This window comes from Triplophysa dalaica, chromosome 5, assembly GCF_015846415.1.
Source record: "Triplophysa dalaica isolate WHDGS20190420 chromosome 5, ASM1584641v1, whole genome shotgun sequence".
NCBI lineage: Eukaryota > Metazoa > Chordata > Actinopteri > Cypriniformes > Nemacheilidae > Triplophysa > Triplophysa dalaica.
This window is the reverse complement of record NC_079546.1, coordinates 26,076,986-26,221,164: the sequence shown is the minus strand read 5'-3', so window position 1 is coordinate 26,221,164 and position 144,179 is coordinate 26,076,986. Positions and strand designations below refer to the sequence as shown.

At 38.2% G+C, this 144,179-nt stretch overlaps 12 protein-coding genes, 3 long non-coding RNA genes and 1 pseudogene across 18 annotated transcripts; 9 read left to right on the top strand and 7 right to left on the bottom strand.

The window, feature by feature from the left end:
- Positions 1–37,648: 37,648 nt before the first annotated feature.
- On the bottom strand, positions 37,649–38,023 carry LOC130420796 (histone H2B-like). The gene has a single exon (XM_056748310.1). It carries the CDS (start codon positions 38,021–38,023, stop codon positions 37,649–37,651), a length of 375 nt encoding a protein of 124 aa, XP_056604288.1.
- Positions 38,024–38,817: 794 nt separating this feature from the next.
- On the top strand, positions 38,818–49,738 carry LOC130420771 (histone H2B-like). The gene is made up of 2 exons (XM_056748283.1): positions 38,818–38,895; positions 49,214–49,738. Exon 2 carries the CDS (start codon positions 49,226–49,228, stop codon positions 49,598–49,600), a length of 375 nt encoding a protein of 124 aa, XP_056604261.1. The 5' UTR covers positions 38,818–38,895; positions 49,214–49,225; the 3' UTR covers positions 49,601–49,738.
- LOC130420459 (histone H4-like) lies at positions 39,523–39,834 on the bottom strand. Its single transcript, XM_056747745.1, has one exon. It carries the CDS (start codon positions 39,832–39,834, stop codon positions 39,523–39,525), a length of 312 nt encoding a protein of 103 aa, XP_056603723.1.
- On the bottom strand, positions 40,608–40,993 carry LOC130420769 (histone H2A-like; annotated as a pseudogene).
- LOC130420809 (histone H1-like) lies at positions 43,165–43,928 on the top strand. The gene is made up of 2 exons (XM_056748323.1): positions 43,165–43,231; positions 43,273–43,928. Exon 2 carries the CDS (start codon positions 43,287–43,289, stop codon positions 43,926–43,928), a length of 642 nt encoding a protein of 213 aa, XP_056604301.1. The 5' UTR covers positions 43,165–43,231; positions 43,273–43,286.
- Positions 46,009–46,395, top strand: LOC130420759 (histone H2A-like). The gene has a single exon (XM_056748273.1). The coding sequence runs from the start codon at positions 46,009–46,011 to the stop codon at positions 46,393–46,395; it is 387 nt and encodes a 128-aa protein (XP_056604251.1).
- Positions 47,107–47,517, top strand: LOC130420738 (histone H3-like). The gene has a single exon (XM_056748251.1). The coding sequence runs from the start codon at positions 47,107–47,109 to the stop codon at positions 47,515–47,517; it is 411 nt and encodes a 136-aa protein (XP_056604229.1).
- LOC130420458 (histone H4-like) lies at positions 48,158–48,589 on the top strand. Its single transcript, XM_056747744.1, has one exon. The coding sequence runs from the start codon at positions 48,158–48,160 to the stop codon at positions 48,587–48,589; it is 432 nt and encodes a 143-aa protein (XP_056603722.1).
- A 16,243-nt stretch (positions 49,739–65,981) lies between the features above and the next one.
- On the top strand, positions 65,982–67,830 carry LOC130420838 (uncharacterized). Its single transcript, XR_008906711.1, has 3 exons — positions 65,982–66,169; positions 66,400–66,487; positions 67,168–67,830. It is a non-coding gene; the product is annotated as an uncharacterized LOC130420838 (long non-coding RNA).
- Positions 67,831–68,680: 850 nt separating this feature from the next.
- LOC130420670 (bactericidal permeability-increasing protein-like) lies at positions 68,681–75,241 on the bottom strand. Its single transcript, XM_056748148.1, has 16 exons — positions 75,174–75,241; positions 74,884–75,001; positions 74,625–74,736; positions 74,328–74,459; positions 74,072–74,227; positions 70,952–71,015; positions 70,798–70,858; positions 70,607–70,698; positions 70,286–70,492; positions 70,106–70,165; positions 69,854–70,021; positions 69,707–69,774; positions 69,570–69,612; positions 69,225–69,306; positions 69,051–69,127; positions 68,681–68,960 (listed from the first exon to the last, which is right to left on the bottom strand). The coding sequence occupies exons 2-16, from the start codon at positions 74,987–74,989 to the stop codon at positions 68,919–68,921; spliced, it is 1,470 nt and encodes a 489-aa protein (XP_056604126.1). The 5' UTR covers positions 74,990–75,001; positions 75,174–75,241; the 3' UTR covers positions 68,681–68,918.
- Positions 75,242–76,270: 1,029 nt separating this feature from the next.
- On the top strand, positions 76,271–79,124 carry LOC130420833 (uncharacterized). The gene is made up of 5 exons (XR_008906706.1): positions 76,271–77,441; positions 77,562–77,891; positions 78,041–78,195; positions 78,336–78,416; positions 78,517–79,124. It is a non-coding gene; the product is annotated as an uncharacterized LOC130420833 (long non-coding RNA).
- A 10,955-nt stretch (positions 79,125–90,079) lies between these two features.
- Positions 90,080–119,606, top strand: LOC130420689 (secretory phospholipase A2 receptor-like). The gene is made up of 5 exons (XM_056748179.1): positions 90,080–90,100; positions 117,868–117,906; positions 117,998–118,381; positions 118,650–118,997; positions 119,129–119,606. Exons 2-5 carry the CDS (start codon positions 117,870–117,872, stop codon positions 119,497–119,499), a joined length of 1,140 nt encoding a protein of 379 aa, XP_056604157.1. The 5' UTR covers positions 90,080–90,100; positions 117,868–117,869; the 3' UTR covers positions 119,500–119,606.
- LOC130420695 (uncharacterized) lies at positions 95,081–107,263 on the top strand. Of its 4 annotated transcripts, XR_008906684.1 has the most exons (8): positions 95,081–95,191; positions 97,088–97,408; positions 97,529–97,834; positions 105,400–105,486; positions 105,670–105,756; positions 105,940–106,020; positions 106,100–106,457; positions 106,742–107,263. XR_008906684.1 is itself a non-coding variant. In XM_056748185.1 (7 exons), exons 1-7 carry the CDS (start codon positions 95,131–95,133, stop codon positions 106,141–106,143), a joined length of 987 nt encoding a protein of 328 aa, XP_056604163.1. In that variant the 5' UTR covers positions 95,081–95,130; the 3' UTR covers positions 106,144–107,263. The 4 variants fall into 4 exon arrangements, 2 of the variants coding, with proteins under 2 accessions (XP_056604163.1, XP_056604164.1); XR_008906685.1 differs by lacking the exon at positions 106,742–107,263 and having other exon boundaries at positions 105,881–106,020; positions 106,100–106,167; XM_056748185.1 differs by having other exon boundaries at positions 106,100–107,263.
- Positions 119,607–129,746: 10,140 nt separating the features above from the next.
- LOC130420725 (uncharacterized) lies at positions 129,747–130,707 on the bottom strand (the record flags this gene model as incomplete). The annotated part of the gene is made up of 2 exons (XM_056748238.1): positions 130,168–130,707; positions 129,747–130,045 (listed from the first exon to the last, which is right to left on the bottom strand). Coding segments are annotated over exons 1-2 (639 nt in total), but the record flags the coding sequence as incomplete, so codon positions are not given.
- Positions 130,708–131,008: 301 nt separating this feature from the next.
- On the bottom strand, positions 131,009–134,223 carry LOC130420822 (uncharacterized). The gene is made up of 4 exons (XR_008906694.1): positions 133,724–134,223; positions 133,454–133,642; positions 132,478–132,603; positions 131,009–131,412 (listed from the first exon to the last, which is right to left on the bottom strand). It is a non-coding gene; the product is annotated as an uncharacterized LOC130420822 (long non-coding RNA).
- Positions 134,224–134,447: 224 nt separating this feature from the next.
- Positions 134,448–142,692, bottom strand: LOC130420456 (L-rhamnose-binding lectin CSL2-like). The gene is made up of 10 exons (XM_056747743.1): positions 142,687–142,692; positions 141,464–141,502; positions 141,332–141,382; positions 140,433–140,489; positions 139,899–140,034; positions 139,680–139,804; positions 138,513–138,566; positions 138,256–138,391; positions 138,149–138,161; positions 134,448–134,579 (listed from the first exon to the last, which is right to left on the bottom strand). The coding sequence occupies exons 2-10, from the start codon at positions 141,498–141,500 to the stop codon at positions 134,448–134,450; spliced, it is 741 nt and encodes a 246-aa protein (XP_056603721.1). The 5' UTR covers positions 141,501–141,502; positions 142,687–142,692.
- Between the last annotated feature and the right edge of the window lie 1,487 nt (positions 142,693–144,179).

Here is a 144,179-nt window from a genome sequence, read left to right as displayed (position 1 = left end):
ATGAGAGACTACAGCAGGTGATGAGAAAGACTAGCAAGTGATGAAAGACTACAGCAGGTGATGAGAAAGACTACAGCAAGTGATGAAAGACTACAGCAGGTGATGAGAAAGACTAGCAAGTGGATGAGAGACTACAGCAGGTGATGAGAAAGACTAGCAAGTGGATGAGAGACTACAGCAGGTGATGAGAAAGACTACAGCAAGTGATGAGAGACTACAGCAGGTGATGAGAAAGACTAGCAAGTGGATGAGAGACTACAGCAGGTGATGAGAAAGACTAGCAAGTGGATGAGAGACTACAGCAGGTGATGAGAAAGACTAGCAAGTGATGAGAGACTACAGCAGGTGATGAGAAAGACTAGCAAGTGATGAAAGACTACAGCAGGTGATGAGAAAGACTACAGCAAGTGATGAAAGACTACAGCAGGTGATGAGAAAGACTAGCAAGTGGATGAGAGACTACAGCAGGTGATGAGAAAGACTAGCAAGTGGATGAGAGACTACAGCAGGTGATGAGAAAGACTAGCAAGTGATGAGAGACTACAGCAGGTGATGAGAAAGACTACAGCAAGTGATGAGAGACTACAGCAGGTGATGAGAAAGACTAGCAAGTGGATGAGAGACTACAGCAGGTGATGAGAAAGACTAGCAAGTGGATGAGAGACTACAGCAGGTGATGAGAAAGACTAGCAAGTGATGAGAGACTACAGCAGGTGATGAGAAAGACTAGCAAGTGATGAAAGACTACAGCAGGTGATGAGAAAGACTACAGCAAGTGATGAAAGACTACAGCAGGTGATGAGAAAGACTAGCAAGTGGATGAGAGACTACAGCAGGTGATGAGAAAGACTAGCAAGTGGATGAGAGACTACAGCAGGTGATGAGAAAGACTAGCAAGTGATGAGAGACTACAGCAGGTGATGAGAAAGACTAGCAAGTGATGAAAGACTACAGCAGGTGATGAGAAAGACTACAGCAAGTGATGAAAGACTACAGCAGGTGATGAGAAAGACTACAGCAGGTGATGAGAGAGAAATATAACTAATATAGAAGGACATACCAGATAGACAGCAAGAGGTGAATAGTGTATGTTGTATGTTGACTCTGTGTATATGTATTGAGCATAATGTTAAAGATGTATAATATAATCATGCTCAGTTGAGCAATGGTTATGCTCTTCATATCCAAAAAAAAGGTTGTGCTCAGTTGAGCACTGAGAGGATGTTAGCCTGCCTTGAAGATAATGTTAAAGATGTATTTTGACTGAAAGTAAAGTGTTACTGACTGTAATAAAAAAAAAAACCTCTTCGAGTGATCCCTGTATTTGCATTAAATGTTCTGGGCTAAGCCCCGGATGTCCTTCAATGCTGGAAACGCCCCTGGATATAACACCATATTATAATGCCATAATCATACAAGTCATAATTTAATCATGAGAAATCGTAAACGGTAATCGCGTTATCAATACATTTTAAATAGTCAGTAACAAGAAAGTTAACGTTAAGTTAGCACAAACCAAGTCGCGCGCTTTTTTAAACCACACAGCACTCATCGCTAGAACGTCGTTTTAACCACTGCATAGTTTATGGTAAAAGGAATGTTAGGAGTTCAAACATAAGGTGCCATGCATAACCTTTAAGTATTTTAAGAACAATCATTAGCAGTCATACCCAATAAATAAATAAATAACGTTACCTAAACAGCTTTGCGAAGCGTAAGAGCTCGCTGGCCTATTGACGCTAACAACGTTAATGTTAAACACACAAAACATATTCGGCTACGGAACATGGAAACGGCATAACAACGGTTAAAACAAACAAATTATGTTTCCTGGACAATTAACACAAATCTTTCTAATGTTTGGTGGAGAAATATTTATTATTTTACACGTTTAATCATATTCACTCACCTGAGGCAGACAGATGCATTTCTGACGGCTGGCTGAGCGTCGGTTGGAAAAGAACGCCACTGCGCAGGCGCAGCAAGAACATTCCCGCAGTCCCAACAGTTGTTTTTCCACAGCGAGTTAAAATGCTTTATTCACATTTGCAACATGATAAATAAATCCGGTCGTTAAAGTTGACATCGCCCGTTGAGTATTTGCAGCAGAAAATATTCCTTTTATATAATTATGTTTAAACATATGCTACTAAATAGTTGAGCTCAATATTTACACATCATGTGTCTGTAGTAACACAACATGTGTTACAAATCATTTTACACATATGTTGTGTTCGTTTTTAACACATCATTTTTAAGAGTGCAGTGCTAGAAAATTTACTGAGTAATTAAAGTAACGATCGGGTCCGGATATCTATATCAGAGAAAACGTGCGGGCGGGTGGATAATTTATTGAAGCAGCGGATGCGGGTGATATTTTAGCTTATCCGCGCATCTCTACTGTACATGCTTTAATAAGGCAAAGAACGTCGTTTGGGAAAGATGAGCGCGACCTGGAGCAGCAGTTCAAATTCGCAACAAAGTAACGTTATGTCTGCTGAAGCGCAAAGTCCTGCAGCAGCAGACGACTTGGAACCTAAAAGAAAAAGCAACGCTTATGTTTGGAATTATTTTGAAAGTCTGTGTCGACCTCGCCACACGATCATTATGGCCAACTCTCGTGAGACAAATAAGCAACCTCGGCTTTAAAAACAAGTCCAAAACAAGTCCAATATAGTTCGATTATTTTTTTACCATCGTTCTAATTTATCATTAACTATTTTTTTCACAATAAATGAGTCTGCAATATTTAAACTGGAAATTCTCGTTTATTTTTAGATGAAGAGCAGAAAATATTTAGCAAAAATCAGCAAACGGCAACACAACATGAGGGCACGCTCTAACCACTCATCTTTGATGAGCTGTGAGCATAATAGTGTTGGAGAGATGGAAAAGAAGAAAAAGATAAGAGCCTTAAAGAGCTTTGTTGTACTTTTTTCCATACCTGGACCACTTTGTTGGCGCCATTGTTTTCTCAAATTGACATGTTTTATTTATGTCCATCTAAATGTCATCGCTTGGATTACAGCGTCACCCGCCTGCACATTGAATTCGATTTTCCTCCAATGAGGGGAGAGGGGGAGGAGGCTGAATGTTTTGACGAAATACGTTACAGAATTGATATTACTTCATTGATTGGCAATTAGCTGTAATCTGAAAGTGTCAATCAGGGCCGGATTGGGACTCATTTTCAACCCTGGAGTTTCATGCCTTAGACCGGCCCACTTTAGTTCACGACTGACTATATCAAAAAAATGATAATTAAAACCTCAGAATATAAGTCTGCAATAGCACGCTGTTCTCTACAGCCTTTTAATTCATTGTATTTCTCAAAAATATCATAATTTCCAATTCAGTGATAATACAGAAGCCTAAGTTTTGCTTCACAGTGAAGATGTATTAGAACAGTTAATAGCAGGACAGTATCAGAATCTATTTTCTTTAAGAATTAGTGTTCATAAATATCCAAACATTGAAATGAGAAAAAAAAAAAAAAATTCAAATAAAATGTATTGCACTGTCTAATGACACTATAATTTCTTTTTCAATGAAACGGCTACTTTACAACTTCAAATATTTTTCACAAATATGAGAACATTAGTTAAATAATAAAACAAGTATTGCACTGGTATCTGATTTTTTTTTCACGGTATAACTTTCTAATGATTGTTTCATCTCTTTTTCCTCTGGATAACGCTTGTTTATACACAAGCCTGGCTCCGCTTTGCGAGCCTCCACTGAGACAATTATACTAGACGTGTTCGCCGTTGAGATATTCTTTGAAACGACAGGGGACGCACAAACGAAATCGTCCTGTAAATCCGCAGGAAGTGGAAGAAAAGTAGGAATTTTACCGGAATTACGTCAGATCATTCAGAATGGCGTCTTGCGAGCTGCTGCTCGACAAGGAAACGTAGATTTTGTGTTGTTGCTACTATAAAAAAAAATTGCGAAAAATGAGATGGAATGTTCACCCACTGCATGCCACAAAACGTGAAGATGTAGAATATATCGCTCTTGTGAAGCAGATGCGTGTGATGGACGGGGAAATGCTTTTCGAACTATTGTTTGTTGATTTAATACCTTTTTACCTCAAACTTTTTGTTCACTCTTTGTTCACTGCATAATGCAGAAACATTTCTACATATTGTTGGTTAGGGACTGCTAAATGTGCATTGCCATAGATTAACCCATTGGATGTCTTTATGTTATATAAAATGAGAAGATATAAGAACAGTTCAAAAGAGCAATGTTGATAAATATTGTTTTATTCTGAATACAATATAAAACAGACATACTGATGATAAAAGATGTCTGTAGAGGCGTACATGTTCAGCCAAAATCTCTTCAAAGCTTTCATGTTGACTGCGGCGCCGCGCGAACTGTTCGCTCTCGCGCTCACCTGAAGCGAACTTCGCGAACACCGCGATGACGTCATATTAGGCGCGCGTAAACAGGCGAACTAGCGAATGCGTCGAGTATAACCAGCCCTTTATAAGTGTAGCTTTAAGGAAACATGGACAACCCTAAAACATTAATAAACGCCTGAGCAGAGCACTGGTCTCTGCAACTTTATCTGTCACGGTGTCATTGTCCAAAGACACGAGAATTTCTTTCTGGACTTAAACTGGACCAGAGGCGGCTGCTGCTGAGGAGCTACGAGAAAAAGTTTGATACATGAACGGCGGTTTGCAGACAACTTTGTTTTGCACGGCCGCTAGCATCTTGCAGTGCTCCTATTCCTAAATACTATAACGTTAGCTTACCGACCGTCTCGACGTCTTCATTTGTTTTGAGAAAAAATGTGGTCAGCTTAGAACATTTGGCCGCGTCAGCTCCAGAGCTTTCTTATTTTTTATTCTGGCCTTTTCAGCGCCGCCTTTGCGCTTTCTGTTATCCATTTTTATTTCTGAGCAACTTGCAGCGCCGCTGTCGGGGGCGGGGCCAGGGAGTCAAAAGATAATCACGTCATCATTAATCTGCAGGCTGCACTCTGAGTGGGGCTGCGAACAAATATTAAATAAAAAAAAGAGTGGGGCTGCTGTAAAATAATAAATACAAATATTAGGGCTGCTGTGAGTGCAGGCAGCCTAGGGACAGCAGCATCCACATTTCAATCGAGCAATGACAACACCGGCCCTCGCGGCAAAAAAACAGACCGGCCCACCGGGAATTCTCCCGGTGCTCCCGATTAGCCAATCCGGGCTTGGTGTCAATCAATGCATGCGAGTAAAACGGTGACCATAAATTTAAAGAAACAAAGTTGCTTGACAAATTTTCCTAACAAGCAACAAATATTTTTTAAATAAGCCCAAAAAAACGCACCCGCGACTTATGATTTTTTAGCGCGACTTGATAAAAAAACAAGCCCAAAGTCGCGGATTATAAGCGGACTTGGCAACTGTGCACACGATTGCTCACGCGAGTTTGAAATTAGCACACCCTACGACAAATTTTCACAAAGGTAGGCCAAAATAACAGACGCCATACATAACTGTAATTGTTTACAGTGTGTTTGGGATCTTAAAAGTTTAAGGTTTTATTTATACTTGTTAATTTAAGTATTTAAGATACTGCTGTTATTCTCTTAATTTGTCATGACATTTTTGCATGACAACTTTATTAAAAAAAATGACCAGTGTAAGAGGTTTAAATGAACAGTGGGATAATGTTACAATAGTTTGTGATTTTGCTTGGTCTTTCTTTGATGCATGCTGTTAAAACCAACACAACAAACCTAGCTCTTTTTTTTAATAGTAGTCAAATCGCATTTAAATAGTTTTAAAAATATTTAAAATGCAATTTTGGTCAGAAAAATCACAATTCGATTTTTTTCTTCAAATCGTGCAGCCCTAATCGTAACAATCGAATATGTTTTTGGATAAAAGCGTCTGCCAAATGACTAAATGTAAATGACTAAATGGATAACATCAAAAATGATTAACAATCAAGTGAATGTAAACTTTTGTCCTGGGCTATTTTTAGATATAACTTTTATAACGTTTAATATTGCTTCATAATGTTAGTGTATGTCCCCTCCCCACAGCTTGAAATTCTCCCTGGCTCAGGAGTTTATGTGCCCAGAAATGTGTTGTGGTCAGCAAGCCATGCCAACAGCCCTGAAACCATAGCACGGATGCTTCCTCTTGGGTTTTTTGACATCGAGGTGCTTCTAAAGAGCAATCTCAGAGGTATGTCATTGGTCATGAATGTGTCTGTGTAATTAATATTATTTAAATGGCAAATTAAATATAATGAAATTTAGATCTTAAGTATTTTAGTAAAGAATCAAAAAAGAAAATTTGAAATTTCAGATGTTCATTATCGACAATTAACCGATTTTCGATTAATCATTAACATCCCTACTTCAAATAGCGATCGCATTTCCCTAGGAGTTGGGTTATAGCCATAGTTCACCCAAAAATTAAAACATGTTGTTTATTTACTTTATTTACACTGACTTTTACTGAAGTGAATGAATCAACATTTGCAGTAAACTGAACGTCATTTATAATAAAATGAGCGATAATGTACAGCCTCTCCCACTCGTCTGGTTAAGACTAGAAAAATAGTCACCTACATCTTGGATGCAATGGGAATTAGTTCTTATATAGAATTCTTATTTCATTCAGGCGGCAAGCAGTGGCGGTTTTAGGCACAGGCAAATTTTCACAACACGTGGGGGGCGGCAAAAGCACTTGACAAAGAAAAATAATCTGCGCCGCTAAGCGGGTTTCTATTATCTATAATATAACTGTCTGTGTGGGGAATTGGCAAATTGCCGCCCCTGCTTGCTGAGAAGTGCAGAAGCTGTGTGAAAAGTGGAAAGGGGAGGGGCCGCGCCCGCGATGGACAGTTCACTTCTCCCAAATGGAGCGTACAAGGAGGGGGGATCCACCTAGTGGGCTAAAGTCAGTCACACCTTGACTTTCTTCTAAAAAACGCGCATTTCATTCATAATATTAAAGCACAGGCCTATAATTTACATGGTTTGTTTTTTTCTGAATTGTGTGTGTGAAATGTCTAATATAAATATGTAATCCAAAACGATTATGTGGAGGTTAAGTGGTTTAGTCTTGACTTCTGGTCGTGAGTGACAGTGTTGGGGGGGATGTGAAATCTGTTGATTGTCGAGTGCCAGATAAACACAGTGACAGCGATGGAGAGAAAAAGGTTTAAGCCGTCAGGTGCCCAATATAGGAACAAATAAAAGTATAAGAGGAGAAAAGAGTAAAAGATAAAGGTATCAATCCGTTCTCTCTGTATGATTACGGTAATGTTATCCATGAATCCATGTGATCAATGAAGGGCTAATGTTAATGGGTTGTAACGTTAACTCTTACGTTTGTTAGCCTTCTTTCTATGATGCTTGCTATGCTTATACAACAATAATTCGATCTTACCTCAACAAACACGAGATCTAATTTCACCATAAAATTGTGCTTTGCAACAAAACTGTTACAAGTAAAGTTATTATTTATTTCCATCATTTGGATTAATGTTGGGCCCTGTAATTAGCCAAAGGAATGGTAGGAAGTTTCAAAGACGGCCATTTGCTATAACTGTTGCGTGACAAAGAATATAATTTGAGGCAGTAACCAAGGATCTAATTGTTCCACCCTTAGATTAGATTAATATAGCGTCTAATGAGTCATGACAGACATTTGGCATTCAAGGGCATGTTTATTTAAATTTACCATTCATAAGAGTTATACTGTAGCCTACTGTCTTTTGATGTCAATTTCAGGGGCACTTCTAAAGTATTTTGGAGAATCCTCTGCCACTGGTTAGCCATCAAAAACCATCAGCCTCCTTAAACTTATCACTTTTATGCATGATAAGGATCAATCGGAGATCTACTCCAACTTTTTAACTGTTCTCAGGATTGCACTTACTCTGCCAGTCACTGTGGCTTAAGCAGAGAGGAGCTTTTCAAAAGTTGATCAAGTCGTACCTGAGGTCAACCATGTCTCGGGAACAGCTCACTGGCCTCTTATCGTCAGGATCAATCACTCAAAAGATGATTCCTATGATTTCGTATGATGACATTATTGATGATTTTTCATCAAGGAAGGCCAGAAATGTCAGGTTTTAGTTTGTGTGTTCTGTTCTTAGTGCAATAGTGTAATAATTAGATTTGCTTTTGTCTGATTTTTGTGATGAAGGATTTGTGCTATTTAGAAACATATTCTATAATTTATTTGTATATTATTCTTAATATTTTATATTATTGTTGTTCTCCGCTCGTGTTACATCATGATTGTACATATGTTGCAACTTTTATGTACATAGAGTATATTTAAGTTCTGATAACTTATACTGATTTGTGCAGAATTGTGTTTTTAAAATGTTCTGTTGAAGGATTTGTGCAATTGAGAAATATAAGGTTCGTCTTACACTTATATAGTTATGGTTAAACATGGCTGTGTTTTTTTGTGACCGCCACTGATCATAGTAGAACAGCTTTCTCAAGCAGTTTGTGATGCATTTTGGAAACAGGAGATGACCCCCTGGTCTAATGCGCCACCTGGCTTGAGAAACCCGTTCTCAAAGACTTATTTTTAGTCATTATTTGGGTAGCACACATATTCTGAATGCCTTCGGCAGAATTCAAATGAGCCATTTTAATCTAGATTAATCTAGATTAAAAAAATTAATCTATGCCCACCACTAATTATTAATAATAATTCATCTCTTGGTGTGATTTTCTATGGCAGTCATGATGTGGTCCTTGGAACTAATTTATTAAAGGTGGTACATGATCTGGAAAGTTTGAGAACCACTGCAATAGAGGTTATAAAAGTGACGTCACTTTCCCATGTGACCATCCCAGAACACGCCCCCTTGAGTGGCAAAACACTCACAAAATAGCAGCTTACAATATAAGGTCACAGCCTTTGAATTGGGACACAGCTATTGAGTCCTTGAAATGAGTGAATGAGGAACAGTTTGTGTGTCATCATAGTATGTCGAAGTGTGAGGTGAGGTCTGGTGCTGGGGGCGTGGCTAACAGAGCATCTGAGTCCATGACAGAAATCATTATCAGAAATTTTATTCAGCAATTATGCAATATCAAAACAAGTTTGAGCCAGAATTAATAGATATAAATCAACACACAATTTAACTACGTTACACAAATGCAATAACACAAATTCAGTTAAACAAGGCGTCAGACTCTGTTGGCATATTTAAAGTAATAGTTCACGAAAAAATGAAAATTCTGTCACCATTTACTCACCCTTAAGATGTTTCAAATCTGTGTAAAATACTTTGTTCTGCTGAACAAAAAGAAAGAATTTGGAAGAATGTGTTTAACCAAACAAAAGATAACTATAGTCAATGATGACCCAGAACAGTTTACTTTCCAATATTCTTCAAAATATCTTCTTTTGTGTACAATGGAAAAAAATACAGGTTTATTGAAGGTGAGTAAATGATGACAGATGTTTCATTTGAGGATGAACTATCACATTAATAGTGTAAAGAAGATGTTACGGACAGTCGTGGTTTAATGGTTAGAGAGTCGGACTTGTGACCAGAAGGTTGTCGGTTAACACCTGAGGTGCCCTTGAGCAAGTCACCTTAACCGGGCGCTGCAGTGATAGTTGCCCACTGCTCCGGGTGTACGTGTGTTCTCTAGTCTCTGGATGGGTTAAACGCACCATAATATAGATGTGACAATAAAAGCATTACACACATGTGTATAAAATCTGATCAAATAAAGCTCGCTGTAATTTACTCTGTTAGTCATAAAGAGGATTTTATTCCTAAACTGCTGACATCACTGTGTCTTCTGGATGAGCGTTCTGAGTCCTTCTTCTGTTTTCTGAGAAGATAAAAGTCAATAAAAGTGATGAAGTTCTGCTGTTTGTGTAACGGGAGGAGAACACTGACTGCTTGACTGTTTTTAAGGCTAATATACTCATCAAACTAATATTTTTATCATTATTCCTAATGTGTGAGGTTGATGTTGAAGTGTTTACACCAGTACATTTTTAAACTTGCTATTTGCCCTTACAAATCTCATGTGTGATTGGCTGTTGTTGCATTTGACTTTATTGGCGTGATTGGTGTGTTGGCCCTTTTCTTGATCACTGTCTAGCCAGGGAGCACCAGATTGTAACATTACTCCTAGTCCTTGAATTTAAGCAGTTATATCTAATGTGTTCACCTTGAGCATGTATACAATTATGCTTAGTTTTTTTTAATTGTTGTATAAATTAACTTTGTATTTTTATAAGATGTTTGGTGTAGCCGTTACTTGTGTATCACAAGGGTGGAATGCCTGCGTGTGCCTGAGTTGGCACTTTACATTTGTTTTCTGGATTGTTTCAGGTGAATGTGAATGATGATGATGATGATGAAAACTCACGCGCTCTTCCTGCACAGATGATCTGAAGAAGAATGACAGTAGGAGCAGCAAACACTGACACCTCAACAATCACTAGAATCACTAGAAGACACAAGAACACCATTAAATCATCAAACTCTCAAACACTACACATGAGAAACAAACACAAGATGAGTTCAGTGAGAGTTTCACTCATGTACTTATGTAACAGCACACATGGATCACAATCAACACTTCATACCTCTTATTATTATTGATGTTGTAGTTGATGCTGTAAAAAACAAAGTTTAGTTTAGATGAGTCATAATGTGGAAACACACACACACACAGACGGCGATGATGTACTTTGTTGTTGTGTAGTTTCTGGTGTGTTAAGAGTTGAGAATCTCTCAGGGTTTGTGGTGGTCACTAGAATCTTGTTTGAATCTGTAGAAGATGATGAATGTTCAGAGACATCATACTGTAGAACATCACAATCATATTTCATGTTTATGTCATTTCTTCATCATCAGTACAGAGTTTAATGACTGAAGTCACTTTGAGTTCAGGACACTCCTGTCAGAGTGATGTCTTACCTGTAAATCTGACAGTATATGTGACTGAGGTCTTGATGTCATTCTTGTGTTTGAGCACACATCTCAACTCTGTGTTGTCGTCTTCATTCACGAGTGTTGTAGTCAGAGAGATGAGACAGAGTTCATCTGATCTAATCTGATATCTGGAGTCTGTCTGAAGATCAACATCAGTCTGATTCATCCACACCAGCTGAAATCCATAATATCTGAACACATATTCACAGTAATATGTAAACAGCTGACAGGAGAGAGTGACAGGTGTGTTTGCTCTTATCTCAGTCTGTGATGATGATGATGATGATGAAGACACTGAAACACAAATCACACAACACACTCTCAGTACTCATGAGTTTCAGTGAAAACACAAGAGATAAAGAGAACTGTGATCTGAAGTTAAACTTGTGTTCATATAAATGAAGAGAAACACTGACCATGAAGAACATGGAGATTAACTAATGAATCAGGTCCATGATGATGTCCATTCACATATTGTCTGCAGATGTAACGTCCAACATCATGTTGTGTTGTGTTATAGATGTTGAGAGAGCAATCAGATGTCAGACTCAGTCTCTCAGATCTCTCTGTGTTATTCTTCTTTATTCCTCCAGTAAACACTAATACTGTAGATGATCTTGTGTAATTCATGTAGATCCATGTAGTTGAGGAGCATTGATGAAGAGCATCATTACAGGACAGAGACACACTTTCACCAGAACTGATGAACACATCTTCTGCTTCACTCACATCTGAAACAGCAGATGACATCATTCATATTAAAACATCACAATATGTTCAAACAGTTCAATTTTTATCTCTTAAAGGCGGGGTGTCCAATTTCCGAATTACGCTTGAATAAACAAAATTTGTCCGAGTACCAAAACAACCTTGTAGCCAAACAGCAGTAAGGTGCACAGTGCACAGAACGGACATTAGTCAAGCCGAGCGCTGAAGAAAGCAAAAGATGGGGGTAGTTGTGTGTCTGTTTTGGTGATTTGAACCCTTTAATGACAGATAGACTTTTATTATTTTTACATCACATAAATCAGAAGATTTGACAGAACAAAATGTGATCTAGTTCCTCTATCATTGGATGCATTTATATGTGGCATTAACATGTGATCTTGGTGATCTGAACAAGCAGATTGGATCTTCAGACAATCAGGACACAGTGTGTTTACACATGTCAACATCAAGTGGCTTCCACATCTGGATATCTGATTGGATCTCTATAGTTTCCCGCCCATTATTTAAATAAGCCTGCAATTTAAAAAGAGCCCCGGTGCGGTGATATTTCACACAACACGTATAAAGGGGAGCATGTTACAGATTTGATACACTGGAAAGTATCCACCGCAGGCATGTTGAAATCGAGGCAGCGGTGGGAAGTAAACCACGGTTAAGATGATTAATGATCGTATATGTGAAAGTATAAGTAGAGAAAGTTTTTTTACTTGAGCTGTGGTGGGTTTCAATCGCGCACCCACACACACACACACACAATGACTTCAATTGAGTTGACTGTACAAGTGATGATTGATCTTTAGTGATGACACCTGCTGTTCATGATCAGAGTTCACTGAAGAAATGAACAAGAACAGGAAATAAAGACTGTAGCCATACTGATTCATGTCATATACATACACAATCACATATGCTAATAAAATATATATTTACATGTAACTAAATTTAACTTTTGACTTCTTTAAATATCGTTAGTGGAGCTTTAGTTGTATTTAGTGTTTCTGATGTTGTTTTATTGAACAAGTCATTTAAATTCACCATTATGGTGATCGGTGCTTTATTTGGTTGGGTAATTGGTATCAAGTAAGTCTTAGTGTAAGAGACAAATGAAAAATAGTGTAAATTGTTATAATAGATTCAGCTTGAGTGATAATATGCAATTTTAAAGATTTGATCAGAGGATCCTAAAATATTTCTCACACATGCTATGACTTCAACGCTCATCCTACAAAACTCAACAGTGGTGCTAAAAATTATCAAATGCACATTGATGCTTTTCTATTACCCAGCATGCACTGCAGCATTTACATTTTATTGATTGTAACCTTTATTGATATTTGTTTGCTGAGTTTTGATGTCAGTGTGGAACAGTTTAAAACATCTTATTTATAATTGTTGACAAAGGCAGTATCTGTTTATCTTACACACCACTGTTAACAAACATCAGCATCTCTAGCTTGACTAAAACATTTCATTACACCATTATAATTTTCTGATGACTTCAAGCAACAAACAATTAAAACCACCGGCAGTGTGACTGTTTAACTCATTTTGCAACATCAAAAGAAGCGTGTACCCCAAGTACCCCACTAAAGAGAATCCTCATCACCCTCATGATGACGTCACATCTAAAACATTTCAAACTTACCCAAACTGCAGCTAAACCTCTAACTCTACATGAACATCTTTTACCCTCAAACTTCTTTTAATAAGTGATTATGGCAACACTGTTTAAAGTTGTTTGAAGCATGTTGATATTTCGGGATATCAAGAGACCACATTAGTTCTACACATAGATTTGTTGTGTTTGCTTTACATCAGCTGTGTATCTAAACACTTTATGAACAGCAGGTGTCACTAAAGATCAATTATCACTCGTAAAGTCAACTCAATTGATTCATTAAACTCATGAATCAATGAATATTTAATGAATATAACAAGCTGGTAAATTGTTGCTATTCGTGTCTGTGACATAAAAATAAACAATTGACACGTTTAAAAACACCAATGGCGCTGTGCGTGCCAGTAAAACCCATTCATGGCAGTCAAAAATAGCCTATGTGAAGTATAAAGCTGAAGTGGTCAAGTAAAACATCTCGTGTGATTTTACATCAGACTTTTAAATGTGAGAATAACCCTTACGGAAAGAAAATATATTTCCTAATATATGAATGTAAAATATATAAAATGACATAATGGTATATTTGAAAATATAGATAATAATAAATTGTGTAAATTTATTAAGATATATTAAATAATACAAAAGGAATTGCCACTTTGAAAAATATATTGACCATAATATATTGACTTATATGTCCCAATATATGTAATTTTATAATCAGTAAAATACTTTATAGTATATTGATGTACACGTGATATGATATGGGACTGAATGTGTAAAAAAGTATATTGACCATAATATTTCTTACGTTAAGAATTACAACATATATGTTTCATATTTTTAAACATAGCCACTTTACAATAGCCTAAGCACTCCTGTTCAAACTGAAGCACTTATTAAACAGACAATCACTGAACTGAATACTGCACAATAAAGTAATATATGATCTTCAAGATATTCGGTCAATGGTTATCCTAACCACAGACTCACAGACTCTACCCCTGTAACCCCACACATTTACACACTAGAGACCCTTCAACATTTCAAAGTAATACAACTTTAAACACTATACAGTTGAAAGAAAACGTATGTGAACCCTTTGGGCTTACTTGGATTTCTTCATAAATTGGTCATAAAATGTGTTCTGATCTTCATCTAAGTCACAACAATAGAGAAACACAGTCTGCTTAAACTAATACCGCACAAACATTATACTTTTTCATGTTTTTATTGAACACAACATGTAAACATTCATAGTGCAGGGTGGTAAAAGTATGTGAACCTTTGGGTTTAATAACTGGTTGACCCTCCTTTGGCAGCAATAACCTCAACCAAACGTTTCCTATAGTTGCAGATCAGACCCGCACAACGGTCAGGAGAAATTTTGGACCATTCCTCTTTACAAAAGTGTTTCAGTTCAGCAATATTCTTGGGATGTCTGGTGTGAATCGCTCTCTTGAGGTCATGCCACAGCATCTCAATCGGGTTGAGGTCAGGACTCTGACTGGGCCACTCCAGAAGGCGTATTTTCTTCTGTTGAAGCCATTCTGTTGTTGATTTACTTCTATGCTTTGGGTCGTTGTCCTGTTGCATCGTCCATCCTCTGTTAAGCTTCAGTTGGCGGACAGATGGTCTTAAGTTTTCCTGCAAAATGTCTTGATAAACTTTGGAATTCATTTTTCCATCGATGACAGTAATCCGTCCAGGGCCTGAGGCAGCAAAGCAGCCCCAAACCATGATGCCCCCACCACCATATTTCACAGTTGGGATGAGGTTTTGATGTTGGTGTGCTGTGCCTTTTGTTCTCCACACATAGCGTTGTGTGTTCTTTACAAACAACTCAATTTTGGTTTCATCTGTCCACAGAATGTTTTGCCAGTAGTGCTGTGGAACATCCAGGTGCTCTTTTGCAAACTTCAAACGTGCTGCAATGTTTTTTTTGGACAGCAGTGGCTTCCTCCGTGGTGTCCTCCCATGAAGTCCATTCTTGTTTAATGTTTTCCTTATCGTAGATTTGTCAACAAAAATGTTAGCATGTGCCAGAGATTTCTGTAAGTGTTTAGCTGACACTCTAGGATTCTTCTTCACCTCATTGAGCATTCTGCGCTGTGCTCTTGCAGTCATCTTTACAGGACGACCACGCCTAGGGAGTGTAGCAACAGTGCTGAACTTTCTCCATTTGTAGACAATCTGTCTTACTGTGGACACATGGACATCAAGGCTTTTAGATATACTTTTGTAGCCCTTTCCAGCTTTATGTAAGTCAACAATTCTTGATCGTAGGTCTTCTGAGAGCTCTTTTGTGCGAGGCATGGTTCACATCAGACAACGCTTCTTCAGAACAGCAAACTCAAAACTGGTGTGTGTTTTTTATTGGACAGGCCAGCTTTAACCAACACATCCAATCTCATCACATTGATTGGACCCCAGGTTGGCTGACTCCTGGCTCCAATTAGCTCTTGGAGAAGTCATTAGCCTAGGGTTTCACATACTTTTTCCACCCTGCACTATGAATGTTTACATGTTGTGTTCAATAAAAACATGAAAACATATAATGTTTGTGCGGTATTAGTTTAAGCAGACTGTGTTTCTCTATTGTTGTGACTTAGATGAAGATCAGAACACATTTTATGACCAATTTATGAAGAAATCCAAGTAAGCCCAAAGGGTTCACATACTTTTTCTTTCAACTGTATGCGTAAACTAAACAATCACATTTATATTTGAACATTTTTCAGTTTTATTTTTGTCTTTGTTTCTAAATATATTTTATGTTCAATATATCCATATATTGTCAATGCATATATTGCTTTATATAAAAAAAACATTAGCACCAGCTTCCAATATATAGAAATGTATTATGTAAAATAATTTATTATATTTGACAGTATATTCATATATTTTTGTTCCGTAAGGGAAGACACATGAACTCTATGATAAATGTGACATGAGATGAAACTGAACATGTTTCTTAGAATGTCAGTGAGAGTAATGAAATGAAATCTGATGAAATAAATATGTTGTATAGTTTACCTGTGAATAGTGAAGAGAGAAGGATCAGTCCCAGCAGACATATATCACTCTTCTCAGTCATGTTGTGTTTCTCTTACTGAGTCTCTTCTCATCATCTACTTATAGTTCTTCATGACAACATTTGTAACTCTTCCTGTGTTTCTCATTTCCTCTTTTCTCATCGACTGAGTCATGACACTATTATAGACTAGAACACATTCTGTAGTTTAATGGTGATATTTGTGAAATACTTCTGTTGTCTTAATAATTGGACACAACGCTCAGTTATGACTTTTGTGGTCAGAGACTTTAACAGGACTAACATGATGAAGGTTTTCTACAAATTCATTCAACACAAGACTTTCCTGCCGGAGCAGAGCAGACGCCCAGCCTTCATTAAAGCTGATCACACCTCCGTTCTTCTGTCTCCACACACACACAAAAGCAGGACATGAGTGAGGTCATCTTCACACTTCTTCCAAAGCACAGATCGGCAGATTACCCATGATGCAGCAGACATAGACATTAATAAACACACTAACTCTGTCACAGATTATATCAATATGTCCACTGCAGCGATGTAGTCCTACCAAAAAAGTGGTGTACTACGCTAGTACCGCGGATCCCAAATGACTAAATAATGACAGAGTGTTTGTTTTTTTGGGGGTCTTATATGAGATACAGTTGTGTTGGGGTTGTGCAGACAAGAGACGAAGGAGATCTTGCGCTTATACCACTGGTCAGATATAGGCTACTGATACATTTAGCTGTTTACGTTCACTTGGATGTAGTGACTGTGTGAGTTATTTTGGGCAAGACGTGAGTGGGAACGGCACGCTATGTAGAGAACTCATGCACACTGAATACATGATACAGACATGTTGTAGTTAACCAGCAGTCACTATTGGAAGCGCCGTTTATATTTACTATTCTCCAGTAAGCTTACGGTCGGCTGACTGCCGCTCACTACACACCACAGATGCTGAGAAAAGTGCAAAAAGAGATATTTCACGCTCGAATGCATCAGTGGTGACGTGAAGTCAGAAGATAGAGCTAAATATATTTTTCAAAAATAGAGAGATTGTATTCACCCAGCTTCTGCTCCTGCAGTTAATGTGTGCACTAACATTTCAGAACATTTCACTTCACTAAGGAGAAGAGTTATAACATTACGTGCCGTTTGACAAATTGGGACCAGCATTATGTGTACTGTTGTATGTGATGCACATGTTAAAAAAGGACTGAGAAAGAATGTGTATATGTCCTTTCACCGTGAACCCATAAAGAATGACACATGATTTGATTGTTCAAATCGCTTCTGCAAAATTAAGATAAATGCAGACTATTATCTTGACACCTCCGCTCAGAGGAATGAGGGTGTAAAGGTCAGCGATGAATTCCTTGGAACATAGTGTGTGTGTAGCCATGTATATGAACATTTATGGGGGAAACAGATGTCAACTGCGATAAACCTGAGATCTTATCTCCATTGTGGTTAAAAGGTGTCGCTGCTTCATGAGATCTGTTGTGCTTAGGTAGGAGATGTGTGTCACAATGTGTTGTGCCCGTATAAGGGATGTATATCCTGGCACAAGAACCCTTTGTATGACGAGCTGTATAAAAGGGAAACTCAGATGTTGTACGAGGCTGAACCTTGTGGTGAAGACTTCTCGCTGTTATGTTCGTATGATTACTTTTGATGATTTATTAATAAACCGAAGCCATATACTAATGTGATGAGATCTACCTCTTTTAACTCTTTCACCGCCATTGACGAGTTATCGCATCATTTAATAAAAAACGGTTCCCCGCCAAAGACGACTTATTACGGCAATCAGTGTTTGTACTGTTGTACAACAGGTGGAGCTGTTACAGTCCTTTGGGAAAAAGTACAGAATCCCAGAACCTAGAACGTATATATTTTATCTGTTTTTAATGATTGTTCTGAGTGTAATCTGGGCGGAATCTTTGACAAAAAACATTAATTATCTCAGCTGTTTAATCAAAGTGATGCATTTTTGAAGAACCTACCCACATCTACGGACTGATAAAAAATGAACAACTGAAGATAGAAGAATACAGGTTTTTTGTTTAAAAGCTGAGACTCTGTTCTTTCATTTGACATATTGTTTGTCTGAATATTTTTTACAGAAGATTTACTGTGAGCCATTCATTTTTGGTGAAATTGTTAAAAAACACTGGCGTAGGCTGGCAACTTTTTTTAAAAAGGCTGGCGGGGAAGTCTCTGAGTCAAATTATTACAAATATACAATACGTAATTGGTCATTTTAGCCAATTTCATGACATAAAAGCTGAAAAAATGCACATAATTTCATTACCATTAAATGACCAATTCATGACGTCGCCTGCACGAACTCCTGACGTTACAAGATAACCAAGGATGGTCCAGTTACGTACTATATTCTTACTATATTCATAATAACATGACCTACAGGTAACGTAAGTGACACGTTGTGGGCAAGTAATGTCATTACCAATCCATTTTTGATAAATATTAATGATTTACATGCAATTTAGTATTTAAATATGCATGTTTAAAAAGTTTTCAGTCAGTACATTGTAAATCTGTTGATTAAATAAGCCAATAAATATTTTATTCGCTTCATGTAGGCAGTTCTCTGTTGTGGGAATGTAACAGTGCTCGCCTCCTGCGCGCTCAAGTTCAGAAGAGCACGTGCCCAGCAGAGATGCGTCTAATGGTGCGTTCCCACCAGACGCGATGAAGTGTTAAGTGCGAGTGATTTACATGTTAAGTCAATGCAAAGACGCGATAGACATTCCTGAATTGAACGTTTCAGGCGTTTGACGCCTGAGTTGAAAAATCTGAACTTTGGTGAATATTCGCGCCGCGCTAACCAATCAGGAGCTTGCTCCAGTAGTGACGTGGTCACGATGTAGCGAGCAGATGCAGAAATCCAAAACAACAATGGAGGACTCACCAAGATGGGTGCGCCTTCAAAGGATCTGATTGACCCAGACACAGTGCCGAACTAGTTTACGCTGTTTCTCATGCCTTCCATATGACATGAAGCACAGTTACCCTCTCAACAAAATCCATGTCAGCCTGCCAAAAGCCCCTCTCATGACGTGAGTTTGCATCTGTAATGAAGTGAATTTCACGCGAGAATGAAGTGAGTAAAGCGGGGTTTATACATTTGCATAACTCTGCTCTGTGAGCCTCCGCTGACTGCACGCGTATCTTCACAAACAGTCGAGTCAATTTTACTATATAAGATTCATATTTAATTAATATGATTGGTGTTTCAAACTTTAAATATTTACCCACTCATGTTCGTCCTTTACGATCTCTTCTCAGTAGCTGGCTTTCCAAAATTGGAATATCACATAAAACATTTGCGAATAAGCATTGTTTCCGTCCAACTATGGTCAACCGTCATTCCATAATAAACTGCCAGTAAATATCAGTAAGAAAAGCAAGCGAAGCCACTGAATATAATCTTTTTATATATAAAACATATTATAATACGGTGCTTTTGTGGATGCCTGCTATGAGGGAAACACAGTCGTGACAGTTCTAAGAGCTATTACAGAAATACTTGAGGACTGCTCTGGCGTTTAATAATGACCATAACAACATGTCTGATGCTGTGTAACAAGATCAGTTCTCTGTTTAGTCTGGTTTATTATGACGTCTCATAGTGTAAGTAGTGTTCTCCCGCCGTTCTGAGCTGGTTTGAGCGAGTCAAGCTCCATCCACAGCTTTTACATTAAATGTGATTACTTGTGGATAATTTCACAGGCTTTGTGTGGTAACCTTGTCTACATACAGTTAGGGTGATATTAAATGACAAGATTGACTTCTCTATGCATCTTCGTCAAACTCATTTCATTTGGTCATAACACGAGGTATCCCTGTGGCCTCAAAGCTTCATTACCGCCGCTCTGCGATCGATTGCTAATGTCTGAGATGAAACACGGCTTCAATCATTAGCATACAGACAAAGAAATACATAAAATAAATACATGTGAAAATAAATAAATGTAGGAATAAATACATATATCCATGAATAAATGTAGGAATAAATAAATGAAAAAAGTAATAACCGTAAAAAAATATAGGGAAATAAAATTATAAATACTCATTTATTTTAGCTTTCTTACATTTCTTCATTGATTTATTTTTATATTTTTAATTTAGTCAGGTTTGGAATTCCATAATAATGCAGTTACGCAACTTTTTAGAGGAATTTATTCAGCAAAAGCGTTTCCATCTCCCATTATTCGTATTAACCCTTTAGGTGCCTTTTTTTTTAAAACATGCTGGATTTTGACATCAAGATTTCAAAAGCTTGTGGCTTGAAAGGGCTTAAAGATAGAGGTCTTCTGTAAATTAGAAAAATGTTGGGCATGAACGAAGGTTTATGTGGGTTTTAAATGTACTCATCTTATTTGCATATTAGGACGTTATCAGGGACGGACATCTTGAATTTCATAATATGTAGGAAAGAGTAGATATTTAATTGATGTTTACATTTACATTTAGTCATTTAGCAGACGCTTTTATCCAAAGCGACTTACAAGTGGGGTAGGTAATGGAAGCAATTGGGACAGCATAAGTACAACAAAAGCATAAGTGCAATCAAAAAAGAAGACTGGTCTCATATAACCTAAGACAGTATACAGAACCATTCACCATTTTTTTTTTTAGAGTAGAGAAGAAAAGAGTAGAGAAGAAAAGAGTAGAGAAGAAAATAGAGTCAGAACAGATCAATCAGATGTTGGCGGAAGAGATGTGTTTTCAGACGTTTCTTAAAGATAGCTACAGAATCTGCAGATCTTGTAGCAGCGGGTAGATCATTCCACATAGGTGGAACAGATCCGGGGAAGGTGCGCGAGAGAGATTTTTTACCTTTATGGGATGGCACCCCAAGACGCCGTTCGTTTGCAGAGCGTAGGGATCTGGCGGGTACATATGTTTGCAGTAGCGAGTGAAGATAAGGTGGTGCCGAACCAGTGGTGGTCTTGTAGGCCAGGAGCAGAGTCTTGAATTTGATGCGAGTCAATGTAGCTTAATGAATAGAGGAGTGACGTGTGCTCTGTTCGGTTCATTAAAGATAACTCTTGCCGCAGCATTCTGGATCATCTGTAGGGGTTTGGTTGTGCAAGCTGGAAGTCCACCCAGTAGCGCATTGCAGTAGTCCAGTCTGGACAGGACTAGAGCCTGCACTAGGATTTGCGTAGCATGCTCTGATAGGAAGGGTCTAATTTTCCTGATATTGCAGAGGATGAATCTACAGGACCGGGCGGTGCTGGCAACTTGATCTGTGAAGTTGAGCTGATCATCGATCACCACTCCCAGGTTTCTTGCCTTTCTGGAAGATGTGATGGTTGATGAGCCCAGTTGAATGGAGAGGTTGTGATTAGTCTTTGTATCGGCCGGGATTACAAGCAGTTCTGTTTTTGAAAGGTTCAGCAGCAGGTGATGGCCGTTCATCGAGACCGAGATTTCGGCTAGGCAAGCTGAGATGTGTGCAGAAACAGTCGGATCGTCTGGGCGAAAAGACAGGTAGAGTTGTGTATCATCCGCATAGCAGTGATAGGAAAAGCCATGTTTCCTAATGACAGAGCCAAGGGATGTCATGTATACAGAGAATGAACTTATTATAATTTTTTTATTCATTCAAAATGATCAGAAAAGAGGAAAACCAACTATAATATCCGGCTTTGCTACTGATCGGACGCATTTACTAGCGCTCCCTGCTTTGCGCTTCTGCTTTTATGCTTTATCTTATTTAAACACCAGCAGTTCAGTACAGTGCTCAGACTAAACAACTAGGCACTAAAACCAAAGACTGGGAAATACTTCAAAACTTTCGAATGCAACCAGGATTTCTTTCAGGATAGTGGTTTACCAGCTTACTGCCGACAATTGAAACTCTTCAAGATAACTCCGCTGCCCACTCTCAAACTGGTGTGAAAATGCCTTCTTTTGGATCAACAACCACCTGCTGCTCACACTGCCACAAACTTCTACAAAAGATTGCAGTTCTCGAAACAAAGCTACTCACAATATTGCCGTCCCTGCAAGTACACACAGCTGACACTCGCCGTGGACCCCCTCAGCATATAGCCGGTGAGTTCCGTGAACCCAGCACTTCTCATCAGATTATAGTGAGCTCAGACAAACCGTTACAGATGCAAACAAAGGTAGCTGAGGACACAAACCGTTGGCAAAAAAAGGGCGCAAGACCTAAAGATGCTCGTAATATCAGACTGTCGAGAGTTTCACAAATTGCTGCATTAGCTTCATCTACCCCAGATATGGCTAAGACTCGACTAGACAATGTTGGTACTCTGCCACCCCCTATACATCTTGAAAATAGATTTGAGGCACTACTGAATATGGGTGAAGAATCCCCAAATGTGGTCAGGCAAAAATCTAAGGTGGACACTGCACCTGGCAGACGCTCTGTGTCAAACAGGCAACGGCACTCTGCTCAGAATGCAGCAGAGCCAAATACTCTGATAGTGGGGGACTCTATTATCAGAAACCTTCGTAGCAGGGCTATATGTACATACTATTTCCCTCAAGCAACGATTGCTGATGTAAGCAAGGAACTGTCAAACATCCTGAAACAACATAAGTCTGTAAATCGGATTGTCATACATGTGGGGAAGAATGATACTCGAAAAGAGCAGTCTGAGCTCCTAAAAAGGGATTTTAATGAACTCTTTGAAATGCTTGGAAAGCAAAAAGTTCAGTCATTCATCAGTGGACCTCTCCCAGCTCGGGGAACGAATATGTTCTCTCGGCTACTCAGTCTGAACATATGGCTGCAAAAAACTTGCAACATGAGAGGACTGAACTTCATTGACAACTTTAATCTATTCTGGAGTCAAAGACAACTTTTTACAACAGATGGCCTCCACCCAAACAAACTTGGTTCAAGAGTGCTAAAGGACAATATCCTCTTCTCCCTCCTTCACCCATCAACAGAGTGTGCCACTCCACTCCTAAATGGCACAAATACACCTGGCCATAGTGACCCACCTCAACAGTTGGATGGACATTTGGATAACACCACTCAGGCTGTACCCTGCCCAGTGACATCACATCAGCTGGACGATGACGAGGACGAGGACGAGGACTCGACACCCAAGGACGTTTCTGTAGATAACAACCGGGAGAGCCAAAACAACATACCTCAGTCTCCAGAAACGGCAGACTCGCAGCCCTTCTCACTACACACTTTCTCCCTCTCTACCACATCATCTCTTTTGAGCTTCTCAGAGAAAATGGAGGAACTAGTATTTGCTGGAACAAAACTCTCCCACTCGATTGTCGCGAGTCCACAGGTTTCAACTAAAAAGCGACGGGCCCCACAACCACCAAAGCCTCTGGGTCAACCTGGCCAGTCTTTTCCCTCTGAAAGAGCTCTCCGTCCTCTGCCACAACGACAGGGATCACACAAACCCCCATCTGCTGGAGATGGACTAAACAAGACTGCAAAGAGCACGGGTAACTGATATGAATTGGGTCCCTGCTATGATAACAGCAACAATCTCAAATATTTACAGAACAAGTGGGAACCCAGTGTTCCTTTAGTTTCCCCTATATCTGTCCTGATAAGTGGACGCAAAACTAAGGCCCTTTCCAGTCGTATGGCAAAGCTATCTAATCTAATACCTTTTAGACGTCACTCTGAGAATGATAGGGGTAAAAAACTAAAAACAGTTACTATTCAATTAGCACTTTTAAACATCCGTTCACTAAAAAACAAATCCTTTTTGGTCAATGACCTCATCACAAGTAACAAACTGGACTTCATGTTTCTAAATGAAACTTGGTTAGATGACGGTTGTAGTGCTACAATCCTCAATGAATCTGCCCCCCCAAACTTTACTTTTATAAATGTTTGCAGAGCTGTAAGGAGAGGTGGAGGAATAGCTGCTATATTTAAAGATCTCTTTGACTGCAAGCAAGTTTTACTTGGTGACTACCTGTCCTTTGAATACTTGAGTATTGCTTTAAAAGGTGCACCACGCATTCTGTTTACAATTATTTACAGACCTCCCAAATACTCCCCAGTCTTTGTTGATGATTTTTCAGAACTGCTATCAGCTATTTCCTCAGAATTTGACTGCTTTGTTATGGCTGGAGATTTTAATATTCATGTAGACAAGACATAAAACAACACTGCAAATGAACTTTTAAATGTTTTAAACACTTTTGATCTGATCCAGCATGTGCACGGTCCCACACACAATCGTGGACACACTCTGGATCTGCTCATCAGCAAAGGTCTAAACATTCCATCCACTATTATTAGAGATGTGGCATTGTCTGATCATTTTTGTATTTTCTTTGATATATCAATCAGTCCTGCCACTGAAGATAGACCTGTCTCTATAAAAAAGAGATTCATAAATGAGAAAACCAGTGAGCTATTTATGAATGCTATGTCTTTGTCACCGAGTATATCTGCAGACTCTATGGATGTTCTCCTCGATAGCTTTAATGCAAAAGTTAAAAATGCTATCGATGCCATTGCTCCAGTCAAGGTCAAGGCGATAACTGGAAGGCGTAAAGCACCCTGGAGAAACACACCAGAAGTACAAAGCATGAAAAGAACATGCAGAAAAGCTGAGCGTATGTGGCGAAAAAACAAACTTGAAGTTCACTATAACATCTATAAAGACAGTCTGCATGCCTTCAATGTTGACTTAGGCAAAGCTAGACAGAACTTTTTCTCCAACATTATAAACTGCAAAATTAATAACACTCGCGCCCTTTTTGCAACTGTAGAGAGACTAACAAATCCTCCTAGTCAAGTTCCGAGAGAAATGCTGTCTGATGACAAATGCAATGAGTTTGCAACTTTTTTCCTTCAAAAGATCAGCAATATCAGAATGGAAATCGCCAAAGCTCCATGCGGCAGTCAGGTCAGTCTGACGTCAGTACATCAGAAATTAGTTACTTTGTCTGAATTTCAGACAATTGATCTCAAAACCCTGGAGGAAACAGTACAGCATCTTAAGGCGTCAACTTGCAGCCTTGACACACTTCCCACATCCTTTTTCAAAAGAGTGTTTAACTGTTTGGAAGCAGATCTCCTAAAAATAGTTAATACCTCACTGCTCTTAGGAACTTTCCCAGAGTCCCTAAAAAATGCAGTTGTCAAACCTCTTCTAAAAAAGGGCAATCTAGACAAAACCTTACTATCTAACTACAGACCAATATCAAATCTTCCTTTTATAGGCAAGATCATAGAAAAGGTTGTCTTCAATCAGCTGACCAAATTCCTGAACTCAAATGGTTACCTGGACAATTACCAGTCTGGTTTCCGTCAGCATCATAGCACAGAGACAGTGCTCATAAAGATAATTAATGATATTCGACTGAATTCTGATTCAGGCAAAATATCAGTTCTGGTTTTACTAGATCTCAGTGCTGCTTTTGACACGGTAGATCACACCATACTCCTAAATAGGCTGGAAAGCTGGGTAGGGCTTTCTGGATGTGTACTTAAATGGTTTGGGTCATATCTTAAAGGGAGAGGTTACTATGTGAATATAGGCAACCATAAATCTGACTGGACACCCATGACTTGCGGTGTTCCACAGGGCTCAATTCTTGCTCCGCTCCTCTTCAATTTGTATATGCTCCCACTTGGCCAAATAATGAAAAAGTACCAAATTGCCTACCACAGCTATGCAGACGACACTCAGATCTACCTAGCCCTCTCACCCAATGACTACAGGCCTATTGACTCTCTTTGCCAATGCATTGATGAAATTAACAGCTGGATGTGTCAAAACTTCCTTCAGTTAAATAAAAACAAAACTGAAGTCATTGTTTTTGGCAACAAGGATGAAACTAACAAGTTAAACGCATTCCTTGACTTAAGAGGTCTAAAGACACAAAGCAAGGTAAAAAATCTTGGGGTCATTTTGGAGTCTGACCTTAGTTTCAGCAGTCATGTCAAAGCAATAAGCAAATCAGCGTACTACCATCTCAGAAACATAGCCAGAATCAGATGTTTTGTCTCAAGCAAAGATTTAGAGAAACTAGTCCATGCTTTCATCACCAGCAGGGTGGATTACTGTAATGGACTCCTTACAGGTCTTCCCAAAAAGACCATCAGACAGCTGCAGCTTATACAGAACGCTTCTGCCAGGATTCTGACCAGAACCAAAAAATCTGAGCATATCACTCCAATCCTCAGGTCCTTACACTGGTTACCAGTTACTTTTAGAATCAACTTCAAAGTATTATTAGTTGTCTATAAATCACTTAATGGTCTAGGACCTAAATACATCTCAGATATGCTCATTGAATATAAACCAATCAGACTTCTCAGATCATCAGGATCAAGTCAGTTAGAGATAACAAGGGTTCACTCAAAACAGGGCGAGTCAGCGTTTAGTCACTACGCCACCCGTAGCTGGAATCTGCTTCCAGAAGACATCAGACATTCACCAACAGTAGATACTTTTAAATCCAGATTGAAAACACACTTGTTTAGCTGTGCATTCATAACCTGAGCACTGTGCTGGTTTACATCAACTGCACTTCTATTTCTAATTTATTTTTATTTGCTCTTATTCTTTTTATCATATTTTTTATCAATTTTATTGCTGTTTTATTGTCTCTTAAAATCTAAAGTTTTTGTGATCTTAAATCATTTGCATTTTAAAGATAAGACTTATTTCTTTCTGTCAATCATTTTATGTAAAGCACTTTGAATTGCACTTGTGTATGAAATGTGCTATATAAATAAACTTGCCTTGCCTTGCCTTGCCTATAAACCAGGAGAGAGTACTCCATTATAACTATATTACTATACTTTACAGTAGTACAACGCGTGTGAACAGTTGCCTACTTTCTGATCAATTCATCAGTAAGACTCAGGAAATGGTAGATATTTTATTGATTTTTGAACTTATTTACATGTCATGTTCATTCCAAATGATCAGGAATAGAGGAAATCAATAGTAAAACTATTAATAACTATAGCAAAATGCATGTGCCTATTTTTGATCAGTTGACCAGCGATCTGTCAAATCAGCTGCCTCTACCTCTAGCTACAGCTCTCCTATGGACTCTACAACCACATTCACCTCTGCCACCCCCATCTCCCCCATCTCTGTTAGGCAAAGGGTTGAAATAATCACTCATTTATGCTTCGTGAACATTCGCGGCTTGCACAACAAAAGAAAGATATATCAAATATAAACTATTATTGCTTTTAACAGTACACTGTTAGCCCTTACCTGCTGTTTCTACAGTAGTATATTGTCAACACTGTTAACAGCTAGTTACTGTAGATCATACATCTGCAAACGCTCTTATTGAGGTTAAATATGTAAGTCACCATAAGTGTGATCAGTGTTTATTTTAGTTGAACTGTTGGCTGTCATAATTAAAATAATTATTCCCAACTGTTTACTCGAAACATGTTTGTTTCAGAAATGGACATTATAAATAAAAGTGACCATACAGCGAGACGATTGTCATGAAGTGATGTGAACAAGTAAAATAAAATTATAGTATTTTCATTTCCAAAAGTACTCTCTCAATATATAGTCAAAAGATGAATCTACAGAATGAGTCGGACACACCGAGAGATCAACAATGGTGACAATCAACTGAAATGCATCATACTGCAATGCATTCTGGGAGTATAGTACAAACTCATTCATGATTGTTTCTCACCATTGATGAGATGTTTATGTCAAATGTCAAAGTTTGTCTCAAAACTTTATCAAACATATCTTAAAAAATTATAAATGCTATAGTATTATTATATAACAATCATCTTTCCGATGTATTTTCAGTAACTAAAAAAACATATATCTGCATTTTCTGAAAAGTCTCTTTCAGTGTTACAGTATAAGTGGACATAACAAAGTATTAATGCAACTGATGAAAAAGATAAAGAACATCAATAAAGTTAAGAGTCCAACTAAAGCAAACACTGATCATCATAATAGTGACTTACAACATATTGAAAACACTATAATGAACTAGAGTTATATTTCTGTTAATAAGATCTTACACAGATGACAGAAATAAAGTGAAGGTGGTGTCTGTAATAAGTGAAGATGTGAATGATGTTTGTGTTTAATTCTCCTCTGGTGAGATCTTGACAGACTTCACGTGTTCATCTGTTATTTGCACTTAATGTTCATCTAAGACTTTGTGACTTCAGTGAGTTAATAGATTATTTTAATGATGTATCTTCATTCAGTCATGCAGTAGTTTACTGTAAAACACCTACAGTCACTATCTGGTGACAGTGTTGACAATAAATTACTGTAGAAAGGGCAGTTAAGGGCTCACAGTGTAATTTACCAACACTGTTAATTCTTCTTTATTTCTTCACTGATTATATTATGATAAAGTTTGTTTGGGGATAACATAGTGCTCGCTTTGTGAGGATGTTTTAAGAAAGTGTTTTAAAAGTATCTCTCTCTCTCTCTCCCCCCTCCCTCCCTCCTTTATGCTACAACGGAGAAAATGAAATGTTTCAGTTGTGGGGAAGTCGGTCATGTAATTTACACATGTCCTAGTAAAGTTAACGCGAAAAAGTTGGCGGTTGGTGACGGTAGTGTTGGCGAGAAGGCTGAGGCCAGACCATCATTTACTGCTTTGCCTGAAACAGAGTCAGGAAAGGCGAAGGAGGTAGATGACGCGTGTCCATCCACGAGCTCTAATGAGACAGCTCAGGTAACTAACCTCAATATTGTGGTTGACAATAACAGTTCAGCTAACCCTGATACTCCGGTTTCTAAAACCTTTGTGGAGAAAGACACACTTGGTGGCAGTGATGGGATTAATGTTGTGCAGTCTGAGTTGCTTCGTGATGGAATGGACATGGAGGCAGAACAGAGCGATTTTAGAAATTCCCAACTAAACGGAAAAACACTAAAGACTTGCAATATGATAAAGCAAAAAAAGTAGATGTGCAAGATGTTGAGGATGACGATGCTGAGTGTATGGAAAGCAGTAGCGAGTCGTCTGATTCCAGCGTTAATATATCTCAGAGTGACTTTTCCTCTGGCAGTTACGAAGTCGAGGATATAAAACTCTTTCTCAGGGAACTAAAAACAAAAAGGGAGTGCGCGTGTAAACCAGTATTTTCCTGACACGAAACAGTTTGTTGCCAAAACTAGGCTTTTCATTTCAAAAGGTTTGTTTTTAAACAAAGAGATATATCGACTAAAGAAGATTGTGATAACTCACGTCTGAGAGTTTCTTTGGCAGCAGTCAAACAATTTTGTACTATAATGAACAGCAATGTAGAGTGTGTGTGTGCAGCTTTGTTTTGTTTGTGTTTGTTTTTCTTTCTTCCAAACATGGGTGAAGTAAACATTGCAACAATGAATGGTAACGGTTTATGAGAAATAAGAAAAAGAGCAGAAGTGTTTGAGGCAGTTTAACAAAAAAAGTTGATCTTGCCATGTTGCAAGAGACCCACAGTGATTCAAGAAACGCTGTCGATTGGGCAGAAGAGTGAGATGGAGTCCCAGTTTTGAGCCAGAACACCACAATGAGTGGAGGGGTCGCCATTCTTTTTGCTAAAAGTTTTACTCCACAAAATTCTGAGGTGGAGGAAGTTGTTAAAGGTAGACTTTTAAAAGTAAGAGCCACTTTTGAAAAATATACTTTTGTTTTGATTTGCGTGTATGCTCCAACTTCAGCTGTGGAAAGAATGGTGTTTTTAAATGTTCTTTGTTCTGTTTTGCAAAAATGTTGCGAGGAAGAATTTTTATTCTTGGGTGCTGATTTTTACTGCAAGGTGTCAGATTTGGATAGTGAGAGAATAAGGGTTTTGCCTGTGTCACACATATTATGTGAAATGTATTTTGATGATTATTGTTTACCCATATCTAATCTTTCTTAACACTACATCATGCTCGGGATGAGTAACAATCACAAGTTATGTCTAATCTTACTTACTGACATCAATTTTAAGTGCTGACCAAGCTAACAGAATGTTTCGGAATGTTCTAGCTGATGATGAACAAGGAACTAAGCACATATTGTCTTTTGCTCAATAATAAAATATGAACAGAGGTCTGGTACTTTTCCATGACACATCTTACGTCCTGTTTTATCCATATAAATATTGGTCCTAAATTCAATAAATTTTGGACTCTGATTGAACTGCACTCCTGTGTCGGTGTAATTCTTTGTCTCCAGATCTGAAACTCTGTGTGTTCCATCAACTAGAATCTTCAACCTTCTACCGAGACAAAAAGTTATATTCTTACAGATTTGCCCTCACGGAATCGTTTAAGCCAGCTTGTTAAGACTCATGAACTATGTGACAGTATGGTACAGCGTTTTGTGTTTTTAAACTCCTGTAATCCAAAAAGTGCATACTGGCAAGCTAAATACAAATCTGTTAAGCGACAAGTATTTTAATGATTTGTTTAAGGGATTTGGGGTGAGTTCAAAACTACAAAATAAACTCCTTACGTCAATGGTGGGACTTTGGGAAAGTCCAAATAAAGCAGTTTTGTATACAGTATACTCAAAACGTCACTAGAGAGGCTACTTTAGTTATGAGCAGCTTGATGGTCCTTATTTTTCAAACTGTTTGAAAATCGATTATAATATGTGATTCAAGTTAGTTGAGATGTTATTTCAATCGCAATACATGTTTTGAACAGCAGTGTTTACTTATAAATTGGAAAATGGATGTGCTAATATTTCTTAAAGCGGCCCTAACACATGAGGTTTTTGATAATCTCATATTAATCTTGAGTGCCTATAGAGTAGTATTGCATATGTAGTATCTTCGAAGAGTATTTATTTGTTTAGTATTTAGTTTCATCACATTTATAAAAGATAGATAAAGCTCTACGGTTACTTCTGAAATCATACGGCACATGCAGGGGGGGGGATGAACTGAAGCACATTTTTAACAAAACACAGAAATCTGTTTCATTCATTACATGAGGTTCATGTCCGGCATCTTTTAGCGCTGGGACGGCTCCATATATCACTTTCAAACGATCTCCAAATCCAGCGTTATATCCACTGTTTATATAACCTTCATTACCCATGCTGTGAACAAACAAACACATGAACATATGCTCTCTCCCTCAGGCACACAAGTGAAAGTGATGTCAGCGCATGCTCCTTCTCCTGCTCTCCATGATTCATCCATGTGGAACATGCTAACAAGCCACTGTCAGTCAGTCATCATCATCCGTGGGATGTCTTACTGGCTAACTGTTTTAACACATCTGAAGAGTATCTAGCTAGAATAAGAAGGCTGTTTCTGTTTGCTTCATTCATAGTGCAGCACTTTGAAAATCCTGTGTTTGGATACTGTAACTTCCAATTTAAGGTAAAGATCACGTTTAAGGTTTAAGTTTTGCATTTTGATTGGACGAATAAAAACAGCAAAGTCGTATTTTTACTGTAGTTTACTGGCTACCACAGCTGTCGATATTTTTCTGTTAAAAATACAGAATTTTTTTTCTCTCTTTTCTTTATTGACATTCAATGTTTTGTGGGTCACCACTGTACTGAGGAGTGGAGTTTGTGTTTAAGTCAAGGTCAGGCAATGAGGTATTGATATTATGCTGCATGTTGCTTTTTAAAAGTGTGTTTGATGGTTTTTAATGATGAATTGGGAGAATAAAATAAGTACATTTCATGTTTTCACTTTTATGGAGTATGAACATGTACAGCACTCAATACCTATTTGGGGCTACTTTTGCCTGAATTACTGCAGCAATGCGGCGTGGCATGGAGTCTATCAGTCTGTGGCACGGCTCAGGTGTTATGAGAGTCCAGGTTGCTCTGATAGTGGCCTTCAGCTCTTCTGTATTGTTGGGTCTGGCATATCGCATCTTCCTCTTCACAATACCCCATAGATTTTCTATGGGGTTAAGGTCAAGCGAGTACTGCCCAATAAAGAACAGGGATACCATGGTCCTTAAACCAGGTACTGGTAGCTTTGGCCCTGTGTGCAGGTGCTAAGTCCTGTTGGAGAATGAAATCTGCATCTCCATAAAGTTGGTCAGCAGCAGGAAACATGAAGTGCTCTAAAACTTCCTGGTTTACGGCTGTGTTGACCTTGGACCTCAGAAAACACAGTACACCAACACCAGCAGATGACATGGCACCCCAAACCATCACTGACTGTGGAAACTTCGAACTGGACCTCAAGCAACATAGATTCTGTGCCTCTCCTCTCTTCCTCCAGACTCTGGGACCCTGATTTCCAAAGTAAATGCAAAATTGACTTTCATCAGAGAACATAACTTTAGAACATAACTTTGGACCACTCAGCAGCAGTCCAGTCCGTTTTGTCTTTAGCCCAGACGAGACGCTTCTGACGCTGTCTGTTGTTCAATAGTGTCTTAACTCAAGGAAAGCGACAGCTGAAACCCATGTCTTGCATACGTCTGTGCGTAGTGGTTCTTGAAGCACTGATTTCAGCTACAATCCACTCTTTGTGAATCTCCCCCACATTTTTGAATGGGTTTTGTTTCACAATCCTCTCCAGGGTGGGGATATTCCTTTTCCTTATACACTTTTTTCTACCACATCTTTTCCTTCCCTTCGCCTCTCTATTGATGTGCTTGGACACAGAGCTCTGTGAACAGCCAGCCTCTTTTGCGATGACCTTTTGTGTCTTGCCCTCGTTGTGCAAGGTGTCAATGGTTGTCTTTTGGACAACTGTCAAGTCAGCAGTCTTCTCCATGATTGTGTAGACTACAGAACTAGACTGAGAGACCATTTAAAGGCCTTTCCAGGTGTTTTGAGGCACCAGGTGTCTTCAATATTGAACCTTTTCTCAATATTCTAATTTTCTGAGATACTGAATTTGGGGATTTCATTAGTTGTCAGTTATAATCACTATAATAAATAGAAATAAACACTTGAAATATATCAGTCGGAGTGGAATGAATGAATACATTATACAAGTTTCACTTTTTGAATGGAATTAGTGAAATAAATCAAATTTTTGATGATATTCTAAGTATATGACTAGCACCTGTATACAACTATAAATTCATGCTCTTAATATAAAAGACTGTATGTATTAAAAAATGTATTAAGTTCATACACAGCTTTAAGTTTTTGCCCTGAAGTTTTAAACTGCAAAGCTGTTTACGTAATTTTCCTGTATTTTTACAGAATGTTACTGGTATATTTCCATCAAAACTACGGCACAATTTTCACAGTGAAGCTTTACAGGAAGAAAGGTGAAACATACCAGAAAGTTATAAAACTGAAAGAAATTAATCTTTGGACCAACTTAAATAAATGATTTAAACGTCGGACCAACTTAAAAAAATATACTATAATTTGTTACAGCCAATTGTATTACTTTTACTCTATTTATACTTTTTCTTTACAAACATATAATACAAACTCATGCAAACGGATGCGCCCGCATTGAGAAAACTAACTTACACAGATGTGTAACTTATACACAAACATAATGTCAACGTTTAATAAACATTATAAAGTTTTCCAAAATATCCTGTATTAGCTGAACACTTTCCAGGATTTGCAAGATAAGTCTTTAAAGTTAGGTGGATCTCACTTAGCCAGGAGTAGAAGCATCAAGGTTTCTTTTTTAAGCTGAGGTAAAATACAAAGACAATTGATAGGAAACGGTTAATATCTAACAATAAGATAAAATATTACTTACCAAGATTTACCAAGAGTTAAACTTGTCGCTGAGGAAAGCAAACATGATGTGCATGTGATCACTTTAGCTGCAAATTTGATTCAATCAATTGAAGTTAAATATAAAGACAATTGGTAGAAATAACGTAATAATTTGTATTTTAAAAACTGATCAGTACAAGTAAATAATCCTCGAATATTTCTATTAGAATTCACCAATATTACAGGGGTCATATGGCGCAAATACCAAATGTTAAAGTGTCTGAACAAAAGATGCACTAATATGGTAAAAGAAGTTACATTTCCTTAAGACGCTTGCAGTATTCGACCAATCACTATGCACTGGTCAACTGACCAATCACAGCATTGAGAAATGTTAACTGTTGGATTTTTAATCAATCTTTTTACATTACATTTACATTAGATCAATGCATTTGGCAGAAGCTTTTATCCAAAGCAACTTACATTGCTTTAACCTATACATTTATACGTAGGTATGTGCAATCCCCTGGGATCCAACCCACAACCTTGCGATGTTGACGCAATGCTCTTACCACTGAGCTACAGGAAAACATTTTAATATGTCCCACTAAAAATAATCTCCTTTTTTAGGTCAATATAGCTGTTTATTTTTGTGATATTTACTAAGCAGAGGATTATGTTTTTAGAATGAACTCGACATCAATATTGCCACCGTATGGTCATTCTCTGCTTGGTTTCTTATCTGAAAATACAGTAACTAGCATATATTATATTATGGTTCAAGTTAATGTTTGAATGAACATGTTTTATTTACCATTACCATTATTTACCACGTCACCATTATAATGAGCAATGTTTCCTTTAGTTGAGTATTGCCAATGTCATTAAGTCTATAAATGTTTATGCCAGTATAAACATTGAGGGAAAACCTCAGTGATAAAAACTTAATCTTGATAATCTTCAGCATTTTTAACCACTAGATGGCGACAAACATCTTATTTTACACATTATTCAGCTCCGCTGCAAAACCACTTTATTTCTAATTGATTTCACATTTGTTTTTTACTCATTTATATCTTTGGTGTTTACACCAAATACACTCAATACAGCTTGAGTGTGAACGGTGGTCAGATCTGTGTAGTGTCTGCAGTGACTCTGAGCATCAGACAAGACATCCAAACATCAGTAATAGACACAAACCTGTCTGCTCCGGTTTACATATCTAAAATTCAATTGAATTGTTTTTTACACTTTTAAACAAGACGAAAATGTGATTTGGTTTAATAATTTGAGGATCTTTGCTTCCCAGTGCTGGGGTTTATTCCAGAAAGCAGGTTAACTTACCGTCAGCTAAACTCTGAACTCTCGGTTGATAAACCCAAACTTGTTTACTCGGGTCTGTCTGTTCAAAAACACCTGAGAAGAGTTTGTTTAATCTCCCTAAAGATACTCAGAGTTAACACACTCACAGAAACAACATGAAGACACTGTCAATGCATCACAGATCTCACCAGTCACCATGGAAACGGCCGGTAAGCTTAAAGTTTTTGACTGTAAAATAACTTTATAAATCTGAGTTTTTTTCACAGAAAACTTTAATCTGCTTCAATGTATAAAGTGTGGGATAAAATTCATTTAATGTAATTATTTATAGGTTATATATTTATAAAACTATGAACGCTATAAATTAATTATTTCATTCAATATTTTAAATAAGCACTATTTTTATACTATAATATTTAAAATATATACTCATTATGGATAAATTTGTTACATAAACTGTAGATTTGTTGAGATGTTTGTAACTGTTATTTTAACGTGTCTGTCTGTATTTGATCACATTGGTCATTTTGAAGGCAGTATTAAACCTTTATTTAGTTTTCTGAAAACTGACTTTGTATTGCTGATGTAATCATATTAATGGAGACTCTTTTAATTCTAGAAACTAATACATTGACCATCATCACAATGTATGATGATTCATTTACAGCAGAGGATGAAGGTCTGAAGGATGAGGTTTAAAATATTAGGCCCAGTCATATAAACATAATAATCATTTAGCCTTTATATATCCGTTTAAATACTAAATACATTTTGTTTGTTTGTTTGTTTTCCTTTGACTGTGTTTGCTAAAAGTTCAAGGCTTTACAAATGTTAAAAGAGCTGGAATCGGCCGATCCTGACAGACTCATTGTAATCTGGAGAAAGTTCTTTCAATACTAAACTTTAGGAGGCTGAGGATCAGAAAGACATTATTAAGGAATACAGTCAGTATGAAAAACCTTAAGTCTAAGTTTTAGTGTATTCATTATGTTTATATTTATTTAAATGATATTAAGAATTTAAATATGTGAACAATATGACATGCTGAAACCCATTGGGGGTCTAATAAACCCTTGAAACCTGTCAGCCTGGGAATCAAACTAACAACCTTTGAGTTTTAAATCTGGCTCTCTAACCATTAGACACAAATATCTTTGACCGAATGCATCAAATATTGCCCAATAAGTGGACAAGAGAAATGATTTATTCCTCTCGAGTTCAGATACTTCACTATTAACATCCATTAACTGTTGGAAATTGTAAGATGTGTTTATTTATCCAGTGATATTTGGAGATGTTTTAATAAACCTAATTCAAAGTTTATACAGTATTTAATATAAATACATAAAGTTAAACAATAACAGCTTACATCATTTTATTTAAAGATTATTTCATTTTAAAAGGTTAAATAATAAAGTTAATAAAAAAATATTTGTGAATGCGGAGCAGGTTATCTTCAGAGAGTATGTTGCTATGGTTACTTACATACCCTGAAAGTTATCTCTGTTTTAGGAACTGAAAGTTGAGGTTTTCAGATAAAGATTATTTGCAAGTCAGAACAATGTATACATTTGACTTTTTAAAGACTTCTAATTGTGTTTAACTGTAGCTATATTTTATTAGTCTCTGTAATGCATTATTACAAAATGCATAATACAATTTTTTATAACTTTAACCATAGTTTAACCATAGAGTAACTGTGACATTTGTAGTTAAACCCAAACTTTTTATCTAAGGGAAAACCATCAAATGTAAAAGTATTTGACATTAAATGTTTCATATGAAATCATCTCACTGTGTCACATTTACACTTCACAGATCTATAGAATAAGAGTCAGTTCTGCACACGACTGTGTTTAGTTTTGTATGAAGATCAAACACAAGAGCAGTGAAGAGAGATCTTGATCATAAATACTATAGATGACATGAATGTGTGTGATGATAAAACACCTCTATGACTGTAAAACACTACAAGAATCTCAACTAGACATCAAACACTTTCAGACTTTATTAAAGTTTCAGATAGAAACGCAAACTGATCAAATCTACAGACTGACACAGACTTTCTGTAACAAGTCCAGACTGAAATCTGATCAAAAGTCTTGTAGTGAATTTCAGCCTTAAAGCAGCTGAAGACCGAACTCTGATAGTTTATATCCGGTACAATACCGCCACCTTCTGAGATAATCGAGCAAAAATAACTAAAGTCAGAACTTTACATTTATATTTACTTTAAAACATTATGTTATTTATGATAAAACGGTTGGTCGCAATTTCAAACGCCTTATGTCGCGTCATAATTTAAATCATAATAAACAAAAAACATGAGAATCTCTTTTAACGGAATAAGTGTGTGGCTCTTAAAAGAGCCTTTGTGTGCGGCGGATGAAAGCGTCGCTTTACTTGGAGCTGGTGTACTTGGTGACGGCTTTGGTGCCCTCGGACACGGCGTGTTTGGCGAGTTCACCGGGCAGCAGCAGACGCACGGCGGTCTGGATCTCTCTCGACGTGATGGTGGAGCGCTTGTTGTAGTGCGCGAGACGAGACGACTCACCGGCGATGCGCTCGAAGATGTCGTTGACGAAAGAGTTCATGATGCCCATCGCCTTGGAAGAGATGCCGGTGTCGGGGTGGACCTGCTTGAGCACTTTGTACACGTAGATGGCGTAACTCTCCTTCCTGGACTTTCTGCGCTTCTTTCCTCCCTTAACGGCGGTCTTGGTGACGGCCTTCTTAGAGCCCTTCTTGGGCGCGGGTTTGGCTGGTTCAGGCATGATAGTACTTGTACAAAATCAAGACTTATAATATATGATAGTAACTGCGCAGGGGTATTTATTCACTCCCGCATGTAAATGTTTGCGTTACAGGCGCGTGCTCTGATTGGGTGTCGTCGTCGACCAAAAACCCTCTATTGGTCAGCTCATAGTTTGACGAGGCGGATAGAGAGCCAATGAAAGTGTTTCCCGCCCACAATCTCGTGTTTGAAGGTGACCCTCCCACAAGAGATTCAGTTTCCTTTGTTGGCACTTCCCGCTCTTTATCGAATTTGAATTAAAATAAAACGTTTATTTCTGTATTAACTCTACATTATGAAAGAAGTACGTCATCGTGTCATCAAAGTCACTTAAAGAGTTCGAGCAGAACATAATTTCCCCCTTGATGCGTTATTCACAAGCTTTGGGCGTGTTTACGTTTATTTCAAATGTTTTATAAAGTCGATATGATAATGAAGTTTCTTTTTCGAGCGAGAGAAGCGTTTAACACAACAGATTAATCTCATCAGTTAATAAAGAACGAGATCTCAAAAACAAAACCGGGATAATAAAATGTGACTTTCACAGCATTTCATTTGATATGATATAACTTCTGAAATTGAACTCTTCGCGTGAGACAGTGGGTGGCTCTTAGAAGAGCCGTTGTGTTCAATGTTTTTGTACAAAAGGCCCGTCTGTCTTCAATGCCCGGATGATACGGACCTATCAGAGCTTGCAACGCTTCAGCAACGTCATCAGGTGATGCGGAAATAGACGTTAGATAATTTAGACAGCGCACGTGAGGAGACGCAAAGTTCGACGGCTGTACTCTAATCCTCTCAGATACAACTGAGCTAGAGACTTTATTGGGTTACAGTGTGCGTGAAAGTGAAGTAAGTAACGGCTGTTCATATCTCTCGTTACTATGTAGAAAGTGCGTTCTTGTGCTGTTCATGTTAAATATAAGCCTAGCTGTGTTGATATAACTCGGTGCTCGGTTCTGTATATTCCTAAATGCTTTAGTGCTGTTCGCTGTAAGATGTTTATATTTAAACAGTTGGTATTACCTATCCGCATTATTATTAGACGTGTGTTATGTAACAATGCTCGTTTACACGGGAATCCATGTTTAGTCTGGAAGGCTGCCGCTTTACAACTTTGCATGCTGGTAGTCCCCCCTTGCGGACATTTTGAGGATAATTACCTCATATATATATTGAATTAGTACTGTTGTTTGGTAATTCTGTTACTGTTCAGTGTTTAAGATATGTTAAGGTAAAAACATTGTATATTCATATGATTAAGTTTATTCTTGGTTTAACTTGTTGCAGAAAACCACATCTGTATATCCTCCAAGCTCTTCAGTAAAGAGGACATCTTTCAAACCTGTGTCGAGTGCTTAATTCGGATCTAAGAATCCATCTCACTCAGTTCTTACCGACTGCCTACCGTGTTTCATACATTCAAATTTAATCATCAACGAACCCCTCTTTTTCAGTTTTACTTCAGAATAATCGCGTTTAACCTCCGAAGCCGTACAGAGTGCGTCCCTGTCGTTTCAGCGCGTACACGACGTCCATGGCGGTGACGGTCTTTCTCTTGGCGTGCTCGGTGTAGGTGACGGCGTCACGGATGACGTTCTCCAGAAACACCTTCAGGACACCGCGAGTCTCCTCATAGATGAGACCGGAGATACGTTTCACTCCTCCGCGTCGAGCAAGACGACGGATGGCAGGCTTGGTGATGCCTTGGATGTTATCGCGCAACACTTTGTGATGACGCTTCGCGCCTCCTTTTCCGAGTCCCTTTCCGCCTTTGCCTCTTCCAGACATGATGCACAACTAGTTCAGAGTAAAGATACAACGTTATGCTAAACAGAGGACGGCGGAGGCCTATAGTATGTACCTACAGGACCTAGTAGAAATACACTCGTGTGAGGAGGGTGCAAGTGGCACGTCATTTTTTTTATTTTCCTCACAGCTCCGCCCTCCGAAGTCTTCAGTAAATCAGTAAATATACATTTATGGATTAAACAGATGGTTTTATCCAAAGTGACCTACATTCTATTATCTTATACATTTGTTTCTGACTGTGTTTAATCCACTGGGATCGAACCCATGACCTCGGCGTTGTTAGCGCCATGCTCTTCTATTCTAGGCGAGTAACAACATAATCTACTGTACAAAGAAGCGAGACTTTTGATATTATCTTTAGTTTAAAAATTTGCACTTTGCAACTTAACATTTCATCACATCGCATCATAAGTGCAGAATGAACACGTTTACTGACTAAAGCGATCAACTTCTATATATGAGAGCCGGTTATATATGACTCGGGAGACTACAAATATTCTTCAGCTGTTTGACTGAACGTTAGACTCGATTAGTCGCTTCAGATAAAACAACGTGATAAGTGTAAACGAATACAAATAAACGCTCAGAGCAGTAATAACAATATCCAATACCGGTTTAGTGAACTGAAAGCAGAATGTGCAGTTTTGGTCAGTAATTGATCTGCATGGAGACACAGGAATCGCATCGCTCTCTTATCGGTGAAGTGGGTGGCTCTTAAAAGAGCCTTTGGTTTGAAACGAACTGTCGCCCGTTTACTTGGTCTTGGCGGGCTTCTCGGTCTTTTTGGGCAGCAGCACGGCCTGGATGTTGGGCAGAACGCCGCCCTGAGCGATGGTCACTCTGCCCAAAAGTTTGTTCAGCTCCTCAGGTTGCGCACCGCCAGCTGCAGGTGACGGGGAATGATGCGAGTCTTCTTGTTGTCACGAGCGGCGTTTCCGGCCAACTCGAGGATCTCAGCGGTCAAATACTCGAGCACAGCGGCCAAATACACTGGGGCGCCGGCACCCACACGATGAGCATAATTGCCTTTACGGAGGAGCCTGTGGACGCGGCCCACGGGGAACTGAAGTCCCGCTCTAGAGGAGCGAGTCTTGGCCTTAGCTCTCGCTTTGCCGCCGGTTTTGCCTCTGCCGCTCATTTTATTCAGCTGTGGTAGTTTACTTAGTCTCTGAGAAGGAAAGATGAATCCTCTGCGCTGCAGTTCTCAATCTTTCAACCCCTCTGCCTGTCGACTATTGGTTGAAGTCGGTAAAACATTAAAACCAATCAGTCAACTTCCCTCCAAACTCAAAGCCCAACCCCCTCTTTCTCCTCACAGATTCTGTGTGGCGCGCAACAGTTTTGATATAATGAGAAAACTTAAACTCTCTTTCTCATTAAGTAAATTATTTCCTGATTATCATTTAAAGTTTAATCAACTCTGTCACATGTTTACACTTCTGCTGTCTCAAGGCAGATAAAAGAGATGAAGGAAGTGAAGTTTATTGAATAGGGTGATATAAGTTGTGTTCTTTAAAAAATTAAATGTACAATATTTGTCATGACTATAAAGAAATTCCACCACATGCTTTTAGTATCGACGCACATAAAAGAGGAAATTCAATCTAATGTCACACGTCACTCCTCTCTTCATTCAGTTACATCGGCTCCTGTAGTCGCTCTCATCAAACTCAAAGCTCTGCTCTCGGGCTACAAGACCACCACTGGTTCTGCAGCTCCATATCTTCACTCGCTCATACACACTTATGTACCCGTCAGATCCCTGCGCTCTGCACATGAAACATGTCTTGTGTTGTGATCACAAAAAAGTTAAAAATCTCTCTTACTCATCTTCTCTGGATCTGATCCACATGTGTGTAATGATCTGCCCGCTGCAACAAGATCATCAGATTCTGTGTCCATCTTTAAGAATCATCTGAAAACACATCTCATCTGTCAACACCTGACCCATCAGTTCTGACTTCTGTCTCTTTTCTACTCTTTCTATCAAAAACAATCTTATCTTTGTATACTGAGGTAGACTATGAGACCAGTTTTACTGCAGTATGCTTTTTGTTGTGCTGATGTTCTTTCAATTGCTTCTATTGTTTACCTCATAAAAAAGTGTCTGCTAAATGAATAAATGTAAATGTAAGCACATATTTATAAAAAGCAATGTACACTACTGGTCAAACGTTTTCAAACACTTAATTCATCATTTCTTTGTATTTTTTCCACATTTAGAAAAAGGCAACTGTGGTGATGTTGTGACTGAAATAATCTAAACAATACAATGAATGTCTATGTATAATTTCAGACATTTAAGCACCTTCAGATTAAAGCAATTTTAAGACCACAAGAAACATTTCATTCAAGTGTTCAAACATGTTTGACTGTAGTGTATAGTGACTGAATAAATCAGTTTCATTAATAAAAGATTAATCTTAAAAAAAAACAAGTCAGATTATGTACATATGCCAAAGACATCATGTCATGACAGATTCACAGGTTTTTTTTTTTTACAGACTCATCATTTACAGTTAACAGTACTTGAGTTCAATATGTCTGCAAAACAAACAAAAAAAACATAATTTACAGATGATAAAACATTAAAGTAATAAGATGAACTGCTTTAATGTTTCAATCATTCAGAACCCAAGACTGACTGCAGCAAACTTGCTTGTCTGTAAGAAAAAAGAAAAATAAATAGATAAATTAACACAAACAGTAATTCTTCCATCTCTAGAAAACACACACACACACACAAACTCACACAAATTCATATCATTCGATCTATCAGCTGTTTCATGTCAATACTGGACAAAAAGATTTAGTTTTATTATATTTAATCCATATTTATTATCCGTTTTATCGTTTTGTCAGTCTGAATATAACACATTTACACATCAATAAAACAAACAGCCTTGTGTCATTCACACAAACACCTCGAGAGTGTTCGTGTGTTTCAATCTGATCAAAACAACTTCTGTATCCAACACTTTACTAGTCCCTGAATGACATTAACTTAACTAAAGTTATTTATTACATGTATGTTAAATAAACAGAAAACATGTTTAATGTTTCATCAATGTTTACACAAACAAATCACATGAAATTCATGCGCAGCTTTTCTCCAGAGATCGATGCTGGTGGTGTTTTTAATGTAACAGTGAAATAATAAAGCCTTTACAGTCATGTAGTTTAGTGTCTGAATAAAGCTCTGGATCTCTGCTCTGTGTTCACGCTGTTTTCACTCCGTCAAATGATTTTAAAACTCTGATATTTACTCGGAATGTCACAGGAGAAAACACAAGAGTTTGCGGCTCACAGAGGCACTGACAGGTCGAGCTGAGTCTATATGGTTCTCATGTAGTGTTTAAGAGCGCAGCGCCGCTCAGTCCTCCCGCATTATTGATCAACTGTAGTGTGACAGCACAGATCTGAACAGAGAAATGGCAGAAACCGCTCCAGCTCCAGCAGCCCCGCCGGCGAAAGCGCCCAAGAAGAAATCTGCAGCCAAACCCAAGACAGCGGGTCCAGGCGCGAGTTATCTCATCGTTAAAGCCGTGACGGCCTCCAAGGAGAGAAACGGTGTGTCTCTGGCCGCCCTGAAGAAAGCTCTCGCCGCCGGCGGATACGATGTGGAGAAGAACAACTCCCGCGTCAAGCTCGCCATCAAGAGCCTCGTGACTAAAGGCACACTGGTCCAGACCAAAGGAACCGGTGCTTCAGGATCTTTCAAACTCAACAAAAAACAAGTCGAGACTAAGAAGCCAGCGAAGAAAGCCGCTCCTAAAGCGAAGAAGCCCGCAGTGAAGAAGCCCGCTGCTGCTGCTGCCAAGAAGCCCAAGACCGCAGCGGCAAAGAAGACCGCCGCAAAGAAATCTCCCAAGAAGGCCAAGAAACCTGCCGCCATCGCGGCTAAAAAGGCAACGAAGAGCCCCAAGAAGGCGAAGAAGCCAGCGGCCCCCAAGAAAGCAGCCAAGAGTCCGAAGAAAGCAGCTAAAAGCCCCAAGAAGGTGAAGGCGGCAAAACCCAAGACGACAAAGCCCAAAGCAGCTAAACCTAAAAGGGCCGCCCCGAAAAAGAGGTAGATTCCTTCTCCAGACTTTCCATTAAAAACGGCTCTTTTAAGAGCCACCACCAGCCCACTAAAGAGTTGTGTTTCAGACATATGTTGATATTATCATGGTTGTGTTCTTACACTTAAATTTACGTATTTGGCAGACGCTTTTATCCAAACCAACTTACATTTCACTATCTTATAGATTTATACAAAGGTCTGCACCCCCTGGGATCGAACCCACAACCCTGAGCTACAGGAACGCTCTTAAATGAATATGCTGAGAAATCTGGTTCAAATTAAGAACACAAGTTATGATCGTCAGAGCATTTTAATTCATAATCGGCGCAACATCTGAAGTTGTGTTTCAGTATAAATCTTTACTTTTGTTCATACTATTGTTTCCTATAGACGTGTCTGTAAAGAGCTCATATATAAGATTTAATGTAGTGAAAGATCACGTGATCAAAAACTGAAACAAAACCAGACAGATAGGAAGAAATGGGCGGGCTTTGGCGTTTGGAGGGAAGTTCAGTGATTGGTTTGAACTTTTCACACACTCCAACCAATAGGCGAACGATAGGCACGTATAAGGCCTGAAACCCACAGACGACATCTTGTAGTTCTTTCGTATTTCTGCTAGTGATGGGAAGTCCGGCTCTTTTCCGCGAACCGGTTCTTTCGGACAGTTCGTTTCAATGAACAGGTTCAAAAAACCGGTTCATCGGTTCATTTACGCCAGAACGTAAAGACGTGCTGTTATGACGTAACGACGTTCGGTCGGGATGAAAATACACTTGGCTGAACATTTAATGAAGACACTTTTCATCACTTGAAACATCGTCATGATCTGATAAGTTTATCACATTTAAGTTTGGCAAATAATGCACACAGATACAGACAAAGGCAGTAATATGCAAGCGAACGTTACGAAGTGAATAATCTGTTATTAATTAAACTTAGGTTTTGTCAGATTGCCCCACTCGTCGTCGTCACCTGTGCCTATTGTGTTCATACTTTGGTTTTTCTAATTTCCAAGAATCTTTTTAACTTCAGAGTGAGAGAAGCCTGCTAGTTTTCACACGCACGCATGCGCAGCCGCAGTTTATCAACTCACTTGCGCTGATCAACCGGTTCACATATATTATTCACAAATCGGACGTGTTCGAAAGACACGGCTCTCGGTTGATGACCGGAAAGCCAATGCAATGCAACCGATTGGATTTTGTGACTCAAGATTCTCTGCGAGAACGGTTCAATCCGCTTGTTTCGTTCCCGTGCATGATAACGTTTAGATTTGTATCATCTTGTTTAAAAATGAAATAAGATATGCTCATGAAAATATCATGGATTCAACATGAAACAAATGAATGTGTAGTTTAGTTTTACAAACTGATAGCCTAGGAATTGTTTTCAATCTTTAAAGTAATTATAAAGCAAAAATGCACAACATTAATGCATTTTAAGCCACGTTAACATAAATAAAATACAAATAGTTCTGACAATTATAAAGTGTGTTCCCTGTTAATGTTTTTAGCTGCAAATGTAGTTTCTTATATGTATAGTATATGTTTTGTATGTAATTCTATTTTGGTGTATTTGAAAAAGCACAATAAACATTTTTGTACACACTTTGTTTTTTCTTACATTATTACATTTTATTCTCAAAATATTTTTAAGTATAAACGTTAAAAGGAATATAAAGCAAACTATTATCTAGGCAAAGGGCTTATTAATATGCTTAGACTCTGCCAAGACGCACGTGCATCAGCTGAGCTCATCAGTTAAACCGGTCTGGTTCACATCTCGAACGTGTCCGAAAGACAGTGAACCGGCTCTTGGTTCAATGAATGTACTGGTGATCCAAAAACTGTTTCAACCGATTCTTGAATCATTAACGAGAACCGCTCTTGGGGTAGCGTGCGTGAGTAACTGAGGAAATATGTGGATACGTGCTTTCTGGAGGCGCGAACCGCTTTGAACGATTCAGGTCGATTTGTTGAACCGGTTCGACCAGCTCACTATAAAGAGCCGGTTCAAAAGAACGATTCGTTCACGAACCGGCCATCACTAATTTCTGCAATCGTGAGCAGATTTCATCTTAAGCAACAATGAGTGGAAGAGGTAAAACCGGCGGTAAATCAAGAGCGAAGGCCAAGACTAGGTCATCCAGAGCGGGACTTCAGTTTCCCGTCGGCCGTGTTCACAGACTACTTCGCAAAGGTAACTACGCACAACGCGTCGGTGCCGGAGCTCCAGTTTATCTCGCCGCTGTCCTCGAGTATCTCACCGCTGAGATCTTGGAGTTGGCCGGAAACGCCGCTCGGGACAATAAGAAGAGTCGGATCATTCCCCGCCATCTGCAGCTGGCCGTGCGTAACGACGAGGAGTTGAACAGGCTTCTGGGCGGCGTGACCATCGCTCAGGGTGGTGTGTTGCCCAACATCCAGGCGGTCTTACTGCCCAAGAAGACCGACAAACCCGCTAAGACCAAGTAAACGGGGGACAGTTCGAAACGTTAAACCAAAGGCTCTTTTAAGAGCCACCCACATTATCACTGAGAGAGCGACGAGGTTTCTGTTTAAATCCATCGAATATGTATATTAATACATTATCATAGACATTCTATAAATGAGCTCGCATTCTCCGGATCAGTATGTGAGACCCTTTGCCCCAAATGTTGTACAAGATATGCTTATGTTTACTCGTACAGTAGCAAATTAGATGCTAATAATAATTGTTCAGCGTCTTGTTTTAATGGATTTCAGTAAATAATAAAAAAAAAAAAAAAAAGCCGAACGGTTCTGTCCTTAACAAACTTAGTTGCTTCGCTTGTGATTTAACGTGAAGGATTATTTTAATTTGATTTGTAGTTGAAGATCTTTCCATCTGAACTTTGTTAAATAGCAACGTGCAGATGTCTGATCAGAGGAATAATACACGAATATTAAATAAAGAGATAAAGAGCAATTATATGATGATCTTTTCTTGTGTATGTGACGCGTGATCTGAACAAAGGAAACGCAATGTCCCGCCAGTTTCATTTGAACGCATATCGCGCGGCCATTGGCTCACTGTCTCGAGCGGACGTCACACATCAGCCAATCGTTGTGTCCGTGCCCTTGACGTGCTGCGCGTTCTAGCCTTTAAAAGCAGGCACAGCGACACTGCAGACATATTCTGTACTGAACGCAGAAGATTCAGCAGCGATGGCAAGAACTAAGCAGACCGCTCGTAAGTCCACCGGTGGCAAAGCCCCGAGGAAGCAGCTCGCCACCAAAGCCGCCCGTAAGAGCGCTCCCGCCACCGGCGGCGTGAAGAAGCCTCATCGTTACAGGCCCGGCACCGTGGCTCTGAGAGAGATCCGCCGCTACCAGAAGTCCACCGAGCTGCTCATCCGTAAACTGCCTTTCCAGCGCCTGGTGAGAGAGATCGCTCAGGACTTCAAGACGGATCTGCGCTTCCAGAGCTCCGCCGTCATGGCTCTGCAGGAGTCCAGTGAGGCTTATCTGGTCGGTCTGTTCGAGGACACAAACCTGTGCGCCATCCACGCTAAGAGGGTCACCATCATGCCCAAAGACATTCAGCTGGCCCGCCGCATCCGCGGAGAGCGCGCTTAAGACCCGCTTCAATAACAACTCAACGGCTCTTTTAAGAGCCACCACATCAACTGAACGACACGATTTCCACCGTTCTCCACAAACATAAATAGTAACGCACGTTGTCCAATTATTAATATTATTGTGTTAAGCGTGATCGCTCAATATTAAGAATGATCATTATCAGTGTCTCCTTAATCAGCAGAGATATCTCGTGTTTTATTTTTTAGTCTGCGCTAAATTCTTCTTAAGGGCGTCTGATCACATGTCAATAACACTTCCCTTCCTCAAACACACTTTTACTCATTTTTCTAGTAGATAAAAACGAAGCATATTATGGTTAGTCGTCGTCTATCATTTCTAACTAATCTATTATTTTCTTAAAATCAGCTTAAAGCGCTAGTTCACCCACAAATGAAAATTCTATCATTTACTTTAATTTTCAATGTTCTGTTAATATTTGCAATTTTCAGTTCTGTGACATCATCCACTACTATAGTATTACAAATATTTCTGCTGAACACAAAGATGTTTTGAAGTATGATGACAGAATTGTTTAGTTTCTTAGAAAACCTTAAACTTCGTGTTTTTTGTAAGTTACAATATAAAGAGATTTACTGAGAGCTTTGGAATGACAGAGGCGCGAAGAAAAAGCATGTAAATGACGTGGCCTGGTCACGCCCTCGTAAGCGGTTTTCTACTAGGTCCTATAAGCACATGTTTAAGTCCTCCGCTCACGGTTTCTTCTCATCGTTTCATTGTATTTAATACAGTCAGCATCATGTCTGGAAGAGGCAAAGGCGGAAAGGGACTCGGAAAAGGAGGCGCGAAGCGTCATCGTAAAGTGTTGCGCGATAACATACAAGGCATCACCAAGCCCGCCATCCGTCGCCTCGCTCGCCGCGGTGGTGTTAAGCGTATCTCCGGTCTCATTTACGAGGAGACCCGCGGTGTGTTGAAGGTGTTTCTGGAGAACGTTATCCGTGATGCCGTCACCTACACCGAACACGCCAAGAGAAAGACCGTCACCGCCATGGACGTCGTGTACGCGCTGAAACGACAGGGACGCACTCTGTACGGCTTCGGAGGTTAAACGCGTTTATTCTGAAGTAAAACATTGAACACAACGGCTCTTCTAAGAGCCACCAACTGTCTCACTCGAAGAGTTGAAATCCAGAAGTTATATCATATCAAACGAATCGCTAAAAATATAGATTTATAATACCTGTTTAGATGAACTGGTACTTTTACAATTGTTGTGTTACACATTTCTCTCGCTCAAAAAAGAAACTCCATCATTATGGCATAACTATATAAATGTCAGCACGTGCAATGCTTTGTGTAAAATGTATAAAATGATGTAACACTTTCTGTACGAAATCTTTGAGGGGCTGTGATGACACGATTACGTGATAATGTCATAGTGTAGAGTTAATACAGAAATAAACGTTTTTAATCAAATTCGAAAAAGAGCGGGAAGTGCCAACAAAGGAAACTGAATCTCTTGTGGGAGGGTCACCAAACATGGGATATTGGGCGGGAAACGCGTTCATTGCCTCTCTATCCGACTCGTCAAACTATGAGCGGACCAATAGGGTTTTTTTTGCCGATGACGACTCCCAATCAGAGCACGCGCCCGTGCCGCACACATTTGCATGCGGGAGTGAATAAAATCTCATGTCAAGTGATTGTCACACACTTTTCGTCTTATCTTCAGCCGAGCAGTATCATGCCTGAGCCAGCTAAACCCGCGCCCAAGAAGGGCTCTAAGAAGGCCGTCACCAAGACCGCCGTTAAGGGAGGAAAGAAGCGCAGAAAGTCCAGGAAGGAGAGTTACGCCATCTACGTGTACAAAGTGCTCAAGCAGGTCCACCCCGACACCGGCATCTCTTCCAAGGCGATGGGCATCATGAACTCTTTCGTCAACGACATCTTCGAGCGCATCGCCGGTGAGTCGTCTCGTCTCGCGCACTACAACAAGCGCTCCACCATCACGTCGAGAGAGATCCAGACCGCCGTGCGTCTGCTGCTGCCCGGTGAACTCGCCAAACACGCCGTGTCCGAGGGCACCAAAGCCGTCACCAAGTACACCAGCTCCAAGTAAAGCGCCGCTTTCATCCGCCGCACACAAAGGCTCTTTTAAGAGCCACACACTTATTCCTTTAAAGAGATTCTCATGTTTGTAAGCATTTACTGTGTTTGTTTATTATGATTTAAATTATGACGCGACATACGGCGTTTAAAATGGCACCAAACCGTTTTATCATAAATAACATGTTAAAGTAAATATTAAATGTAAAGTTCTGACTTTAGTTATTTTTGCACGATTATCTCAGAAGGTGGCGGTATTGTACCGGATATAAACTATCAGAGTTCGGTCTTCAGCTGTTTTAAGGCTGAAATACACTACAAGACTTTTGATCAGATTTCAGTCTGGACTTGTTACAGAAAGTCTGTGTCAGTCTGTAGATTTGATCAGTTTGTGTTTCTATCTGAAACTTTAATAAAGTCTGAAAGTGTTTAATGTCGAGTTAAAAAAATCTGTTGAGATTGTTGTAGTGTATTTCAGACACAGAGGTGTTTTATCATCACACACATTCATGTCATCTATAGTATTTATGATCAAGATCTCTCTTCACTGCTCTTGTGTTTGATCTTCATACAAAACTAAACACAGTCGTGTGCAGAACTGACTCTTATTCTATAGATCTGTGAAGTGTAAATGTGACATAGGAAGATGATTTCAAATGAAAAATTAAATGTCAAATCTGTTTACATTTGATGGTTTTCCCTTAGATAAAAAGTTTTGGTTTAACTACAAATGTCACAGTTACACTATAGTAAAACGAAGGTTGAAGTTATTAAAATTTGTAATAATGCATTAAGGAGAATTTAAAAACAATGATACAGTAAAACACAATTAGAAGTCTTTAAAAAGTCAAATGTATACATTGTTCTGACTCGCAAATAATCTTTATCTGAAAACATCAACTTTCAGTTCCTAAAACAAAGAGAACTTTCAGGGTCTGTGATCCATTGACAGTGTCTTCATGTTGTTTCTGTGAGTGTGTTAACTCTGAGTATCTTTAGGGAGATTAAACAAACTCTTCTCAGGTGTTTTGGAACAGACAGACCCCGAGTAAACAAGTTTGTGTTTATCAACCGAGAGTTCAGAGTTTAGCTGACGGTAAGTTAACCTGCTTTCTGGAATACACCCCAGGACTGGGAAGCATAGACCCATAAATTATTAAACCAAATCGCATTTTCGTCTGGTTTAAAAGTGTAAAAAAATATTTAATTGAATTTTTCTTTTTTATATGTCATTCTAGATATGTAAACTGGAGCAGACAGGTTTGTGTCTATTATTGATGTTTAGATGTCTTGATGCTCAGAGTCACTGCAGACAGGTTTGTGTCTATTACTGATGTTTAGATGCCTTGTCTTGATGCTCAGAGTCACTGCAGACAGCTTTGTGTCTATTACTGATGTTTAGATGTCTTGTCTTGATGCTCAGAGTCACTGCAGACAGGTTTGTGTCTATTACTGATGTTTAGATGTCTTGTCTTGATGCTCAGAGTCACTGCAGACAGGTTTGTGTCTATTACTGATGTTTGATGTCTTGTCTTGATGTTCAGAGTCACTGCAGACAGGTTTGTGTCTATTACTGATGTTTAGATGTCTTGTCTTGATGCTCAGAGTCACTGCAGACAGGTTTGTGTCTATTACTGATGTTTAGATGTCTTGTCTTGATGCTCAGAGTCACTGCAGACAGGTTTGTGTCTATTACTGATGTTTGATGTCTTGTCTTGATGCTCAGAGTCACTGCAGACAGGTTTGTGTCTATTACTGATGTTTAGATGTCTTGTCTTGATGCTCAGAGTCACTGCAGACAGGTTTGTGTCTATTACTGATGTTTAGATGTCTTGTCTTGATGCTCAGAGTCACTGCAGACAGGTTTGTGTCTATTACTGATGTTTAGATGTCTTGATGTTCAGAGTCACTGCAGACAGGTTTGTGTCTATTACTGATGTTTAGATGTCTTGTCTTGATGCTCAGAGTCACTGCAGACAGGTTTGTGTCTATTACTGATGTTTGATGTCTTGTCTTGATGCTCAGAGTCACTGCAGACAGGTTTGTGTCTATTATTGATGTTTTGATGTCTTGTCTTGATGCTCAGAGTCACTGCAGACAGGTTTGTGTCTATTACTGATGTTTAGATGTCTTGTCTTGATGCTCAGAGTCACTGCAGACAGGTTTGTGTCTATTACTGATGTTTGGATGTCTTGTCTTGATGCTCAGAGTCACTGCAGACACACTGTAAAAAATAAAACATGCTATTTACTTAAAAAAGATAAGTGTAATAATGTTACCTAAATTTTTTTAAGTAGTTTTTAAGTTTTTTTTTTTTTTGGAATTTACCTTAATAAATAAAGTAAAATTCCCTTAACTTTTCAATCAACGGCACATGATGACTTTGTTTCATTTAAGCAATGTGCTTTATTTATTTGTCTCACAAGTAAGGTTAGTAAAATTTCCTCATTTGTATTGATGAAAATGACTTGAAAATAAAATGCACTACCAAGTCGTCAAAGCAATTTCAAGACTTAAACATAAAAACTTCCATTTTCAAGATAAGTGAAAATGGTCTTTTTGTTCCACAAACGTGTGGGAAAGTTTCACATTCGGGATTTTTTATAACAACTTGTAGCGAAACGTGATGTAACAAAACCATGTAGACCAATCTCAAACGCTTAATCCCGTTTTCAACAGTACTTGGTACAATGCGTTGTATCTCAATCTAAGTCATGAGGAGTTTGCTTTTAAGTGATAGCAATTTGCCCGACAACTTGCATACATCGAGTTCCAAGAGCAGCTTTTGAAAGGCCTCAAATGTGTTCTTCAGTTTTTTCGGGTAGGTGAGGTTTAGTGCATATGTGAGGCCAAGAAGAACAGCACAGGCTCTAGCCATATTGCCCAAGCCAGTCATGACTTCTTCCACCCCCTCCAAGATGATGCTGATGTCCTCCTTATGATCTCCTTTGCAGATGGCAATTTTCATTATGTGCTCCAGTATATCTTGCTGCACATCTCCGTTGTCACACTGTAAAACAAACATTACATGAGTCGTTTTATTCGCTATACTGCGTTTGATGTCCATTTTTTTTAATTGATTTGTGTATGGTTGTAAACAAAACAATGTATTATAACAGTTTAAAATGCTATGGCAACTTTAAGTTAACCATCTTAGTTTAACTTTAACATTGAAACATAATAATATGATGTTTTAGTGGACACAAATAGTCACAATAACATAGCTCTAGTACAGTTTCAACAATGAAAGACGGTGTATTCAGAGAATAAAAAACGTTAAAAAAATAATTTGTTGATACTTGTGTGGAGGGATGATGTCAATAATGTTCAGTTCACTTATTCAAAAGTTGATTCCGAGCCAACTCGCACCACTCCAACCGTGATTCAACTAGCTTTCGCCGCCTTTGAAGGTGGGTGCATCTCTTGATGCCCGGTGGAGTGAGGTTTACATACACAGTTCTTACTAGCTGCTCTCTGTATGTAAATAACCTAATATTCTTCTATACATCACACCTTTGGGTTTGAGAACAGTAACTTTTAACCTTCATTTTTTACACTATTTCAATGGTCCACTTTAGACATTCTACTAACTAGACACTTGTGTGAAATTTTTCGCATTATTTAAAGAAAACCGTTGATATGAGGTGTTTGCTTATATCTGAAATTAGTTAAGTAGAAACAAATAAATACATGTTTTTTCATGACAAAACAAACAATTTATTAAATTCAAGTTAATACATTAAGTTAACACGTAGTTGCAAAGTTACTATACATTTACTTGTAGTCAATAGAATGTCGAAAGTGAACCAATAAAATAACGTGTTACCTTAGTTAGTGTTTTACTGAAATCTCATTTGTGTTAAATATATTCACAGTAGCTTTACACAATTTAATTGGTAACACAAACTATTGTTTAATTTGCATTTCTATATTTTTACACAAAAACTGCATGTACCATAGTTTTTTTTTCTTAAAACCCCAAATTAGAACAATTCTAAACACTTACATTGTACTCTTGGATGAGGTTATCCTCTTTTTCACCCAGATATCAGATCAGGCAACGGAGGACAATATCTCTTGTCATATCGATGTTTCTTTCAGGATTCTGATATGACAAAAGCCGGTAAATTAGGCATCAACCAAAAACAATTAACAATTAAATATTGATATGTTATAAAAGTACCATTAGCAGGGCATCCATTTTCTGCTTCAAATTCCAGCCTAGTGCTCCCCCTCTGCTAGTAAATATGGCCAAAAGTTTAGGAGTGTAGAGGTCCAACATTTTCATAAATATTGATTCTAGGTGCAGAGTGGTGATTCTCCTAAATTCTTCATTAATCTGAAAAACAAAACACGCAAATATTGGGCTATGATAACCACATTATTGTCTGTGATGGTGTTTAATGACAAAACAGAAAATAGCTTAACCTGGAGAACATCAAACAGAGCAGGCCAGCGATCTTTGATTTCTACAACACTAGGACACAGTTCAATCACCTCATGTCTTCGTAGAGCAAAAGTTCTTGACATTTTGTCTTTCACCACAATAGTATTATTCTTTTTTTTCACTTCAGTCAGCAGTAGAACTCTCTCTTGCTCCAAACTGTCCTGGTTTTCACCTGGTGGGTATTGCGGTAGATAATTAAGTTCTGCCTTACAAGGTTTTTTGACACTTTTCACTGACTTCCTGTCCTCAGGGTTCTTCTTCTTAAATGCGTTACATAAAACTTCAGGAAAACCAAATTTGCTGAGTCGTCTTCTCTAATCAGCCATTTTGTACTTCAGGCTCATTTGCCAGCCTTGAAACCCTGTGAAAGAGCCTGGTTCCTTCAAACATGGGTATTTTCGGATAAGTGCTTCAGCCACACCTTCAATCTGCTTTCCAGAAGGATATGATGTGTACATGTAAATAGCCTTAACTAAATGGTCCATTACATCCTTCTTCACAATTTGGACATTTAGAAGGCTGCCATGTCTGTTGTAATCCTCCATAGCCTTTTTGCCCAGAATCTCTATTTCCGGAGAAAAACTTGGAATAGGGAACTCTTGAGGCCATGGCATCCTCTCTGGGGTAGTTTGTGGGGAAAGAATGACTGTTTCCCCATAGGATGTGGATTCACATGGGACAGCGTCATCAACTGAACATGCAGTAGAGGAAATAGAGGATACTTCATCTGCTGAGAAAGATGTACTTGCAGTGATGTTTTCTTCATTTTCAGCAAACAGTGTTAGAATGATAGGAGCAGGGAATACAACTTTGATTGTGTCCTTGTGCTGAATTTGGTCAGTGGACGTAAGGGTAAAGAAGTCATTGAAGTCAGAATCTTTATACTGAAGAGAGAAATCTTCTGTGATATTATATGCCCCCTTAACAGCCTTCTTAAGTTCATCCAACATATTTGGGATTCCTGAGGGACGAATTAACTTCCTGATTTCCAGTGCAATAAGTACTCTAAGGGCCCTATCTTGCACCCAGCGCAATTTACTTTGTACACCGACGCATGTGTCATTCCTATTTTGCACCAGCGCAAAGCGCGCTTTTCCCTCCACAGAAGCACGTCACTAAACTAGTGAATGAACTTGCGCTCCCTGGGCGGTTCAGCGCAAAAAATGATGCGTGCTCCGGCGCAAACAATCCCTGGTGCTATTTTGCTGTTCCATTAAACAATTGCGCCACTGACCAGAAAAAACCTAGTCTAAAGTCAGTGGCGCGTTGTTCGTTATGCTATTTTAAGGGCGCATGCCTTACCATAATGTATAGCGTGCACAACGCGCATAAACTTTGCTCATGTAATCTACACAGATGTTTTTGCAAATCATAAATTGTTACACTAAAAAAATATTAACACATGAGATGACGGAAATCATTGTGGTGTGCCACGAAGATGTGAAAAAATAGGCATAAATCTAGCTTACAAATTATTCAGGCAAATTGTAGTAATAAGGATCAGACCTGTTTGCCCAATAGTGGCAAGACATATATGTATATAAGGACATCTGACAAATTGGTTTGTCCGTCAAGAACCAGGAAAAAAACATCGACTGAAAAACTGAAAAAACTGAAAGACTGAAAAAAAAGACTGTGAAATCACCTTTACCATAATGTAAGTACATTAAAAACCTTAGTCTTCAACTTACCAGTTAAGTTGAGCTTGCTCAGAACGAGTCCAAAACATTCCAAAGTATTTAATTTGTGAAATTTCTTTGTATTTTGTCAAAAAGAAAAATCAATAGCGAACAGTAATTGATAAAAAAAAATACAAATGGAAAATGAGGTTAAAAATATTTAAACAGAAAAAAGTTTATTTCTTTTTCCCTCCTCTGGTAGTTTTGCAACGCGCGCCACGGCGGGATTGGACACCTGAGGGTCCGGGAATGGCATTGCGCGATGTGTGCCTGGTAAATACGCCATAATAATAGCAATCCATAATGGAACTTGCGCACCTGCTTTTAAAGGGAATGTTGGATGACGCTCTGATTGGTTTATTTCACGTTACGCCCAAACCACACCTATGAATAATGAAGGTACTTCAGACCAACCCATTTTAGATTTGCGCCGGGCGCAAGAGCCATTTATCCCGCCGGGAAAATAGCAACAGCGCCGAGACCCGCCCACAAAGTTACTTTGGCTTCGCGTTTCAGATCATTAAAATAGGGCCCCAAGACTTGATTGTGAAGAAAATAACTGAAGTTTTATTTTTAATATTTAACAGCAAGTAGCACATCTGTGACCTGCAGAGTTTTCATCTCATTAATAATTAGTTGTTAGATTTATTTTACTGTATTTACATTTACTGATGTGTGAATTATAGTTTTATTTATTCTGCTTGAAATTTTATTTGAGTGCCATGATTTCATTCTTTAGTGAAATATCTGTATCTATATGAAGTCCATTTTCAAAGACCTGTAAACTAAAGCTTTTGAAATCATTTGTATGCTTTCTCTTATAATTTGTGGTTTATAAGCAATCATTTTATTGAATCAATTATAAGGTTCAACACTTCATATTTTTTTTCAACTCCACAAACACTATTATCACCTTCACTTACAGACACCACTGTCACATTATTTCTGTTGTACATCTACAAAAGTTCTTATTGAGAATGAACACAAGTTTACATGTTAATGGTTTTTGGAGTCATCATTATGGTTATGAGAGTTTGATTTTTATGTTAAGATTTGTTGAACATAGAGCAGGATTTGTTTTTGTCAATAGTGTAATCGCTTCTTATAGAGTTTAGGCATTGCTTTAAAGTGATTTAATCATCCTCATTTATGTTACTGTGAGAAATAAAATTATATTCTTAAGATTTTTAACACCAAATCATATATAAAAAATGCACTAGCAGACATCAAGAATAAACCTTTATCTCAAAAATGGTGACAACCAAAAAACATATTAAGATAAACGCAATGCATTCTGGGCACAGACGCACGCTATAGTTTGCATGTATGTATTCACATTAGGAGGACAGTAGAACAGATTTTCACGACATTGAGACTTTAATTCACCAAAGTAGCATCAGATTACAAGATATAGTTTATTCATGAATAACATGAGCATTATTGTTACTATTCTACAGTTATTCAAACGCTCTTTTTAAGCACATGATGTGTATATTCTTCTTACTAAACGATCACATAAGTACTGTGATAAAAGTGTACTTCACTATCAGGACTCATATGAACTGATTATAGTGATGACACTGTTCTTCACTTTCACTTTAAAACGCAGGTTTGGACCTTAAATAGTGTCCTCACCTCCACGTTATATTAACATACATTATCGGCACTATAACATCTTATTTCTGACGCATGACATGTATATCTTTATTAATCACTGCTAATCCCCGCAGTTTTAGTGTCCTCGGCTACAACAAGTGTAACGGGGTTAAAAAGAGCATTTGATTTAAAGAGTATCTTGTGAATTTCATAAAATAAGGCATTTGGTTGTATTTATTGGTGTTCGAAGGCTTCCCTCTTGTGGCTATTAAAGGTACAGCAGATATTTTATTTTGTCGCTCTTCTCTTGCCGTACCGCAGCATACTTAAGTGGTAATGCTGTAGGTATGTAACGTTTTTCATGCTCTGACGAATTAACTAATTAATTGTGAAAATTATAAGTTTCAAGCGAATCTTTTCGACGCCATATATTTCGTACATATATGTGAATACATAGATAATGCATTTAGCACTTTAACACGATTACTGAGAGTATTAGAATATGTATTGAATTTCCATGTGCGTCACATGTGTGAGCACGGATTCATTTCTCGTGATGTTTGTGTATGTTCTAACTATCTGACGATTATGTGTATTATGAGTCGAGTGAATGTGTAATTTCTATCTTTCTAGTCTATATCAATGTCTGCAGTATTTCATCAGCCAATATGTAAATTCTTTCTTCTTGTTGTTTTCAAAAAAGGTATGTTGCTTTTGTGTTTATTCTGTTATAAATGTTAATTGACAATTAATGGAGTATAACTGATGTTGTCTGGCATTAACTATTTTGTACATTTACGTTAGTGTACTTGTCATTAGTATTATGTTAAGTTTTTCACATTGTATATCATTACTATGTGTTTAATATGAATGATACAAGTTTGTGGTAAGGGCAGCAGACTTAAGTGTTGATGCTGTAGTCCATATCAATGTCTGCAGTATTTCATCAGCCAATGTAAATTCTTTCTTCTTGTTGTACAAAAAAGATAAATTGAAGCTGAACCCCATTTGTGAGTGTGTCCTTCCACATCCGTCAAATCTGCATCGTTCCCGCTTCGAAAGAGGACTCGTCTCATAACACTCACTTGTGATTGGCTGAATGTTAATTCACTCAAATCTATATAACCAACCAGATCACATGGGCGGAATGTTGGAGGAGGACAGAACCATTTTAATCTGAAAGTGGGGGTATTCCCGCACATGGTGCCACACCTATTTAAAGCAGATGCGTGAATTAAGTTAAAAACATTGACATTGACAAATAAAGACATTGTACACAATACCATCTGGTGGCCAAAGAGTGTAAAACAAGCAGACACATTACAGATGTGCCTGATGTGGTCTGTGATACACTGTATTTTGCTCCAGTTAAGGCTTAGAAATTACTGTTTAGAGAAAAAAATAACATTTCACATAGACTAATCTATTTTGTGAACATAATGTGTCTTTTCTGGTAGTATATGATGATTGTAAAACACAACTTTGTAATAAACATATTGACCTGAAATGAATGGAGATATTTAATGTGTGTATTTTAATTATTTGGTCTGTCGTGGTGAAGAGGGAGCTGAGCCGCAAGGCCAAGCTCTCGATTTACCAGTCAATCTATGTTCCTACTCTCACCTATGGTCATGAGCTGTGGGTCATGACCGAAAGGACAAGATCCCGGATACAGGCGGCCGAAATGAGCTTTCTCCTCAGGGTGGCTGGGCGATCCCTTAGAGATAGGGTGAGAAGCTCGGTCACTCGGGAGGAGCTCAGAGTAGATCCGCTGCTCCTCCACATCAAGAGAGGCCAGCTGAGGTGGCTCGGGCATCTTTTCCGGATGCCCCCTGGACGCCTTCCCGGGAACATGTTCCGGGCATATCCCACCGGGAGGAGACCCCGGGGAAGACCTAGGACACGCTGGAGGGACTATTTCTCCCGGCTGGCCTGGGAACACCTCGGTGTCCCCCCGGAAGAGCTGGAGGAAGTGTCTAGGGAAAGGGAAGTCTAGGCATCCCTGCTTAGACTGCTGCCCCCGCGACCAGGCCCCGGATAAGCGGAAGAAGATGGATGGATGGACACCATTATCATTTTCTGATGACTTCAAGCAAAGTCTTCAAGCAACAAACATTTTAAACCACAGGCAGTGTGTCTGTTTAACTCATTTAGCAAAAACAACAAAACACAGTACCCCAAGTACCCCACTAAAGAGAATCCTCATCTAAACATCTAAAACATTTCAAACTTACTCAAACTGCAGCTAAACCTCTAACTCTACATGAACATCTTTTACACTCAAACTTCTTTAATAAGTGATTATGGCAACACTATTTTAAGTTAATTGAAGCATTTTGATATTTTGTGATATCAAGAGACCACATTAGTTCTACACATAGATTTGTTGTGTTTGCTTTACATCAGCTGTGTATCTAACACTTCATGAAAAGCAGATGTTCATCACTAAAGATCAATTATCACAGTAAAGTCAACTCAATTGATTCATTAACATCATGAATAAATTAACATTTCACACCAGAAAGACTCTGCTTCAGTGTAAATCTGTACACCCGTAGGTACAGACTCACAGATACACCAGCGGGTGTACATTTGACACCAGGGACTTTCCTGTGTTACTTGTGTTGGTTCGGCTGAAAGTGACAGCGCGTTGTTTCTTTGGTCTGCAGCCTAAAGAGCGTGTTTACTGACATCAGCTATAAGGAACACTATACAATCTTGTTTCTGTGTGTAAATGATATATACGGTGTATTCAGAGCTCCGTTTCAAGCTGCGCAGATGCCGATTCTGTCTACCAGGGATGGTACAAGACACCACAACAGCCCTCAGGACAGCAGGAAAATGAAGAGGATTTACACCGTAGACTTTACAGTAAATACACACACACAAGTAGACTATGTTGTAAACAAGCTGGTATGGTGTTGCTATTCGCGTCTGTGACATAAAAATAAACAAATGACACGTTTAAAAACACCAATGGAGCTGTGCGTGCCAGTAAAACCCTTTCATGGCAGTCAAAAATAGCCTATGTGAAGTATAAAGCTGAAGTGGTCAAATAAAAGATCTCGTGTGATTTGACATAATCTTGACTTTTAAATGTGAGAATAACCCTTACGGAAAGATTTCCTAATATATGAATGTAAAATATATTAAATGACATAATGGTATATTAGAAACTATAGATAATAATAAATTGTGTAAATATATTAAGATATATAAAATAATACATAAGGATTTGCCGCTTTTCATATGTTGAAAAATATATTGACCATAATATATTAACTTATATGTCCCATTAAATGTAATTTTGTAATCAGTAAAATACTTTATAATATATTGATGTACATGTGATATGATATGGGACTGAATGTGTAAAAATATATTGACCATAATATATTAACTTATATGTCCCATTAAATGTAATTTTGTAATCAGTAAAATACTTTATAATATATTGATGTACATGTGATATGATATGGGACTGAATGTGTACAAATATATTGACCATAATATTTCTTACATTAAAAATTACAACATACATGTTTCATATTTTAAAACACAGCCACTTTACAATAGCCTAAGCACTCCTGTTTAAACTGAAGCACTTTATAACCACAGACTCTAATCTTCATCACCACTGTAACCCCACACATTTACACACTAGAGTTCTTCTACATTTCAAAGCAATACAACATTAAACACTCACAGATCTCCCACTATATTAATATTCACCAAAAACACATGAAATAACACCTACATTTAAACAATTTTATATTCTTTTAACAGTCAGAAGCAAAGCATGCTGGGAACTAGAAATCTGCTTTAACTCATTCTGTTAACGTGTTCATATGTGTGTATAATATACAATCACATTTACATGTGAACATTTTCAGGTTTATTTTTGTCTTTGTTTCTAAATATATTTTGTGTTCAATATATATCCATATAATGTCAATGCATATATTTCTGTATATCAAAAAATATTAGCACCAGCTTTCAATGTATGGAAATGTATTATGTAAAATAATTTATTATATTTGACAGTATATTCATATATTTTTGTTCCGTAAGGGAAGACACATGAAGTCTATGATAAATGTGACATGAGATGAAACTGAACATGTTTGTCAGAATGTCAGTGAGAGTAATGAAGTGAAATCTGATGAAATAAATGTGTTGTATAGTTTACCTGTGAATAGTGAAGAGAGAAGGATCAGTCCCAGCAGACATATATCACTCTTCTCAGTCATGTTGTATTTCTCTTACTGAGTCTCTTCTCATCATCTACTTATAGTTCTTCATGACAACATTTGTAACTCTTCCTGTGTTTCTCATTTCCTCTTTTCTCATCGACTGAGTCATGACACTATTATAGACTAGAACACATTCTGTAGGTTAATGGTCATATTTGTAAAATACTTCTGTTGTCTTAAAATAATAGGACACAGTGCTCAGTGATGACTTTTGTTGTCAGAGACTTTAACAGGACTAACATGATGAAGATTTTCTACAAATTCATTCAACACAAGACTTTCCTGCTCGAGCAGAGCAGACGCACAGCCTTCATTAAAGCTGATCACACCTCCGTTCTTCTGTCTCCACACACACACAAAAGCAGGACATGACTGAGGTCATCTTCACACTTCTTACACACCACAGATCGGCAGAATACCCATGATGCAGCAGACACAGACATTAATAAACACACTCATTCTGTCACAGATTATATCAATATGTCTACTGCCTCGGAAAGACAGAGTGTTTGTTTTTCAATTAACATGAAGATTAATACAGTTACATATGCCACGTATTAATAATTATGCAAAATCTTCACTTATGCTTTAATAATGAAGTTATAACACTGGAACATAATAATTAGTTAGAATTTTTAAACACGTTTGTAAAAACATTCAGGATTTTACTTTGTACAGGTAACGTTACAGATGAAGCATAACTGCCATCACTGCCATCTCTGTAGGAATACTTGATAAAACATACTTGATATAAAATCGAATAAACACAATGAGGAAGTTTAATACAACTGCAGCTTTGAGACATTTTAAGCAGGAAAACAAGCGGGTATAGGAAGGGTATACACTAATAGATCTTTAGAAGGCGTTACACACAAACAGCGAAAAAAAAAACGTAAGCAAATGTTGTATACGTGCATATGGCCCCAACTACACAACTGGTCCACTGATAATATCATCAGGCACAAACCCTGGATGTGGAATGAATGTGGAACGGTTTGCTCTCAATCCCAGACTACATATGAAAAATGTATGAGAAACCTTGTGACATGATCATTCTTCCCCTCTGTCTGATGACAGAACAGATTAAATGTGGTTTGACTCTAGCAACACCTCCTCTGCAATGAAACTGCTAACAGAAAACAAAAGCTGTTCTCTAACCATCTCTCTGTCTGACGTGCCTAGATCAATCAGGCTAGTCAACCCATATAAAGCACCAGATCCTTGATGGTGTTCACCTTTGCGTATATTTTTCACACTTCTGCACATATTCCTACATTCAAATGTGTGCACACCAAACAAAAGCAGATATGACCCACAAAGCCAGTGTCATGTTAATCTTGAGTATCTATAGAGTTATACAAAGTCTTTAGTTTCATCATGTTTATTAAAGATATAAAAACCCATGTACGATTGTTACACTCGAGCTCCTGGAGGCCTGCAGTGTGCAGAACTAAAGCAAAAGCACACAACACATCATCACATTATCCTTGAATAACTGTTGATTCACTCTACGTTTATGTTGTTCACATCATTCACTTACCCGCCAATTGCCAACAAAACAGACATTTGACACAGTTTCACTTACTGTCTGCGGTTCATGACTTATTTTATCGCTGAGACCGCTCCATATATCAGTTTCAAACAATCTGAAAATCCAGAGTGTCCTACTATATAAAACATCCGTCACAGAAACAGCGTTTTCTTCCTCTCACCCTCGTTCTGGTTGATGTGTGCGCTTGTGCTGTTCTGTATGAACTGTTTATCCGTTCTTACAAATGGCATTAAAACATAACTGGTATATATGCTGAGATAAGGTATTTACTTTTTTGGCAGTGGATTAGCCAATGAGAATGTGTTATGCTGGTTGTAGATTGACCAATGATGTGTCAGAGTATTATCTGGCGCTTTGGGCAACTTTTGCTACACGAATATGGAATCAACATGTTTGTACTCGCTTGCATTTTTGAGAAAGTAATCTACAGTCTCTGAAAATATGTAAAGTAATCTACATAAAAAAACAAGACTTGAGTATTCAATGTTGTGGACTAGAAAGATTGTTATGAAATATGTGAAAACCATTCTGATCGCTTATTCACATAAAACAATAGGATTTAACTTTTGTAAGACACTTTTTGTTATGTAAAGGCCTTATGTGTGGTCGTGTCAATGGTTATGAATATTGATGTGTTTTACATCTGGGCATATAAAGATCAAACCCCTAATGGGCTTTTCAAGGTGGAGATGACAAAGAATGTTAGGAAATGAAAAAAAACTAAGGTTTTATTAACAATCTATTTACAAAGGAAATATTTCTCGGTATAATCAAAATATAAACAATGAGGATCAGAGGCTTATTTTTGAGCACATTGTTGCACATCTTTATGTCATGTTTGGAAACACAAAACTGTAATTGATAAACATATCTGACATGTCCTGTCTTTCATCATGCACTGCTTTACAACACACAGAACCTGTAATGCAGCCAGATTCCTTGAAAAGGAAAGAGAAAGTAAACCATTTCTCTCTGTATAGGACCGTCTACTGATCGAACACACGTGTGCAGTGTAGGGGTCTCCCTGACTAAGGGTTTACATAGTCGGATCAGAATTGTCACGTCTTGCCTGTAGTCGACTGATAGTCGAGTCATGTGTTTGTGTTTATTGAGGGAATGACACCAGGTAGTCAACAAGTCAGTAAAATTACTTTTCTTTTCTATAACAGACAGCACACAGAAAATAAAATGATCAAAACTGCCTGTGAAGTGAAAGACAAAACTGAAAACCATTTCTTTTAACTGAAAGGAAAGGCAATCAAATGCAATATATGGATAAATTCAATGCGGATAAACATTCGTTAAATGATTCTTCAAAACACTTTAGGCTGTCAGGTATGCCTCCATTTGCAGCGAGGTCCAAATATCTGTGGTAAGGCTGACTGCTTCACAATGAGTTATTAAACATCTGCCTGTATGGACGAGTATTTCACATGCACCTCATTCATAACCGTCTCTCTTTTGAGAACGGTGTATCCTGGCTCAAGTGTGCTCATTGATTCTTTAAAACCTTTGCCTTCCACGATGTTCACTCGCCTCATGTCAAGAGCAACAACCTCTGCAATTTTGTCTGTAATTTCTCTTTTCCTCTTCTACGACACTGGCGGTCTTAAATCTAACTTTTTTTGAGTTAGTCTTGGCGCTGGGCCTACACTACTAGATGAGCTGTCATCAGTCAGGGTGGATCTGAGGAGAGGAATTATCTTATAAGTCCCAATATGTTACGCTATTTGTATATTAGTCATTACATAAATAAAAGAGGGGTCAGTCTTCTAGTCTTTCCCTGGAATCTCATTTTAAAACTTACCCGTTAAGTGCAAGGCCATATTTGTAGTTGTTGAGTGGTTGGACATAAGGTGTTGGCACAACTTGCATCTTACTTTAAGTTTATTCTGATCATCTTTAACTATTTCAAAGTGCATCCACACTTTAGATTTCCGTAAGACTCAGTCTCTCCAAGTCTCTCTTTCCCCTCTCTCTGCATCACTCTGTACAGTGAGCGGCAGGAAGCAGCATATATAATTTATCGTACCACAGGTGACTCCCGAATGACATGAGTAAAACAGCATTTCCCAACAACCTGTCACTGTTAAGAACTGTTTGGATATGCAAAAATGAACACAGTTCCTCTGTAAATTTTCAAATGATCACCTAGTTGGAGGCTGTGTGAAAGAACTTAGACAAAATATTTTTATATTGATTTATTAGATGATGTTGGGTTATAAATCAGAACTGACAATAGAAACTTAAAAATGTCAATGAGAACGGCTTTATTGATATAAATTTAATCTATGAATTAGAATATGCCTAACCTAACTGTTGACTTATTTCTGTTTTCTTTTTACATTTATTTGGTGAATTATTAATTGATATGATGTTCATCTATAACTGCCTTATACCAGTTCAAATAGAAAACAAATATTCACAGAATATATATAACATATGAAACATGTATATTGCGAATCCACCACATACATTTTATTTTTATTCTGCCAAAGTGAAAAAGATCCGTTCATTTTGAGTAACGAGATTCAAGATCGAAGTCAATAAAATGATACGAGATTTGTCATAGACTTCACTCAAATTGTAATCGTGTTGTTTATTTCGTCACAGACAAAGCATGATGAATTGGACTTACACCTTGTACATCGCACGCGAGAGATGCAACGCGCCAAAAGACCATGAATCCGTCATAATCAGTGGATGTGGCGCGAAGTTACAAATGGATGTTCTTAATGGGTTTATTGTCTTCTGTCGTAGACATTGTGTAACACTCCGTGTAATGCGCTTAAACTCTTCTTTTACAACGGGTAATCAATTTGAATCGATTTTTCAACAGGCCATACAGTTAGATAATTGAAATTACTTTAAAGAGCTGTTGCTGTTATACAGAATGGCCTGGTGGTGGTGACGGAGCTCAAAAAAACTTCACTTTAACACTTAACACTTGAGTCTTGAGCAGCACTGGGGAATATGGGTGGAAATGCAATACTGGTCTTGGCGTTTTGGTAACATGAACTACAAATCCAAACAACAATAACACCAGTATTATTGTGTAAGTCAAACTTTTATTATTTTTTATATTTTACACCACGGTTTAAAAAAAAGGTGTCGTTTGGTATACTGAGTAATTGTCCATGTTACCAACAGACCTTAACCAGTATAGTGTTTTGACCCATATACCGCTACAGTTACTGCTATATTTATCACAGTTATCGGAAATAATGTGCGATTTGTCTTATAGACTTAACTCAAAATATAATCATGTTGTTTCCTACGTCACAGAAAAAGCCGTTACAGCACGCAAGGGGTGAAAGCACCATGCAGCTCAATATCACTACAAACTTCATCTTTTCAAACTTTATCGTTTCAAGTACGTATATTTATTCATTTTGTTATATTTATCAGATTGTTAAAATGTTTGATAAACATCAGTGTGGTCAGTAAGCATTGTTTGGATTACATTCTAAATCAAGACTTCATAAGTTTCCTCCTGGCTCCTCAGTGGAGCCTTTTTCAATATATGACTTTTGTGACAAAGAATTTGAAAAGATGTGTTCTGGACAAGATTATGTTTAGTGGGATAGGATAGTTTATCTTTGCATTGTGAGCAAATTGATTCTGATTTGATTTTTGGATGATTGAATTTAGCTTTAATCAGCATAATTCAATACACAGTTATTTATGATCATTATGATGATTAATGACAGCCTCAGTGACAGTTGTTCACTTGCCTTCTGTAAATGAAAATTATGCAATGAAATGTAAATTAGCATTATTTAAAGAATATGCAACCTTTTATCATGTATGTTATCTCAAACTCATGTTACAGTCCAACCCCTATAGAAATCAAAGAAATAAAGAATGTGTGAGGTGTTTTGTTTATTAATGTAGGTCAATAGTATTCAAAATTAGTATTAATATACAAAAGGACAGTTCAGCATCTACATTGCATTTGCATCCACATATTATCCATATGCAGGATAAGAAAATGTTGACCATGAAATAAAAAACTGAAATTAGCTGATAATGATGTATTCGTTGTTTCATTAGGACACATCTCCAGTACACGACAGACCAGAGGGATGAAAATGGGAATTCTTGCTATAACAGAGAATGAAGTTGCCCTTAGCGCACTGCCTACCTTTACAAACTTTGCTGTTGTTTTGGAGGAGGCAATTGTTCTGAAAGACATTTCAGACATAAAATCTGCTGTTTCTTGCCTGTTTGGTCTTATCTTCGCCTCGGATTGTGAATACCCAAAAGAACTCAAATATAGTTTTGAGGTAATTGAGAAGGTGTTTATGGAAATTGGCAGTCTGTCCCTGAAACTGAACGTGCTCTGAATGTTGAAATCTTGAGTGAGCATCTTTGAAGTTAAACAGATATTAAGAACTTAATGTTAAAATATGAAACACTCGAAGGGATTGTTGAACTGAACTGTTGAACTATGTTTGGAATGTTTTAAGACTGTTTGATGTTGTTATTATGTTTGATATTTTATGTTTGGCGTTATTGAAATAGGCCCTTTCTGTTTTGCAAGGGTACAGTCCCTGAAATCTAAACTCTGGCTGACATAGTTGACATTTGGTTTGAGCATCTTTTGAATTAAACATATATTAGCATATAAAAGGAACATTCAACTTATTTGGGAAATATGCTAATTTTCCAACTCCCCAAGAGTTAATAAATTGAGTTTCACCGTTTTGGAATGTATTCTGCTGATCTCCGGGTCTGTTAATAGCACTTTTAGCATAGCCTAGCATAGATCATGGAATCTAATAAGACCAGTAGCATCACGTTAAAAACTGACCAAAGAGTATCAATATTTTTCATATTTAAAACTAGACTCTTATGTAGTATTGTGTACTAAGACAGGCGTACAATGAAATGTTGCAATTTTCTGGGTCGACTTCATTAGGAACTATACTCCTTTGCAACTTTTCATGTTCTGCCTGTCCAAAAAAAGTTCACTTGACATAATTTATTGAGACACATTGCAAAATAATTAAAGTAATTTCAACTAACAAAAAAGTAACCTGTGACTTTACTCAGTGATTTGAGTTGAGTGAACCACTTGGTCCAAAGTTGAGTAAACTCAAAAAAGCTGAGCAGCAAGTTGCCTTGACATTTTTAGTTAAGTAAACTTTTTATATTTACAGTGTGTGGGAGATAACAGTTCATTTTATTTAGCTGAGATGAGGTCAGATATGGTTTACATCAAGGGTATTCAATTAAAGTTTCGAGAGGTCCGGTCTTTATGTTTTCTTCCAAACGAAGGTCCGGATAATGTTCTTTGAAAATAAATATTTAATCAATTTAACCCAGTTGGATATACTGTAAAAAATATATGATCTTTTATCAGGCCATGTATTTGATATTTTGATATATGCATGTATTGGCTCTATGTGGCTCTAAGGGAATGTCCTCTTAATAGAAGTCCGATAGTTAATATTCGTTAATAATAAAACTACTGCAAAATGCAAACAGCAAATGTAATGTAATCAAATATTATTTTGAGATGATGTGGTCACAAAAGTGTTTTAATGGAAGCTGTGCTTTATTATGAGCCCTTATGGAGATATAACATCAACCTAAAGTGCAGTCGATCCCAACACCCATGTAACAAAAGAACAAAGTAAAGTGATTATGTAAGAAAATAATGAGAAAATACAATATTGAAAATAAAATCATGATTATAGATAGAATTGTTTAGAATATTTTCCTTCACATATGTGAAAACAAGAAAGTGGATTTAATCATCTTGATAATGTTTTTATAGTGTCTAAAAAAATGTTGACCATTTATCCCAGATATTGTCCATCAGTCCCAACCAATAGGTAGTCCTGTGTAAAAAAGTAACACATTCATTCAAAATACATAGACAAAACAAAACAGCATAACATTGAATTTTAATGCAAAAAATATGAGCTTACCTTCATAACCACAAGTTGAGGGTTTACAAGTTTTATTTTCCCCAGAGCAGGAAGTGGAAAACCATTCTGAAGGTGAACTGAGATGATACATAAATAATTATAATACCCATGTTAATAACATTTTACTATAGCACAGAATATTAGAAATGTCGATTACAGTGAAACGATTCTTACCATTAACCTTGGGAATTACTGTTAGTTCCAGGATTGTTTTTACGATGTTGTCGAATTGTGATGATGCTTGACGACTAGGATCCTGTTCATTAAAATGTAATGTTGGTGTAAGATTTTACATTTACATTGAGGCAGACGCTTTTATCCATAGCGACTTACATTGCTTTATCCTATACATTTTACATAGGTATTTGCATTCCCTGGGATGTGGGATAGAACCCACAACCTTGCGTTGTTTACGCAGTGCTCTTACCACTGAGCTACAGGAAAGCTGTAAAATTATAGCTATTTTAAAGAATAGCTATAATTAATTTCATTTTAGACTTGTTTTACATGTTTTCTTACCTCAAATTTTCCCACATAGCTTTTGTTTAAGCTCAATTGAATTCTAAAAGAATTACAGAGACAATTACAATCATGTCCTGTAAACTCATAAAATTAATTTGACAAGCTTAGATCGTGAACAGAACTCTAGTATTCACCTGTTCAGGGTCACACTTGCTTTCAGGTTGAGTCCATCTATATTTACTTGAGGACTGGCACTGGCCTCCTGTTCATTTATAGAAATGTTAAAGAAGAAACACAATTTACATCTTATTTAGTCCATCACGTCCGTCATGATGACTTACCAGATTGAGCATAAATAGTGGTGATAGTGTGTTGTTTTGGTGGATAACATCAGCCATCACTGTCGAGCTGATTTGAACAGTCACATTGTTGGGTTCAAAAGTAATAATGGGCGCCTTCACTGTCTTAACCAGAAGCTTCATCTTCAGGCCCGGAAACAGCTTTGCAACCTTAAACAACGAATAAAGATCTTAAATTAAATGTTTTTTCTCCTTTGATTTTCTTTGAATCAAATGAGTATGTGATTCTCATACTTGCGGAATGGAAGCTTCAAATGTTTTTGTATTCAGATGAAAGTCAGAATCAGGTGAATTCTGTAGATAAAAAAGATTAGGAATTATTTTGCAACTTGTTGTTGTTTGCCAAATTATGGTTTTGTTGTCATGCTCACTAGAATTCATAAGAAACTGTCATTTGTGAGAAGCCAAACTCACAGCTCGTCGACTGGCAAATAAGCCACCGAGTAAGTCGTCTGTGATGTCAAAGCTAAAGGCACCAGCATTGTGGTATGCAAAGGCTGCTGAGTTGACAGTGAAGGCAGATAGTCTAATGTAAAGCATTTTTGAGTTCAGTGAAGGCAGTGAGAAAGGTTTGGCGGAAAAGGGGGGCTCGTTGCGTTGCCCGATGTTGTAGAATACACCCTAAACATACAAACATAAAACAATAAAGAATAATGGATAACTTCAAATACATGTTAACATAAGTTATGTTTCAATGGATACCCAAACTGTGAAAAGTGTACATCTTATTATTACCTTCAAACCAAGCTCAATAGATTCACTGGAGATGATAGGAGATCCCAACATAGAATAGTCAAACTCAACATAATTGTCTACTTTGGCTACAACTGAAAAGTAAAAAAAAAGGTAATTCTTACAGTTAAAATGATTAATTGAACTGAAAGATTATTATACAAATTACTTTAGTAATGACTTAATCATAGCACCATTTAATGTAGCGAGCTCTGCGTTTATGTCAGGAATGGACTTCGCCACCAAAGGGCAGATCTGAAACAGCAGACAGATTTTTTGACAGTAAACTGGCATGAATCTAAATTTCTGTTAATTCAACAGCGAATCATCTCGGGTCAGATTTCTCACCTGTGCCTGCAGAGCTTTGCGTATAGGTCTTTCAATGTAGGATCGGAAAAGGTTATAAAACCAGCTGACATAGATAAAGAAAATAGTTGGAACTTAAATGTTATAATACACATATACACTGTATGCCTGAGTGACAATTGATTAAAACACAAACAATCACAACAATATTCTATTTCACATTAAAAAGAAAATACCGTTTTGTTTTTAGCTTAAAGATACAGTGTGTAGTATTTTGAAGGATTTATTTGCCAAAATGTAATATATAATACAAAACTATGTTGTGAGTGGTGAAGACATCGAAATGTTTATATAACCTTACAATGAGCCATTTTATGTATATACACCGCGGGCACACCCTTACATGTAATTTATCACACTGCACAGCCATGTTCCTATAGTAGCACTACATGGACAAACTGAGCGCGTTGCGTAAAACGAAGGATGCACGGGAATATGTTCCTTTCTCTTCGGCTGTGCATTGAAGGCAGCTTGCAAAGCCACTGCATAGAAGGATTAGCAGAAGAAGAGGAAGAACAATAACAAAATTTACTTGCCGAGTTTTTATTAGAAATAGAAACGGTTCTTTGTTGCAGTAAGAAGTGATTGCGCTAATGGCGGACCACACATACTCTGCACAACAGCCGAGAGGGGGTCGATCCGTTTCGTCAAAAAAGAGAAAAAAAGATGCAGCAAGACAAAGTCGAGACAAAAAACGTCAGAAAACCCGAATGAACATCAGCGTGGCTTTTCCCAATTGGAGGGCACTGAAGCAGGAAAGGGTTTACTAAGTGACGCCGAAATTGCCAGCTTTCTGCTGGACCGGTAAGTTTGTCTAATTTCCGCTATATAAGTGACAGTGTTGGGGAAGCTACTATGAAACTGTAGTTAGATAAGCTACAAGCTACTCATCAATAAAAGTAGTTAAGTTACAGCTAAGTTACCCATTTGAAAAAGCAGTTAGCTACACTACAAGTTACTATAAAAAAGTAGCTAGCTACATTGAAACTACTTTTAGAGTTTCATTGTATATAAAGAATAACTGATTCATTGTTAATGAAAAATATTTTAAGAAAACAATGTAATACAATACAGTTATGATTTCAATGTTATTTTATTTTGTAAACTACACAGTACGCAAGTTAAAGTTAAACTCAAATTTATCTCAAGTTTGCTAAATGTAGACAATGTGAATTATTAAAACAACAAAAAGAACAAATGTTCCAAATAACTCACCTGTATGTGTTTCCTTAAATTTGTGCTTAAAGTCTTCGATGCAGACTGCGATTTAATTTTTAGTTTCGAACAGAATACATAAAAACGTGTAACCATTACTGTTTGCATCTTTAAGAGACATGAACTTGGACAAATAAGGCCATGGGCAATTAATCACTGAGGGTCAAGCCAGCCGCCGTTTAGATGCGCAGATATTGAGTGGTTTACCGTAAATTCCAGGAACGCTGCTTTTAAAGCTTTATTTAAATGTAGAGGATCCGTGTCTCTTTCAATAACCTATTTTTAATAAGTAGAAAAAACAGATGGTGGGTTGCAGTTGGGGCCGTGCCGCAATGTATGCACACCATATGGATTTTTTTACTGTAGCATTTTGGAGAAATACACAGTTTTCCACTTTAAAAGGCTATAGAAACATTATACATCTTCCGATTCTGAATCTGAAATTCAGTCGCCATGCCTTGCTCCATCCTGGATGGATGTGTGTGTGTGTCGAGTTAACTTCGTCACATTCACGTAATCATCAGACGCATCTGAATACTGTTCGTAAGCCAGTAATGCAAACATTTTCAGTAGTAAGTAAGGTGACGACGCATGTGTTCAGTGCGCTGCACTACTTATTGCTTTAAAGTTCGTCCCAATGGAATGTAGCGAGTAGCCTTTGGGCTCGCTACACCGCTACTTGCTTGTAAAAGTATTTAACTACCGGAAAAGCTACACTGTTTTAAAAGTAACTTAACTACCGTCAAGCTACAGAAAAATGTAGTTAAGTTAGTAGCGTCGCTACTTGTAGTTAGCTACTCCCCAACACTGATAAGTGAACTGTTTGTTTGATAGCTTCATCATCAAGAGAAGTAGCATCATTCCTTTTAAATTTTTAGCATTTTGTAATTGTACTATAATTCCTTGTTGCATGGCCGTGTGCAAATCAAGTTAGAAATCATGTTTACAATCATAATTTGCATAAATCGGGTGTAAGTTATATTATAATAATGCTTAGCTTCCACATCCTCTCTTGTGCGGTCCTCCCGGGTAACGATAGCTCATCTGCCTCTCCTCGCCCTGCCTGCATCTCAAACACCACTACCTCTCCGCCCTCTTCCTCTTAATACCCGTGTTAATTCCTCTGATTTACTCAGTGATGATGAGAAAAATGTCTGCTAAGACTTTCGTGGTTAGAATACACGCCTTAAGCATTAGCAAGCGGTTTCAATAGGCTGTAAGTTACGAACCAAGTTACGGTGGCAAAAAATGCTATGCAAAATAAGCGAATAAATCACTGACACAATGTTAAACAAGTATCAATAATATTCACTGTAACGATTAGAGTAAATGATGAATTTAGTATAATTTTTTTATTTATTTTCTTTGTAAATAAACCTCGTCACTTGACTTGAAATGGTTACTCTCTGCTGTCTCAGACGACGACATCTCTGTCCTGTGTCCGTAACTTCAGTGTGTTGTTCGCCTGTGTGTCGTGGATTGCAATTATCAACACCACCGATAATAGCAGCTATCATTTAGGGAACCCTTTTGTCCTGTGACGGCAACCGTAGCTTCGCTAATGGGAGGGAGAGGGGGGGGGGTACATCGCCAATAGTGGCCTCTGAAACTTACACACAGAACCTTTAAGGGGATTGTTTCAATACATTTTATATCAAATTATAAAATCAATCGACAAAATGAATCACTGTGTTATGCTAGTACAAAACAAATATTTGTAAAAATACATGTTTGTTCAATTCTATTTAGGTGAATACAATGTTGATAACTATGATTATGGTCATAGTATCATGGTCCTGAACTTTTATTGAAGCATATTTAGCTTAAAATGCCACAATTTTTTAATAATAATTTATATTTAAAAGCCAACCTGTGGGTTAGTATTACCTGAGTCTGCCAGTAAACCTGACATTGACGTCCCTCAAGTTTGCTGTGGAGCTGGTCATGCTCACTGATGGGCGACCACGGTTATCATTGTTTACTGCAATGTTGACGCTAATGGTCACACCACTCACAGTCAGATCAAATGATCCACTGGCTTTTCTGGGAGGAAATTTTTGTTACATCACATTAATCTTTATGTTGGTATTGACATTCTAAATGTGTTTTTATTTGATTTAATAATAGGAGTCTCTGTACTTACATGAACCAAAGGTATTTGGCTCTCCAGTTCCCCTGGGCTTTGATGTTCGCATTATCGATTGAAAGCCTAACTCCAGTGCCAGAAACTAACCCCACTGTTGATGTTGGTAGTTGCAGGTTTACAATCCGAATCCTGTCCAAAAGTTTTATATTTCAGGGTAAATTATATTCTTCTCACAGTTGTAAGAATATGAAAAGATCATAAAGATGTCATAATATTATGCAGAGTATTTGTTTTAGAAAAGGTTCATTAAGTCTGACAAGTAGAAGAATCCTGTAGGATAAGAAAGTAACTCACCCTGTGACACTATACTCCACTTTACCAATAAAAATCCTTCCTTTGCCACTCTGGTCTGGTATACTGATGGTCCTGAGCTTTTGCTGCAGAGTGGCAACTCCAAGCTGCCGACCTACAGTAAGGTCAAAACACTGAGTGCCTTAGATAGATATGCTTTACATGACCAGATTGAGAACATGTTTGATTCACTTCTATGTTGGATTAACTCAAACATAAAACTAAACTAAAACATACAAGCAGTTGTTTTGCCCACTCTTACCATAATCAAGCCCTTTCTGAGTTAGTTTGACTTTAACTCCAGGATTGGTAGCTGTAGAGACTGGCACTAGGGCCAACAAAGCCAAAACACACCAAACAAGTATCATTTCCCAGTTAGCCTAGAAGAGATGCAGAATTAAGACATATCAAGAAACAGCCCCTCGTGAACCAATGCATCTCTCTTCTACATGTTAAAGATCATGTTTAAAGCTGAAACAATCTAAACTCTAATGATAATATTAAAGTTTAACAATAGTAATACATTTAAATATAAATGCACAGTATATTTACCTAAATTGATGCACTATAGTATCTGGTTCTCCTCTTCTTCTTTTCGTCAATGAATTGCCAGGTCTGTGGTTGATAAATGTACTGAGAGAAGCTAAAGGATTGAACGCTTAAATACATCCTGGACATCCTGGTTTATTTGGGAAAGTACCAGTTTACCCGGAACTTTCTCCGTTTCATCAGGTGTGACCTTGTCTCCAAGCAATAAATGAAAACATGGAAATATTTCCTGGTTTTAGAAGTCCGGCTTTGACTTCAGGAATGATTGACTTTGACAAATACTGTAGACAGCCGTATATCTATGTTCAGATTCAACTTACAAAGTCATAAAAACATTTTAATTTGCATGTGTCTCTTTGTGGGGTTTAAATACCTTACAGAAGTTATTGTTCTATGTATTTTATACTGCCATGTTGGTCGGCACTGCACCAAAGTTTTTCCACATATTGTTGCACACTGTAAAAAAAATCTGTAATTTTTACGGAAAAACACCGGCAGCTGTGGTTGCCAGTAAAATTCCGTAAAAAATACAGGAAAAGAATGTAAACAGCTTTACAGTTTAAGACTTCAGAGCACAAACTTCAAGCTGTGTATGAACTTAATACATTTGAGTTTTTTATATTAACAGCATTTCTTTATATAAAATGAAAACTTGGTCCTAATGCATAAAAGTGAAAACATTACATTTACTTAATTTATTACTTTGTTATTCTTTATTAAAACATCACAGTCACTTTTAAACAAAGCAACATGCAGCATGACATCAGCATCTCATTGCCTGACCTTGACTTAAACAGAGACTCCCCTCTTCAGCATAGTGGTGACCCACAAAACATTAAATATCAGAAAAAAGAGAGAAATACAAATTCTGTAGTTTTTATGGAAAAATACCGGCAGCTGTGGTTGCCAGCAAACTACCGTAAAATTACGGGAAGATCCTGTTTTTATTCATCCAATCAATTCACAGTGGAAAACATGAGCCACACCCACTATTCATCTTGGAAATATGTCAGAATACTGAAGACAATCATCACTTCTGCTTCACAGGGACTGCAGCATAGGACACACTTTGACATGCAGGCCACTGGATGCTGACTACTGAAGGTTAGGTTGTGTGTGACGGTGCTCAGCACAGCTTCATGTCTGGCCTTACAACTCTGTTCATTGCATGTTACATATGCAATCTTGAGTACCAGGATGGGGCAGCGTGTATCTTGGAGTTCACTGAAAGGTATTAGTTGAACAACTTCCTTACCTGCATTTTATATAATCTGTTAAGACCTTTAAAACAATATTTCTCAATGAGAGATGGATTTTTTTTATGTCAAATTATTTAGAAGTCGCCCCTAATTCAATGATGAATTATCAGTGTAAGCGATGAAAAGTAAGAAGGACACACGAACACACACACACACACACACACAGATCTCATCATTGAATTACATCATTTTATTATTCTCTGTCTCTGACTGTATATGTTGTCCTCTGTTTTTCTCTGACTATAAATTGAATATCTAACATTATTGTCCTAGTGGAGTAGGCGGGTTGAGACCGTGAATCGAGGACGGTGAGTGAGTGTTAATGAGCTACAGCTCTGCGCGCACCGGTCTCAAATCACGGAGGAGATCGGGAGCATAAGAGACAGAGTGACCAGACCGTCGAAGAGAGAGGACCGCGCCCGGATATTTTGAAGTCTTGTCATTTTACAACAGTGTTTTGTTGTGTTATGTTTTATCCGCCGGCAGTCGACCCTGAGGGGCTGCCGGCTGCCTTTTTTTTTTATTATTTATTTAAATGTTTGCCGGTTCCCATCTCCTTCCTTCCTTTTTATTGAACATTATTACAGCTCCCTTCGTCTTTGACATGCCGTCTCGCATGCTTAGATCTTTATTACAGTAAATACATAAAGTGACTGTTCACATTCATTAATATGAATGATGTCATCTGCTGTTTCAGGTGTGAGTGAAGCACAAGATGTGTTCATCAGTTCTGGTGAAAGTGTGTCTCTGTCCTGTAATGATGCTCTTCATCAATGCTCCTCAACTACATGGATCTACAGTTATTATTCAACATCATCTGCAGTAGAAGTGTTTACTGGAGGAATAAAGAAGAATAACACAGAGAGATCTGAGAGACTGAATCTGACATCTGACTGCTCTCTCAACATCTATAAAACAACACAACATGATGGTGGACTTTACACCTGCAGACAATATGTGAATGGACGTCAACATGGACCTTATTCAGATGTTTATCTACATGTTCTTCATGGTCAGTGTTTCTCTTCATTTATATGAACATGTTTAACTTCAGATCACAGTTCTCTTTATCTCTTGTGTTTTCACTGAAACTCATGAGTACTGAGAGGGGGTTGTGTGATTTGTGTTTCAGTGTCTTCATCATCATCATCATCATCATCATCATCATCATCATCATCACAGACTGAGATAAGAGCAAACACATCTGTCACTCTCTCCTGTCAGCTGTTTACATATTACTGTTATTATGTGTTCAGTGATGATGGATTGCAGCTGGTGTGGATGAATCAGACTGATGTTGATCTACAGACAGACTCCAGATATCAGATTAGATCAGATGAACTCTGTCTCATCTCTCTGACTACAACACTCGTGAATGAAGACGACAACACAGAGTTGAGATGTGTGCTCAAACACAAGAATGACATCAAGACCTCAGTCACATATACTGTCAGATTTACAGGTAAGACATCACTCTGACAGGAGTGTCCTGAACTCAAAGTGACTTCAGTCATTAAACTCTGTACTGATGATGAAGAAATGACATAAACATGAAATATGATTGTGATGTTCTACAGTATGATGTCTCTGAACATTCATCATCTTCTACAGATTCAAACAAGATTCTACTGACCACCACAAACCCTGAGAGATTCTCAACTCTAAACACACCAGTCTCACCGTCTGCCTGTGTTTCCACATTATGACTCGTCTTAACTTAACTATGTTTTTTACAGCATCAACTACAACATCAATAATAATAAGAGGTATGAAGTGTTGATTGTGATCCACATGTCCTGTTACATAAGTACATGAGTGAAACTCTCACTGAACTCATCTTGTGTTTGTTTCTCATGTGTAGTGTTTGAGAGTTTGATGGATTTAATGGTGTTCTTGTGTCTTCTAGTGATTCTAGTGATTGTTGAGGTGTCAGTGTTTGCTGCTCCTACTGTCATTCTTCTTCAGATCATCTGTGCAGGAAGAGCGCGTGAGTTTTCATCATCATCATCATCATTCACATTCACCTGAAACAATCCAGAAAACAAACAGCAGAACTTCATCACTTTTATTGACTTTTATCTTCTCAGAAAACAGAAGAAGGACTCAGAACGCTCATCCAGAAGACACAGTGATGTCAGCAGTTTGGGAATAAAATCCTCTTTATGAGTAAATTACAGCGAGCTTCATTTGATCAGATTTTACACATATGTGTGTAATGCTATTAAACAATTCTTCTGTTCACGCCTGTATTAAACTGATAGTTCAGCCCAAAATGAAACAGCTGTCATCATTAACTCAAATTGGTCTAAACCTATATTTTTTTCCTTTGTACACAAAAGAAGATATTTTGAAGAATGTGGGAAAGTAAACAGTTCTGGGTCACCATTGACTATAGTAATCTTTTGTTTGATTACAAACATTCTTCTAAATTCTTTCTTTGTGTTCAGCAGAACAAAGTATTTAACACAGAATTGAAACATCTTGAGGGTGAGTAAATGATGACAAAATTTTCATTTTTTCATGAACTATTACTTTAAATATGCCAACAGAGTCTGACGGTTTGTGTAACTGCATATGTGTTATTGCATTTGTGTAACGTCGTAAATTGTGTGTTGGTTTTTTTTATGCTAATTCTGGCTTAAACATGTTTTGATTTTGCATAATTGATGAATAAAATTTCTGATATTGAACTCTGTCACGGACTCAGATGCTCTGTTAGCCACGCCCCCAGCACCAGACCTCACCGCACACTTCAACATACTATGATGACACACAAACTGTTCTTTATTCACTCATTTCCAGACTCAATACCTGTGTCCCAATTCAAAGGCTGTGACCTTATATTGTAAGCAGATATTTTGTGAGTGTTTTGCCACTCAAGGGGGCGTGTTCTGGCATGGTCACATGGGAAGTGACGTCACTTTTATACCCTCTATTGCAGTGGTTCTCAAACTTTTCAGATCAAGTTCCACCTTTAATAAAATTAGTTTTAAGGACCACCTCATGACCGCCATAGAAAATCACATGAAGAGATGAATTGTTATTAATATTTACCAGATGTCATCAAACTAAATCAAGTTTTTCCATGTTTCAGTTAGCCACCACTAATAGCGACACAAATACTTTTCAGTAGTGCACAGTAAACACGCCTCTGTAAACTCTTATGGGGATTTATTAACTTTGTGGGGACTTCCAGAAAGCCTACAGACTTATACTAAAGACAAACAATACTTAACACAGAAGATAATTAAATACACGTATACTTTAAGAGAACAGATGTATATAAACAAAAGAGAATTAGACTTTACTGCAGCGGCTTTTGTCAATGTTGCGTTTCCAAAATACATCTCAACTCACGCCTCATTGATTTAACTTCGAGTAGATGCAGACGCACGTTGAATGAGCACTTTACAGCAATAACAACAGCTTTAAACAGCGGTTCAAGTGAAGAAATACATAAGAAACTTCATTTACATGCAGCTCATCAGAAGAGAGAGAGAGAGAGAGAGACTCACAAGAGTCTGTCTGCTCCCGCTCTGTGTTTGATCTGCCCGTCACATCCACCAATGATAAATAAACAACAATAATTCATACAACTATTTATAATTGCACATAGGCTGAGATGTAAACCATATTTATCAATCATGGAGGCATATTATACATTTGAAATTGTATTGTAGTTTTTCATTTTCTGTTGTTTCACATCATGTACCACAGGGGTCTCTTCAATTATCAGTTGTACGTGAACTAGGGCTGGACGGTATACTGAGTTGGAGGGATATATCAATATGTTTACCCAACGCGATGCGGGATTAGCCTATATCGTTCATGTCGATATGATTTGATGCCGTGCACACGCTCGCTCTACGCGAACCAGATTGCGCCCGCTTGCCTGCTCCAGCACACAAGGCAGCATGAGACGTGGAGGAACACACGCCGCCGGTCAACACTAAAGAAAACTTTCTGGTTAGTAAAAAAAAAAAATGGTATAGGCTATAATCATGTAGATGTTAAAATATGGGACATAATTTAAACCAAATGAATATATTTATTTAGTTATTTATTCCTGTAATAGAATTTGCAAGCATGAATTTGCACCAAATTACTACTGGAAAATAGTAACAATAACAGATTAACAGAACAGCAAACTGATATATAACAAAACAATCTTAGTACTACTTCTCCAGCTTTAAAAATAACAAAGTGCACAAAAGTATTACTGAAGAACAAAGCTTTTAAAACTGCTTTCCCGTTTTTTTTCAGTGTTATGTTTAGACACAATAAAACAAATGAACATTTTTCCCTTTCATTACACTTTTAAGTGAATTCATAAACAGAGTGCACACAATACAGACAAAGTAAATAAAGAGTGTAAATAATAAAGTACTTTTAATATTTGTCACTTTACCCCCAAAGGCCCACTGTCATACATCAAAGTTCACAGTGTTTCATATTTCAGTATCGATCCGCCCACCCCTAATTCTAAACTGTACTACAGTTAAAGATTTTATTGAGACAGGGGTGTCTGCAGGTCGGAGAACTGGGTGTAACGAAAGGTCTTTTCAATTGGACATCCATCCATCCATCCATGGAAGGTGTTCCGGGCATGTCCCACCGGGAGAAGACCCCGGGGAAGACCTAGGACACGCTGGAGGGACTATGTCTCCCGGCTGGCCTGGGAACGCCTCGGTGTCCCCCCGGAAGAGCTGGAGGAAGTTTCCAGGGAGAGGGAAGTTTGGGCATCCCTGCTTAGACTGCTGCCCCCGCGACCCGGCCCCGGATAAGCGGTAGAAAATGGATGGATGGATGGATGGAGATTCTAGAGCCTATTTTAAAAGTGGCCCCAGCGCAAATCTAATGTGTGAGTTCTCTGTGATCACTTGGCTGTTAGCGCCTCCAAGAACATATCGATGGCTTCTGCCTTTAATATCACTTCAGTGGAAATAGGATTATTAGTCTACTTTTGCTTACATTTCATAATGGGCAATCGTTGGTCTGATGAATGTTTCGAGATTTATCATTTTGACTGAGGTCAGTCAGAGTTTCATAACTATACACAGTCTGGCTGTATGTGTTTATTAGTCTATGAGCAGTGACTGTGTACGGCAGGGGTCTTCAACTACTTTTCTTTGAGAGCCAGATTCCAAAAATCATAAACAGGATGCTGGCCAGTTTCCATATCATTATTTCTTGTTATTTTGTATTTCTGTTATTCATTGCATTTGTTCCTTTTATACTGGTTTTGTTGCTTTTACTTACAGGTCATATATTAAAGTATGCACACAAATATTGCATCCAGTTTATATCTATTAATGATATTTAATTAAAAGTGTCTTTATAATTGTATTTTATATTCCCTAAAACTCTGAATGAATCACCCCCTCTCCCCCGATACATCAAAGATATGCGTGATATTGCTTTTTTTTCCAAGAAGATATTTATGAAGATATTGAATTAATGAAAGTTAATGAAAATAAAAATGCTCATAAATTCAGCACAAAAGTTATCTCTGCCCCTTGATGTTAAACTGGCATCTAATAAAGTGAATCAATCAGTCTGTGCAAGTAACTTAACACTATTATCACATCTTCGGGTGAATGCCAATCGCATTCATGTGCCCCACACATTTATAAGTGCAGATCCTTTGAAGTGTAAGTTCTGGAGGGTGATGAAAATCTGTTTTCATAAACAAAGCTGTTCAAATCATACATAATGAATGCAGTAATAAAAACAACATCGTTTGTTTCCTTATCTGAGACAACATTTCACGTGGTGTAGTACTCTTCCTGCAGTTACTTTCAAGGGCACAAGTTGTTTTGGAATGCGACCTATCTCCTGTGGCTGTGGATTCCCGATTATAACATTGCAAATAACATTAAGTTTCTTGGACAGACCGAATAAAATCGCTTTATAAGACATAAATCAAGCCACTGTAATTACTTTCAAATTGAATATTGCAGCATTTTGGATTTAAAGTCGTGGCGTCTCAGGACGTGCATTTCTTAAAGCACATAATTCTCTCCAGTTATGTGAAATGTTAAGGTGGGCTTGGTAAAGATGATTAATGGGCCATCTGTTTACCAGCCCTGGTGTACGGTTAGAGAAGGTACGAAGCATCTTAGTTCAGAGCTAGTTATTCTTTTTTTAACCTCACTCAATAGAGAAACTCTTTCCTCCTCCAGACTCTCTGTGGTTTCACTGCTTGGATGGTTTGAACAGAAATGAATGTCTGCCTTTCTGGCCTTTTTTATGTTTGCAGCTGGTTTCCCCTGACCTTTCTGTTTGTTCTTAAGTGAGTTGACAGTGACTTCTGAGTGTCCAGCTCGGCCAAGTTTTGTGCGGAAGTTCTTAATTTTTATCTTAATTTAGTGCTTCCATCCACAACACCCAGTCTGAGTTCCTTTCTCATGCAAACATGGATGGTTTGAATCAAGGCCTCAGAAACTTTGTACTTAATTATTTCTTCTGCGAGGCCTTTCGGGGTAAGAGAAAGGAGAGTTCCATTCACAAGAAATTGATCATTTCCCTTCTGAAGCACCTCATGAATGCTTATTCTTATTTAATAAGCCGGGCATCCAATCCCCTTGTTAAGCTTGACGTCACGCACCTTCATGGACGTGTACCGTTTCTGGTTCAACCGCTATCAGATGCCATAGAAAAGTAAAATAAAATAATGTAAAACCCCGATCCCATTATCTCCGTAATGAAATCACAAATGGCCACACATGAGATTCACTGAGATTTCCATATTACTTATTGTTATAATTATTATAATAATTACAATAAAGGCAAAGAAGGTCTCTGCAACATTTATATGTTTACAGCATTTAGACTCATCGTTTAAAGACATAATTGTTAAAGACGAATGTGTTGTCATTCCAGTTTTGTTATGAACTCAGTTAGAACCGATAAAGAGGACATTTAGAGAAACGATTGTGCGAGAGTGTAATGGGTGTATGACTAAAGGGAAATATATTTAGCTATTTATTTACAATGTGTTCTGCAGTTATCCTATCTGATGCTGCCCTATATTCTATGCATTCAGATCATCTCCTCCTCATGCGCTCATAGTGTGATATGAGACAATGCTGATTAAATATTCAGATTGAATTTTTATTGAAGATTTGAGTTGGATTTTACAAGAGGTGCATGAAACAAATATCACTCAATACAAGCGTAAATAACTCTGGTGATATTGAGGATATTTAAGCTAAAATAAAATGTGTATGAGACATTAATGCTTATGATCATTTTTATCACATTTACTTTCTGCATTCTACCTTGCATTCTACGCCAGCTAAAGTACTTAAACAGTTGTTCTAAGGTCAGTTCGTGGGAGAAGCAGTTTTGTTGCAGCTAAGAATCAACTGGTACTCGTAAGTGTAATCGATCATTAGTGTTTTATTGAGTCTAACGCAGTTTCGTTTCCGTAAGTGTAATCGATCATTAGTGTTTTATTGAGTCTAACGCAGTTTCGTTTTCGTAAGTGTAATCGATCATTAGTGTTTTATTGTGTCTAACGCAGTTTCGTTTCCTTTGTTTGCGTCCGCTGAGTTACGCGCTGTTAGTTTGCATTTGATTACGTGTTAATATTGGGAGATTTGGAAGGCGTGTCCTGCTGAATTCAATTGCGCGATTGAATAGGGTATTTAAATGGGATTGACCACCGCGTGCTGCGGTCGCGTGCAGCCCTCATCGCGTGAAGACCGAGGAGAGTAAAGACCATCGACTCTACCTGTGCGAGGAAAGTAAAGACCATCGACTCTACCTGTGCGAGGAGAGTAAAGACCATCGACTCTACCTGTGCGAGGAGAGTAAAGACCATCGACTCTACCTGTGCGAGGAGAGTAAAGACCATCGACTCTACCTGTGCGAGGAGAGTAAAGACCATCGACTCTACCTGTGCGACTCCACCGAGCAACGACACAGACAAGGCACTTGAGTATTACTGTTTCGCACTTATATTATATTATCTATTATCTTTATTCGTTTCTCTTTATTTGTCTTGTACATTCCTTCATTTTTCACTATGTGTTTTCAAATCCACACTTTCATTACATCTCGTAAACCAATGGTAACTCGCAGAAGGCCACGCATGGCTAATGCTAACAACCTGCGTACTCTTTCTGCATCCAACACTACCTCTGTTACCTTTCCTATTGGTTTATGGAATTGCCAATCCGCTGTAAACAAGGCAGATTTCATCACAGCTATTGCAAAACATTCTGGTCTTTCACTTTTAGCACTTACTGAAACCTGGATCAAACCCGAGGACACTGCCACACCGGCTGCACTCTCCAATAATTACACTTTCTCCCACAGCCCACGCATATCAGGGAGGGGCGGAGGAACCGGTCTACTTATTCCTAACGACTGGAAATTTAAACGGCTTGCATCCTCATGCAACAACACCGCCTTTGAGTTTCATGCTGTCACTGTCATCTACCCTGTTAAAACGCATGTTGTAGTTATATATCGTCCCCCAGGGCACCTTGGACTCTTCTTAGAGGAATTGGACACACTTCTGTCATCATTCCCCGAGGATGGTACTCCTCTGGTGGTACTTGGAGACTTCAACATCCACCTGGAAAAACCACAGGCTGCTGACTTCAACAACCTGACTGAGTCGTTTGACCTCAAGCGAGTCCCCACTTCAGCAACCCATAAATCTGGTAATCAACTTGATCTCATCTACACACGCTATTGCTTAACCCATCACTCCCAGGTCACCCCACTCCACACGTCATCACATTCCCCCGCAACCTACGATCTCTCTCTCCCTCCCGCTTATCCTCTGCAGTCTCTGCTACTCTCCCACCCCCTGAACAGTTCTCTCTCCTTGATGCTAACACCGCCACCCACACCCTTTGCTCTACACTAACCTCCTGCTTAGACATCTTATGCCCTCTTAGATCTAGGCCATCTCGTGCATCTCCTTCTGCCCCCTGGTTATCCGATGTTCTCCGTGAGCATCGCGCCTCTCTCAGGTCTGCTGAGAGAAAGTGGCGCAAATCAAAAGAACCCACTGACCTCTCTCTCTACCAGTCTATTCTCTCTTCCTTTTCTGCGGATGTCTCCTCTGCGAAAACCCAATACTACCACACTAAAATCAACAACTCTCCTGACCCTCGTACTCTCTTTAAAACCTTTTCTGCTCTCCTTTGCCCGCCCACCCCCCCACCTCCATCAGACTTAACAGCTGACGACTTTGCATCGTTCTTTGTAAAGAAAACGAGCACCATCAGCAATCAATTCTCTGCGCCACCATCTCTTGATCACAGTCAATCCCCTGACACATGCTTGTTCCCCTCGTTCTCTCTCCTATCTGAAGAGGAAGTTTCCAAGGTAATTTCTTCTAACCATCCGACTACATGCCCCCTAGATCCCATCCCCACACATCTCCTCCAGGCCATCTCTCCATCGGTTGTTCCCTCTCTGACTCACATTATCAACTCGTCTCTCACCACTGGCACATTTCCTACACTCTTCAAAGAGGCCCGTATTACCCCACTACTAAAGAAGCCTACACTTAATCCTTCACTGTTAGAAAACTACAGACCGGTATCCCTACTCCCCTTCGCTGCTAAAACTCTAGAACGTGTTGTATGTAACCAACTCTCATCCTTCCTCACCCAGAACAACCTCCTGGACAGCAACCAGTCTGGGTTCAAGAACGGTCATTCCACTGAGACTGCGCTGCTCTCTGTTATTGAAGCCCTGAGACTAGAAAGAGCTTCCTCCAACTCATCTGTACTCATCCTACTGGATCTATCTGCCGCCTTCGACACTGTTAACCATCACATCCTCCTGTCCACTCTCAAGGCTATGGGGGTCTCCGGAATGGTGCTACAATGGTTCAGGTCTTACCTCTCAGGTAGGTCATTTAGTGTATCTTGGAGGGGTGAGGTGTCTGAGTCCCAACATCTCGACACAGGTGTTCCTCAGGGCTCAGTGCTTGGTCCGTTGCTATTCTCGGTATACATGACATCCCTTGGCTCTGTCATTAGGAAACATGGCTTTTCCTATAACTGCTATGCGGATGATACACAACTCTACCTGTCTTTTCGCCCTGACGATCCGACTGTCTCTGCACGCATCTCAGCTTGCCTAGCCGACATCTCACTCTGGATGAACGGCCATCACCTGCAGCTGAACCTTTCGAAAACAGAACTGCTTGTAATCCCGGCTGACATAAAGACTTCTCACAACCTTTCCATTCAACTGGGCTCCTCAACCATCACACCTTCCAGAAAGGCAAGAAACCTGGGAGTGGTGATCGATGATCAGCTCAACTTCACAGATCAAGTTGCCAGCACCGCCCGGTCCTGTAGATTCATCCTCTACAATATCAGGAAAATTAGACCCTTCCTATCAGAGCATGCTACGCAAGTCCTAGTACAGGCTCTGGTCCTGTCCAGACTGGACTACTGCAATGCACTACTGGGAGGACTTCCAGCTTGCACAACCAAACCTCTACAGATGATCCAGAATGCTGCGGCAAGAGTTATCTTTAATGAACCGAAGAGGGCACACGTCACTCCTCTACTCATTAAGCTACATTGGCTCCCTATAGTCGCTCGCATTAAATTCAAGACTCTGCTCCTGGCCTACAAGACCACCACTGGTTTGGCACCACCTTATCTTCACTCGCTAATGCAGACATATGTACCCGCCAGATCCCTACGCTCTGCAAACGAACGGCGTCTTGTGGTGCCATCCCATAAAGGTAAAAAATCACTCTTGCGCACCTTCTCCGGGTCTGTTCCACCTATGTGGAATGATCTGCCTGCTGCTACAAGATCTGCAGACTCTGTAGCCATCTTTAAGAAACGCCTGAAAACACATCTCTTCCGCCAACATCTGACTGATCTGTTCTGAATCAACTTTCTTCTCTACTCTTTTCTTCTCTACTACAAAAAAAAAAAATGTATGAATGAATGATTCTGTATACTGTTAGGCTATATGAACCTTCTTTTTGATTGCACTTATTCTTTTGTTGTACTTATGCTGCCCTAATTGCTTCCGTTACCTACCCCACTTGTAAGTCGCTTTGGATAAAAGCGTCTGCTAAATGACTAAATGTAAATGTAAAATGTAAGTTCACTAACTCACCATCGGTGTCGCCAAACTGCTCCAAAATGTCCGTACACATGGGTCAGAGTTTGCGTGCAGGTGCCCAAAACTTTTCCACCAAGTTTCTTTTTACAAATCTCATCTTTTGTCTGGGAAGTGGCGTACGCTTCTTTCAGGCCATGTTTTGTGTGTACGAAACGGTTACAGATGAGGCCCTGGTTCTTGCTTTGAGGAGCTGGTAGATGCATTAAATTGAGGATGTTACAGAGCTGGTTGTCTCACAAGGCAAGTATACCACTTTCAAAGTACTGTGATCTTGAATGTCTGAAATTGATCAGAGAATCTTTGAATTGAAGCCTAGATGGCTTTGTTACTCTAAAGAAAGTCTTACTTTCAAGAGCCAATTGATCCACAGATGCCGGCATTCAAGATGAAATGGTCAGATTTCTGGCATCATCTTCACATCTAAAAAGTGCTCCTAAGCTGACTTGTCCTGCCATCCCACTTTATAAATGAATGAATTAATGAAACATGAATAAACACAAATTTCAAATGGTAAAGTTACTCATTATTTCCATTGAAAGCAAAACAAATCCTTTGATGGTGATGTGTCCCTTCAGGGTAACTAAACGTCTGGAAACAACTGTGTAGGCCACACGTGGAAAGAAATCTACCAGTTCCTCAAGCTGAACCAGGGCAACATCTTTACCTGGTGAAGAAGTCAACTCAAAGGCTCAGAAATGAGGAAGTGTTCACTTTATCTGGGCTAACCCATGTGGCGCCTACATAGAACCCGCGGACAAAACCAGCTGAGACCCAGAACACAGCCCACATCAAGCTCATCTGTGCCCCATGTGTCTTTGCTGGCTTTTAGCAGATATACTCACAGATATCTATGGAGATACTTTCCAGCAGAGAGACGTTTGAGAGAAAGATTGTCCTAAAATCACCCCTGATGAGGTTGCTTTGATTCGAATAAGTATGGGAGTAACATTGTTTTTTCTGTTTGTTAAAACCAATATATGAAGAGCTCTCTTCCAAAATGCATTAAACGCCAAATTAATAAAAAAAAGAGTTTGTCATGCCATCTTGCTGTGTACTAAACCTATTCACTGCTCCATCAATTTTTCATGCCAAATCGCTATATTTCCTTGTTAAATATTATTTAACGCATTATTTATTTTATTTGACTATCTAGTTTGTTACTATTTATCTTATTTGTCTGCTATTTATTTCATACATTTGCATTTATTTGATTTAAAATAAACCAAATTTTTTTTGAAAAATAGATGGATTTGTAGCGTTTTGAAAAAAATATGAATAAATTTAGAATTAATAATATTGTTGTTTCATTTAACAATCATTGTTTAACATGTTCAGACTGAGCAAACAGACCATTTTAACAGGATAAATTGAATATTAACAAAATGTATGGGTCTAGGTAAAAAAAGTCATTTTTAAATGGATTTATGGATTTATGGCGTTTTGGAAAAGAGCTCTTCATATGTTGTTGTTTTTGCTGTAATATTATCAATGTGATGAAGCAGTTTTGAAACCGCTTTAATATTGTACTCATCCAGATACCGGAGAGAGAGAGCGAGAGCATAAAGTAAAGTAAACGTACTTTTAATCAGCGGGTCACATATGCGCTCTGAACCGTAGAGTTTGAATCCGTATGGATCATGTTCGATCTGTTTCACCACTGGACCGCAGCGGAGAGGAAGAGGAAACATGAGCTGTTGAGTTGTTTGTCCGTTTAGAGCTGCTATACACAACATGGCGGCGAATTCAATGTATATAGGGCCGCTCTGTATGTAGAGATAAACAGCTTATTCTATTAGAAATATAACATTGCGTAAGGTCTTTACACTCCTCTGAAGAAATTGTTTTCTATAAAATATTAATTTTCGGTCGATAGATCCTCCTAAAAACCCAGTATTGTTCCTTTAACTGTGTTCAATTTTAAATACTGTTTAAGACATAAACACACATCTAAAGTTTAGTTTGTATTAGTTTTTTATATTTCCGTTTTCAAGAAAATGGTTTTATTTTTTCTTACAAACATGTCACGGGCCATCAACTTCAAGGTGTCACAAAGATTTTAAATATTGGATGAGGACAAAAATAACTCAACCATCAAAACCCCAGAAGAATAATAATAGACAAAAAACGAAGGAATTTTAATCGAGTTTCAGTAACTTCAAACCAACCTTCCACAAAGTGAAACACAAAAGAAAACAATGATTCATAAATGACAAACCTATCAACAAGTAATATCTACGAACACCATGAAAGATGGACCACCAGAGGAATTAATTCTGTAGTAGTCATGTGCGGTATAATAACAGCAAATAATAAATAAATAAAAAACGACTAAACCATTCACTCAAAACAACAATTTGATACCCGTAACTACAAAAGTAAATGTCCACACTCACAAAGAAATAAACAAATTTGTGTTAAAGCCTCCACAGAGACGGACTCTTACGTTGAAATCGTTGCTATGGTAACAGTTCGGCTCTATCCGGTAGTCAGTGTTGCTGTAGCGGCTCAATTCTTCTCCGGCAGTCGTCTGGGGCAGACGTTTATAGTTCATATGTAAGTTTATATTTTGATTATCCGATGGTTTTGCACAAGTGTATCCTCAAGGTATGAGTCATTGAAGAATAAGTAAGTTAATTTGTTATTATGTCTTCTTGGTGATGTTTTATTATTTACTTTCGGTTTCGCATGGACATGTGCTGATCGGTTTATATATATTTTCACGGTCTGAATATAATTGAACCTGTTGTTAATTCAGTTCATTATACAGATGTTAAGAGTAAATAATATTGATATACAGATAAATACGGTAATGGTTGCGTTCTGTTATATTCTGTTCATTATGTATTCCATCATGTTATTTATGATAAATGTGAAACTATAGCTTCGGTGCATTTAACTGTAAGATACTGTTACTCAGATAATCTTTTGATAACTCTTGATAATAGAAGTATAATTTATAACAACTGCACTGATTTAAATGTAAATGTAAATGTGGACACATTATTAACACCCAGTTAGTTTATTCATTGTTTATTGTACTTTTATTTCTAGTCTAAACAGAGACCTCTGCCTGTGAGGATACAGTTTGATGGTGGATGGTTGATACCTCTGACATTCATCTGACTTCAATACACCACATACAACAAACAAATCTGTCACTTCATTAGTTCAACCCATTACACCTGCATCCACAGTATGGTTTGAAGGTTCAAATTGGCTTTGCTTGTTCAATCTCAACAGTCTCACAGCTTTGATTTCTTACTCAAATATAAGCATTTGCTTCAATGCACAAGCTCTTTTGATTGGGAGATACTGAGACTAGTTTGTGTTTGTAATGAGTTTGGAGTGAGACTTAAGCCTGGATTTCACTGGGACACATGTGTCTGTGTTCATCTGTTTCTGTGTATTAAGATGCATGTAAACAGGTGTACCCTTCAAACAACCTTGTGCTGGCACATTATGAGCCCCCAGCAAGCTCTCAGCACAGGGACCCCGAGAATTAGCTCCCTGGCCAGATGTTGACCCCCTAGCGCTGTGGCCATACATGGGCAACCCTCACCTCATCCCACAATGTTGATAACTAGAAATTGGTTTCACTTTTGCACTCGCTATTAATGTTGACATTTCATCAATCCATCATTACTGTGATCAGTGTTTGCTTCAGTTGAGCTCTTGACTATTGACTGTGAATTCAAACTCATCAAACTAATTCAGATAAACAGATCAATTGCAATGCACGCTTGAAGTCATAAGTGAGTTTTGTCCTATGATGTTACCCAGCATGCATTGCAGCATGAAGCTTTCTTTTGTTGATTGTCAACATTGTTGAGATTCATACACAGATTATTCATGTCCAGCTGATTCAGAAATGTAACATTTTGTTTTAATGATTTCCAAAATAAAACAATCTTTTAGTTTGTGTTAATGAAAAGTGGTAGATGTTGTCCAAATATGAGTTGTTCCAATGTAGTGTTGCATTACTTTACTCAGATGTTGTTATTTTTAGATAGGAATTTTAAAAGTTATCTTAATTGAGACTCTACTGAAGTCTCTTGAGGAGAATCAAGTAAATTGTGGAGTGCAATAAATGAGGAGACAAGAGACGCAGATGCGTTGAGTCAGCTTTACTCTCCACTCCACTTAATATATCTCACACTGAACAGGTGTGAGGTCAAAAACGGCCACACACATCTAAAACCTGAACACAACAAAACTAACTCCTCCCTCCCTTAAAGGTACAGTGTCTTGGTTAATGTCTCTTTCAGTATTTCTTGTGGTTCGCCACAAAATGACGCTTTTTATGATCACACTGTCGCAAGATTTTATAATCCCTAAACAATTTCTCCCAGGAAATAATCTCACATCTTTACAGACACAGAAGCAAGTGATGAGACTTTACTTTACAATTATTTTTAAATGCTGTTTATAATAAACTCATAGCAAGTGTGTAGTCCGCCTAAAGATCTTTTGCACAGTATTTTGCATTCTCCATAGCATTTAGCTTCTCTGTTACAAACTAAAGCCGCTGTGTGAGTGAAAAGTGTAAAGGACGAACATGAGTGGGTAAATATTTAAAGTTCGAAACACCAATCATATTAATTAAATATGAATCTTATGTAATGAAAACGACTTGACTCTTTGGGAAAATACACGGGCAGTCAACGGAGGCTCGCAGAGCAGAATGTATAAATCCCGCTTTACTCACTTCAATTCGCTTCATTACAGATGCAAACTCACGTCATGAGAGGGGCTTCTGACAGTTGCGAAATGGCTGACATGGATTTTGTTGAGAGGGTAACTGTGCTTTATGTCATTTGGAAGGCATGAAAAACAGCGTAAACTCGTTAGGCACTGTGTCTGGGTCAATCGGGTCCTTTGAAGGCGCACCCATCTTGGTGAGTCCTCCATTATTGTTTGGGATTTCTGCCTCTGCTCGCTACATCGTAATCACGTCACTACTAGTGCAAGCTCCTGATTATGTAGCGTGGCGCGAATATTCACCAAAGTTCAGATTTTTCAACTCAAGCGTCAAATGCCCGAAACGCTCAATTCGCTCCGCCGGATGTCTATCTCGTCTTTGCATTGACTTAACATGTAAATCACTCGCACTTAACACTTCATCGCGTCTGGTGGGAACGCACTATTAGACGCAGGTCTGCTGGGCACACGCTCTTCTGAACTTGAGCGCGCAGGAAGCGAGCACTGTTACATTCCCACAACAGAGAGCTGCCTGCATGAAGCGTTTTAAATATTTTTTGGCTTATTTAATCAACAGATTTACAAAATCCTGACTAAAAATTTTTTAAACAAATATATTGAAATACTAAATGGCATGTAAATCATTAATGTTAATCAAAAATGTTTTGGTAATGACATTACGTGCCTGCAGCGTGCCACTTACGTTACCTGTATGTCATGTTATTATCAATATAGTAGGAATATAGTACATAACTGGACCGTTCTTGGTTATCTTGTAACGTCAGGAGTTCGTGCAGGTGACGTGATGAATTGGTAATTTAATGGCAATGAAATTACATGCCTGGGACGTGTCAGACACTTTGTTGACTGGTAAGTCATGAAATTACCAAAAATTACCAATGACGTAACGTATATTTGTAATCACTTCACTAAGAGACTCCTTAAAAGAGGTAGATCTCCTCACAATAGTATATGGCTTAGGTTTATTAATAAATCATAAAAAGTAATCATACAAACATAACAGCGATAAGTCTTCACCACAAGGTTCAGCCTCATACAACATCTGAGTTCCCCTTTTATACCGCCCCCGTCATACATTTTACATTTTACATTTAGTCATTTAGCAGACGCTTTTATCCAAAGCGACTTACAGTGCACTCATTACAGGGACAATCCCCCTGGAGCAACGTGGAGTAAAGTGTCTTGCTCAAGGACACACTGGTGTTGGATGCTGGGATTGAACCAGCAACCTTCTGATTACCAGTACAGTGGTTTAACCCACTAGACCACCATCTCCAGACATAGGGGTCTTGTGCCAGGATATACATCCCTTATATGGGCACCACACTGTGACACACATCTCCTACCTAAGCATAAACAGATCTCATGAAGCAGCGACACCTTTTGACCACAATGGAGATAAGATCTCAGGTTTATCGCAGTTGACATCTGTTTCCCCCCATAAATGAACATATACATGGCTACACACACACTATGTTCCAAGGAATTCATCACTGACCTTTACACCCTCATTCCTCTGAGCGGAGGTGTCAGGATAATAGTCTGCATCTATCTAAATTTGGCAGAAGCGTAATCATCTTTACGGAGTACAATTTAAATCAACAGACAGCGGAAATTCTTCAGGCGAAACCAATGAATCAACCTCGGCTGTGGTCAACACAACTGCATCTCGTATATGACTGTGACGGACGAAGCAACGACACGTACACAGAAGTACAAGTTACCACCCCGAAGGGTATTTTTTTAGACAATGAGTTGATAATGCCACTGAGTAAGAGTTCATATGCGACGCATGGTTAGTAGGCGTCAGGTCTTGCTTCTCTTTCCTTCTTTCCTGAAGCAATACGAATCTGTCCTTCCGGGTACTTTTACTTCCGGGTTCGCGGTAGTGTTCCTTCACCAGTATTTAGATATCCGATCCTGTAGGACACAAAAGCATACAGAGGCTCAGTGGCATCCCAACCTCATGTAGATGTTTCTCACCTTTGTCTGGCCACCAGCGGCTTTTGTAGCCGCTGGTAATTGGCGTTTTTGTGACGAGCGGCAGCTGGCTCATTGGCTAATCCACTGCCCAAAAAATACAAATACCTGGGCTCAGATATATAAACAGTTGTGTTTTAATGTCATTTGTAACAATGGATACACAGTTCTGCTGGCACAGCACAAGCTCACTTGTGAATGTGTCAAAAATAATTCCAACTACTTAATATTTTCCAGTGCTATAACTTCATAATTAAAGCATAAGTGAAGAATTTTTTTAATGAATAAATGGCATATTTTACTGTTATAATTGTCATGTTACTGGAAAGACAAACACTATATAGTACAATAACATAGTACACCACCTTTTTCCGTAGAACTACACCACTGCAGTGGACATGTTGATATAATCTGTTACAGAGTTGGTCTGTTTATTAATGTGTGTGTCTGCTGCATCATGGGTAATCTGCAGATCTGTGGTTTGGTGAAGTGTGAAGATGACCTCACTATTGTTCTGGTTTTGTGTGTCTGGAGACAGAAGAAGAACGGAGGTGTGATCAGCTTTAATGAAGGCTGGGCGTCTGATCTGCTCGGGCAGGAAAGTCTTGTGTTGAATGAATTTGGAGAAAACCTTCATCATGTTAGTCCTGTTAAAGTCTCTGACAACAAAAGTCATAACTGACCACTGTGTCCTATTATTTTAAGACAACAGAAGTCATTTATAAGTAACATGATTAAACTACAGAATGTGTTCTAGTCTATAATAGTGTCATGACTCAGTCGATGAGAAACGAGGAAATGAGAAACCACAGGAAGAGCTACAAATGTTGTCATGAAGAACTATAAGTAGATGATGAGAAGAGACTCAGTAAGAGAAACACAACATGACTGAGAAGAGTGATATATGTCTGCTGGGACTGATCCTTCTCTCTTCACTATTCACAGGTAAACTATACAACACATTTATTTCATCACATTTCATTTCATTACTCTCACTGACATTCTGACAAACATGTTCAGTTTCATCTCATGTCACATTTATCATAGACTTCATGTGTCATGAACAGTGTTGTGCAAGACATGAAAAAACCTCTAAATATTCCATAACTGAAGAGGTTATGTCACCGGACGTATTACATTCCATCTCAAATTGCACAGCAGTTTAATACAATTTCAGTCCATTCCTCGAATACTTAAACAAACAAAGATTAATGATGATGTCTGGAACATGTGGACAAACTTGTCAATGACAGGCTAGTTGTTTGTCCTCTTATTGCTAGGGCACAAAAGATGGAAGGTCTTGTTTTTTTGGGTTGTTCTCAATGGATCACAAGGATAGGTTCTTAATGCTCCCAGTCTGTCATCTGTCTGAAAATGATGATAATCTGCAGAGATTTATGACAGAGACATTGTAAATGGACAACTTTTAAAAACAGAGAAATACAAAAAGGAATACACACACAACAGTTTTACATTTAAGCTAAGAAATGGATGTTTAGGATAGATTGAATCCATTTTAAATATTCCATATGATAAATAAACAATCCCTTGATCCAGGTTCAGCTTTTACAAACTGCTGGTTTTGTGTCTGAAGGATCCCCTTTAAAAATAAAAAATAAATGGTGCCTGTAACAGTCATGATTGTGAAACCCGTGGTGGTTGTCCGAAGTGGGCGTCGCTTAACAAACCCTTTTCATGCTTCATTGCCCTCCATTTGTGAAAAAGCCACTCTCATGTTTATTCAGGTTTTCTGCTGTTTTTTTGTCTCAACTTTGCCTTGCAGCATCGTATTTTCTCTTTTTTGAACGAACAGATTGACGCTATGGGCTCTTTTGCAGAGTATGTGTGGTCCGCCATTAGCGCACATTTCACTTCTTTCTGCAACAAAGAACCGTTTCTATTTCTAATAAAAAACACGACATGTAAATTTTGTTATTGTTCTTCCTCTTCTTCTGCTAATCCTTCTATGTAGTTGCTTTGCAAGCTGCATCCAAAACACAGCCAAAGAAGAAGAACATAGTCCTGCATCCTTCGTTTTACGAAACGCTCTCAGTTTGTACGTGTAGTGCTACTATAGAAACATGGCTGTGCAATATGATAAATTACATGTAAGGGTGTGCCCGCGGTGTATATACATAAAATGACTCATTGTATGTATTCAGGCTCTTATTCATCTTCCGGCTTTTAAACCACCTAAGCGTGATTCGAAACAGTTGCTTTGACATGTTCAATGAAGAAAGAGAGCTTCTAAACTGTGGGACGCAGCAGAACGCAACGCAAGGTCCAGTCTGGTGTGAACAGTAAAAGGCTAAAGGCTGAGTCTGTGAATCTCTGTCAGACAGCACATCTGTGTTAACTTCTCTTTCGTCCTTTAATGGATAAAACCACACAAGATTACGACAGAAAGCCCGTTTTTGTCTAGCACTTCCTTAAGCACAGACTTCAAAGTGTAAAATAAAATCTTAAATGAATGCGAAGTGTTGTGAAAATGGGAGTGCGGTGACGGTCAGATCTGCGTCCTGAGGCAGCTCTTAAAGGGGCCGCGATCTTAAACCTGCTGCTGTGACTCATGCCACTAATGTTCATCAAATAACAAAACAAAAGAAGATTTATCTTTAATTTAGCATTAAAAACTGTAAATGTTTGAGAACTTCATCCACATTCAAAAGTCTGAGGTCAAGAGTCAATGATAGAGGAACTAGATCACATTATCTTCTGTCAAAACTTCTGATTTATGTGATGTAAAAATAATAAAAAACTATCTGTCATTGAGAGATAAATATTAAACTGTTTGAATATATTGTGATGTATTAATATGAATGATGTCCTCTGCTGTTTCAGGTGTGAGAGGGGCACAAGAGACTCATTTGTTCATCAGTTCTGGTGAAAGTGTGTCTCTGTCCTGTAATGATGCTCTTCATCAATGCTCCTCAACTACATGGATCTACAATAATTATACAACATCACCTGCAGTAGAAGTGTTTACTGGAGGAATAAGGAAGAATAACACAGAGAGATCTGAGAGACTGAGTCTGACATCTGACTGCTCTCTCAACATCTATAACACAACACAACATGATGGTGGACTTTACACCTGCAGACAATATGTGAATGAAAGTCATCATGAACCTGACTCACATGTTTTTCTACATGTTCTTCATGGTCAGTGTTTCTCTTCATTTATATGAACATGTTTAACTTCAGATCACAGTTCTCTTTATCTCTTGTGTTTTCACTGAAACTCATGAGTACTGAGAGTGTGTTGTGTGATTTGTGTTTCAGTGTCTTCATCATCATCATCATCACAGACTGAGATAAGAGCAAACACACCTGTCACTCTCTCCTGTCAGCTGTTTACATATGACTGTTATTATATGTTCAGTTATGATGGATTTCAGCTGGTGTGGATGAATCAGACTGATGTTGATCTACAGACAGACTCCAGATATCAGATTAGATCAGATGAACTCTGTCTCATCTCTCTGACTACAACACTCGTGAATGAAGACGACAACACAGAGTTGAGATGTGTGCTCAAACACAAGAATGACATCAAGACCTCAGTCACATATACTGTCAGATTTACAGGTAAGACATCACTCTGACAGGAGTGTCCTGAACTCAAAGTGACTTCAGTCATTAAACTCTGTACTGATGATGAAGAAATGACATAAACATGAAATATGATTGTGATTAGAGTTGAGCCGGATAAAGCACTTTTGCCGAGTACGAGTATCATACGAGTAATACGAATCAATATCTGTGCTCGGATTGAATAAAACTCCTCATTGTGTTGCTGACTGTGTCCCGCTCCGCTCACTCACACACAGAACACTGAGAATAGAACAGCGCTCTGTCTATGTGTCTCTCCCTCAGTCACTCAGGTTTGCGGGTGTTTTCCGTTAACGTTTAGGGTTTCTTCAGCTTCAGGTTTGTTTTTTACTTCGGTTTGTAGTACTTACTTATTAACGAGAAGAGTTTTGGTAAACGTGGAGTTTGATCAGACGTGGTGCTTGGTAGAATGCGCCTCGCGTTGCGTCTCCGCCTGTCGGAGTTTTTTTTCTTTTTTAAACCGTCAGCTGGCTCTGATGGACATCTGCTGTCCTGCGCGTTCAAAAATTGGCTTTATGGACTTCGGATGAACAAAAGTTGAAGTTTATTAAGTTGAATCTCAGCGCTGGGCTTATCTCAGACAAAAAAAAGTCTTCACAGAGAGAATCAGCCCCGCTCAAACAGTGTACAACATTTTTATATGTGTATGTGTGGGTGTGTCTTCAAGCTTGCTTCGGACAGTGGCCAACCCCTGAGCGCCTTGACCTCTGCTACTTTCTTTGTGTCCAATGGAGTGATGCTTCATCTCATATTTTCGTAGACTACGTCCTTCTTCTTTTACTATCTGCAAGATAACACACTTCCCCCACCCAGTTTCCACATAAACTTTGTTGCTTAGACCCCACGCTATATGGGTATGTGCGTTGATGTGTAGCATACTCTCCTGTCCTCCTTTCCTGCCTGGAATGCTGCACACACACACACAACCCCCACATCCTGTTGAAAATACCATTTTGCACTAATATTTTGAGACCCTACTCAACATAGTAAAATAATGTAATGTTATATAAGGTAAGCAGTAATAAGTAATAATCATATAAAAACACACTCAGAAAATGTAATTGATATAAACCCTTAGATAAAACATATAGAACCCAGATAAAATATATAAAACCCTTCAATCCCTCTCTTGACCTCTGAAAGAGGTCACACACACATTATTGTCATCACCCTTAAATGGTAAGAAACAGACAAATTATACTTAACATGTAAATTGTAAATGACATATTAAATTGTAATTGATATATAATTGTAATTGATACAAAACATTTCCTCATACATTGTCTTTGTCCTCCTCCTCACTGTCATCATAGAAGTGGTCTGTGGTCAACAATGGCATGACATATGGTGGGGGCTCTCGTTTTTCAATTGCAGTAACAATTAGGCGGTTACATAATGATCTAATACACGGCACACAACAGCAACATCCGCAGGTGACCAAAATTCCCACAAACACAGCCATAGACACAATTATATGGTTAAAATGAAAAAATAATTCAAAGTTTATCATACCTGGTAAAATCAAGACTCACAGTTGCAGTGTGGGAAGTTCTGGTTACAGAAGCTTCCCTGAGTCTTTTGCCAATGCACCTTTTATACCCAAGAATGATATACTGTACTCAATGTTCATTGTGAATACAATGGTCACTGTGAAATTTAGTTTAACTCGTGGCTGACGAGATCATCAAATGGGATGCCAATTTATCTGTGAACAGGATTCCCAGATAAAGCCAATCCTCTTTAGAGGAGTGCAGGTTATGGATTAAAGTTTAAACAGTTTTAATATACTCCTTGTTAGATTTGAAAGAACTAGACCCTTTCACCCATCGCACCATGACCTTTAAAACAATACCAAACATTAATCATCAAACTTCATACTTCATACTATGACAATAAATGATATACACAGAATAAAGCGTAAGCATTTTTTTTTCCTAGTGATCAGGGCCTGAAGAGATGAAGGGGAGAGGTGTGATAAGAAGATGGGGTTCAATTCTTGGGAATCAACAAAACCTTAGGGGAGGGCAGGATATCATTCCTCAGAATCTAGCAACAAAATGGTGTTTGATTGTTTAGTCCCAGCTTTACAAACAACCTTAATTCTTTGCACTTTTCCAGCTGCCTTACAGTTCCTCCCCTGACCCCTTGGGGCAATCTCAGAGCAGTCCCTAAGGGGACACAGTTAGGCATTTTTTGATCTTTGTATATCAATTATTACCTTAGAAGTCTCTGTAGAGCTGGTACTGTGCAGAGCAGGTGGATCTTTGCTGTTCTTTTGCCCAGGTTGGTTTCCACCTAAGTCAGATAGTCTGCAATATAATTTGTTGTACCAAGTCCATTCAGTCAGAGCCCATGTGCTCTATTTGCAGAAGGTGTCTTCCCACCGAAGAGAAACATCTGTGTGTAGTAGTATCCTCCCCATGATATTTATCTGACCCATTTATCCTTAGGAACATCTAAGTAGAAGGTATGGTTTGCAGCGCAGCTCCCTAGGTTAAGGAATTCATCTCACTAATAACACATCATTGTGTATGAGACACCTGAATGGCATCTGCATAAGCATACAACAACTGAACACTGATGACCTTAATAACATTGGGAGAAGATTATAAAGGGTTACAACAAAAAAAAAAACTATATATATATATTTCATGGTACCTGGTGCGAGTGGTGAATAAGGTCTCAATTTCATCCAAAGCCACATAAAGTGATCCCATTTGATTACCTGATTCTTCACTACTATAGTGGAATTTAGATACTCTGAGTATTTTATAGGAAGAGTGGCAAAAGTCAATTTAACTGGCATATTCTCCAGTGGTATACATCATAAAATAATAGTTTATAATTATATCTTTTAAATATATTGCAACCAAAATACAAATCTACAGTATGCTTATAAATGTATTTTCATGTATTTATAAAATCCAGATACAACGTTATGCATAATATGGTATAGTTATATAACTCATTTTAATAACCATAATAGTAATTCAGAATACTCAAATACGAGTTAACCCTGCAGATCTATCGTTACAAAGAAGTATTAGGACATATTCTGAATCTCTAATATAGCTGTTGTCAAAACAATCTGTGAATGTTGATGTGTACAGTACGCCATCTCATGTTCAATGGTAAAAATCTGATTGAGAATTGCGAGGCCGATTGCAGAAGCGCCAGCACTTCAGATCTAACCACTCTTTAAACATATCATTAGACATATGTTAAAAACCAGTGTGCTATCTGGTTTGGAACAATGCCAATGATTTCAATTGAAAATTGCACAAATTTTCAATTTCACCTCTCTTCATCAGAAATCAAACCATTTACCATACATAAAACTATAACCATGCAAATTTACTATATACATTGCAAGGTTTCAAATAAATCAACATAATTGTAACAACAGGTTTTATCTTATAATTAAATCAGCATCATGAGTTTGTCCTATGTGTGAGATGCTATACAGTTGTGTGTATGCATGACAGGCTATAGATCCTTCTTATGTATCATATTTTAAATCTAGACTAATCATCCTAGGCGATGTGTGGTGTTTTGAGTCTGGATAACTTTTAAGATTATGCCAGATAATCATTTTATGAGTTTGTAGTGGCGAAAGTTTGTCCACAATGCTATATGTTCATGTCTGGGAGATGGGTATCTACAACAATCTGTGTTGCACAATTTGGATCCGGTGCTACACCGGGAGGCCGTGTAACTACTTCTGTGATGTAACTGTGAAGTGTGAATGACCCCTTGAAGTATTATCTCACCCATCTCCTCCATTTCAGGTTCTAAGACACCTCTCTGGTATCTGGACTCTATAAGGAGTCATAGTGATCAATCTGAAAAGAAAGACTTTAGGATAACAGACAGAGATACATTTTTTTTTCTCTCAATTCAGTCAAATCTGTGGGTTAAATATCAGTCCATATGTTGTAGTGCTGTCTGTTTAGCTATTCATTTTTTATGGCACTACCCACACCTGTCCATTTGAGATCTTTGAGGCCTGTAAGGACTAAGTAATTTCTGTGTGATATTTAACAGATGGTTCACTATCACTTGTGCCATGGTATCTATAGTGTTAATGAAAAATTATAAATAAAACTAGAATAATTCTATGAGTCTTTAAATGGGTTTGACCCATAAAAGTTAGAAATGCATGTGATGCTTCACTTTTCATCATATTTATTCTTAAATATTACTGCAATGCCTGCCCCATATGCACAATCTTCACTTACACAATGCGCTAGAGGTTCAAATGTCACCTTTCTTCTATATGACCAATGTTCCTTTTTCTGCGCTCCCTTGTACTTCACCTTCAACACCCTCCCTCTCTTGGACCTGAGATCTCAGGTCCACAGCCGTCTATTCCAGAGACCTGTTTGGGGAATAACAAGCAGCACAAGAAGACAAATGGTACCACGTGTCGCCTTTTCCTTGAAGTTGGACACAGTGGGATGTTCGTGAGGTGCCCATGTGCACTGCTTCCTGTTTCAGATACATCTAGGAAGAAACTTAGATAGTAGTTAGCACAATTCAAATGAGCTGCATGTGCCAATTGTGCTTTCAATGTGATGCACTATCTAAACTCTGTCGGCTATGCAATGAAACAGGGGGTGATTTATTAGCTCCCCACACTCCTCTTCACCCTCCCCTTGTGGAATGTGTTCTCCCTGTTCTTCTCCCTCGGGGGCTAACTGCTGTGCTGTTCCACTGACTAATCTTGTTAGTTGGTGTAATTGCTGTCTTATTTCATTTATATCAAACGTTGTGTCAGGCAATTTTTTACTACGTTTCCTTGGTTTAATTTTACCAAAACTTGCTGCAATTTTGCGTCATACGGTTGTGGTTTTGTCAATAGTTGCAAGTCTTGATATAGTTTTGGGGGTGGGTAATATACTGTTTGTTCCCTGACTCCCTGACTTCTTTGTCTGCACATTTTCTCCCCCCTCTCTTTTAACCGGACTCAGAGCAGTGGCCTTAAACGCAATGCGTGTCCATATTCTTAATTCATCTTGCAATTTCTTTTCTTGACTAAAATGTCTTGTTTTTCCTTCTTCAACATGTCTTTTCAGTCTCACATGCGCTCTTTTTTCCATATCACTGGCTTTTGGTGCTAGGAACACAAAAATTTTTAAGGTGTGTCCCACCCGTTCTCAATACACATCTGACTCTATTTATTCTCCCATATTTTCTTTTCTTTTTTATGACACTTAGGCTCCACCTGAGCTATTAACATATCCACTACACTTTGCCACTGGTCTAAAATCAACATACCTCCATAGTTTTCACATTCCCTTTCATATTCTGCCATTCTTTCTCTGTTTTATACACATACACACACACACACACACACACACACGCAGAGTCTCACAGGCTGAGGTTTTTTCTCTCTCTCTCTCACTCCTGGGTTTTTTTTTTTTTTTTTTTTCTTCTCTGTGTCACAATACAATATACAACAACATAAAAAATATATTACAATGCATTCATACCCCCCACGTGACCTGTTTCCTAACAGGATTTTAATTTGCTCATATATACACAATTTAAAACATAGAAGAAAATGTACCAAAGAAATCACAGAAAATATTAATTTACAATTTTATAAATTTATGGTTTCCAGAACCAAGGGACTCGAACCCAATTTGGTACTTTATGGCTATTAATAAAACCAAGGGACTCCAACCCAAATTGGTACTTTATGGTTATTAATAAAACCAAGGGACTCGAACCCAAAATAAATTTATGGTTATTAATAAAACCAAGGGACTCGAACCCAAAATAAATTTATGGTTATTAATAAAACCAAGGGACTCGAACCCAAAATAAATTTATGGTTATTAATAAAACCAAGGGACTCGAACCCAAAATAAATTTATGGTTATTAATAAAACCAAGGGACTCGAACCCAAAATAAATTTATGGTTATTAATAAAACCAAGGGACTCGAACCCAAAATAAATTTATGGTTATTAATAAAACCAAGGGACTCGAACCCAAAATAAATTTATGGTTATTAATAAAACCAAGGGACTCGAACCCAAAATAAATTTATGGTTATTAATAAAACCAAGGGACTCGAACCCAAAATAAATTTATGGTTATTAATAAAACCAAGGGACTCGAACCCAAAATAAATTTATAAATGTTCAATCCAATAAACTTCACTCTTGTACAAAAATTTGTCAAAAAATCAATAAATGATCAGGAATATTTGCAATTCAACACAAACAATTTAGAGTAGTCAATCAGCAGATGTTCGATAAAACAGGTCTCTGCTCACCTCTCATTTTCGTCCGGACGTTGTGTTGAACACAAGATGTTCCTTCTCGGTTTTTCCACCTTTTAGCCTTTAAAGATTGTCCGAAATGTCCTCCTTTAGCCAATCACGTCGGCGGTCACCATCTGAAGGACATAAGCTGTCCTGCGCGTTCAAAAATTGGCTTTATGGACTTCGGATGAACAAAAGTTGAAGTTTATTAAGTTGAATCTCAGCGCTGGGCTTATCTCAGACAAAAAAAAGTCTTCACAGAGAGAATCAGCCCCGCTCAAACAGTGTACAACATTTTTATATGTGTATGTGTGGGTGTGTCTTCAAGCTTGCTTCGGACAGTGGCCAACCCCTGAGCGCCTTGACCTCTGCTACTTTCTTTGTGTCCAATGGAGTGATGCTTCATCTCATATTTTCGTAGACTACGTCCTTCTTCTTTTACTATCTGCAAGATAACACACTTCCCCCACCCAGTTTCCACATAAACTTTGTTGCTTAGACCCCACGCTATATGGGTATGTGCGTTGATGTGTAGCATACTCTCCTGTCCTCCTTTCCTGCCTGGAATGCTGCACACACACACACAACCCCCACATCCTGTTGAAAATACCATTTTGCACTAATATTTTGAGACCCTACTCAACATAGTAAAATAATGCAATGTTATATAAGGTAAGCAGTAATAAGTAATAATCATATAAAAACACACTCAGAAAATGTAATTGATATAAACCCTTAGATAAAACATATAGAACCCAGATAAAATATATAAAACCCTTCAGCTCTAACCAGTTTTTAATTAAAAGTTAAAAAATAAAGTTATGTTGAGATGAAAACTCTTGTTCATTACATTTTACTTCATAATTGCAACCGCATGTGTTGTATTCATTGTTGCCAAACTTGTTCTGAATATAGTAAGTTTGTTATCGTGATCAAAACCATTGATCTGAAGCTCAATGCTGATGCTGTCATGTAAATAGTTTTATAATCAGCAATAAATAGAACAATTTCTGATCAACCCATATCAATTGCAAGCTTAAAATAACATACCGGTTAAAGCCCCGCCCATCTCAAGACAACCCGAGCCACTTCCGGGTTAAATCCCGCCCATTTCCGGGTTAGGCCCCGCCCAGTCCGAGTACAGATACGGATACAGATAATTCAAATGGTTGACAGATACAGATACGGATACAGATAATGCTGTACTCGCTCATCCCTAATTGTGATGTTCTACAGTATGATGTCTCTGAACATTCATCATCTTCTACAGATTCAAACAAGATTCTAGTGACCACCACAAACCCTGAGAGATTCTCAACTCTTATCACACCAGAAACTACACAACAACAACAACAAGGTACAGCCCCGCTAGAAATGTTTTGTCCTGAAAACATTCTCAGAATGTCCCTGCTGGTGACTTTTTTGTATGAGGAGTGTTGATGTCAAAGTGTGTCAGCAAAGTTTTCTTTTCCATCTTATAGCAATATTTGAACCCATTTACTGATCATTGATGCCTCTGAACATTCATCATCTTCTACAGATTCAAACAAGATTCTAGTGACCACCACAAACCCTGAGAGATTCTCAACTCTTATCACACCAGAAACTACACAACAACAACAACAAGGTACAGCCCCGCTAGAAATGTTTTGTCCTGAAAACATTCTCAGAATGTCCCTGCTGGTGACTTTTTTGTATGAGGAGTGTTGATGTCAAAGTGTGTCAGCAAAGTTTTCTTTTCCATCTTATAGCAATATTTGAACCCATTTACTGATCATTGATGCCTCTGAACATTCATCATCTTCTACAGATTCAAACAAGATTCTAGTGACCACCACAAACCCTGAGAGATTCTCAACTCTTAACACACCTGAAACTACACAACAACAAGGTACATCATCACCGTCTGTGTGTGTGTGTGTTTGTGTGTATTTCCACATTATGACTCATCTAAACTATGTTTTTTACAGCATCAACTACAACATCAATAATAATAAGAGGTATGAAGTGTTGATTGTGATCCATGTGTCCTGTTCCATAAGTCCATGAGTGAAACTCTCACTTTGAGAGTTTCCATCCATCCATCCATTTTCTACCGCTTTATCCGAACTACCTTGGGTCACGGGGAGCCTGCGCCTATCTCAGGAGTCATCGGGCATCAAGGCAGGATACACCCTGGATGGAGTGACTTTGAGAGTTTGATGGATTTAATTTAGATGGATTTAATGGTGTTCTTGTGCCTTCTAGTGATTCTAGTGATTGTTGAGGTGTCAGTGTTTGCTGCTCCTACTGTCATTCTTCTTCAGATCATCTGTGCAGGAAGAGCGCGTGAGTTTTCATCATCATCATTGTGATATATGCACTTAATGTCTCTATGCACTTGAGGGCGCTTGAGTGCATCCTTTTGTATGTTGTACCACTATATGAAGAAGAAGCCTGTGTTCTTAGTAAATACACAAGAGTCATCATGGCACTTGTCTCAGCGTATTATTCATGTTATATAAAGAGATAAGAACATAACAATCATCATCATCATCATTCACATTCACCTGAAACAATCCAGAAAACAAACAGCAGAACTTCATCACTTTTATTGACTTTTATCTTCTCAGAAAACAGAAGAAGGACTCAGAACGCTCATCCAGAAGACACAGTGATGTCAGCAGTTTAGGAATAAAATCCTCTTTTTATGACCAACAGAGAAAATTACAGCGAGCTTTATTTGATCTGATTTTATTCATATGTGTGTAATGCTTTTGAACGATACTTATTGTCAGGCCTGAATTAAACTGATAGTTCCCCAAAATGAAACATCTGTCATCATTAACTCACCTGTAAATTGTTCTAAACCTGTATATTTTCTCCTGTTAAACACAAAAGAAGAGACTTGAAACAGTTCTGTGTCACCATTGATCTTTTGTTTGGTTACACACATTCTTCCAAATTCTTTCTTAATGTTCAGCAGAACAAACGTATTTTACACAGGTTTGAAACACCTTGAGGGGCAGTAAATTATTTTTTCGTGAACTATTATTTTAAATATATTAACAGATAGAGTCTGACGGTTTGTGGAACTGTCTTTGTGTTATTGTATTTGTGTAACATAGCTGAATTGTGTGTTGATTTATGTCTGTTAATTCCAGCTCAAGCATGTTTAAATTTTTTGCATAATTTCTGAATAAAAAGTCTGATATTGATATCTGTCACGGACTCAGACGCTCTGTTAGCCACGCCCCCAGCACCAGACCTCAGTTGGCCACACTATTGATCACACACACCTGTTCCTCATTCACTCATTACCTGAACTTTAGCTGTGTCCCTATTTGAAGGCTGCGACCTTCTAAGGTCTCATTTTTAAGCACGCAGCCCCGAAGTCCAGGAAGCAAACAGAAATAAGAAGGTCTGGTCTTATGTCTGTGTGCTGTGCATATTATTTTAGAATAGAAATGTTGGCCCATATTGATAGGAAAGCATCTTGTAGTTCCCATTCCATCCCATTCTATTGTGTTGAGTTCTTGTTCCATGGTGTTGTACTGTTAGTCTACACTTACCTTAAGGATTATTAGGAACACTAATACTGTGTTTGACCCCCTTTCGCCTTCAGAACTGCCTTTATTCTACGTGGCATTGATTCAACAAGGTGCTGAAAGCATTCTTTAGAAATGTTGGCCCATATTGATAGGATAGCATCTTACAGTTGATGGAGATTTGTGGGATGCACGAAGCTCCCGTTCCACCACATCCTAAAGATGCTCTATTGGGTTGAGATCTGGTGACTGTGGGGGCCATTTTAGTACAGTGAACTCATTGTCATGTTCAAGAAACCAATTTGAAATGATTGGAGCTTTGTGACATGGTGCATTATCCTGCTGGAAGTAGCCATCTGAGGATGGGTACATGGTGGTCATAAAGGGATGGACATGGTCAGAAACAATGCTCAGGTAGGCCGTGGCATTTTAACGATGCCACATTGGCACTAAGGGGCCTTAAGTGTGCCAAGAAAACATCCCCCACACCACTACACCACCACCATAATTGCATTAATGAGAAATTGACCAGGTGTTCCTAATAATCCTTTAGGTGAGTGTATATATCAATTAGTGGTGGGCATAGATTAATTTTTGTAATCTAGATTAATCTAGGAATTAGATTAATCTAGATTAAAATGGCTCATTTGAATTCTGCCGAAGGCATTCAGAATATGTGTGCTACCCAAATAATGACTAAAAGTAAGTCTTCGAGAACGGGTTTCTCAAGCCAGGTGGCGCATTAGACCAGGGGCTCATCTCCTGTTTCCAAAATGCATCTCAAACTGCTTGAGAAAGCTGTTCTACTATGATAATTGATGATGAAAAGAAGTTATGTTCAATAAGATGTACTTGTGTTTACTTCCTCATTAGCTAAGATTTGTGTTTAGGTGTTACTTGAGACTGGAAGAGCTCCTCGAGTACATTTACATTTAGTCATTTAGCAGACGCTTTTATCCAAAGCGACTTACAAAGAGTGAGGGAGCAACAAGCGATATGTCATACAGGAGCCATAACACATTAGATCTCAATACAAAGTTAATGGTTTCAACTAATCTCGTTCTCGCCCCGTATAGTGCAGTTAAGCTGGTATACATCCGCGCTAAAATATCAAGGTGAAAGTCATCATAGCTTGCGTAGTATAGACCCAGCTCCCAACCCAACTTTGAGAATAGATTAACGGCGACATTTTTTTTATCGCGCGATTAAAGTCTCACTGCGTTAACGCCGTTAACGGCCCACCACTAATATCAATATAAAACATTACCCTCCTCCACCTCTTGAAATGACCTCTCTTCAGGAGAAATGGCACTCCTGAGCCAATCAGTTGTCGGTGGATGAAATCAATTTCTGCCCTAATTTTTTTTCTCATTTCAGAAGTTTCACTTGGGGTTACGTCACAATACAGAAAAAAAGACAATCGCTACATCCATTTCATGACGACTTTAAATTGTTGTTGATAATATTTTAGTTTATAAATCTGAAGTTAATATTTTTGGCCCCAAGAAAAACACTGTTTCTGCAACCTGGTCGCACCAATTGCGTTTAAATAACACGCTGTTGCATTATCGTCTAATACGTACGCCAAATTGCGATTTTGCGTGCATATCACACGCAGATTTTAGCTTGTACCTGGGTGGAGTGTAGCCATTTTAAAACGTACATGAAGAGGAAACACTGAAATAATTAAAATAATACTGTTAGGTATAGGGTTTGGGTTAAGGTAGAGGTTAGAATATGCACCAACGCAAACATTAGGTTTAAGGTTTGGGTTAGGGGACAGGGTAATGGGACAAATTGCTGATTAAAATGCAAACACGCTAACTGCCGAATCATATGCACGCAAAAATAGGCGTATTTATGCACGAAAATTCGCAATTTGGCGTCCATATTATACGGTACTGCACAGCGCGAGTTAATTATACGCAATTGGTGCGAATGGGATGGTTTCTGAGTTTCCCTCTTGGCCCAAACCTAATGAGCTTGAAATTTGGTTTGACAAACAGAAAAGTAACGTTTGGCCCTTAGATGTGATAAAATCACTCTCAGTCATTGCTTCTCAGTGCTTATTGTCTTATTATGCACACCAAATTGTATCTACTAACTAGTAAGAAAGTAAGTGATTTTGGACTCAGTGTGTGAACCGGATGAGCAGAATGTGAACTTTAATCAAAATAAAAGACCTAAAACCATACCTTTTTAAAGCAGTGATATGGCGTGAATATGTGTTTTTCTGTGTCTTTGGTGTGTAATCAATTGTCCATACATGTATTAGTCACGTAAAACTGCATTCCATCTAAAAGCAAATGCTCCTGAACGAGTTGTGTTAAAAGACCTGAAATGGCCTCCCAATTACACCTGAAAGACATTTTTTTTAATCTTTCGCTCATCTGTTATACGACTCTAAGACGTCTGCTGTCCATTGTCATAGACATCTAGTCTGTGTCTGTAAGATGTTAATGAATAAGAATGGATGCAAAACAGCACTTTCTAAAACCTTCAACAGATGTTTTTACACAGCAGATGTTTTCCAGATCTTTAGCAGACATCTTATGGCAGAATTTATTTTTTTGGGTGAACTATCCATTTAAATTCACATAGTGGGTGATGTGAAAAAACGAAGCGAATGTCCGACAAACTGACCTTTAACATTTGGGTTAAAATATTGACTGTCAATAGCTCTTCTCTCCTGTACAGTAGATGGTGCTGATGGACAATGAATAGATGGCAAAAGAGACACAGGAGCAATCCTACAGATATAATTAGTTGAGAAACTGTAATATTGTTTTGTAGCCTGCGTTATATTTTAACTATTACATGGTCTGACTGCAGTGTTTGTAGCACTTTTTAAGCATATAATAGTTTACAGACATTATACAAATCTAGCGTGTATATTTATTGTATAAATACTGTGTATGCTGTTACGTTTAAAAAGTGAACATGAATTTTCCTGCGTGTCATTTCACTGCTGAACATAAACAAGGAGTTTGTATGATAAACCTCTATTTATTATGAGCTAAAAATGATGTGTCTCTTCAGATTCAGTGTTGTGAGTCTACTTCAGTGTGTTTACTGATGGATTGTGTAGTCTGTTTTTAAGAGATTTAGCGCCACCACATCTAATAATGACCGTTTATTCACCGGATAAATGTAATAAACCTTGTTTGGACCGTGAATGCTAGTGGACAGTATGAAACCATTCTGAGGGAGATTTTTAATTCAGTTGTTGAACATTCACTTTACTTTATCACTTGTGGTGTGGAAAGGCTTTACGAGTGTGTGTGTGTGTGTGTGTGTGTGTGTAATGAAGGATTGAGTTCTTCAGGTAAATCAGAAACTGAAGAATCGTGGAATGCTGAAGGACACGACAGTGACATGGAAAGTGAAGTCTGATGGAAATGTTTTCACACCAAAACATGAACATGAAGAGAAGCAGAAATATTTTTTCAGACGTCTGATTGATCACATGGCCATCTTTATATAATAATATAATTCATTTAATGATTATTTTAATGGGGTTTTTAGCTGAGAAAGATATATTAAGATCATAAAAAAAAACCTAAATGTGGCTTTAGATAATTACTGATTCGTTACATTTATGTGGCGCTTTTCTGGGCACTCAAAGCGCTTTACATGGACGGGGGGAATCTCCTGAACCACCACCAATGTGCAGCATCCTCCTGGATGATGCGACGGCAGCCATATTGCGGCAGAACACCCACCATACACCAGCTTATTGGTGGAGAACAGACAGAGTTACAAAGTCAGTTATTACATATGAGCAACACATTATCTCTCCCGACTCGTCACATATTGAGACTCGGTCAGTGCCCCTATGCATCTCTTTATAATATGCAGGGGACCACATTGGGTTACAAACCATTCATTTGTATGAGGAAAATCAATGGTTTGTAACCAATCCTGTGAACAACAGTCGTTCAGAAATTGCTGCCAGAAGAAATGTTCTGTCAGCTTCAACACCATTGCCTCTCCCGTGTCTCCAGACCGATCGTGTCTTACAATGGCTTTGAACGTGAAACAGTATAGGCTCCAGCGATCGACTGCATCTAGATGATGTTCTGGTTTACTGAAGAACCCAAATACAGGCACAGCGATGTGAATACTATGATATTTTAAAGGTGCGATGAAGTGGTGTTGTTTATTGTTTCATGCTGTTATATGAGGTCTACTTATGACGTCCGCCTGGTTTTTACATCCAAAAACATCAAAATCAATAAGCAATAGGCTATTTTCTACACTGGTTTTGAGGGTAGCTCTGCTAACGCTCGGTTATAATGGACGTGCCGCATTGAAGACACTTGGAGGTAAACGCCCACTGCTTTGATTGGATAATAGTTTGTGTAGTTGGAGCCATCTGTGAATTTGGTTGAAGACGTAATGTTATGTTACACATTAGCAACATTCACAGTTTTCGCACGGCATCAGTATTATCTGAAGACCTCCTGTGATTTATAAATTACCTCCTCACATCAGTATTTCATGTGACGCAATCAAACGGGATGATTTTACTCTTATTTCCCGGATCATTTACTTCTGAGGATATACATATATCACACAGTGATGGCCAAAATTATTATAACACTAGTATTTTTACCAGCTGGAAAATGGTATAAAAGTCAGTTATTTCTATCGTTTGCTATCGTGTGTCAGAAGGAAATTTCTGTTTAATTTTCCAAACATTATTTTTGTCATTAATTGTAATAATCAGTGAGATTAAGAGGCATAGCTTTTAGCTAATGCAGCTAACGATAACGTTACCTGAGGGACAAAGAGCGTGAAAATGCTAAATTTTAAATTATGTCTGGTTGAATGGATCCGGCACATCGCAGACACTTGAAAAAATATCCCCTTAGATCAAGTTTTGTATGAAATTATCTAATTCTGACTAAACATTACAAAGCCATACAGTAGGCAAACAGTAACCGAACTATAACATGTATTTCTGACCTAAGGCTAGTTCATACATTTCCATAAGTAGTTAAAGTGAGGGATAAAAACCTTTTAAAGTAAAAATGTGCACACGTACACATACAGTGTATATAACATAACGATAAAGCGATTGTTAAGGCCTTTTTTTGTAAAAAGATATTAGCTGCTAAGCTGCTAAATTACTTAACGTTAATCAATCACAGAATAAAACACTTCCTCCGCACAGCGACAGATCAAATACTGCATTAAACAGTAAAATCAGTGTGCTCTTACCACAAGTTATTAAAAACAATCTAACTTACCTTATAAAATACAGCTTGCTGTGATGTGTGTGGCCGTCTGACAATGAGACGCGTGAAGAATCCAGAAGGTTCGATGAAGAGGAAAAATGAATAAACCTGTTGGGTCAAAATAACCCCTACAGTCCATTTGACCCAGCATGAGCAACCCAACTGTGTGTTTACAGTTCCTCAAACAACCCAAAATTATGACCCAGCACAATTAACCCAAAAATGTGTTTACAGAAATAACCCAGCAATTTTTTTTATTACAGTATGTGACAGTTCAGTTCAGTTATTATATGACTGCAAGTCTACATGATAAAGCTATGAAGCTAATTCATATTGCCGCTTTGTGTCGTAGTTAGAACAATTTTGACTCTATTATTTGTGTCCCCTTCAAAAATTGCTCTTGAGAAATTTTATGTGTATTGCCCCCCCCCTCCCATAATGCCGTGACTATCCTGCACTGAGTTTCAGGCTAACTAATTTGAATGAGAAACAAAGGTGAATGTGTGAATGCTCCGTTTGGAAACATTACACAACCTCAACATCAATGCAAATATGATCTCTTGTTATTCGTGTGTGTGTAGACTTCCTCATTACCTTTTTAGGAGATATTTTGCAGGTTGTTAATGCTGTATTCCATACAGTAAAAGTCAAGGGTGGTCAAGTGACCAGGACAGACAAACACTAAAAACGACCCCTTTAAAGTACTGTGCACTGTATTCAAGAGCTTTACTTGTTTTTGTTGTGTTGGCACCACAGCAACCAGGAATGACATTAATTCAGGAACATCTTTTTGAGGGATTTTTTCCTGGAACACACACAAACATGGCTGAAGCTTACACCGCAACCCCCCTCCCCCACCTGGGTCAATCTGATCACCTTTCTTTGTTGCTCACCCCCAAGTATTCACCTCTCATTAATCGTGTGAAGCCATCAGTGAAGACCATCAAGGTGTGGCCTGCGGGGGCAGACTTCACACTCCAGGAAAGGTTTCTACACACAGACTGGAGTATGTTTGCTTCTCAGGCCACCAGTGGCTCTCACACGGACATTGACAGCTACACCTCCTCTGTATTGGACTACATTAATACCACCATTGATAGTGTCACAACTCAAAAGCAGATCACCATATACCCTAATCAGAAGCCATGGATGAACAAGGAAGTGCGCCTCCTGTTGAAAGCACGCAACACCGCCTTCAGATCAGGTGATGCACAGGCCTATAGTACTTCCAGGGCAAATCTGAAGAGGGGCATCAAAAAGGCCAAGCACTGCTACAAGTTGAAGCTAGAGGAGCATTTTACCAATTCTGACCCTCGACGCATGTGGCAGGGCATCCAGGCCATTAGTGACTATAAACCCAACCACTCCATCCCCATAACCACAGATGCTACCTTTCTGAACGAGCTTAATGACTTTTATGCACGCTTTGAGAGAGACAATAAGGAACCCGCCACCAGGCTCACACCTTCCACCGACCACCCAATCATCACAGTAAATTCCACAGATGTTTTCACTGCACTAAGCCGGATAAATGCGCGCAAGGCTGCTGGCCCTGACGGCATCCCTGGTCACGTACTCAGGGCATGTGCGGAGCAGCTCGCTGGGGTCTTCACGGACATCTTCAACCTGTCCCTCGCCCAAGCAGTGGTTCCAGCATGTTTCAAATCCACCTCCATTGTGCCCATTCCAAAACATTCCAGCCCGACATGCCTGAACGACTACCGCCCTGTAGCACTCACACCCATTGTTATGAAGTGCTTTGAGCGGCTGGTCCTGTCACACCTAAAAGACTCTTTACCATCCACACTGGACCCATACCAATTTGCCTACCATAGCAATAGGAGCACAGATGATGCAGTGTCCATGGCGCTGCACTCCGTGCTCACACATCTGGACAATAAGGACACTTATGCACGCATGCTGTTTGTAGACTTCAGCTCTGCATTCAATACCGTAATCCCTTCCAAGCTAATCATCAAACTTGGAAACCTAGGCATTAACAATACAACCTGCAATTGGATTATGGATTTCCTGACGAACAGGCCTCAGCTTGTTAGGTTAGGCAACATCTGCTCCACCACAACCACCCTCAACACTGGTGTACCACAGGGCTGCGTACTGAGCCCCTTTCTCTACTCCCTTTTCACACTCGACTGCAGGCCTGTGAATGGATCTAACTCCCTCATCAAGTTTGCAGACGATACAACAGTGATTGGTCTCATCAGCAACAACGATGAGACTGCTTACAGGGAGGAGGTACGGCACCTGGCCACATGGTGCTCAAACAACAACCTGCTCCTTAACACCTCAAAGACAAAGGAGATCATCGTGGACTTCAGGAAGGCGAAAGGAGGCACACACGACCCCATCCACATTAACGGGACGGCTGTTGAACGTGTTTCCAGTTTTAAGTTCCTGGGGACCCACATTTCGGAGGACCTGTCCTGGACCACCAACACCTCATGCCTGGTCAAGAAGGCTCACCAGCGTCTCTTCTTTCTGAGGACACTGAAGAAGAACCAACTGTCTTCAAATATCCTGGTGAACTTCTATCGCTGCACGATAGAGAGCATCCTGACCAACTGTGTCACAGTCTGGTACGGGAACTGTTCTGTTGCTGAGCGCAAGGCACTGCAGCGGGTGGTGAAAACAGCCCAGCGCATCACAGGAACTACACTCCCTTCCATTGAGGACATCCAGAAGAAACGCTGTCTGCGTCGAGCTCGCAGCATTCTCAAGGACTCCTCTCACCCCGCTCATAGACTGTTTACTCTCCTGCCTTCCGGTAGGCGCTTCAGGTGCCTCCGGACAAGAACCAGCAGACTAGGAAACAGCTTTTTTCCCAGAGCTGTTTCATTATTGAACTCTGCTCCCCACTGATTTCACTACCTCTCATAACTTTAACTTAATGCTGCTATTACAATGTTTACATTGCACTACAGGGCTGCCATGCATGACGGAACTGTACACACCAGTACTTCATGTATCTGCTCTACCAGACTGTTTACACGCATCATTTGCACTCTATACTGCTCACTTGCACACCAGGAAAATTACACTGAATGCTCATTTGCACTAATGGACTACTTTCATAACTGCATTAACTCATCTACTGCACTGTAACTTTAATAACTGCACTAACTCACCTACTGCACTGTAACTCATCTATTGCATTATTGCATCTATCGCATAACTAACTGCATCTACTCATCTATTGCACTATAACTTCAATAACTGCATTAACTCATCTACTGCACTGTGACTGTATATCTGCATCTACTCATGTATTGCACAGTACCTTTAATAACCACATTAACTCATCTACTGCACTGTAACTTTAATAACTGCATTAACTCATCTACTGCACTGTAACTATATCTGCATCTACTCATGTATTGCACCGTACCTTTAATAACCACATTAACTCATCTACTGCACTGTAACTTTAATAGCTAATGTCTTAACTAATGCACACTCAAGTCACTTGCACTATTGTATAGTCTATATTGTTATCTGTTCATAACCTCCTGTACACTAATGTTCACAGTATATAGCCTTCTGTATATATTGTTCATAGTACATACCGATTGTCATATTTTCATAGTACATGCCCATCGTAAATTATTTTCCTAATATTGTATTCTGTATTTATTCACACTGTATATCTGCACTTGCTAATTGCACTTCTGGTTAGACCTAAACTACATTTCGTTACACTGTACTTGTATATGTGTAATGACAATAAAGTTGAATCTAATCTAACATAAGTGTATGTTGACTGACTAAACGCATGTCACCGAAAAGCATCTTCTAGTGTTATAAGACTTCAACATACAGAGCTAATAGAGTGTTTGCACCTACGTCACGGTTTGGTTAGTATGTAAACAACAGCATGAATCACACAGTGAATGTACTACTGAAGACTAATTTACGTTCCACTAATTTATGATATCTACACCACAGAAAGAACGTGTTAAAGTTGATAAATCACATGGAGTAGAACTAACACTGAAGTTTTTAGGTGGTAAATATAAAATTTTGATGAGTCTTCAAACAGTCATTGCAGTAGTTTACTGTAAAACACCTACAGTCACAGTGTTGACATTATATATAACTGTAGAAATGACTGCTAAGGGCTAACAGTGTGTAAGTGGAAAATATACACATTAGGAGAATGTTAAATATAAACCACACACATCTTGCTACAATATCAACAAGCTGTTTACACAGTGATAGATGAATAGTGTGATCATAAGCACAACATGTTGTTTAAGTCAATGGTTTTATATGTCATTGTAGTGAAAGTAGAGGAATAATTTATAACAGGTTTAAGCCTTAAATGAAAAATGTGCAAATTAAACCTATATGTTTATATTTTACCAGTAGTTTGGACCAAACTTTTGATTCTTTATTTAAATGTGCATTTTAATTTATGTTATTAAAGTAAAATGTCTAATTCACAGCAGAACATTGCTTCTGATACACAAACACAACAATATGCAAAAAAGAAAACTGACACCAGAAATATGGAAATAAGACTTACTGAAGTAAAACAATAGAGGAGGAAATGAAATATGAAAATGATTCTTCTAGTGAAATACACAAATGATGTGAAGTGTTGAAGATCCGATCTGATATAATGACATGCAGTATAAACACACACAGAGAGACAAACAGCAGCAGATTCACAAGAGATGAAAAGTAAGAACTATTTACATTCTCATTCATATTCAAATCATTATTTTCATGATTCTGTTTTAAAAACATTGAGAATGCATCCGAAAATAACTTCTAATCAAACTTCATGAAGAACTTATAAACTGACTTTCTGAAGAGCTGCAGTTTTAACTTCAGTGACATTTACAAAAAAGACACGTAACAAACTTTTTGATGCGTATTAAAGTAGTTCAGACATTTTATATTTTTGTGAATGAATAAATGATGTTTTGCAAAACTGTGTTTGTTCCTCAGAAATGGCTCAGACTCTATATTTCAGTCTTCTTGTCATTGGTGAGTTTGTGTTTCTGCTTTTATGTTTGTTTTATAATGTCATGAAAATAGATTCTGTTTTTTAATAAAAGACTCAAACTCTCTCTTTCAGCTCTCTGTTCATCATCTGAATGCTCTCAGCGCCGCTATCACTATATAAACATTGAGAAGACCTGGACTGGAGCACAGAGATACTGCAGAGAGAACTACACAGATCTGGCCACAGTCAACAACATCAATGACATGAAACAACTTATGAACACTGAAGAACTGAACGAGCTGAAGAAGACTGTGAATAATAGTCTGGAAATAAAGGTCTGGATTGGGCTGAAGAGAACAGGTGTTTATAAATGGAAGTGGTCTCTGGGTGATCCTGTGAAATATCTGAACTGGGAAACTGAACCATCAAATGTCACAAATAATTGTACTGTTATGAGAAATGGAAAATGGCGTCAGCAGGACTGTAATGTGCCGTCACAGTTCATCTGCTACAATGGTGAGTGAAAGCAAACCTTCACTTCACAAATCATAACATGACTAAAATGTCCCTCTGGATTTGTTAAACTAATGGTGTGTGATGAACTCATTGCTGTAAACTGATTGGCCAAACAGAGAGAAATCCAAACAGATGTAAAGAGAGAATCAGACACATTCTGCATTAACTAAAGATATTCAGAATAAAAGAGTTTCTGAAGATTCACATATAAACTGCAAGTGTAAGAATGATTGAAAATCATGAGACTTAAATTTATTTTCTTCAACAGAAAGCAGTAAATCATACATCATTGATACTTCTAATAAAACATGGAGAGAAGCTCAGAGTTTCTGCAGACAGTATCATACTGATCTGACCAGTGTGAGGAACCAGACTGACAATCAACTGATCCACAACATCATTAATGATCCTCACACATCTGTCTGGATTGGTCTGTTCAGAGACTCGTGGGAGTGGTCAGATAACACTGACTCCGCCTTCAGAAACTGGAGGTCTGGTGAACCTAGTTTAAATTATAATGGTGTTTTTGAAGATTGTACACAGTTGATAATGAATGATCAGGGTCAATGGAACGATGAACCCTGCAGTCGCTCTCACACTTTTGTGTGTCATGAAGGTGAGTTGATAAAAGTCAATGTGTGTGTTTGAATTGAGATCAGTTTCATCATAAAGAAACTTCTGTCATCAGTCACAGTGTTTGTGTTTTGTTCTCATGTTCAGTTGTTTGGTGTTTTGTTGTGTGTTCAGATGAGCTGATATTGATCCAGAAGAATCTGAGCTGGACTGAAGCTGTGAGATACTGCAGAGAGAATCATGTGGATCTGGTTTCAGTTGATTCAGAGAAGATTCAGCTCATAGTGACTGAAGTTCTCCATCAGGCCTCGACTGCTGAGGTGTGGCTGGGGTTACACTATTACTGTCTCATGAATCTCTGGATCTGGGTACGAGGAGAGGTGGTCTGCTATCAGAATTGGGCTCCAGGGGTTCAGATTCAACTGAAGGACTGCAGCGGTGAACACAGAGCTGGAGCGGTTCAGTCTGGAGGAGATCATCTCTGGATCAGCCATCCTCGATCCCAAGAACTCAACTTTATCTGCACCAGACATGGTTCAACATGAACAGATGTGTGTCTGCTACCATCTGTGATACACAATATTGTTCATTCTGACACAATTTAGTTTTCTTAGTAACTGTTGAATGATAGGACATATAGATGTATTTTGACACTTCTGTGGTTTTTCTTGTGTAAAGAATGTTATTTGTGGATGTTTAGATAATCATGTGATTTTAATAACAGATGATAGTGATGTGTGTTTGTTTAACACTTTCGGCACCTTGTGTTATTTCAGCTTTAGAAATGTCTGCCTGAATATAATTCTTAAACTCTGACACACAATATTCTGTAAGTGAAATGACATATATTTTTATTTTAATTCTGCATGTATTTACATCAACTCAAATAAAGTTTACACACACTAATTGATTTATTCGTGTCTGCTTCACGAGCATCATGGAATAATCAGTGGCTAACTGGACAAATGTAGCAAACCTAGAGTAAAAACTTAATTCAGATGTACATTTAACCCACTTTAGGAAATGATGGTGTACTGGCATGATGTGGATTTGTGAAAATGTGCTGAAGTTAGTAATGTTCTTGAAGATCAACTCGAAAAGATAATGCAGAATAACACTAATGTGTGTGTTCATGAGCGTTTGGAATTAAAAGTGATTGTAGCGATGTGTAGACAAGGAGGGGATTACTGAAAACTCCTCGACACAGCTCATAACGAGGTGATGCTAGAAACACAATTAATCTTTTCTGTCCTGTTAATATTTCAAACAATCTTTGTTTTGCTATTTGTCTGGCAAATTTTCTGAATCCCTGAATATCACACACAGATCTAAAACCATTAGCATCAGCGCTGCAAAAGGCTGCAGGGTACTCAGATAAGGATATGATTGGATTTAATGACATAGCAAAGTTTGAAATCCGGTCATACATTAAAATAGTGGTCTTACACAGGTCATACACTGGTATGTTGGAAAAGTACAACACAAAAGATGCGCCCCATTCCAGAACAGTGTTTTTGTACCAGCACGATGGTCATTATTTTATGATTAAGAATTTGGAAGCGTTCATAGGCTCACCGTACATTTGTGATTTTTGTTTCAAGGGTTACATGTCCCGTAAAGACTATAGAAGCAAATATGTGTGTGAAATCTGTAACGGGCTTGAATTTTTCAGACTTGCTGTGAAAAAAGACAATGTAACGAATGTCTTCGATACTATCGATCCGACTACTGTTATGATAGGCATAAGAAACCGCCGTTAGGTCAAGAGTTTCACAATGCTCCACGACCAAATATTGCCCAAAATGCAACCGCCATTATCAGGTTAGTGGGACAGACCATAAGCCCCACAAATGTCCTGCATCTTGTTGCGTACATTGTGGTGAAGGATAACTTGCTGATGGGGCACATCAGTGTTTCATACAGCCGATAACCATTGCTGACCCTGGTGTGAAATACATCTTTGATGATTTTCAAACGCGTTACCAAGATGGGAAACATTTCCCCAATTTTGTTTGTGCAATTACATTTTCTGGTGAGGAATTCACAGCAGATGGTACAGAACGACTCCTCAGACATTTCAGACAGCCGTTATAAAAACTAAACATGGATTGCACATAATGCCTCTGGTTTTGATAACTTTATACTTTTGGAACATTTTACAGAAGTTGGGATAACAATGCAGGTGTGTCGAATAATTTTAATTTAAAACAACTTTATAAATTGTTTTGTCTATTATGCAAACAGGAGCACAGAAAGTTGTTGATTTTGGGATAAATCTGGGCCAGAATTGAAATGAACTGTTGTTTATATTTAGGGCAGCTCTACTTTAATTGTTTTGATGTTTGACATGTGGCATAGCTTTGGCATGCCTGTGGCCCAAATCTGGTAAACAGGAGCGGGCCGCACAAGTGCCATCATTCCACGCCGTATGTGGGCCAGATGAGTAAAGTATGGGGAGTAAGGTGTGGGCCAGATTTGGTCCGCAAAAATTTGCTATCTGGGATCTGATCTTCAGCACCTCACATCATTTGGGTAGTTCTCTAGAAGACTTTTTTTCATATTTGACATCCTGCTTATTTGTATACTTGCTCATCGACATTCCTGTTGTCTATTATGTAATGAAAGAACTCAAATGAGAAGAAGCAAGGTGCGTTGCCTTATTTGCATAGTGTGATGTGTGTCAGCAAGTGAAGAAAAGATATTAGAAGACACAGCCGAGGTTGATGTGATGTTTTATCATTTTACCTTGAGGAAAGAGATGTTTCTTTATTTAAAAGAGAAACTGGGTTCTACTACGGTGGCCGCTGGGTGTCACTGCGCTGCAATAGAAGAAAACACATGCAAACACAAAAAAACACAAGCAAATTCAGAAAGCATTCGCGTTAGTTTGACGACACATGCCCTGCAAATACTCGCAACACAAGCAAACACAGAAACGCGCTGCAAGTTTTCGCAACACAAACAAACACAGAAACGCGCTGCAAATTCTCGCAACACAAACAAACACAGAAACGCGCTGTAAACTGCACACACGACAACGGAAGTGTTTCCGGGGGACCGCAAAAACTGATGCACCTGATTGGGACGCGCTTCACTTTGACTATTCAAATTCGTTAGTGGAGTTGTCAGCCACATTGAAGGTAGTTGCTTTATAACTTTATTTTAACTTTCTTAACGTACGTCCGTAGGATATTATTAGCCTGTCGATTTGAACAGTTTAACAAAAACTATGAGACGTAGTAATTGCTCGACTTACTTAAACAAGTGTCACGTTAAAAACATTTAATGGTTTAATGATTAATGATTAAAAATGTATTGTAGTCGACATAGTCAGTGTGGCTGACAACTCCACTAACGAATTTGAACAGTCAAAATGAAGCGCATGAAGTGCATCAGTTTTTGCGGTCCCCCGGAAACACTTCCGTTGTCGTGTGTGCAGTTTGCAGCGCGTTTCTGTGTTTGTTTGTGTTGCGAGAATTTGCAGCGCGTTTCTGTGTTTGTTTGTGTTGCGAAAATTTGCAGCGCGTTTCTGTGTTTGCTTGTGTTGCGAGTATTTGCAGGGCATGTGTCGTCAAACTAACGCGAATGCTTTCTGAATTTGCTTGTGTTTTTTTGTGTTTGCATGTGTTTTCTTCTGTTGCAGCGCATTGACACCCAGCGGCCACGGTATTCTACTGTCAGTACTCCATAGTGTCAAAGAAGGATGAAGGCCCAGACAGCAAGCAACCATTGAATCAATGTTAAAATTGTTGATCCGTCAATGTTAATGGCATTGAATCAATATCACTTTTGCACCCTCACTTAATGTAGAAAAAACATAGAATTTCCAACAAATCATCATTATTGTGTTCGGTGTTAGTTGAGGTCTTCTTTAGCCATCTATTTGTGTAAAAAACAGATTTGTTGTGGTAAAGAAAAGTACTTGTGGTATCAGAAAATTATGCTTTTTTATGTTTTTCAAGTTATATCATCCATCCATCCATCTTTTTCCGTTTATCCTGGGCCGGGTCGCGGGGGCAGCAGTCTAAGCAGGGATGCCCAGACTTCCCTCTCCCTAGACACTCCCTCCAGCACTTCCGGGGGGACACCGAAGCGTTCCCACGCCAGCCGGGAGACATAGTCCCTCCAGCGTGTCCTAGGTCTTCCCCGGGGTCTCCTCCTGGTGGGACATGCCCGGAACACCTTCCCGGGAAGACGTCCAGGGGGCATCCGGAAAGATGCCCGAGCCACCTCAGCTGGCCCCTCTCGATGTGGAGGAGCAGCGGCTCTACACTGAGCTCCTCCAGAGTGACCGAGCTTCTAACCCTATCTCTAATGGATCGCCAGGCCACCCTGCGGAGAAAGCTCATTTCGGCCGCCTGTATCCTGGATCTTGTCCTTTCGGTCATGACCCACAGCTCATGACCATAGGTAAGAGTAGGAACGTAGATTGACTGGTAAATCGAGAGCTTCGCCTTGCGGCTCAGCTCCTTCTTCACCATGACAGACCGGTACAGCGACCGCATTACTCCAGAAGTTGCACCAACCCGTTCCATCATTCCCTCACTCGTGAACAAGACCCCCAGATACTTGAACCCCTCCACTTGAGGCAGGAACACTCCAGTTACCTGAAGTGGGCAAGCCACCCTTTTCCGACTGAGAACCATGGCCTCAGATTTGGAGGTGCTGATTCTCATCCCAGCCGCTTCACACTCGGCTGCAAACCATCCCAGTGCATGCTGAAGGTCCTGGTCTGATGGGGCCAGCATGACGACATCATCCGCAAAGAGCAGAGATGACATCGTGTGGTCCCCAAACCCGACGCCCTCCGGCCCCTGGCTGCGCCTAGAAATTATATTAATTACTTTTAATTGTGTTCTGTTATTTAAATATGAATGATGTGTTGACGATGACTTTTATCCAAAGCGACTTACAGTGCACTTATTACAGGGACAATCCCCCTGGAGCAACATGGAGTAAAATGTCTTACTCAAGGACACACTGGTGGTGGCTGCTGGGATCGAAACAGCAACCTTTGATTTACCAGTATTCATGTTGGTCAATCTGAATTGGCGACTGTGCATTAACGCTGTTAGCGTGCACATGAGCGTTTGAATTGTATCAACAACAGGCATTTTTCATTTAATGTGATATGCACTTGCGCAATAGTTGTGTGCATCCCTGTAAATGAGAGATAATTGGTGGAGAAAGGTGAAGCAGCAGTCTTTGCAGATTGATGATTATCACTGTGTTTTGAGTTGATCCTGCTTGCAAGAACTAACATATTTGTCAAAGACACATTTTGTTATCCTCTCTCAGAAAAGTTTCCAGAACAATGTTCCTCTAGGACCGAGTGTGGACACCCCTGCTCCATATAAATGTGTCCTCTGGAGGATCAGGATTGACAAACTGTTAGAATGTAAAATTCTTATGTCCCCATGTCTAAGTATTATTCTAAGGTTGAAGAGTCTAGTCGACGGAACACACAGAGTTTCAGAATCGATCCGGAGACCAAGAATGAATCACAGACACAGGAGTGTAGTTCAATCAGAGTCCCAAGTTTATTGTATTAAAGACAAATATTTATTTGCTTGAAACAGGAGGTAACATTGGTCATTGGAAAATCACCAGACCTTCTTATTCCTCCTGAACAATCAGATATGATATCACAAAGTACGTATTCAATATACGTACTCAATATTACAGTATCAAAACAATTGTCCCTTGACATCATTAGGAACCTTGAGATGGAGACCAACGGATACTCGTATCAGCATAAGACAGCATAAGACATGATACAACTTTCAACAAGGTTAAACAACAGGACAGTAAGGCACATATTATATGAATAGAAGCTAATACTAATATGAATGAATACATATGATATATGAATATTGTATTAGACACAGCCGAAATATTGTCGAGGACACTCGACAATCCAGATTCTCACAGAAACACTGTTCAGAAACGTCAAGGCAGGTGTGTTGGAGCTAAACTGCATATAGACTGCAGAGCTTTGGCCCTCCAGGACCAGGATTGCTCACCTATGCCTTAAACTCTCATATTCAATCAGGCTTTTAATCATCAAAACTAATTCAACCCCAAAACTGCTTCAAACATTTCATCTGAAACAACAAAATAATAATATTCCAGATTTCTTACAACCTGATAATCACATTAACAGTAGATTTGACTAAGGCCTCTCAGGTTATCAGGAGTCTACATGAGCAACACAACAGAGTTAAATATTCTGTGTTAATGTTGTCAGAATGCTGTTGTGTTGTGACGTTCATGAACTCTTTTGGCACCATAACAGGGAATCCAAACAATATTTAAGAGATGTTTTTATGTTATTGTTCGGTCAAGTTCAGTTAGTATTGTGTATAATTTTGATCATATTCTATATACTATGGGGCTGTTATTCACCCTGGTTATGAAGAAGTATTCATAGGAATGTTTGTAACATAGTTGTGTTAGTGGATCTGAAATCACGTTAACTTAGATGAGTATTCGAATCAAGATTGTTTGAATGATAGAATCAATATACTAATGCATCTTATAATCAATATATGTGTACTTATGAAGTAATTGCTTTCATAAAATATTTTAATCATTTTCAGCAATGCAAAATCCAGTGATGTTTTAAAGGCCTGAACCAATTAAGTCAAACTTATGATGCATTATAGCACAACTTATTTTAAAAAAATGAGTCAAGGTTGAAATTTCACCATTAGACCAAAAACCTTGTTGCTTAGAAATAATGGTGGCAGACAAGGACGGTTGGATAATTAAAAATAAGAGATAGCGGGAATTTACCTGATTGGTTTGGAAAGGAAACACCTCTGAGTAGTTTCACTATAACTAGAGTCTGGAAAACACCGATTTTCAGATGCTTTTGGGAAACATCTCACTTTGTTGGACATGAACAAATAAAGTTAAATCTTTGACACCTGGACCTTCTTTGTCTGAGCAATTTTTTGAACTACAAGACCAGCATTTTCCTCATCATTAGTCATAGCACATAATATCCACTGATAAGTCTCACAGTCCATGTTTCATGCAAATGAGCTTTGGATGCAGGAACATTGAGAATGCCGTGGAATTACTTTATTAAAGGTCACTTTTGTTAGTCGAGAGCTTCAGGCAATCTTCATTTGAATGAGGAGCAGAACAGAACTAAATGTACAAACACATCAATGTAAAGATCAACAACAACATTTAGATGATGACTGATGTCGGCTCTGACTGGACACAAACAGAATTCACATTCAGTTATTACATTTACATAATTAAACATGTTTGTTTGGTTTGTCTGCCAAGTCAACAATGTGATGTCACCATCAGCTTTCAGAATACTCACAATGAGGTCAAAATGTGACCTCACAGCAGACTCACTGTGTGCTCAAACTGTGATCTTAATATTGTACTTTGAGTGTAGAGTATCGGTCCCCATGTTCGGTCCTGGAGGTCCGGTGTCCTGCAGAGTTTAGCTCCAACCCTATTTTTTAACACATCTGAACATGCTCATCACGTCTTCGAGACCTCTAGAAACACTGACAACCATTGAATCATTGTTGTATTCTGGTCAATGTTACTTCTACACTTGTTATTAATGTCGATCTGATCATGACTGATTTGATCGCTCTGCCTCACACGTAAATAAAATACTGACACACTTAGACATCAACACTCATCATACAAACCTCATCAATGGTGACAATGATGAAACTGGTTTCTGTTGGAACATTACAAATTGTGTTTATTCTTGGCTAAAATAACAACACCCATGGTTTGTTAAATTACGAATATTGTTGGCTGTTCGGAAAAATTGCCCTCTCGAAGTTGCTATGGATCAAGGCGTCTGCTAAATGAATAAATGTAAAGTTAAAGGGGTCTTATGACACGGCTTAAACATATTATGGTTTGTTTTAAATGTTATGCTGCCATATTTAAAACATCAGGTTCCAAAGCAATTGTACGGACAGGTACGCCCACCTTACTTGTGTATACATTTGGGCGGTCGTAGTCAAATCATCACATGAACTGACATTGATTTGTGGGGTGTGTGATTACACGTGCCATTTCAGGTCTTTTAGCACAACTCGTTCAGGAGCATTTGCGCTTGGATAGAATGCAGTTTTACGTGTCAAATACATAAATGGGCAATTTATAACACACCAAAGACACAGAAAAACACATATTCACGCCATGAGCCTCATTTAAAAAGGTAGAGTTTATGGTCTTTTATTTTGATTAAAGTTCACATTCTGATCATCCGGTGCACAAAATCACTTACTTTCTTACTATTATTTAGTAGATAGAATTTGGTGTGCATAATAAGGAAGCCATGACTAAGAGTGATTTTATCACATCTAAGGGCCAAACGTGACTTTTTCAGTTTTTCAAACCAAATTTCAATTCATAATGTTCGGCCAAAGAGGGAAGCTCAGAAACAGGATTTTTCTTGGGGCCAAAAATAATAACTTCAGTTTTATTAAAAAATATATTATCAACCGCAATTTTAAAGTCGTCATGAAAAGGATGGAGCGATTGTCTTTCTATTCTGTATTGTGACGTATACCCGGTGAAGAAAAAAATGTAGGACTGGACTGATTTCATCCCAGAAAACTGATTGGCTCAGGAGTGCCATTCCTACTGAAGAGAGGTCATTTCATGAGGTGGAGGAGGGAAAAGTTTTTAGAAAGCGCCTTGAAGAAGACAAGCACATCTCCAACCTCCGCCTGTCAAGAGCACGACGGATCTCAGAAAATGAGTTTGGCATTCAGATTCAGGGTTTACAAATGGCCAATGGAGGTTAACCCTGACCTGGCAGACAGCATCATCAAAGCAACATGCATCTTATGCCACTGCCTGCGCCATGAAGTAATGGGACAAGCCAGCCAGGGTGACACTTTTGACTTTGACAATGCTGGCAGTGTGTGCTTAGAGGAGCTCCAGAGGTCAAAGTGCAACCGCGCGTCTGAAGAGGCTCTCCACATTAGAGATACATTTAGAAAATATTTTGTATCAGCTGCTGGTGAGGTACCGTGACCGTACGACCGCGTGCACCGTGGACTCTACTCTAGACACACAGTTGTTGTGTAGACCTCAGTCAAGCATAATGTATGAACTCTGTTCAGTGTGTACACTACTAATGTGTGTTTTAGGCCTGTCGAATGATTAATCGCATCCAGAATAAATGTTTGTGTGTACTGTGCATAATCATTTAATATATTATAATGAAAAATATTAATAATAGTAATAATATATAATGTGTATTTATAATTACAATTATTGGTGAATACAAAATTAATATGAACAGTACACAGACATAAGGCCAGACCTTCTCTGTTCAGTTTGCTTCCTGGACTTTTGGGGACTTTCAAATTGTGCCACAGCTGAAGTATATGTAGTTCAGGTGATGAGTGAATGTGGAACAGGTACGTGTGATCAATAGTGTGGCCAACTTAGGTCTGGTGCTGGGGGCGTGGCTAACAGAGCGTCTAAGTCCATGACAGAGATCAATATCAGACTTTTTATTCAGCAATTATGCAAAATCAAAACAAGTTTAAGCTGGTTTAACAGACATAAATCAACACAAAATTCAGCTACGTTACACAAATACAATAACACAAACACAGTTACACAAACTGTTAGACTGTCTGTTAGCATATTTAAAGTAATAGTTCCACAATTACAATTTTGTTCAATATTTTGAACAATACTTTTGTTCTGCTGAACACAATGAAATAATTTGGAAGAATGTCTGTAAACAAACAAAGTACTACTATAGTCAATGGTGACCCTGAACTTTTTACTTTTACACATTTTTCAAAATATCTTCTTTTGTGTTCAACAGAAAAAAGAAAAAAAATATACAGGTTTAGAACAATTTGAAGGTGAGTAAATGATGACAGATGTTTCATTTTGGGGTAACTATCAGTTTAATACAGGCGTGACAATAAGTATCGTTTAAAAGCATTACACACATATGTATGAAATCTGATCAAATCAAGCTCGCTGTAATTTACTCATAAAGAGGATTTTATTCCTAAACTGCTGACATCACTGTGTCTTCTGGATGAGCGTTCTGAGTCCTTCTTCTGTTTTCTTTGAAGATAAAAGTCAATAAAAGTGATGAAGTTCTGCTGTTTGTTTTCTGGATTGTTTCAGGTGAATGTGAATGATGATGATGATGATGATGATGATGATGAAAACTCACGCGCTCTTCCTGCACAGATGATCTGAAGAAGAATGACAGTAGGAGCAGCAAACACTGACACCTCAACAATCACTAGAATCACTAGAAGACACAAGAACACCATTAAATCCATCAAACTCTCAAACACTACACAAGAGAAACAAACACAAGATGAGTTCAGTGAGAGTTTCACTCATGTACTTATGTAACAGGACACATGGATCACAATCAACACTTCATACCTCTTATTATTATTGATGTTGTAGTTGATGCTGTAAAAAACAAAGTTTAGTTAAGATGCGTCATAATGTGGAAACACACACACACACACACACAAACACAGAGATTGAAGTGAGACAGACGGTGGTGATGTACCTTGTTGTTGTGTAGTTTCTGGTGTGTTAAGAGTTGAGAATCTCTCAGGGTTTGTGGTGGTCACTAGAATCTTGTTTGAATCTGTAGAAGATGATGAATGTTCAGAGACATCATACTGTAGAACATCACAATCATATTTCATGTTTATGTCATTTCTTCATCATCAGTACAGAGTTTAATGACTGAAGTCACTTTGAGTTCAGGACACTCCTGTCAGAGTGATGTCTTACCTGTAAATCTGACAGTATATGTGACTGAGGTCTTGATGTCATTCTTGTGTTTGAGCACACATCTCAACTCTGTGTTGTCGTCTTCATTCACGAGTGTTGTAGTCAGAGAGATGAGACAGAGTTTATCTGATCTAATCTGATATCTGGAGTCTGTCTGTAGATCAACATCAGTCTGATTCATCCACACCAGCTGAAATCCATCATCACTGAACTCATGATCACAGTCATATGTAAACAGCCGACAGGAGAGAGTGACAGATGTGTTTGCTCTTATCTCAGTCTGTGATGAAGATGATGATGAAGACACTGAAACACAAATCACACAACACACTCATGTAGTACTCATGAGTTTCAGTGAAAACACAAGAGATAAAGAGAACTGTGATCTGAAGTTAAACATGTTCATATAAATGAAGAGAAACACTGACCATGAAGAACATGTAGATAAACACGTGAATCAGGTCCATGTAGACGTCCATTCACATATTGTCTGCAGGTGTAACGTCCATGATCATGTTGTGTTGTTTTATAGATGTTGAGAGAGCAGTCAGATGTCAGACTCAGTCTCTCAGATCTCTCTGTGTTATTCTTATTTATTCCTCCAGTAAACACTTCTTCAGATGATGTTGTATAATTATTATAGATCCATGTAGTTGAGGAGCATTGATGAAGAGCATCATTACAGGACAGAGACACACTTTCACCAGAACTGATGAACACATGAGTCACTTCTGCTTCACTCACACCTGAAACAGCAGATGACATCATTCATATTAATACATCACAATATATTCAAACAGTTTAATATTTATCTCTTATTATAAAACAGTCAGTTCTGGTCCTTGATTCTGATTGGCTGAGCGGAGATCTAAGCCGTTATAAAATACCTCAATTTATAACAGCTGACTGCACAACATAACCTTTATATCATTTTATTTACTTTATTTTATGAATCCTTGCTAAGCATATGGAAGAACCCCGTGAAGCAGTGGCTTACAGGGTATTTTACTCAACTTTGTGTCGTGCCACAACGCCCTTAGCTAACCCACTGCTTCTTGGGGCTTATTGCTTTAATGACAGATAGATTTTGATTATTTTTACATTATTTAAATCAGAAGATTTGACAGTAAATCATGTGATCTAGTTCCTCTATCATCGCTCTTGACATCAGACTTTTGAATGTGAGAATAAGACACATGAACTCTATGATAAATGTGACATGAGATGAAACTGAACATGTTTATCAGAATGTCAGTGAGAGTAATGAAATGAAATGTGATGAAATAAATGTGTTGTATAGTTTACCTGTGAATAGTGAAGAGAGAAGGATCAGTCCCAGCAGACATATATCACTCTTCTCAGTCATGTTGTGTTTCTCTTACTGAGTCTCTTCTCATCATCTACTTATATTTCTTCATGAGAACATTTGTAACTCTTCCTGTGTTTCTCATTTCCTCTTTTCACATCGACTGAGTCATGACACAATAACGGCCTACAACACATTCTGTACTTTAGTAATATTTGTAAAATACTTCTGTTGTCTTAAAATAATTGGACACAGGGATCAGTTATGACTTTTATTGTCAGAGATTTTAACAGGGTTAACTTGAAAAAGGTTTTCTCCAACTTCGTTCAACCAAGGAGAGATGATCACTTCTCCATTCTTCTTCTGTCTGCATGCAAACAAATGCAGGACATGAGTGAGGTCATCTTCACACTTCTTCAAAACCACAGATCCACAGATTACCCATGATGCAGCAGACACAGACATTAATGAACACACTAACTCTGTCACAGATTATATCAATATGTCCACTGATAATATCATCAGAAAAAATCCTTGGATGTTGAATGAATGAAGAACGGTTTACACTTAATCACAGACCACATGGGGAAACATAATTATGAAAACCCTGTGACATGGGTCATTCTTGAGCCAGGGGCGATTCTAGGATTTTTTCAACTGGGGGGCACATGAGGGGCCACAATTAATATAGAGGGGCCATTCTTATGTTGTGTATTTATGTAGAACTGTAGATATCCAAATCATTTCAAGTTCAGTAAGCTTTAAAATCAGCAATAAACAGTGATACCCTATTATCTTTTGATATCAGTTATTCACTGCTCTAAATCAAAACAATAAAATACAATTTATATTAACTTATCACTTTACAAAAGTGAAAGAAAAACTGTAATAAATAAAATAATCCAATGTCTGGGAAGAAGCATTAGGAAATGGGAATCAATTATCAGAGGCACTTTCTATGGGGGTAAAATTGTTGCATATTACCAAATAAATAAATTAAGATTCACAAACAAATGTAAAGAGATTCACAAAAGTATATCAAATTCACAAATAAATAGATTAAGCGATTTACAAATGCACAGAAAGCAATTCACAAATAAATGCCAGGCAGAGTTGTGTTTGTAAAATAATAAAACATTTGTAAAAAAAAAATGTTATTTGCAAATCTCATTTTATTTATTTGTGAGTTTATATTTTTTTGGGAAACTCTTTACATTTATTTGTGGATCTTAATCTATTTATTTGTGAATTTGATATACTTTTGTGAATCTCTTTACATTTGTTTTTGAATCTTAATCTATTTATTTGGTAATATGCAACAATTCTACCCCCAAACTTTCTGTTTCAAAGGCACATGAGACACACAGTTAGCAACAGTTCCTTAATGCAATTATGTATTGGCTATTTTACATGTAAAATAAAAAAGACATACCATCAGGTCCAGTAAGAGCAGTATCAGAAGTAAGTGGAAGCTCAGATTACACTTCTGAAGGTGGGTGACAAGTATCCATCTCTTTCACATCACTTTCACTCTCATCTGTTTCATCCCTAGAGACAGCTATAACACAAAGGCATATTAGTAAAATACAAGGATTTTAACTACATAACTGTATGCATTCATACAATAACAATCAGGAGTGCATTTTTTTCTGTATGATACTGAAATTACCAATATACTAAAGTACCAATATATCAATATAGGGACTTCTGTTATATAAATAAATGCGTAGCCCTGAATACAGCCTACCAAAGTCATGTCACTGTTAGTGATGGGAAGTTCGGATCATTTTATTGACTCGGACCTTTGAGTCTCGTTCATCAAAATGAACGAATCTTTTTTCGAGTCATATCGTTCCTTTCGTTCATTTAAGCAAAGTATAATTAAAATGTTACATGTCACTTTTCTTAACAAATCTACTACTTATTCAAACGTTATTTAATATCACATAACAACAAATACAAAACTATAATGCTACAATAAACAGAAAAGATGAATTACTTGTATACATGGGTATTTAGTCTATGAGTAGCTCACCTCACCTCTTATCTTGATTAATTTGTCATTTCACTGTCCTTTCTATCAATAGACAAACACTAGGACTAGGCTATTCACCCGTTTGTTAGGAAGGTTGTAAATTAGCTAATTTCTCTGTCCAAAACTGTCACGTCACATTACAAAAGACCGAACGACTCGAACCCGAAGACTCGGGATGTGAACAAATCAATTCTCTTTCCGGCTCTGATTGCATTTGTTAAACGTCGGAGCGTGTTGCGCAATGCGCATGCGCGACTGAACGAATCACTTTCCAAGACGACCCGTTCTTCCCGAGTCACATTTAAGATTCGTTCGAATCGTTCACAAACGACCCATCACTAGTCACTGTCCACTTTCTAGCTTGTCTACTAACCTGGGTGTACAGGGCTGTTCTGATTTATGCTCAAATCTTCCTGAACCAAGAGGTCTCCTGTTGAGCAGGCAGGCTCTGAACTCACTGTGTGTAACGTTAAACCATCACGCGGACTCTCCCTCACTGGCTGGCACTTTCTTTGCAGAAAAATACTGAATATCTCCCTGCCTTTACGTCCTGTTACACTGCCTGAGATAACAGAGGTAAAAAGGAGGAAATTACTATTTGTTTAAATGCTATGGTTTTATTGGCGGATGACAAAAACTTTACCTTTTATCACAACCAGCCCAGCTGGAAAATTATAAACTAAAAACAGGTAAAATGTTTAAACCCCCAAAAAACAAGTCATTATCAAGGCATGCGGTTCGAGACTTTAGAATATTCGTTCTCAAGACTCGAAGTCAATGTCATGTAACTTAATTTTCTTTATTTAGAGTGTAGTAACGTAACTCAAGACCTCCACCTCTGAAAGTTAACGTAACGTTAGCTTTTAAAGTGTTGAGCGTTAGCCTAGATAAACATCATACGATTTGTTCCGGCACCTCGCTTGCAATATCACTTGCTTATCGGCTGGGAAAAAAATCATAACGCAGGAAAACCCTGTTACATTCAGCCTCAGGAGCATAGTAACGTTAAATGTAATTATTAGCATTATGTTGGTCTGCTCTCAGAGAATACATCGAGCCTGGTCTGTCCTAACACTGAAAGACGGTAACGTTACCAAACTCTAGCACTGCAACAACTCGCTAATCGAAAGAAAATAAACTGTATAAAATAGATCAACTTACCGTGTGTTTTTTTTCCGTTGGAAAACAGTTTGCTATTCTTGGTCCTCGTTGAGAAGCATCGCGACGCGGAATCATAAATTATTCTACTACAAGCTGAAAGATTATGATTTGAATTTTTGAGTGACAGACAAGTAGAAGGGTGGGGGCACACTGGGGGGCCAATCAGTTTTCAGGAGGGGCCAGTGCCCCCATGGCCCCTCCCCTGTCTACGCCACTGTCTTGAGCTGAACACATTCAATGCACGGTTTGAGGATAGAAACAGCACCTAGGGCAGGTGTGACCAACTCTGTTCCTGGAGAACTTCCGTCCTTCTGAATCTGTGAGGCTTTTTCAACAAACTGCATGGTTTAATAGAAGCTTTTGACACAGTGCTCTACTTCGCTATCTGGTGGTCAATAAAAATTCCTACAGCGACTGTCTCACTCAGATGTGTTGTTATTATAAGCTTTATTTGTGTATTTAATATATAATTTAATAATATATAGCATTAGAAATATTGCAGCTTGTGTGTTTGCAGGGAATTTGCACAATACAATTATAATGAAGACTATTTTTTTTTTAATTTTTACTTGCTGTAAACATTTGTCGTTTCACTTTCTAAGTATTATATTTAATAAACCAATAAATTATGCCTGTGTTTTATTCATTGCACCCTTTTTGTGTGTTCCTCACTCACTGGTGCTCTGTTGTTTGAGTGTCATTGCTCAGAGCGTTTAGATGTTTGGAGTGACGAAGCATTGAAGATGTATAATTAGAATAAGACAAAGTTTGTTTGCATATCTCACGTGACACTTTATTAGGAGTGTAGAGACTGTTCCCACACTTGAGAACGGGGTCTCTTGTGCATTCTCATTTTAAAGATCAAACACACTTCTAACCACACGTGTAAGCGGCAGAGAACCGAGGACGCCGTTTATTAGCAGGAAACCAGTTTGTGATGAGGAAACACTTTTATACTTTTTGGGAACAGTGTTACACTTACTTACACATACTGCAATTTATTTTTTGACAACATGTCACTGTTTTTAGTAGTGGCCTAAATATAGCAATACATTACGTAAAATTGACATTACAAATGGTTGTAACATTTTTGATTTAAAACAAATATAAACATTGTTAATGAATAAGAATATAAGTTATTTGTGATGAAACATTATCTGTTATTTGATTATTTATTTATTGAGTACATGTTTGTCATTTTCCAGTTTTCCCTCTAATTTTCTGGTTTATTTTGTGACTGGACGGCAGTTTGTCTACACAAACATCTTTGTGTTTAATGTGTTAGATGTATGATGACAGACAGTTGCTAGTCTTCCTTTGAATTTCCACTTTTAGAATTTAATTTTCTTTGTACTGCAAGTTTGCAGTAAACAGCGGCCTCTGCTGTTCAAAACATATATTGCGATTCATATACAACCAGCTTGTCTCGTCACATTTAATAATCGATTTTCAACCGGCTCGCAGTGAATCGATCTATCTCTGCTCCAAAGTACAAAGTATAATTTCCGAAATTACGATTTTAATCATTTAATTTGAACAAAATAAGTACGTACTACAGTTACTGGAGACTACAACAGTAATCAATTTGTTAATTATCAGTTGTTTTGAATGTTTAATGAAAATATTGTATGCATTTACCTCAAAGTATGTTGTAATATCAAGAGGATTAATAAGAATTATGATTTTTGCAATAATGTTGCAGCCCTATGGGTATTTAAATATAGCAAGCTATTCATTCATGAAACTACTGAAATTAAATGCATATGTTTTCCCTACATTTATATTAAAAAACGTCTTCAGATACCAGTCGGGTTCCGGATTTAATGTTTTTACAGGTGGTTTCACAGATGAAACATGTGATGATCATGTGTCATGATCCACATGAAATAAACAATAGATAATGCAAGAAACAACAGAATATAAATACTTTAACAAGACTCTTTGAGAATTTTCAGTTTGATATAAGAAATGCGCCACAGCGACCGAGAAAAAATATAAATGTTGTCGATTTGCCATCTACTGGCTCATTAGGCAAAGTGTTTGCTCATCAGTTTTAGAACACAAGTTTGTAATTTAACATTGTTTACTATGTATTGTGTTCATGGCTCTTAAAAATTATTACAAAAATGTTAATGATCTTGCAGGACAATACTGTAAAGGTCTGCTCATAGCATGCTTTTGTCTTTGACAGACGCAGCTTGGACAGGTACTTTCATTTTATGTTTTGTATGATAACTTATTAAACATATCTCGCTAGTTAAACACCAACAGTTTATTTTATTTGATTTATGAATTTCAGTCTCTTTCCCTCTTCACTCTGAAAGTGAGGATTCAAGTTGAGGTGTTGCTTGTTTCTTCTTTTTGTTGTTCATAATGTTTGTATTCAGTTATTTCAGTTCCAAATGTATGCCGTATATCAGCTGTATTAGTTCTTTCTGTTATCAAATGATCATCCTAATTTTCATAGTTTTCTAATATTTATATTAACCTGATTTTATTATCTTATTAGCCTACCTGAATAAATACAGTTTATTTATAAAGGAGATGTTCGATCATATTGTATTATACATTCACTCATTGTTATTGTGTTCAAAATATTGATCAATTGCTTAATCAAATTAATAAAACATTTATGTTTCTTTACCAATGACTTCTCAATGTTCTTATCAGTCCCAAAAGAATTGTTATATCTTGAATATTTACGACACTTCACAGTGAAACCATAAAAGACTTAGACATAGCACCACAGTGACAAACACGAAGTCTACATTCAAGGCACAGCCAAAAGGATGCTTCACAGGTTTGGGTGAATAAAGGTCCAAAACGCACCACATAAGATGTGAAAATAACGTTATTTAACGTTTAAAAAAAAACACATAATGTGGCTCAATGCAGCAACAAACTGAGAACATAAAACTTTTCTGTTATCATGTTTATGTTTGATATCAGTGTTTAACAAATGTATTTAGTTTTAGTTTATGTAATTTGGGTTTTTGGGTTGTTGTTTTGGTACGTTAAGTGATCCTTGTAATTTTGGGAAACGCTTAGTGCCAGATTTTTAACTTTATCTGTCAATATGCTACATATTGTATTTTAATGTCATCCACCAGTGTTTTAGGGCACTTTTTTAAAAGTATTGATTTAGACACCTATAGGCACCGGCACCATTGAAAAGTATCGATTTGGCACCGGTATCGAAAAAGAAAAACGATACCCAACACTAAGCATAACAAACACAATTTCACAAAATGAGCTGTAAAGAGAGGCTGCAATCATATGAACCGCTGTCTTTATGTGAAGGTGATGTTAAATTCCACGACACATCTGAATCCGCCATGATAATTACGCAATGAATGAACAAACGCTTCCATCCATCCATTGTAACAAGAAAAGTGACATCTAGTGGATAGAAGTACCATTAACATTTAAGTGAATTAATGTTCACTGCTTGCGGAAATATGAAATAAATAAAATAGATATCGAATCCACCGCATTTAAGAAAACAATTAATAAATATTAAAAAAAAATGCCTAGGCCTACTTGTAATGTTCATATAACCAAAGAGCTTGACCAAAACATACATTACTTTTTTTATTTGAATTGAATTTGAATTGTTTGTTTGTGTTGCCTAAATATTTTTTAAACATATGTTGGATAGCTGGGATATAAAGATGGATTATCTTGAAACCTTCCACATATGATATACACACTGCATTATAATATGTTTATTAAATCTTTGGTCCAATTATTACATGTGACCACAACTAAATGATTAAATTCACTTCACAATAAAATAGTTGTATACTTAAAAAGGAAAAGTACACATGTAAGACACAGTCAGGTATTTATAAGTTCCATAACAAGGATCCCTGAAAGCTGCATTATCCGCAACGATGAAACAACTCGCCTTTCCATCACATCTGTGTCAATAAATACAAAGAACAGCAAAAACATTACAATTGTTTAAGTCACTTTCATATCTCATATCTCTTCAGAGACATTTACTGCTCTTACCTAACGGCCACCACACTTAGAGACGTACTCTGAGTGCAGCAAACATTTGAGAGCTGGTAAGAAGGTCTTCCAGTAGAGCAGGTCTGTCTGTCTGTACGCCCATAATTGGCTGAAAGGACTTTTATAGTTCCCTGGTCTGTTGATAAAATGAAACATTACCCACAAGTGTGTTTTATGATTTCTTAATGTGTTATTTGGTCTTGAAATTATTATACAACATGCAAATGCATTGTTTAAATGAAACCTAGAGAACTCACAACAGTTGAGGAAGGCAGTTTGTGATTCACAGGTAACTACAACCTTTGGTACACCTAAAGATGGAGACGAGAAGCAAATGAGAAGTTATGTTACAGTGTTACATTAACTGCGCCTCTAGTTTCTCTGTAAAACTTTAATTCATTCAATATTGTTCTCCGACTATTTTGTCACAAGCCATTTTATTTGTATGAGCAGAGCCCTGCTCGACTTTCACCTCTTCCACGGACACACACAGGCAGGATTGACGGTCATCAAAGGCAGTGGAGGAAACATCTATGTTGCCTTGAAAAATCCATCAGATAAAGGTATTGCGGGAGACAGGAAGTGGAGCAGCTTTGGATTCAGAAGCACCCTGATGCCTTCTGACCTTGTAATGCAGCTTTCGAAGGAAGCATTTTACTGCTTTTGGACAGAGCCTATCTCTCAGCACAGAGCAATTAGCTCAAAGACCCTAACACTGTTTAGCAACCAGATGGTTTACTTACTAACCAGCTATACATCCTAGCCTAGCAACGCCCTGTTACCAGCCAAAATAAACACCCTACAATTACCTAGCTACCAGCTTAGAGAGCCTCACAATGCCTAGCGACCACATGGAAAGCCCTAGTAACCATTTCAACACCCTAGAAATCAGCATATAGAGCCTAGAGTTAAGCAATGCCTAGCAACCACATGGAGCACCATGGTAACCACTACAACACCCTAGCAACACCTATGCACAAGCCAGACTACTTTACTAACAAGCAGGCACACCTTGGCAGCATCTACTAATTGCATGATAGACTCTAACAAAACCTAGCAACTAAAGGGAACACCTCAACTACACATGCCTAATTCTTATTTCCATCCCAATAAACCCTGTTAACATCATGCTAACTTGTGCTAACTTAAATTGATAGCATTTCAGTATTGTTACTGGACGAAGGCTGATTTTGTCTGTATGTGTCTGTGCTTTTGAGGGGATTGTTTTTATGTTTGTAATACTGTGTGTCTGTAAATCTTTCAGAAATATATCATTGTCACAGGATTGATGACTGTGTGAAGTCTGGATGAGATCAGTGACTTCAGCTGTTAGATGATGCTTCTCTTCATCAAGAATACCCAACATCACGCAGTTACACAGGTGATTTTGTGAGGTCTAGGGATCATTTAGGTGCAAAACTCACGTGTTTGTGGTGGTGGAGGTGCAACACACTTGTAAGACACAGTCAAGTATTTATAAGTTCCATAACAAGGATCCCTGAAAGCTGCATTCTCCGCAACAATGGAACAACTCGTCTTTCCATCACATCTGTGTCAATAAATACAAAGAACAGCAAAAACATAATAATTGATTACGTCACTTTCATATCTCATATCTCTTCAGAGACATTTACTGCTCTTACCTAACGGCCACCACACTTAGAGACGTACTCTGAGTGCAGCAAACATTTGAGAGCTGGTAAGAAGGTCTTCCAGTAGAGCAGGTCTGTCTGTCTGTACGCCCATAATTGGCTGAAAGGACTTTTATAGTTCCCTGGTCTGTTGAAAAATGTAACATTATCCACAAGTGTGTTTTATGTTTTCTTAATGTGTTATATGCAGGGATGCACATAAGTATTGCGCAGGTGTGCGACCAAAATTGAAAATGCGCTCTGTAAATAAGTTTAGACCTCTCATTTGTGTAGTGACATGGTTGAAACCTTTTAATGCACAATCACTGTTTCAGACCAACTAAATGTGATACTGGATAAGATTTCCGTTTGAACTGAATGCTGCTAAAACTACTGATATCTGGTTTGTTCAGGGTGTACATGATGCAAAACAGAGTTTTAGGAGTAGTTTTAGTAGTTTTAGTAGTATTTCCATTTGGTTATATGGTCTTAAAATCATTGTACAACATGCAAATGCATTGTTTAAAGGAAACACAGAGAACTCACAACAGTTGAGGAAGGCAGTTTGGGATTCACAGGTAACTACACTCCTTGATGGTGCACCTAAAGATGGAGACAAGTAGCATATTAGGAGTAGTGATGTTACAGTGTTACATTAACTGCACCTCTAATTTCTCTGTTAAAAAATAATCAAAGCAACAAGTTGGCACAAGCCAGACTACCAAACAGACAGGTGAGCCCTGAACACAAAATCACAACCACGATCGGGTCGTAACACAATAGGTTGCACATGACCTCATGTCACTGAGCAAAGTGCCTTCGGATGGCAAGCAGAGATATTCTACATAGTAATTTACTATTACAAACTCATAATGCATGTGTTTTGCATCATTTATGTTTGATCAGATCCATCAAATCATAAAACCACAAGGCAGTGGATTTGGGCAAATGGTTTTAGGCAAGCAGTGATTTTAGGCAAATGATGTGTTCATGTCATGTACCTCATATTACTTAGAAAATCCTTGAAGGAGGTTCAACTCTAATCTGCTGAGCAACAGCCAAGAAACCTTAAGATTGACAGAGGAGTGGACTAAAATGTCTCGTGACACCTGGTGACCAACTGACCAAATGTTTTACATCTGTGCTTGCCAACAAGGGTTTCTCCACAAGTACAAAGTTACAGTATGTTTTGCTTGGGCATCAAATACTTATTTCAGTAACTAAAATGCAAATCAATGTATAACCTCTCTTCATACATGTGACCCCTGATTCTTCTATCAGTTAAATTAAACCTGCCATAAAATTATTGACACTTCATTTCTTTGTAAGCAGCCAAACTTACAAAATCAGCAGCGAATTTCACTCAATGTATCTCTGTCTCTTAACTGTTTATTATTGTTGTATTCAGATCATGTTTTGTTAAGTAAAGGTTGGCTGTCACTCACCATTGTAGTGGATTAATCTCAGACCAATGCATTCAGATATTGAACAGAGAGCTATAAGAGAGAGTTTGAGTCTTTATCAAAACACACAAAATAAATGTTCATGACATTATAAAAGCAGAAACACAAACTCACCAATGACAAGAAGACTGAAATATAGAGTCTGAGCCATTTCTGAGGAAGAAACATCTTGTAAATCTCAAATGATAAATTCAATTGTCGTTTTTACTACTATACCTCCCCTTCGCACGCTGACATCAGTTAAACTTTAAGAAAACGACGGTTACAGTCAAAACTGTTACAGACAATTTTATTTGTTTTTTTAAGTATATTTATGTTATGGTTTATGCTTTTGCTTTATATTTAATATTAATAAAAAATGACATTGAAAAAGTTTTTTTCAATTAAAAGTAACCTGATATTTATTACAGACAAATATGTTTTTCTAAGCTTTTTATCCCATGCAAGGTTCTAATCTTTTCCCAAAAATGTTACCTTGTTTAATTTAATAGACGTATTATACACACAATAATTTCATTCAGAATACATTTGTTTAGTTGGGTCAACACAACAAACCAAATTAAATTAATTTACTTTCATATGTACAACTTCATATTATTTGTCAAAGAAAAATCAAATAGCATTCAGCTTAACTTTTTAAATGCTCAAAGTTATTATGAAGGAACTACACATGCCACTAAACCTTAGCTATATCATACTCGAGAGCAGCAAACGTGTTGTTCAACTTCAAAAGCTTTCAATCGTTGTATAACATCTGTTAAAATCGTTTGTATTTTAATTTACATTAAATAATGATCTGTTAATCATAAGGTTGTGTTTAAGAAGTTTATTGGTAAACATTCACAAACACATTAACTTATGTTTCTAGCTATTTGAATATATGGTAACTAATAATTTGTTAAGCAGTAATGTTAATGATTTATTAATGAACGTTATCATAAAGTGTTCCCTTAAGTTATAATGAGTCTGTTCAGCGCGTAAGAAACGAATCTGCTCCTCAGTACAATAATAACCAATAAAAACTAAATAACAGAATTGTTTCCTTGTTTTCATCTTGATTAAATAAATGTAACTTGCAGCATAAAATAACACTGATAAAACAACACTTTATTTTTACATTTACCCTCATTTTTCAAGGGTCTTGTAGAGCACAACACAAATTATTGGATCAATATGGGGAAAACTTATAATATTGGCTTTTACGAACAGTTTTTAATTTTTTGTGCAAAGTTTTTCCAGTGTGATACATGTTAGCTAATTTTAATTTAGACACCATTAAAATGAAATCATATCAAAATAATCATTTTAATAGGAATGAGAATGTAAATTGTTCTTACTTTTCAGCTGTTGTGTGTTGTGTGTTCCTCTCCTGAATCTGCTGCTGTATGTCTTGCGGTTTTTATGCCTTTGAGCACATCCCATCATTTGTACCTCTCATTAAAAAAAATCATGTTTTCATATTTGATTTCCTTGTTATTTGTGTATTTTTCTACCCACTGCTATTTCACTGTTACAACAAACAGAACTCAAATTTCAGGAAATGATGTGTGCATTCTTTTATTTCAAAAATTGACACGTGCCAGCCAATGTGTGTCAAGTAAATATACTGTATAGGCTTTGTTTAATAAACATTAGGGCTGTCAATAGATCACTTTTTTACCATTAATCTTCAAACTGAACATATCTTGATTATTTTGACATCATTTAATATATGCACACTGCAAAAATTTAACAGTTGGATCAATTAAAAAAAGGCCTTCAATTGGTAACACTTAGAAAAATTACGTTGATCCAATTTAAATGTCCTATAAGAACAGTCACCATCATGGTGATCAATGTTTCCTTGAGTTGTGCTCTTGACCCTTGACTTTTATATACAAATGTGTTTGCCACTGTGTGTTTAAAGTACATTTGTATCTTTACAATCTGTGTGTTTTTAAAGTATAACTGTTATTGTAAGGCAAATGAGAATTTTATCGACTGATGTTGGTTATTTAAATGTCCATCATCCTGTTCAATGCACTGATCTCATCTAGATTGCATGCTGTGCTGCTGAAAGAACATTATAGTGGAAGGGAATTTACTTGCATATTGACGTCTACAATGATTTCTGAAAACTGGACACAGATTTAATATTAAATCTCAGAAGAGTTTAGATGAACACAGACATCAAGAATCAGTGTATGAATCTCAACAATGGTTACAAAACTCATTCTTGACACCCAGCATGCATGCATGATCAGCCTGGCTATGGTTAGTAATATAACAATTTAAATTATATTTAATCATCCATTCATAAAAAAAGGTTTAATGGTCATCATAAGGTTTTTGAACCGATAAGGGAGTCTGACCCGTCGCCTAGGACCTGTTTGCCCTGGGAGACCCTACCTGGGGCATTTAGCCCCTGACAACATAGCTCCTGGGGTCTTTCGAGTACTCAAACCCCTCCACCACGGTAAGGTGGCAGTTCAAGTTTTTGAGCTGCTGCTCCTCCACATCAAGAGGGGTCAGCTGAGGTGGCACGGGCATCTTTTCCGGATGCCCCCTGGACATCTTCCCGGGAAGGTGTTCCGGGCATGTCCCACCGGAAGGAGACCCCGGGGAAGACCTAGTACATGCTGGAGGGACTATGTCTCCCGGCTGGCCTGGGAACGCCTCGTTGTGCCCCCCGGAAGAGCTGGAGGAAGTGTCTAGGGAGAGGGAAGTCTGGGCATCTCTGCTTAGACTGCTGCCCCCGCGACCCGGCCCAGGATAAGCGGAAGAAGATGGATGGATGGATGGATGGTTTAATGGTATTTTAATTGTATTAAATGAACAATATGAGTTTTTT

Bases quoted from the DNA above. Each gene is read 5' to 3' on its own strand.
- LOC130420796 (XM_056748310.1), bottom strand. From the start codon at position 38,023: ATGCCTGAACCAGCCAAACCCGCGCCCAAGAAGGGCTCTAAGAAGGCC.
- LOC130420459 (XM_056747745.1), bottom strand. From the start codon at position 39,834: ATGTCTGGAAGAGGCAAAGGCGGAAAGGGACTCGGAAAAGGAGGCGCG.
- LOC130420809 (XM_056748323.1), top strand. From the start codon at position 43,287: ATGGCAGAAACCGCTCCAGCTCCAGCAGCCCCGCCGGCGAAAGCGCCC.
- LOC130420759 (XM_056748273.1), top strand. From the start codon at position 46,009: ATGAGTGGAAGAGGTAAAACCGGCGGTAAATCAAGAGCGAAGGCCAAG.
- LOC130420738 (XM_056748251.1), top strand. From the start codon at position 47,107: ATGGCAAGAACTAAGCAGACCGCTCGTAAGTCCACCGGTGGCAAAGCC.
- LOC130420458 (XM_056747744.1), top strand. From the start codon at position 48,158: ATGACGTGGCCTGGTCACGCCCTCGTAAGCGGTTTTCTACTAGGTCCT.
- LOC130420771 (XM_056748283.1), top strand. From the start codon at position 49,226: ATGCCTGAGCCAGCTAAACCCGCGCCCAAGAAGGGCTCTAAGAAGGCC.
- LOC130420670 (XM_056748148.1), bottom strand. From the start codon at position 74,989: ATGATACTTGTTTGGTGTGTTTTGGCTTTGTTGGCCCTAGTGCCAGTC. The intron at 74,228-74,327 runs GTAAGTACAGAG...ATTTCCTCCCAG, and splicing joins GCCAAATACCTTTGGTTCAT to AAAAGCCAGTGGATCATTTG. The intron at 68,961-69,050 runs GTAAGCTCATAT...TTTTTTACACAG, and splicing joins CTCAACTTGTGGTTATGAAG to GACTACCTATTGGTTGGGAC.
- LOC130420695 (XM_056748185.1), top strand. From the start codon at position 95,131: ATGACTGAGAAGAGTGATATATGTCTGCTGGGACTGATCCTTCTCTCT. The intron at 97,835-105,399 runs GTAAGACATCAC...CATCTTCTACAG, and splicing joins ATATACTGTCAGATTTACAG to ATTCAAACAAGATTCTAGTG. The intron at 105,487-105,669 runs GTACAGCCCCGC...CATCTTCTACAG, and splicing joins TACACAACAACAACAACAAG to ATTCAAACAAGATTCTAGTG.
- LOC130420689 (XM_056748179.1), top strand. From the start codon at position 117,870: ATGGCTCAGACTCTATATTTCAGTCTTCTTGTCATTG. The intron at 117,907-117,997 runs GTGAGTTTGTGT...TCTCTCTTTCAG, and splicing joins TTTCAGTCTTCTTGTCATTG to CTCTCTGTTCATCATCTGAA. The intron at 118,998-119,128 runs GTGAGTTGATAA...TTGTGTGTTCAG, and splicing joins CACTTTTGTGTGTCATGAAG to ATGAGCTGATATTGATCCAG.
- LOC130420456 (XM_056747743.1), bottom strand. From the start codon at position 141,500: ATGGCTCAGACTCTATATTTCAGTCTTCTTGTCATTG. The intron at 140,490-141,331 runs GTGAGTGACAGC...CTCCATCTTTAG, and splicing joins GAGATTAATCCACTACAATG to GTGCACCATCAAGGAGTGTA. The intron at 139,805-139,898 runs GTAAGAGCAGTA...TTATTGACACAG, and splicing joins CTAAGTGTGGTGGCCGTTAG to ATGTGATGGAAAGACGAGTT.